Source organism: Pituophis catenifer, unplaced genomic scaffold (genome assembly GCF_029215685.1).
Source record: "Pituophis catenifer annectens isolate HBS135680 unplaced genomic scaffold, rPitCat1.0.hap2 SCAF_8, whole genome shotgun sequence".
Taxonomy (NCBI): Eukaryota; Metazoa; Chordata; class Lepidosauria; order Squamata; family Colubridae; genus Pituophis; species Pituophis catenifer.
Genome location: NW_027256888.1, coordinates 9,625,400 through 9,769,578, shown reverse-complemented (window position 1 = coordinate 9,769,578; position 144,179 = coordinate 9,625,400). Strand labels below are relative to the sequence as shown.

General features: G+C 42.5%; 1 protein-coding gene across 1 annotated transcript; it reads right to left on the bottom strand.

The window, feature by feature from the left end:
* Positions 1–28,914: 28,914 nt before the first annotated feature.
* On the bottom strand, positions 28,915–100,136 carry KDR (kinase insert domain receptor). Its single transcript, XM_070948939.1, has 30 exons — positions 100,116–100,136; positions 96,317–96,450; positions 92,150–92,346; positions 86,199–86,320; positions 85,335–85,503; positions 83,785–83,924; positions 81,952–82,123; positions 80,449–80,560; positions 79,813–79,976; positions 67,393–67,549; positions 64,587–64,710; positions 63,057–63,165; positions 60,512–60,856; positions 58,832–58,978; positions 56,577–56,708; positions 51,431–51,537; positions 49,433–49,568; positions 44,857–44,961; positions 44,367–44,480; positions 43,939–44,027; positions 41,450–41,594; positions 40,166–40,266; positions 38,592–38,714; positions 38,241–38,352; positions 35,908–36,007; positions 35,193–35,298; positions 34,081–34,232; positions 32,133–32,229; positions 31,913–32,001; positions 28,915–29,386 (listed from the first exon to the last, which is right to left on the bottom strand). The coding sequence occupies exons 1-30, from the start codon at positions 100,134–100,136 to the stop codon at positions 29,176–29,178; spliced, it is 4,032 nt and encodes a 1,343-aa protein (XP_070805040.1). The 3' UTR covers positions 28,915–29,175.
* Positions 100,137–144,179: the final 44,043 nt, after the last annotated feature.

The following is a 144,179-nucleotide window of genomic DNA, read 5'->3' as shown; positions in this document are numbered from 1 at the left end:
AACCAGAGGAAATGGCAGAGACCAGCTGCGTATGTGTTTAAATATTTTCGGGGAGGGCTTATTTTGGGGGAGGGCTTATTTTTCAGGGGGGGTTATTTTGGGGGGGGCTATTTTAGTGCATGCACTCAAAAGCCCGATTGGGCTTATTATCAGGGGATGTCTTATTTTTGGGGAAACACGGTATATTTGCATGGCAGAATAAAATTCAGCAGGCAAAGCCATTCTGGCCTTGAAATGTAATACAGACTTTTTAGCAGCTAACTTCAAATTGTTCTTCTGCTACTAGTGTCACTGCCCATTAAAATGTACAACCTAATAGCGGAGTAGGGTTGGCACAGCTTCTAAGCCATTCACTAATATCTCCCGGAGAAAATTAAAAGGAAATAGCAGGAATATAAATAGCTATAATTATATGCATATGCATTTGGAGCTGAAGATTTGATAAAAACAACAACACTGTGCAATTCCACTTCATAATGACTTTAATTAGCTAATTGGTGATGTAATCTCCGACCCTCCTCTTGCTATCTCTTCCTAGGCTTCTCGCATTGTGCTTAATTTCTAATATAAAAACTGGCTCAAATACGCTTGGAAATCCATCATCAAAGGGAATAGTTTTTTGTTAATAAATGAAAAGGCACTCTGCTTATGTTTGGGCCTTCTTTGTTATCTTCAGACGCCCTAACAACAAAATGGTTGCCAACAGTATCAAAAATTATCCCAAATAACTTTTCTTAAGAAAGTTATTTGTTCATTAAATAACAGAATAACTGAGTTGGAAGAGAGGCCTTCTACTCCAACCCACTGCTGAGGCAGGAAACCATATACCATTTCTGTTGTGACCCAGGCCCAAGTAGGTAGTAATCGATGCAAACAGTTCCAAAACAAACAGACTTTATTAGAACAGCTGAGAATTAACTCATTCTCTGCGTAGTCCAAACTAAATCAAAGCAAATTCTCCTTAACACAAATTCTTCAGTCTAATCACCAACCTTGGTATAATCAGGCAAACTGCCAAAGTCTTCTCTTGGCAAAAGTTCAAAAGCAGAAGACGCCGATAAGAGATAAGTGCAGCAAGACTATCAACGTTGTTTTCCGGCAAAGAGCCCAAGAGCCGTTGCTGATCTTTTAAGCCTTATGGGAGGGGCCAATCATCTCTTGGCCCTACTCCCGAGTCGTCCTCTTTGCTTAAGCTGCTCTTGCCTTCTGGCAGCTCTTCCCATACGTGCACTAAAAACAGGCTCCTCCTATTCCTCTGCCTCTCTACTGTCAGCCTCTGGAGGCTCCGGAGTCCGCACCTCACTCTCCGGTGGCCCTGGCCCCATCTCTGCCTCCGATGCAGAGCCCTCATCTGGGCCTTCCCCAGCCTCCAGGACTGGCCCATGTTCTTCCTCAGCCTCATCGCTGTCCAACTCCGCTGCCAGCTCCACAGGCTGCTGGCGAACCACAACACTTTCAGACAAATGGATGTCCAATCTCTTCTTTAAAACCCCCAGTGTTGGAGCACCCACAACCTGAGGAGTCAAGTCGTTCCACCGATTAATTGTTCTAATTTCTACTTAATTCCAGGTTGCTTCTCTCCTTGATTAGTTTCCATCCAGTGCTTCCTGTCCTGCCTTCAGGTTACTTTAGAGAATAGGTTGACCCCCTCTTCTTTGTGGCAGCCTATATCACGGGTGGTATCACTGACCTTCCCTACCGGTTCGCAAATGTGTACTCACGTGTCATCTTCCACGCATTCGCAACGCCTTCTGAGCATGTGCAGAACCTCAAAAACAAGGAAAAATGGGACATCATGACGTCTGTGCAGGTGGGTGGGGCATCCCGCAGTCGCCCCTACCGGTTTTCTTGAACCGGATAGAACTGGCTGAATACCACCACTGGCCTATATCAGGAGCACAGATCCTGCAATACAAGGCAGCTGTGGAGCGGGTCATTCTAGACAAGGGGCTGTCTAATCTCTTCTTAAAAACTTCCAGTGTTGGAGCATTCACAATTTCTGGAGGCAAGTCGTTCCGCTGATTAATTGTTCTTACTGTCAGGAAATTTAGTTCTAGGTTGCTTCTCTCCTTGATTAGTTTCTATCCATTGCTTCTTGTTCTGCCTTCAGCTGCTTTGGAGAATAGATTGGCTCCCTCTTTTTTGTTGCAGCCCCTCAAATATTGGAACGCTGCTATCACGTCACCCCTAAATCTTCTTTTCGTTAAAATGAATGGGTATTGTTTCACTTCACATGTACATTATCAGTTGCTGATCCCGAAAATCAAGAATTCCGTTTATCAATAGTTCACCTTTTCTTACTCTACATTTTTTAAGACTAGACAGAGAAAGGCTGTGGTTGACTTGTTGTAGGGAGTCTGGAAAATAACATAGAAAACAAAGGCAGGAGAAGGCTTGAAATTCTGTAATCAGTGGCCAGGCTGCAGCTCATCTATGTTGCTAACCATTCCTAAGTCGTTTAATCTTCCTTTTCTGTTATTTTTATTTAAACTTAGCTTTCTGGTGGAAAACGAGCGAGTTAACTGGGATGTGACAGTTTGACCAACTGGTGATTGGTTTTTTGGGAGGGTTTTTTTTGGCTTTTTATGGCAAATGGAGCCCTCCAGTGGACACTGCAGCTTGTTGTAAATTGCTAATTAGTGACTTGGTAAGCTTAATAAAGCTTACAACGTAATATCATCAGGCACCATTTTCTCACTCTGCATACATGACTTTTACACATGTATAGTGTTCGTGGCGACAGAGAGTCTTTGACTTATGACCACAATTGAGCCCAAAAGTTCTGTTGTTCAATGAGACATTGGCTAAGTCAGTTTTAACCAGAGGTGGGTTTCAGCAGGTTCCGATGAGTTCTGGAGAACCGGTAGTGGAAATTTTGAGTAGTTCGGAGAACCGGTAGTAAAAATTCTGACGGGCCCCGCCCCCCATCTATTCTCTGCCTCCCAAGTCCCAGCTGATCGGGAGGAAATGGGGATTTTGCAGTAACCTTCCCCTGGATTGGGGACGGAATGGAGATTTTACAGTATCCTTTCCCTGCCATGCCCACCAAGCCACACCCACCAAGCCATGCCACGCCCACCAAGCCACACCCACAGAACCGGTAGTAAAAATTTTTGAAACCCACCACTGCTCTGCATACATGACTTTTACACATGTATAGTGGTCATGGCGACAGATAGTCCTTGACTTATGACCACAATTGAGCCCAAAAGTTCTGTTGCTCAATGAGACATTGATTAAGTCAGTTTTAACCCATTTCCAAGACTTTTCTTGCCACATTTGTTAAGCAAATCCCTGCAGTTCTTAACTTAGTAACACGATTGTTACAGTGAATCTGGCTTCCTCATTGACTTTGCTTGCCAAAAGGTCGCAAAAGGCGATCACATGACCACGGGGTACTGCAACGGTCATAAATATGAACCAGTTGCCAAGCATCTGAGTTTTGATCACATGACCATGGGGATGCTATGGATGTAAGTGTAAAAAATGGTCATATGTCAATTTTTTCAGTGTAACTGGAAACAGTCACTAAAGTAGTGGCCAGAATTGTGGAAACCTTTTGGGAAAAGTGTATTTTTGAGGTTTGACGGCTAATAACACCATTTTTTTGGGGGGGGGAGTTTCAAGATAATCCTATTCCACTGCTGGAATGGCCTGGGAATAGCCCAGACCTTAACCCAATTGAAAATCTATGGAGCCGACTAAAGAAACTTGTTAGTCAGAAGCGACCCAGCAATAAAACCCAGTTAATAGAAGCAATCATTCAATCTTGGTTTCACATTATAACAGAATTTGCAGAACTAAAAGACTTGGTTCACTCCATGGGAAGACATTGTAAGGCTGTCATTCATGCTAAAGGTTACCCAATAATTTTATCAATTATTTATTTTTGTATATCTCGTTTTTCCTATGGTGATAATTTTTGTATATCTCGTTTTTTCTACGTGTTTCACTTTTCTTCTTTATACTGTAACTGCTGCTATTCTAACAGCAAATCCTTCATAAAAGTTATTGCATTACATTCTTGATTAAATTATCTTTCCATTGATATATAATTTTATGGTACTACTCCCCTCCAAAAAGTGGTGTAATTAGCTAGTTTTAGAAAATACACTTTTCCCAAAAGGTTTCCACAATTTTGGCCACTACTGTAAATAAACTAAATGAACTGTTGTAAGACAAGGACTATGTGTCCATTTAAGATTCAATCCCAATCTTTTTGGTTAAAGAATCGGGTTCTGTATTATGCGAAACCTACTCCTACTATAAAGGTAATAGCGATAGAGATGATGGATGCCACTTTCTGTCCTATCCCCAAACCTGAGATTTTCCAGACCTTCATTTAGGAAACTTCCATTCCATAGAAGTTCCATCATAATAGAATTAGCAACAAAAATGTGGAGCTCAACTCAAATGTGGAGCCTGGATAGCTCAGCAGACTAATGCATTGTAATTAACATCCAGCTGTCTGCAATTACTGTAAGTTCGAATCTCACCAGGCTCAAGGTTGACTCAGCCTTCCATCCTTTCTAAGGTAGGTAAATTGAGGACCCAGTTTGTGGGGCAATAAGCTGACTTTATATAAATATACAAAAGTATGAAGGCTATTGCTTAACGCATTGAAAGCCGCCCTGAGTCTCCGGAGAAGGGCGGCATATAAATCAAATTAAAAAAAAAAACAACCTGTGGTTGTAAGTTGAGGACTATCTGTGCAGTACTACCTCAGTACTCATCGTGTATTGTTTCTGGGAGGAATGATGAGTACCAAAAACGATGAGTAACAAACAATTTTTTTTCCCATTAGGAATTACGTAGCAAGTCACAAGGCAGCCAACAACAACAAGTTCTACCTTGTGTGTGGAGTATCAAACAAATGATGAGTATCGGGCCAACATTTTCACATCAAAAATGCATTGAGTACCAAATCTGATATTTCAAAACAGTCGCATACAGGGGTGAAATTCACTTACCTTCGCTACTGGTTCGCAAATGTAAGCCTGCGTGCTCATGCGCTCGCTTTGCTCGTACATGCCACCTCCGCGCATGCACAGAGAGTCAAAAACGGGACATGATGACGTCCGGGCAGGTGGGCGGAGCCTCCCATAGCCGCTGCTACCGGTTCACCTGAGCTGGATAGAACTGGCTGAATACCACCACTAGTCGCGTATCAAGATACTACTGTATTTACAATGAAAAAATCCACACACAAAAAGTTCACAGCATTTGCTCAAACACTAGATGTCTCTATAATCACAGTATTGGCCCTCACAGCTTCAGCTTCAGTTCTTCATTTTTTATTTTATTTATTGTATTGAATTTCTATACCGCCCTTCTCCCGAAGGACTCAGGGCGGTGTACAGCCAGAAATAAAACCATAACAATATAAAAATTAAAAGCAATTAAATAAATTGGCCAAAAACTCTAATAAAACAACCCATTAAAATAGTTAGGCCAGCCCTGCTTGTTGGAATAATAATGTTTTTAGGGCGCGACGAAAGGTACGAAGGTCGGGAATCCTATGAATCTCCGGGGGCAGCTCATTCCAGAGGGTAGGGACCCCCACAGAGAATGCTGTTCCTCTGGGGGTCGTCAGCTGACATTGCCTAGCTGTCAGCACCCGGAGGAGCCCCTCTCTGTGGGAGCGTACCGGTCAATGGGAGGCTATCGGTGGCAGAAGGCGGTCTCGTAAATTTCTTATACTAGTTCTTATACTAGTATAATGTGTACTACCGCTATTTACTGCAACTTTTCTTCAACATTTCTTTGGAAACGGGAATAACGCTCCTACATTCAATTATGAAACATCTCCTCACTTTTCTCCTTCTTATCAATCAAAAAATAAATAAATTAATCTGTAAGCCGCCTAGAATTGCTGTGAGCAAGGAGGCAGCTATATAAATTATCTAAAAAAATTTTTTTTTAAAAGAATAAATAAATAAACTGGCCTCCTAAAGTTACTTCTGAATATGCTATAAATTGTTAGTTAGCTAGCTCTCCTGTTGCTTCCTCGGCTTGCCTCTTTCCAGGGTTCATCCATCTATCCTGTCCTATCCTTTCCTCCTTTAGTATATCATCCATTTTTCCCTGATGGACAATCTACGGCAGTGGTTCTCAACCTTTCTAATGCCGCGACCCTTTAATACAGTTCCACATGTTGTGGTGACCCCCAACCAGGGGTGGGTTCTAAATTTTTTTACTATGGGTTCTGTGGGCGTGGCTTATTTTGTGGGTGTGGCTTGGAGGTCATGTGACTGGGTGGGCGTGGCTAGCTGGTCATGTGACCGGGTGGCCATGGCTATGTGTATAGGGACTACTCAGAGGGCTAAAAAAAGTCATTTCTGACAGGTCCTCGCACTTTTGACTGGTCCTCACACTTATGACCATCCTCACATTTATGCCCGTGCAGCATTCTTAACAGCCATGTCACTCATTTCACAACTGCTTCTCTTCACCATGGTGATAAGACGGGTTTGAAGAATTTTGGCAAATTCAGTGCCATTCAAATTTCCACAGCTTCCCGGGATTGTGATACCATAATTCAATGGTTAATTGAATTGGAGAACTTTTTCTGGAATTAGGTACGTCAGGTCCAGTGAAAAGAAGGACTAGGGAAGACATGATAGCGGTGTTCTAATATTTGACGGGCTGCCACAAAGAAGCGGGAGTCAAGCTATTCTCCAAAGCACCTGAAGGCAGGAGAAGAAGCAATAGATGGAAACTAATCAAGGAGAGAAACAACCTAGAAGTTCAGGAGAAATTTCCCAACAGTAAGAACAATTAATCAATGGAACGACTTGCCTTCAGAGGTTGTGGGTGCTTCATTAGAATAGAATAAAGCTGGAAGGGACCTTGGAGGTCTTCTAGTCTAGCCTTCTGCTCAAGCAGGAGAACCTATACTATTTCAGATAAGTGACCGTCTAGTCTCAATGGAGTCTCTCAGAAACAGACTGGAAAGCCACTTATCTGAAATGGTATAGAGTCTCCTGAAATGGTATAGGCAGGGGTGGGCTACTGGGGGTTTGGCAGAGTTCGGGGATTGCCTGTGGTAAGCCAGGGGTAGCATTTGGGGGTTCGCCAAACCCCTGGCGATCCTTGGCTAGACGATCGCCGGGGGTTCGGCGAACCCCCAAATGCCACCCCTGGCTTACTACATCCACCACGCCCCCTCCCACCCCGCCCCTCTCCTCCCAGGAGTCTCCACGCGGCCCATTCATCATTCCAGGTAAATGCAGGGGCCGCGTGGAGGGTCTGGGAGGGCCAAAAATGGGCCTACTGGAGGTTCTGAAAGTCCGGAAACAGGCTTGTTTACAGTCTCCAGAGGGCCTCTGGACCCCGGGGAAGCAATTTTCTCCCTCCCGGAGGCTTGAGGAAAGCCTCCGAAGCCTGGGGAGGGCGAAACAGCGCCCCTCCGCTGTGGTGCAGGCGGCTGACTAGGCCACACTCACCATGGCCATGCCCACCCAGCAACGGCGCAGCGAACCTATTGCTAAAGGATCTGAAGCCCACCCCTGGGTATAGGGTCTCCTGATGGTGGTCTGGACTAGAAGACTTCTCAGATCCCTTCCAATGCTGTTATTCTATGTTCTATGCTGCACAACAAGGATATGACTCTATCCCACTGAGCTCTCAACCATGCCCCCCCCCCCCCCGTAAAAGTCAAAGGCAAACACGTGGCAGATACCACGTGGTCTTCATTTTATAATACCTTCTCATTTTGTCGGCATCTGTTCAAGTGGAAATAATGATGAAAAGGCAATTAAGGTTTTATTTGTTGGCTGTTTTCCAGGTGTCCAAGAGTCTCTGGATTGCAATAGAGCCATACACAAAAACGCAGGGGCCTTCCCACTCACCCACTCCCCACCCCAAGATGCAAGACAGCAAAATTGGGGGGGTCTCAGGCCAATCCCTGGAGAGGTTTAAGATGAGTATCTAAATAGTGCGTGGTCCCTATGAATTTATGGAATAATAGTTTAGAGAAGAGCATAATTGTCTTTGCTTATGATACTTGCCTCCTTGGTACAAAACAGCATATTTCCAACCCAAATTTAGTGAAATTTAATCAACCATTCAAAAAGAAACTGGGGAAATGGTTGGCCTGGTTTGGTGAAGACGTTCCAAGCGTTCAGGAGCAAATCCTATTGAACTAAGTATTGTTGATACGAATTCAACGGAGGAAAAAGATCAATCGGGTTATGCAATTAATTGGTGAACTTTCAATCGAGGTCTATTACTCACTAAGTGCCACCATCCAGCTCACTGCCACAGACGTTGGGGCCGCTGTACTAAGGGCCCGTCCATGTAAATCCAGACAGGATGGGAAACAGCAAAAATCAAATATCATAAACTCTGACTCTTAACCTATAAAAGGTTAAGCCCAAGGAACAGCTCATTTCCTGAGTATGAAGGAAGAGAGAGAGGGAGAGGAGGAAGGGGGAGGTAGGAAAGGACGGAGGGATGGAAGGAAGGAAGGAAATGGAGAGGGGAAGGGAGAGATAGGGGAGGGAGAAGGAAGGAAGGAAGAAAAGAAGGGAGGGAGGGAGGAAGGAATGAAATGGGGAGGGGGAGATGGAAGGAGTGAGGGAAGGAAGGAAGGTAAAGGAGAGGTGAAGGGAGGAGGAAGGAATGAAAAGGGGAGGGGAGATGGAGGGGGAGGGCGAAGGAAGGAAGAAAGAAAGAAAGAAAGGTAAAGGAGAGTTGAAGGAAGAAAGGGAGGGAGGGAGGAAGGAAGAAAAGGAGGGAGGGAGGAATGAAAAGGGGAGGGAGAGATGGAGGGAGAGGGGGAAGGAAGGAAGGTAAAGGAGAGGTGAAAGGTGGGGGAGGGAAGGGGAGGGAGGAAGCAAAGGAGGGAGGGAAGAATGAAAAGGGGAGGGGAGATGGAGGGAAAGGGGGAAGGAAGGAAGGTAAAGGAGAGGTGAAGAGAGGGGGAGGGAAGGGGAGGGAGGAAGCAAAGGAGGGAGGGAAGAATGAAAAGGGGAGGGGAGATGGAGGGAGAGGGGGAAGGAAGGAAGGAAGGAAGGAAGGAAGGAAGGAAGGAAGAAAGAAAAGGAAAGAAGAGGGGGAGGGAAGGAAGGAAGGAAGGAAGGAAGGAAGGAAGGAAGGAAGGAAGGAAGGAAGGAAGGAAGGTTCATGATCCACCCATAGAGTGATCCCTTTTTTGAAAAGCCTTAAACTGGAAATCTTAACATGTAAATATTTTCAGCGGGAGCCACAAATAGCTTTAACCTGCATTGATCTCGGCTGTTATTTCTCATCAGTCATGGTTACTTGCCTCTCATGACTGAATGGGGAAACATTCCAGTTATGATACATGTAATTAATTATTGTCAGAAGCTCTGCCCAGGCAGAACTGCTTTTCTGCTTTAGTTCAACTACCTCTTACGGTTAAGTAGGAGAAATTTAATTTAAAAAAAACAAACACCTTTGATGCTGTGCATCAGAGTGAGATGGGGTAGAAGAATGCAATTACAGCAGGCGCTTATGACAAAAGAGAAAGGCAGCTAGGGGTCTTTATGGTTTATTGTATAAAGAGAGGGGGATTAGGGGAGGGGATGCGTCCCAAATACCTAAAGAATTGATTTATGGAGGGTGGCAAACTTACAGCCAGCTACTGCTTTGACAACACTGATTCGCCATATGTCTAGATTGGGTTGCCAGGTCTGCTTCCAAAAAATAGCGGACAAGCGGGGGGGGGGGGGGGGGGTTTAAGTAGTAAAAAAATTTTAAAAAAATTAAATTATATATTTTCTTACAAACATTTTAACGCGTATTAAAATAATCACTTCAAAAATTTACTTAAAATTCAAAACATCAAATATATTATAATAATATGTAAAATATTAAAGTACATTTTACTTTGCTGTCGTGTGTATTTTTTATTTGACTGAGCAGCTTTAATCAATTCTTTGTGTTTAAGGAATAATTCTTTAATTTCAGTACAACGTTGAGAAATAGTAAAAAATATACAATCATATAGCTTTTGAATAAAAAAAATGTCCACTATTTTGTGAAAAAAAATAGTGAACATAATGTGAAAAAGTGGACTGTCCGCTCAAATAGTGGACACCTGGCAACCTTAAGTGCACTCGGTTATCTCTATATATTATATATATATATGACTGGCCCCACCACCATCTATTCTCTGCCTCTGATCTGGAGGAAATGAGGATTTTGCAGTATCCTTCCCCTGGAGTGGGGTGGGAATGGAGATTTTACAGTATCCTTCCCCTGCCACGCCCATCAAGCCATGCCCATAGAACTGGTAGTAAAAAAATTTGAAACCCACCACTGATATATGTATGTATAGTATGAGTATGTGTGTGAGAGAGAGAGAGACACAGAGAGAAAGAGACAGAGAGAGACAGAGAGAGTGAGAGAGTGAGTGAGTGAAAAAGAGAGGAGGAACAGGGAGGAAGGAAGGAAGGATCGCTCTGTGTGTGTATGTATCGATCTATGTATGTGTGTGTGTGTGTATGTATTATATATGTATATATATATGTTATATATATATATGTTATATATATATATATATATATATATATATATATATATATATATATATATATAGTATATATGTATGTATCCCTTTTGTTTATTCTTCAATTATACAGGGATATATTTCATTATTCTGTTTCTACTTTTCTTGATACACAGGTGGCTGATTATCTTAATACACTTTTATTTAGAAAACCATAGTCATTACTTAATGCTTAAAAATATTATACCAGTTTCTAAGGTGCCTTGAAGAACTCGACACTTAAAGTGTTTTCTTGGTTTATAAGATTACAAGTTTAGGGTAATACGCCATGAAATCAATTGCCGTGGCCCTGCCTATTTAGTTTAGACAAACACAGGCTAAAGGGATTTATAAGTTAGCTCTGTTTACCTACAGAAAGATGATCTTTCAAGTAACTTTAGTAAGACCAGAGCAACTCTAAAGGCAAACAACAATCTTCTTTTAGAAGAATCTGTCAACAAGTTAAGGGTAAAGGACCTGATCTTGAAAAGTTTGTAGCTTAATTTTGGAGGGCAATCGTTTGTCATTGCCATGAATTCAGCTTTTTCCGAGTCAAAATATTTTCTGAAAAAATATTGTTAGACACACAAGCTGATGTCAGAAGAATACAATATGTTGTTTATCTTAAAGGTGTACACCATGGGTATGGAGTAAGTATCTATGCATTATACTGTTTGCTTTTAAAGCTCTGGACATGAAAGGCTAAACTTAAGTCATATTCCATCCCCCTTAAAGAGATGGATTGCTGGAGAAAAAACAGGAAACATAGTGGGGGAAAAAAAAACAATGGATCTGAAATGGCTTGAAAGCAAAGCGATATAATTAAGCAGATTTTTCTTCCCCCCAATATGGGAACCTCTGAATTAGAGAAAACTGAATTAATGGCTTGCTGACTGTGAAATGGAAGTTGGCGGGGAGTAGAAAAGCATTCCAGCAGTGGTGAAATCCAATTTTTTTTTTTACTACCGGTTCTGTGGGCATGGCTTGGTGGGCATGGCAGGAGAAGGATACTGCAAAATCTCCATTCCCACCCCACTCCAGGGGAAGGATACTGCAAAATCTCCACTCCCACCCCATTCTGGGGCCAGCCAGAGGTGGTATTTGCCAGTTGTCCGAACTACTCAAAATTTCCGCTACCGGTTCTCCGAACTGCTCAAAATTCCCGCTACCGGTTCTCTAGAATCTGTCAGAGCCTTCTGGATTTCACCCCTGCATTCCACCCATATCAGATGGGTGTGTTAACATTATTCTTGCACTGATGATAACATTGATTTCAGTTCGTTTAACTCACCTGTGAAAATTCAGAATAAGAATCAAAATAGAATTGCAATGGACTTTGGAGGTCTTCTGCTCAAGTAGGAGACCCTATACGATTCCAGACAAGTGTCCATCCAGTCTCCTCTTAAAAGCCTCCAGTGATGCAGCACCCACAACATTTGGAAGCAATGAGTTCCACTGATTAATTGTTCTCACTGTTAGGAAATTTCTCCTTAGGTCCAGGTTGCTTCTCTCCTTGCTTAGTTGCCACCCACTGTTTCTTGTCTTGCCTTCAGGTGCTTTGGAGAATTGGTTGAGCCCCTCTTCTTTGTGGCAGCCCCTCAAATATTGGAACACTGCTATCCGTGTTCTCCTTTTCACTAGGGTAGAAATACCCAATTCCAATTCCAATTTTCTTAGGGGGACACGGTGGCTCAGTGGCTAAGACGCTGAGCTTGTCGATCGAAAGGTTGGCAGTTCAACGGTTCGAATCCCTAGTGCCGCATAACGGGGTGAGCTCCCGTTACTTGTCCCAGCTTCTGCCAACCTAGCAGTTCGAAAGCACGTAAAAAAAAATGCAAGTAGAAAAATAGGGACCACCTTTGGTGGGAAGGGAGCAGAGTTCCGTGTGCCTTTGGCGTTTAGTCATGCCGGCCACATGACCACGGAATTGTCATCAGACAGCACTGGCTCTTCGGCTTAGAAACGGAGATGAGCACCGCCCCCTAGAGTCGGGAACGACTAGCACATATGTGCGAGGGGAACCTTTACCTTTACCTAATCTATTTTCTTAAATTGGTTTCAGTTCACTACCAAAGGGGTCATTTTAAAATGATAGTAACTGGAGAGGAAAATGTTAATCAGCTCCATCTACCTCAACCACCAAGCTGTTGGGAGAGTAATTAAAATGATGTAGTTGATCAATCCCTATAGTAGGTAGCAGCATTCAGTCAGCCTTGCCTGATCTTGAAAGGGTTGAGACTGGGGGAAAAATGGAAAGAAGGGATAGGGATGATAGCAGTGTTCCAATATCTCAGGGGCTGCCACAAGAAGAGGGACTGGTCAACCTATTCTCCAAAGCATCTGAAGGCAGGACAATGGATGGAAACTAATCAAGGAGAATAGTAACCTAGAACTAAGGAGAAATTTCCTGACAGTGAGAACAATTAATCAGTGGAACGACTTGCCACCAGAAGTTGTAAATGCTCCAACACTGGAAGTTTTTCAGAAGAGATTGGACAACCATTAGTCTGAAATGACGTCCCTAACTGAGCAGGAGGTTGGGCTGGGTCACTTCCAACTCTGTTAATCTGGATGGGAGACCTCTAATAAACCCCCCAGCTGGAGGCTGGATCAGGATGTTTTTTTTTAAAGAAAAAAATACATTCAGAGGAACACAGCAGACAAAGTACTTCCACATTGCTGCCTAGTAAGTGGCTGCCCTACCCATAAAGACTTAGACTTAGAATAACTTTATTGTCACTTTGAATCTACACTAATCAGCATACATTAAAATGAAATTTCGTTGCATACAGCTCTCAAAGGGGCTCCACCAGTGGTGAATTGCTCCCGGTTCGGTCCGGTTCTTGCGAACCGGTAGTAATGGTGGCAGGAGGCTCCGCCCACCCACCCCAACGTCATCACTGATGATCTGTGCATGCTCTGAACCATCTGCGCATGCGCGCGATTGAAGCAAGCGTGCGTGATTGAAGCAAGCGTGTGCGCATGTTCCTGTTGCGAACCGGTAGTAAAGGCAGTGGTGGGATTCAGCCGGTTCGCACCACTTCGGGAGAACCGGTTGTTAACTTTCTGAGCCGTTTGGCAAACTGGTTGTTGGAAGAAATCATTAGGGCAGACAGCCGGTTGTTAAATTACTTGAATCCCACCACTGAGTAAAGGTAAGTGGAGCCCACCCCTGGTGTCCACCTCCAATTTATCACAAGGAGTTCAACCCACCTAGAAGGAGATGGGCCAGCCTCATTTAGCCAATGAAGTGTTAATCTCACTTGACAGACAGATATATACAGAAAGGGGAAAAGATAAACTGTGAGGTAAAAAAAAAGGAACGAAATACAAACATACCGTGATAGTTAAAGCTGAATTGTGTAAGATAAAATATATTGACCCACAAGTGATAGGACAAGTGCCAGCCATTTGTAAGTTAATAACACCTTCAGGGGGATTATCGTCTGGTGTTTTCATTTGGGCCATGGATGATAGAACCAAACAATAAAAATTTAATCTTCATCCATTTGTTGGCATACCATAATGGAGAGGGGTATAAGAGCAGAAGGAGACAGTCTGGGTCAAACTTTTGTCTTAAGAAAAAGTATAAAATTCAAAATAAAAGTCTTGGTGGCGCAGCAGACTAAAGCACTGTTAAGTAACACCAGCTGCCTGCAATTACTGCAAGTTCAAATCTCACAAGGCTCAAGGTTGACTCAGCCTTCCATCCTTCCGAGGTAGGTAAAATGAGGACCCTGTTTGTGGGGGCAATAAGTTGACTTTGTATAAAAAAGAACACCGCTTAGGGTGGGCCGAAAGCCCTACTAAGCAGGTATATACAAAAGTATGAAGGCTATTGCTTAACGCATTGTAAGCCGCCCTGAGTCTCCGGAAAAGGGCGGCATATAAACCGAACCAATAAATAAATAAATAAATAAATAAATAAATAAATAAATAAATAAATAAATAAATAAATAAATAAATAAAGAAGTATGTGCAGGTATAAGTCTATTATGGTGAGTTGCAGGTGAGAAAAAGACATGAAACAACTTAAGAAGTATACATTTTTTATTTAACTATTATAAAATCTTAAAGTGAAGATGGTATTTTCCTGCATAAATCAATAGTGCTCTACAAAATGTTGCAACTTTCTGTTCAGGTTCAAATTCAGTCATACGAAACAAAGAAAATTATCTTCGGCACAGCGGAACCTCCGTTTTTCATGTTGTTAGAAAAGAGACACCGAGGGACTGTACAGACTAAATTCCTTCCAAGTACGAGAGCAAATTTGCACTGAAAAAGAAGTTCTTCTTTTTTAACCTTCAGCCCTTTTATTTCCTTGTCTCTTCTAATTTTATTTAACAAGATCTCTAGTGATAGAATGAACAATAAAGGGGATAAAGGATAAAAGGATAAGGAATGGAAGTTGGCAAACGGGCCGTTTTCAGCCTCCAGAGGGCCTCGGAGGGTGAGGAATGCCGTTTTCGCCCTCCCCAGACTCCTAGAAAGGTTCTGGAGGCTGCGGAGAGAGAAAAACAGGCCTTCCCCAACACCCCTCTGAGGTCCTCTGGAGGCAGGAAACAGCCTGTTTCCCTACTTCTGGTGGGCCCAGAAGGCCTGAAAATCAGCTGGCCAGCATGTGCATGCACGCCAGAGCTGAGCTCTCGTGCCCACCAATATGGCTACGTGTCCCACCTGTGGCATGCGTGCCATAGGTTTGCCATCACGGCTCTAGGTCTTGGAGACCGATGGTCAGAAGAGCTTTGTGTGAAAGTACCCTGACATAGATTTTTCCAGGAGGAAGAAAAATTAGGGTCCTGACAGGCAGGAGATCTTTGAAAAAGATGCATAGAGCCAAGGAAAGATGAAGCATTAACCCAAAATACAGCTGCCGTAAGGATGTGTCCCTTTTTTTTTCTGATTAGCACCTTCATCACCGACCCAACCATTTTACCTGCAGAAGGCAAAATTACAGGGACACAGTTGGTAGCCCATGCCTTCCCCAGCAGTGGAAGTGGTTCAGGGCACCAGCATCTGGAGAAACCCATCAAATGCATTTAAAGATGACCTCAATTAACACCAGGTAGCTCGTTCATTTGGGCTATGATATCAAGTGACTGTGTAATCCACGGCTCGCCTCTTAGCTTGGCTGGCCGTTTTGTTTTCAAAACAAACAGTCGGAGGGCACGATTCAAGATTCCAGCCAATAATAATAATAATAATAATAATAATAATAATAATAATAATCAGGTCTCTAGAGGGTTTTGCAGGATCGAGGTTGAAATCCTACAAATAAACCAAAGCTTTACTGAAAAAGATCTGCCTGGATCTTTTTTTCATTTCAGAAAGGGGCAATTGTCGGCAAGATCAGGCAGGCACAAAATCCTGCAGCAAGGAGAATGGAGGATAGACAGAACTTTCTTTAAGAATCATTTCACCAGCCTTTTTTTTTTAAAGATAACTTTGTATCACAGCCTATACCCGTGATGGAGAACCTATGGCATGCGTTGATTAGATCGGGAGGCCGATCCAATCAACTTGTGCTAATTAGGCTGTGCTGAAGCTGAAATGGGCTGTTTCTTCTTGCGGCTTGCTGCAAGGAGGTAAACTGCTGGGAGGCAGGGGCCAAAGGGTGGGCGCCAGTGGGTGGGCGGGGCTACATTCAGTGTATAAGACGCACCTAAATTTTCATCTCCTTTTAAGGGGGAAAAAGGTGTGTCTTATACTCTTAAAAATACAGTATTCTCTTTTATTGGTAGCATGCACAAGTGTCAGAGCTTTTGCTTCATTTGGGGATACAAGTTTGTTTTTACAAAAGAAATGTACATTTCCTATCCGCAGGAATACCCATGCCACAAAGCACAAAGGGATGTGTTAATATTTCTTAGACCTAAAATTTGCAAATAAACAGGATAAATAGCAATGCGATTTCTCTACGGGCTTCATTCGATAATTTTTGAGGTTTTCTTTCCTCTTCCTTTCCCCTTTAAGAATAGATAACATTACCATTACAATAGTTATGGACAGGATATCTATAATTAGAAAGATGGCTTTTATTTTTCCTCATCTTGTTAAGAAGGCGTGGGAAAATTTATTTAGCCGGTTCCTAAATCTGTAGTAGATTTCCTTTTACATCAATTGTGGAAGGTTGCTGGTGTCCCAATTCCTTTCTTGCCTCTTTGAAATATCAGGGTTGCATTATTTATTAATAATTCAAATGCAGTGCAGGTAGTTCTCAATTTACAACCGTTCATTTAGTGACCATTTGAAATTATAAGAGTACTAAGAAAAGGTGAGTTACGGATCAGTGGTGGGTTGCTATTGGTTCGCCCCAGTTCGGGCAAACTGGTAGCGGCGGAGGGCAGGAGGCTCCACCCACACATCATCAAAAACGTTCTGCACATGTGCAGAACCTTCTGACCATGAGCAGAAGCACCACACAGTCCCGATAGCAAACTGGTAGCGCCGGGATTTGAAATCCACTACTGGTAGGGATCCATACGCTTATTACCACTGCAGTACCCCCCTAGTCACAGGATTAAAATTTGGGCACTTGGCAACCGATATGTACAGGTAGTCCTTGACTTACAACAGTTCATTTAGTGACCATTCGAAGTGACAACACTACTGAAAAAAGAGACTCGTGACCAGTTTTCACACTTATGACCGTTGCAGCATCCCCATGGGAACTGACTCGTATTTATGACAGTTGCAGTGTCCCGGGGTCATGCAATCCCCTTTTACGACCTTCCGATAAACAAAGTCAATGGGGAAGCCAGACTCACTTAACAACCGTGTTACTAATTGAACAACCGCAGCGATTCACTTAACAAATGCAGCAAGAAAAGTTGTAAAATGGGGGCAAGACTCATTTAACAAATTTCTCACTTAGCAACATCAATTCTGCACTCAGCTGTGGTCCTAGGTTGAGGGCTACCTGTATTTACAATGATTGAAGCATTTTGAGGTCATATAATCCCCATTTGGGTTCTTCCCAACTGGCTTTCGACAAGCGAAGTCCATCGGGGGGAAGGCAGATTGGCTTAATTGAGATGCAATTCACTTCACTGCAGTGATTGGCTTAATAACCATGGCATGAAATTGGGCACAATTCACTTAATAATCATCTTCCTTAGCAATGGAAATTCTTGGCCCAGTGGTGGTTGTAAATCAAGGAAACCTGTGGCTATAGTTGACTTGCTACGCAGTCCCACTCGCAACCAGACAACAGTAATGGGAGGGATGGAAGGTATTGGAATGTAAGGGAGAGCTGGAAGGGAAATTTGGAATGCAAGTGTGCCAGCTGGAAGTCTGAGACAGATCCAAGGTCCACCCCCTGGGAACGTCCGAGACAGACAGACTGTTCCCAAAACAAAGTGAGTGCAAATGATTGGTGGAGAATGGACAATGGGAGGTTCAAGGGGGGAAAGAGAGCATTTTCCTATGCTGTTTGTGTGCGAAATTGTTAGAGCTGGCTTTTCTACTTCTGGACCCATATGGAAGTTTCAGTAAAGTTATACTCTTGGTATTTAAAAAAAAAAAAAATGTCCCAGGAGTTCCTTTTGTTGCCTAACCCAGGGGGGCAGTTGATACCTGTAATATTTTATACGTCATATAACATGAAACAGGGAGAGAAGGAGTAGATTAATTGGACACAAGGGAGCTGAATCTTGTACAAATTTTTTTTTTTTTTTTTATTTGATTTATATGCCGCCCTTCTCCGGAGACTCAGGGCGGCTTACAATGCTTTAAGCAATAGCCTTCATTCTTTTGTATATTTTATACAAAGTCAGCTTATTGCCCCCACAAACTGGGTCCTCATTTCACCTACCTTAGAAAGGATGGAAGGCTGAGTCAACCTTGAGCCTTGGAGAGATTCGAACCAGCAGAAATTGCAGGCAGCTGTGTTAATAACAGGGTGCACTAAACCCTTGTACTATCAAGGCTCTTGATTTGACGTTAGGAATGATCTGGAATTGTTCATACCTGACTTAAGGAGATTCAGAATAACAGAGTTGGAAGGGACCTTGTAGGTCATCTAGTCCAACCCCCCATCCAAGCAGAGCCTTCACCATTTCTGACAGATGGCAGTCCAGTCTCTTCTTGAAAGCTTCCAGTGATGAAGCTCCCACAATTCCTGAAGGCAACTTCTGTTCCATTGGTCGATTGCTCTCACTGTCAGGAAATTTCTCCTTATTTCTAAGGTTGAATCTCTCCTTGATCAGTTTCCGTCCGTTCATCCTTGAAGAACAGTGTTTACAAAAAGAAATCATTTACACTAAATTTACAATGGTAAGGCCACACTTGGAATATTGCATTCAGTTTTGGTCGCCATGATGTAAAAAAGATGCTGAGACTCTAGAAAGAGTGCAGAGAAGATCAACAAAGATCTTTGGGGACTGGAGGGTAAAACATATGAAGAACGGTTGCAGGAACTGGGTATGTCTAGTTTAATGAAGAGAAGGACTAGGGGAGACGTGGTAGCAGTGTTCCAATATCTCAGGGGCTGCCACAAAGAAGAAAGTGTCAAGCTATTCTTCAAAGCACCTGAGGGTAGAACAAGAAGCAATGGGTGGAAACTAATCAAGGAGAGAAGCAACCTAGAACTAAAGAGAAATTTCCTGACAGTTAGAACAATTAATCAGTGGAACAACTTGCCTCCAGAAGTTGTGGCTGCTCCAACGCTGGAAATTTTTAAGAAGATGTTGGATAACCATTTGTCTGAAGTGGTGTAGGGTTTCCTGTCTGGGCAGGGGGTTGGACTAGAAGACCTCCAAGGTTCCTTCCAACTCTGTTTATTCTATTCTATTCTACAAGACAAAATAAGCATGGCGACTTTATAATTATAACTAATTGACCTTACAGCCTTATACAATAGGATATAGTTTTATAATCAACATCCACTTCTTTGCACCTTCCAGCTGTAAATTGCTGCACTCACATTATTGAGTGATAGAACTAAGAGGCCATGACTTCTCTCTCTTCTCTCTGATAAATCCATAATCTAATCAAGTCAGTACTTTCATCCAGGATTAAATCCTGAATAACAAATATTTACCAGCATTTGATTAAGGGTTTAGAAAGCCCGACCATTATGCTGGAGGCCCCACCGTTCATAACACCTTGGTTATACTGCAACCTAAAACAAAGAAGAACCAACCACTCTTCTTTTTTCTCCTGTATTTTTCCTCTTGTGTTCAAAAATTTGGGAAATAGTTTCTTCAACATATGAAATTTGGGAGAATTATGGGATATGGGATAAATGATAGGTAGGTGCAGTGGTGGAATTCAGCCGGTTCAGGCCAATTTGGGCGAACCGGTAGTTAAATTGCTGGCTGGCTCCTCCCCACTTCCAGGAATCCCCACATGCTCCATTTTAGCTCCCAGGTAAGTGCAGGTAGGCCTACTAGGCCCAAAACAGGGCGTGGGGGTGCGGCAAGCACCCCATGGTCCATTTTCGCTCCCAGGAGGCTTCAGGGAGGCCTCCTAGGCCCAAAATAGCTGCCCTGAGTCTCCGGAGAAAGGCGGCATATAAATTGAACTAATAAATAAATAAATAAATAAATAAATAAATAAATAAATAAATAAATAAATAAATAAATAAATAAATAAATAAATAAATAAATAAATAAATAAATAAATAAATAAATAAATTGTACAGCAGGCCAAGTGCTGCCTGTCACATCCCATGGCCACACCCACCTAGCTAGTCATTAGAGCAGAGAACCAGTTGTTAAATTATTTGAATCCCACCACTGGGTAGGTAGATAGGTAGGTAGGTGGGTAGGTAGGTAAGTATGTAGGTAGATAGATGATAGATAGATAGATAGATAGATAGATAGATAGATAGATAGATAGATAGATAGATAGATAAATGTGTGTGAGAGAGAGAGAGAAAGAAAGAAAGAGGGAGGGAGGGATATGAAATTGGGGTGAGTTATGGGTTATGGGATATGGGATAGATGATAGGTAGATAGATGATAGGTAGATAGATGATAGGGAAAGAGAGAGAGAGGGAGAGGGAGATAATAGATAGATAGATAGATAGATAGATAGATAGATAGATAGATAGATAGATAGATATGGATGGGTGGATGGGTGGATGATGGCTAGATGATGAGAGATGAAAGATGTTGAGAAATGAGAGAGAGAGAGATGAGAGAAAGATTGTGTGTGTGTATGAGAGAGAGAAAGAGAGAGAGAGAGAAAGAAAGAAAGAAAGAAAGAAAGAAAGAAAGAAAGAAAGAAAGAAAGAAAGAAAGAAAGAAAGAGACTCATTCTCTCCTAGTTCCTTATCCACAATTTATTTAATTTTTATGGTATCTTTCGCAATAAGTATTATATATATATATTTCTAAAATTGTAAGTCATAATGTTCCAAATACATTTCTTTCCTCTGTCGGGTCAGTGTAGCATCTATTGCACTGGAATAGGTAAAACAACCAGAGAACTTTTCCTATATTGCAGCTCATGTCAATCAGTATAATATTGAACGGGGGGAAAAAGCATCACAAGGAAAGAAAAAGACATGTAGACATGTTCCCTTTTTTGAAGGCTTCTTCAACATTCAGAGGGTAACGTTCACCATTTAATTCCACCTCCAATTTTTGCCTTCCAGAGCATCAGTGATATTTCATTAATCCAGAGCCCCTTTCCCGTTCTGGGAGTTTTCAGACATGGAGGACTACAATTCTCATCATTCCCAGACAGTCGGAGTAAATGAAGGGAGACATAATCTAACACACTTGACTGCACTAGATGGAGAAAGCTGATCTTATATATTAAAAGCAGGTTATATTTATTATGGAAAAATCAACATTATTATACTGTAGTGCTATCTGCAGCAGCCATAAACTTAATGTGGATTGCAAATTGCTAATAAAACCTAATTATCTTCATTAAGAAAACAGTCAAATTATTGGGAGAACATGGTTGAAAAGGCCATCGATTTAATAACATGGCTGGTCTTTGTGTTGATAATTGCATTTGCTTTATCTGCTTACGGCATGCTGGTTTAGTACTTAACCAAGCTGTGACATTTAACAGCTCCTGGCACTTTAATAGTTTTTATCAGAAAATGTAAAGAAGTCTTGGGGACTGTAATTTAAAACTAAACATTTAAATGCATTCCAAGAGCTGTAGAATTATTGTAGAATTGCCTCCCGAAGGCTCACACATAACCTTGCATTTTATGCCATGAAACGAAAGTTCATTAAATAATCTTTCTACAAATTAAGGGACGTCTTTCTCCATTCTGTTTGTGCCCCCCCACTCCAAGTTTGAATGGTGATATAGTAGAAAATGTATTTTTTTAAAAAAAAGAAGAACAAGCATTAAGGTAGATTTTTGTAAGAATGATCCTGACTGATCCTGAATCAACAAGAGAACCTTTTCCCCCTTTTCCAATAGAGCCAACAGTGAAGAAATGAATATTTCTCTCCTTTCAGTTTAAATGGCTCATCCTCCCAGTAGGTTAGGCTTAGCAAATAACAGTGCCTGACTGACCCTTGCTTTCTGTGGAAGCTAAGCGAGATCAGTTCTAGTTAAAATGTAGAGGAAAGTCCCCCTACAGAATATTAGCCCTTGTATAGTCTTATTAATAAAAGGGACGTGGTGGCTCAGTGGCTAAGACGCTGAGCTTGTCGATTGAAAGGTCAGCATTTCAGCGGTTCGAATCCCTAGTGCTGCATAACGGGGTGAGCTCCTGTTATTTGTCCCAGCTTCTGCCAACCTAGCAGTTCGAAAGCAGGTAAAAAAATGCAAGTAGAAAAATAGGGACCACCTTTGGTGGGAAGGGAACAGCGTTCCGCGCGCCTTTGGCGTTTAGTCATGCCGGCCACATGACCACGGAGACATCTTCGGGCAGCGCTGGCTCTTCAGCTTTGAAACAGAGATGAGCACCGCCTCCTAGAGTCGGGAACGACTAACACATATGTGCGAGGGGAAACTTTACCTTTACAGTCTACACTGGGAAGCTGAAGAATTACTATCCCTGTAGAAGGCACTGGCAAAACCACTTCTGTACTCTTATAAAGAGTATGAGGTGAATGAGTATCATAAAGTTGAACTATTCTCAAAAGCACCAGAGGGTAGAACAAGAAGCAATGGGTGGAAACTAATCAAGTAGAAGAAGCAACTTAGAACTAAGGAGAAATTTCCTGACAGTGAGAACAATTAATCAGTGGAACAACTTGCCTCCAGAAGTTGTGAATGCTCCAACACTGGACGTCTTTAAGAAGAGATTGGACAACCATTTGTCTGAAGTGGTGTAGGGTTTCCTGCCTAAGCAGGGGGTTGGACTAGAAGACCTCCAAAGTCCCTTTCAACTCTGTTGTTCTATTCTATTCTATTCTATTCTATTCTATTCTATTCTATTCTATTCTATTCTATTCTATAGACGAATATTTGTAGCTCAGGCTTGACATGAGGGCTCCTTGGTGCTCTCTGAGCTTGCTTGTTTTCTTGCAGAGTTCCATTACCCAAACTAGATATCATCAGTGCTAGTAAGGAGTGGGGTTTGATCTCAGTTTATATTCTAGTGGCTTGCCTATTGGTGTCGGTGGGAGTGGTGTTAGAGATTCTTTGGTTGGGCGGTTTGTTGTTGGCTCTTTGATTGTTTCTTGATACTTAATCAAGAAACAACCTTTCTTCCCTCCTTCTTTTCCTCTTTTTTCCTTCCTTCCTTCCTCTCCTTTTCCTTCCTTCCTTCCCTCCTTCCCCTCTCCCTTTTCCTTCCTTCCTTCCTCTCCTTTTCCTTCCTTCCTTCCCTCCTTCCTTTCTTCCCCTCTCCTTTTGCTTCCTTCCTTCCTTCCCCTCTCCTTTTGCTTCCTTCCTTCCTTCCCCTCTCCTTTTCCCTCCCTCCTTCCTTCCTTCCTTCCTTCCTTCCTTCCTTCCTTCCTTCCTTCCTTCCTTCCTTCCTTCCTTTCCCTCTCCTTTCCCTTCCTTCCTTCCCTTCCCTTCCCTTCCCACCTAGCTACCTACCTAGCTACCAATGAAGGCATTCGTATATATCGCCCCAAGAAACTTTCCCAGATATGCTATTGATGCCAATCCATCAATAGTTCCAATAGAGAGCCTGGATAGCTCTGCAGACAAAAGCACTGTAATTTAACACCAGCTGTCTGCAATTAAAGTAAGTTCGAATCTTGCCAGGCTCAAGGTTGACTCAGCCTTCCATCCTTTCTAAGGTAGGTAAATTGAGGACCCAGTTTGTGGGGGCAATAAGCTGACTTTGTATAAAATATACAAAAGTATGAAGGCTATTGCTTAATGCACTGTAAGCCGCCCTGAGTCTCCGGAGAAGGGCGGCATATAAATCAAATTTTTAAAAAAATAGTTCCAAAAACAAAATAGGCCTGTGCCTTTAGAATAGTGACTCATAGGAGCTAGGGTGCTAAATTGTCTTTCAGTTTAAATAGTTAATTAAAGATCTTTTGATCCTGGCATTTGTGGAAGTTTCCGGGTGTTGTTTACAGGGTGGCAGCCGAAAAAAAAGCTGCCGGTTTATACTCAAGAGTTACTGTGCATAGTCTGCAGGTTATGATTTTGAGCCTCGTGCACCTAAGAAGGTTAATAGCTAACTACATCTGTGGATTGTGCTTTTCACAACCCCACTTAGGAGTAACACAGGACAAGTTTCCCAAATCCCATTAAACAACTTCTCTTAGATACTTATCAGCAGCGTAAATTAAAGGGCTCCTACTCTCCTCCCTCAGGAGGCCTAAATGATGTTTTCCAGGACCTCATCAATCTGAAAAGCTGGAGAAGATGGGATTTAAATCACATTTAGTAGAAACACTTAGCCTGAAGTTCAGCATTCTTGGGGACTTAAATAATATGCTTGGACATGTAAGTCAACATTACAAAAAGTGAAGAAGTTCACTTTTTTGAACTTCTTCCTCATTCCTTGCTCTGTGCAATGTCTTATTGTTTAGGATTGTATAAAGATTGTATAAAGAGAGAGAAAATCATGCAGCCTTTCTGTAGTCCAAAAGAGGACCAAAAAAAGTCACAAGCTTCAGGAAGCTCCAGATATTATTTTGGTGGCTTTTGGGGGAGGATTCTGTTTGGTCTACAAGCGCCATAAAATCCACCCCTGATAAGAATGTAGCAATGTTTCCACTCATTTCCTTGGCCAAGTCCAGTGCATTCCCTTATTCGTTCAATTGTGAAATGTTGGGGAGTTGGAATCTAATGTGTGAATCTAATAGAGAGTCGTCTACAATACCTAATATTTAAAGTAGTGAATTGTGGACGACCAAGCACTCTGCCAGTGAAAACGGGCTCCCGAGTTCCATTGTGCGCCCCCCCCCCCCCAAACTCCATTTTCACTGCCAGAGGGCGGCAGGATGCTGTCGCAGCCGAAAACGGAGCTCTGGAGCCAGTGGTGGGATTCAGCCAGTTCGCACCACTTCGGGAGAACCGGTTGTTAACTTTCTGAGCAGTTTGGTAAACTGGTTGTTGGAAGAAATCATTAGGACAGAGAACCGGTTGTTAAATTATTTGAATCCCACCACTGTCTGGAGCCCGTTTTCGCTGGCAGAGACAACACGGGCCAGTTGTTTGCTGATTCTAGGACGGCCCCGTGAGCCAGATCTAGGCACCCCAAAGGCCGGATCCGGTCCCCAGGCCTTGAGTTTGACACCCCTGATCTAGGAAAAGTAGTCACTTTTAAGTTTTTTTTCCATTGCTTTATTCCTTTGCAAACAACATATGCTTTGACCACGTGTTCAGTAAGTAAAGATCTAATGACCAAAATAGCTGTTGCCTCAGGGGTGGGTTCTAAATTTTTTTACTACCAGTTCTGTGGGCGTGGCTTATTTTGTGGGCGTGGCTTGATGGTCATGTGACAATTCTTTAGGATTTAGTAGAGGTACTGGTCTACCAGGCTTTTAACTGCTTGCAGAGCTGTACCGGTCTACCCATTTGTTTTTGGAGGCACTGGTCTACCCATTTATTTTTGCAGGCATCGGTCTACTCATTTGTTTTTGGAGACACCGGTCTACCACCACACTGCCTTTTAACACTGATCAGCTGTAGGGCGGCCCTTTGAAGCCCTGCGGCAAGAGTTTAAACAGTTTTTTTCCTTCTAGCCAATCAGCTGGGACTCAGGAGGCAGCGAACAGATTGAGGGTGAGGCCAAATAAAAGGTAAGAATAACGCGGGGTGGCAGAACCGGTTCGGTGACGTCATATCATCACCACTACCAGCTCGGCGGAACCGGGTCGAACCGGGAGGAACCCACCACTGTGTTGCCTGCATTACGTTATACAGGTAGCCCTCAATGTACGACTACAATTGAGCCCCAAAATTATGTTGCTGAGGGAGAAATTTGTTGTCACTCAGCAACATAATTCTGTCATAATAAGTAAGTTTGGCCCATTTTACGAATTTTCTTGCCACATTTGTTAAGCGAACCACTGCAGTTGTTAAACGAGTAATTCCGGTTGTTAAGTGAATCTGGTTTTCACACTGACTTTGCTCAGCAGAAGGTCACAAAAGAGGATCACGAGCCCAGGAACACAGCAACCGTCAAAAATGTGAGGCAGTTGTCAAGCATCCGAATGTAAATCACATGACTTGCATTGGTCATAAGTGTGAAAAATGGTCACAAGTTACTTTTTCCCATGCCGTTGTAACTTTGAACGGTCACTGAGTGAACTGTTGTAAGTCGAGGACTACCTGTACAGGAGGTAGGTTACAAACCCACTTAATAGACCTTGTTTCCAAGCAGACTTTATCAGGGCTGAGAAAGACAATACACACTTCCCAGAACAAACTTGGCATCCAGCTCCCCAAAGGTAAAAACATACATTAAGCACTGGGTGTAGATGTGTGCAGGTGCAAAAAAAAAGCATCTTCATGTACAGTGTCATCATTAAAATATTGTGTCGTCTTGACATCTGCTCAAACAGATGTGGAAACCCCCCCTTTGCTGGCATTTTGCCAAGAACGCTGAGACTAAATATAAATATATTTTGAAAGGCAGATGTTTTGAAAGACCAGGTGTTTTTTTTCTTCTTCTAAAAATAGGACTAATAAGAGCAATAGATTCCTGAGACGTTCCTGGATGTTAAAAAAATAAAACAAACTAGGAACAAACAAGGTCAGGGGATTTCTCCCCATCCCCCCCAAATAAAAACAGCTGTGGGATTGTTCTTTTGCTCATAAAAACTTAAAACTCATCATCATTATCAACCATTTGAAATGACACAGAATTTATTTGGTCCATTCATTGGATATACAGTAAATGTTGGAATTCTTACCTGGCAGGGGAGATATCTTGAACAGATGAACAGGAGGAGCTGAGGTGGCGCAGTGGTTAGGGTGCAGTACTGCAGCTGCTTCAGCTGACTGCTAGTTCAGCAGATCAGCGGATCAAATCTCACCGGCTCAAGGTTGACTCAGCCTTCCATCCTTCCGAGGTGGGTAAAATGAGGACCCCGATTGTTAGGGGGCAATATGCTATTTAGTATACTGTCTTTGGTGTAAACCGCCCAGAGTCCTCGGAGAGTGGGCGGCATAGAAATATGAATAATAAAATAATAAATAAATAAACATATAGATGCTGGAGAGTGTGAATGTAAGACATGAAAGACTGCAAGAAATTGCTTTATGATTGTTGTGAAGTGATGAACTTACATATCAACTACCGTATAAAATTTCCCAAAGGTGCTTTTTCAAGAGCCAAGTAGACTTAATAGGTTTTTTTTTTATTTTTTTAAGACATTTCACTTCTCAGAAAAGAAAGGAAAAAACCCCAGAAAGTCCAGTTGCCTCTTGAAAAAGCACCTTTGGGATAACCATGACTCACCATCTCTAAGGAGGTTTTACCACATAAAATCATTCACATTCAAAAATGTTCAGTTGAGAGCTGGCCATTTGAATCAGCCCCCATTTTTAAAATTAGGAGCCAAATATCCAGCGAACTCAAGAATAAAGTTCCACTCAGCTTTCATTATACAATATATTTATTTATTTATTTATTTATTCTCATAATATATTACAATTCTTTCTACATATCCAGACTATAAATACCGCATTTGTGCCGTTTAAATTTTTGTTAATTCATGGATTTGTTCTGCTTGAAATATTAAACAAAATACAAAACCCTGAATGAAAAAATATAAAAGACAACCAAAGACAACACTAGTCAAAATAGCTTCATGATACTTTCTGTAAAGAAAAGTCTTTCAATGTATATATCACATGTTATTAGGTGACCAAATTTTGCAATCTTTCCACTTGAAAGGTCCATCAGGACATTCTGAGCAGCTAGAAATGGTAGAGGGTCTCCTTCTTGAGCAGGCGGTCGGACTAGAAGACCTCCAAGGTAGGGGTGGGCTTCAAAAATTTTAGCAAGGGGTTCTCTGCCCGGTTGCTGGGTGGGTGTGGCCATGGTGGGTGTGGCCTAGTCGGCCTCCTGCAACATGACAGGGGGGGTGTTTTTGCCCTCCCCGGGCTCCAGAGGGCAAAAACAGCCTCCCCAGGCTCCGAAGGCCCCTCTGGAGGCCAGAAACAGCCCTGTTTCCAGCCTTCCTGAACTTCCGGTAGGCCTGTTTTTTGCCCTCCCCAAGGCTCTGCACGCGCCCTGCATTTACGTGCATCCAAAATGGGCCATGTGGGGACTCATGGGAGGGGTGGGGTGGGTGGAGCCAGCTAAGAGTGGGATGTGAGGGTTCTCCGAACTGCACAGAATCTTAGCTAGAGGTTCTCCCGAACCCTTGCGAACCCCCAGCAGCCCACCCCTGCTCCATGGTCCCTTCCAACTCTGTTATCTCAGTGATAAAACTGGTTTTATGGACAATTTGCTTGGCTGCGTTACAAGAGGTTATTTTATCAAGGTGGCTGTTTCAAAAATAATAATAATAATAATATGTGTCTGCATCTTAAGAACCATACCACACTGATCAAATAAAGAAATGTTCACCAACATTCTTTGGTGAATAATGGTTAAACTCTGGGATTATTTGCTAATTTTTAAGCATTTCTCAAGCCTCTCAAGGAGGCTCATTTCAGTAGGAAGCCTTCTTGGAAAGGATCAAAAATACATCAAGGCCTAGGGAGTAAAAACAGAGCTTTTCACAAAGCCAGATGCCCTGGTCTTCAGTAGCTTTTAGTGGCTTACTTTTAACAGCAAGATTTAGACAGGAAAGATCCTTCAATGGAAGAGATAAACATGAAAGAGGAGTTAGGAAAGGCAGATGCTGTCTTAGGTTCCACTGACCACACTTCTGAAACCTCATTGCTGACCAACCCCAAATTCAAAGGATTCTGACTGGTGGACCCTCCCGCCACCGCTACCGGTTGGCCTGAACTGGGGCAAACTGGTAGAAACCCACCACTGATTCTGACTGAGCCTATTTCCATCTTCATGTAACTGCATAGAAAGAGGGCCTCCTTATCAGATTTCACGATGTTCTTGTGTTCAAACTGATGATGAAACGATCATCTATGACTTTCAGCAATGCCTGATATATCTTCAAGCTCTCTCAAAGTCTGGCATTGCTTCCACAGGATTCCTTATTGCAATTTCTTCTTCTTTTTATCATAAAAAAAATAATAATAATGGGAAATTCATATTTTTCTCCCCTCCTGTATTCTGGGTATGAATACAATGGGTTTCAGGACAAGGCAATGTTTGGTATAAGTTCCAGTTGTTACCATTTTCTGAGAAGTCCTTATACAGACTGTGAACTCAGAGAGATAGCAGGGCCATAGGCAACGAAGCAGGTCTGAGAAGCGTCGTCCCTGAGCATTAAGAGTTCTGTTTCTTCACTAGGATAAATGGTAATGTCCATGTCATCTGAATGATAGCCTGACTGGTAGCCGCTGGTGGGATTTGAAGCTTCAGACATAACAGATTCGTTGCTTTTACTGGAAATCAGCCCACTGAAAAACAAAAAATAAAAATGGCTAATTTTGCACCAGAGTTCAGAGTATGTGTAATGGTATGTGAGAATGACCTTGGCAGGCAGGAGGAAGAGATCCAGAATGAACAACTAGCATATAAAAGATATTCTAGTCCACAGAAGGAGACGAATTAGCACACAAAAGTATGCTGCTTTTCTGGACTAACTTACAGGGCAATCAATATGGGATTTTTGCCTTGGCCGACAAATATGGAGGACATTCTGTCTGCTTTGGTACAGCAACCAAACAGAACAGGTACAGACTCCAACGGATAGGCAGAAAAAAACAATTGCAACCAGTTTGCCTTCCATTGAGGACTTGTTTACTGCAAGAAAGAGGGCTGAGAGAATACCGTTTTCCCGAAAATAAGACATCCCCTGAAAATAAGCCCAATTGGGTTTTTGAGTGCATGCACTAAAAAAAGCCCCCCCTCGAAAATAAGCCCTCCCCAAAAATATTTAAATGCATGCGCAGCTGGTCCCCGCCATTTCCTCTGGTTAGGGTTAAGGAGACAGAGCTGGAAATCAGGTAAGACTGCAAGAGGAGTCCCGTCTTACTCCACATGCCCCAAAATAATAAGACCTCCCAGAAAATAAGGCCAAGCACTTATTTCCGGGTTCAAAAAAATATAAGACAGGGTCTTATTTTCGGGGAAACACAGTATCTACAGACCTCTCACATCCTGGACATAAACTGTTTCAACTCCTCCCCTCAGGATGGCGCTACAGGGCATTGCATGCCAAAACAACTAGACACACAGACAGTTTTATCTCTCGAGATGTCACTCTGCTGAACACCTAATTCTCACAGCACTGTCTTGTGTCTAAGTATATTTACCCACGCTGTATGGCTGAAGTATTATTATTATTATTATTATCACTCCCATCTTCTTTACTACATCTTCTTATTGGTATTATCATGATTATGATTACTCCGTTGCTTTGCATGTACACTGAGAGCTTCTGTACCGGAGACAAACTTCTTGTGTGTCCAATCACACTTGGCCAACAAAGTATTCTATTCTATAGTCTATCCTATTCCATGTGGATGAAACACAGGGACAGATGGAGAAACATCTCCATCTATCTGTGACATCTCTTTCTAACTGCCATCTAGCAGCAAATACTCTATCAAACTGCTACGGAGGGAGCGAAGGAAAGGATGCCGGAATAAATAAGCACAGGATATAATTGGACATTCCCAAAGTGACACTGGAACCCCAGGAAGTCAAAATGTGGGTGGACAGTTTAAGCCTTATTTTGTAGTATTGCGCGCTGACATGCACTTTTCTTCTACTTCCCACCATCTCACAGCAAAACCCTAGAGTGTGGCATCATTGATGGAACATTACTGGGTAAGAAGAATAAATCTGTCCAAAAGAGAGGTGGATAACTCTAGATATTTCCTCTCAAGTAGAGAATTTTATTTATTTATGTATTTATTTGTATATTTATGTATGTATGTACCGTATTTCCCCGAGGGAAAAAAAGACTTAACTGGAAAATAAGCCCTAGCATGATTTTTCCAGATGCTCATAAGCCCTACCCAAAAATTAAGCCCTAGTTAAGATCGTCAGCCAGACGGATGCATTTATTACCGTATTTCCCCCAAAATAAGACCCAACCAGAAAATAAGCCCTAATGTATCTTTTGGAGTGGTGGCTCAGTGGCTAAGATGCTGAGTTTGTCGATCAAAAGGTCGGCAGTTCAGCGGTTCGAATCCCTAGTGCTGTGTAACAGGGTGAGCTCCCATTACTTGTCCCAGCTTCTGCCAACCTAGCAGTTCGAAAGCATGTAAAAAATGCAAGTAGAAAAATAGGGACCACCTTTGGTGGGAAGGTAACAGCGTTCCGTGTGCCTTTGACGTTTAGTCATGCCGGCCACATGACCATGGAGACGTCTTTGGACAACGCTGGCTCTTTGGCTTTGAAACAGAGATGAGCACCACCCCCTAGAGTCGGGAACGACTAGCACATATGTGCGAGGGGAACCTTTATCTTTATCTTTTGGAGCAAAAATTAATATCTTATTTTTGGGGAAATACGATATGCATGCATGTATGTACGCATGCATTTATGTGTGTATGTATGTATGCATTTATTCATTTATTTGTGCATGTATGTATGTATGTATGTATTTTATGTATGTTTGTATGTAATTTATTTTCCTGTAGTATGTATGTATGTATGTATGTATGTATGTATGTATGTATGTATGTAATTTATTTTCCTCCCATTTTGCCATAGGTTAACTCTGTGTGACTTACAGCAAAAATATGTCTATACATACACAATTAAAACATAAATAATTAAAACCAAACATTGAAACCTAAGGACACATGGGGAGGGTAGGGGCGGAGTTGAGAGAGGTGGGATCCATTGTTTCTCGATCAACCACCCCTACTGTGCTATTCCCCCACTGGGGCCTCTTTGATTTTTTTTATTGGGAACTACCTTGATTGATTATTTTAATAAAATAGGTGTAATGATTGTTTCTCCAGATTTACCTGAAGGGCAATGCCAGTTCTTTAGCTTTCTCTTCTAATGCCTTTAGTTCTTCGGATGCGAGAATCATCCCGCTGTCTGTCTGATTTTCCTGAAAAAAAAAACGGGGGGAAAAAAAGCTGTTGGGACAATCAATGAAAATACAGACAGACAGACAGATGGACGGACGGACGGACGAAAGCCTCTCCCCACCCCCAAATAGAAGCTATAAAATGGACTTACATCTTGAACCACTTTTATGGTTGGTTCTACAGGCACAGATTCAAAGGTCTTAACACTCACAGGACGACTGCTCCTTTTACTTCCGGTGCGATGCTGACTAAAAAAAGAAATAGATCTCATTAGCGTACCGAAGCTTAATAAAACTGGATGGTCAAAACTTCCCTTGCCTTCTGCAACTATTATCCAAAGCAAGCTTGCAGGCTACTTCTGCTGACTGCCGGCTGCCTGCAATTTGGCAGTTCAAATCTCACCGGCTAAAGGTTGACTCAGCCTTCCATCCTTCCAAGGTGGGTAAAATGAGGACCCAGAGTGTTGGGGGCCATAGGTTGACTCTGTAAACCGCTTAGAGTGGGCTGTAAAAGCACCATGAAGCGGTATATAAGTCTAAGTGCTATTGCTATTGTACAACTAGCACAGAGGTGGGTTTCAGCAGGTTCTGACCAGTTCTGGAGAACCGGTAGCGGAAATTTTGAGTAGTTCAGAGAACCGGTAGTAAAAATTCTGACTGGCCCCGCCCCCATCTATTCTCTGCCTCCTGAGTCCCAGCTGATTGGGAGGAAATGGAGATGTTACAGTATCCTTCCCATGCCATGCCCACCAAGCCACACCCACAGAACCAGTAGTAAAAAATTTTGAAACCCACCACTGAACTAGCATCTCACCAAGCTGTGATCATCAGCAATTTTGATCCCAGGCATCACTCAGAAAATTGCCAGAATCTTGTATGATTTGAATGATTACAATTTTATCCAGTAGAAAGAAGTACTTCCTATGGATCAGGGGTGAAATGCTACCGGTTCGGACCGGTTCGACCCAACCGGTAGCGTCGGTGGTGGCCTTTTTGCATGCGGCAGTGCCAGAAACTGGAAGAGCTGGTCTTCCGTTTTCCTGTGCGAGCATGCACACTGGCCAGTTGATCATCGCGCGTGCATGCACGCCAGAAACCCGGAAGAGTAGCTGGCTAAAACCGGAAGTTCAGTAGGTGAAACCGGAAGTTCATTTTCGGGTGCACGCATGCACCTTGGGCAGCTCCACTTCCTGGTTGCGGCCCAGATGCGTGTGCTCGCTGGGCCGAAAAGGTTCGCCATCACTGCCCTAGGGCACTATGGATGAGTGTAGAATGGATGAGATGAATATTGCATTCATCAAACAGGGGCTATGAGAGTATCAGAGGTTTTGAACCCCTGTCTGGGTAATGATAATACAGATAGTCCTCAAGTTATGACCACAGCTGAATCCCAAATTTATGTTGCTAAGCGAAACATTTGTTAAGTGAGTTTTGTCCCATTTTATGGCTTTTCTTGCCACAGTTGTTAAGTGGATCACTGCATTTGTTAAGTTAGCAACAATGTTGTTAAGTGAATCTGGATTCCCCATTGATTTTGCTTGTCAGAAGGTCGCAAAGGCTGATCACATGACCCCAGGACACTGCAAGTGTCATAAATATGAACCAGTTGCCAAGCATCTTTATTTTGATCATGGGGGATGCTGCAACGGTCATGAATGTGAAAAACGGTCATAAGTCACATTTTTCAGTGCCTTTGTAAATTTCACTGTCGTACGTCGAGGACTATCTGTAATGCAATGGGTCCTCGCGATGTGAGGATGGTGTAACCCTTGTTGCAAGTTCATCAACTTCCCACACTCTCAGTTTGTGGAAACTACATGGCTCTTCTAGCAACAGTGTCTCTGTTACACGGACTCTGAAGGCATTTCTGGGAAGTTAAAAGAAATTGTACAAAATTCATTCATCTATTGTTTACTCATTCATTAGTCACCTCGTCTCTTGAGTAGGACACAAAGTGTTACCATTTAGCGCGATAGATTGCACTGAAATAATGAGCAACACAAATGCCTTTCTCATCTTTGCTAGGATCACCACATCAATTGTCAACCTTGGGAAGGGATTGTCGAACGCTCCCAATGGAATGCTCCCACTATTACAAACCTTGTTTGCGACGTGCTGTCATAAGGGAACTGAGAATCGCATACTTCCTCTTCTTCCTTGCAGGAAACAGGTGACGTTGGCAAGGAGAGTCCAGAATCTTCTTCAGTATGGAGCAACATAACTTGGGGAAGGACAACATAGTCTTTACCATCCTGGTGTGAGAGACAGACAAAAATAAGTTTATTTTTTATTGTTAATGAGTGGAGCAGATGAGGAAAAAAAATTCAGGGAGTTGGTGGCAGCCTACAGAACAGAGGTGGGGAACGATGGTCCCTTTATGACTTGTGGACTTGAACTCCCAGAATTCCTGAGCCCAGCATGGCTGACTTAGGAATTCTGGAAGTTGAAGTCCATAAGTCATAAAAAGCCATTGTGTTCTGCCCCAGCTCTGGATTCCCGAGGATATTGACACACATCAACGGTCCTTATCAAATTTATTAAGTAGCAAGAATAAACCAAAGTCTGGCAAAGGTTGGCAACCAGCCCAGAAAACAAGATATGATAACACTGTTCCAAAAATGCTCTGATGATAATTACAAGTTGTTTCCAGCAAGAAACTTACTAACGGCGTGTGACTTAAATAGGCTAAGGGAGTGGCCAATTATCCTCAAGCCTTACTCTCGAGGAGACCTCCTCCTCCTGAGTAGCCACTCCTGCTTTTTGGCAGCCCTGCGTGCTCAAGCATTGAGGAGAGGCTCCTCCACTTCGCTCTCTCCACTTGAAGGAGCCTCTGGAGGTTCTGAAGGTCCTGGCTGAGTCTCTGCCTCTAGCACCACATCCTCTTCAGCCTCCTCGCTGTCCGACGTGAGCGCCGGCTGCGCAGGCTGCTGGCGTGACACCACACCAGCCTCCTCGTCGTCGGGATCAGCCACGATCCACGCAGGAACACATTGTTCCCCATCCCTGCTGTAGAATCAGTGGTGGTATTTGCCTGAACCGGTTTAGCCACGTTTTCTAAGCTGCGTGCATGTGTGCAAGCCGCGCGTGTGAGCAAAGCGCATGCACAGGCCGTGCACATGCGTGGAAGGTGCGCGTGCACTCACATTTTCAGTGTGTGGCGAACCGGTTGTAAAATTATGTGAAACTCACTTCTGTGTAGAACATTTCCGTACCTTGTGAACATTAGCTTGCAGTAAATTCCCTAAGCTCTCCACCAAATCTGAGAAGGTCGGTCTTTGTTTGGGTTCACCATGCCAGCAGTCCAACATTGTCTGATACCTGGAGAATTAAATCTACTATAAATAAATTTGTCCCCGAATAAAACCCATTCAGCTACTTATGGATGGTTTTTGTTACAAGGAATAAAGGAAGAACGGGAAAAATAGATTTGCTTGGTTTGGCTTTGGCTCTTCTACCCCATTAACATGAAAGCCATGATGGCCGTCTAATGAATGTGTTTTATTTTTATTGGAGCATTCCTAAATGACACGGAAGGAAACAAAATGGATGTGTCAGGTATCTTGAATAAACTTCATTCTCAAACGCAAACTCTAATGAATCACTTTTATTTTAAGAATAGCCGAGTCCGACATTCCTGATTTCATTTTGCAGCCAAACTGGCCCCTCCTTCCAACCCCTCCTCTTCCGCTCTCCAACCCCAATGTCCCATTGGCCATCATGCAGATCCATCTCTACCTCCCGGCACGTTCTTTTCACAGGAATGTAGCCCCCATCCTCGTCTCCCAGGAAACACTATCTGTACATACAAAACTAGGTAAAAGTTCATCTTGTTATGTCAGCGCTGGAAGAGAGCCTAATTTGGAACGCTGACAGGATGTATGATCAACCTCTGCTACAAAACATGTTTGCAGCAATGAAAGTTCTTACATTTCAGGTGTTGTATAATCGGGTGGCCTCATCCGCGTTCCTTCTTTCAATCTTCTACAGAAATCTTCATCAATTTTTACACCTGGGTATGGCGAGGCCCCTAAAATAGTAGATTTCCTTTTTAAAAAAAATGCCTTAAAATTCTGGGCTCATTGTTCCGCTTACCGACACTTCACCAATATGAAAAGTAGCTACAAATTTAACAGGTACATCACTTCAACCAAAGGTGGCGGGAAGATACAGTAGATCAGGCTCTGCAGGTAAACCTTTGGGTCTTTTGGAGAAGATCAGAAAAATGTCAAGACTTCTAAAACAGTTGACTTAACACCGCTCATTTAAAAACTGTTTTGAGTTATGATGGCCTTGCAAAAGATGCTTTACAGCCCCTAAATCATTTGTGGTCTTTGTAAACTGTTGTGCAGTCACATGATCGCATTTCCCTTGGCAACTGGCTCATATTTATGACTGATTGCAACACCCCCCAGTCACATAACTACGATTTCTGGTATTTTTTTGCCAGTATCTGGCAAAAATATGCATTAAAGAATTGCAAAATTTGCAACATAAGAGCTTGTTTGAATCCCAGAGTGGACTTGATCTCCAAGTCCTTCCAAAAATTGAATGTTTGCTGCCACTTGCCAGAAAAATACGCCCATTCAGGAGAATGGGTCCTTACATATGACTTGCAAGACTTGGACTTATGTGTGATTTGCTTAGCAACCACCATAAAAATATTGAAGAATCAGGTCCGTTCACATGGGCTTCTTGACTTATGTGTGTCAAAACTCACAACCAAAATTACAGTCCAAATTGCCGCAATAAATCAAGGGCTTAATAATGTAGCTTAATAATGGGAACAACACAGGGATGAAATGCTCCCGGATTGGACCGGATCGTCCGATCCGGTAGTGATCTTGGCCGGTGGTTCAGCGATCCGGTAGCGATGGCGGAGCAAAGCTCCACCCACCTGCCCGGGTGTCATTACTTCCTGGTTTTAACTAGGAAGTAATGTGTTTTCTACCTTTTGTGCAGGTAAGTAGATTTCACCCTTAGAACAACAGACTGATTCCACCACAAACATTTGGAAGGACTTGGAGATCAAGGCCATTCTAAGATTCAAACAAACTTTTATGAATTTTTCAATTTGGAAATGCATGTTTTTTGTAGACAACTTTAATAGTTATCTGGTAGAGTTCAGATTTCTGGCTGAAAACCATATAGGTACCATATAGGTATCTCCAGCATAGAAAGAATCCATAATAAATCCAATGTGACAACATTAATTTTTTTAAAAAATATCTGGATATTGTTTTGCTATACATTTTCCAACCAAAATACAGGAGTCCTGTAATAGCATATAAAAAGTGCAATAATTTATCATCATGGTCCAATATATTTTTTTATTTTTTTATTTGATTTATATGCCGCCCTTCTCCAGAGACTCAGGGCGGCTTACAGTGCGTTAAGCAATAGCCTTCATCCTTTTGTATATTTATACAAAGTCAGCTTATTGCCCTCACAAACTGGGTCCTCATTTAACCTACCTTAGAAAGGATGGAAGGCTGAGTCAACCTTGAGCCTGGTAAGATTCGAACCTGCAGTAATTGCAGGCAGCTGGTCTTAATAACGGGGTGCTTTAGACCACTGTACTACGAGGGAAAGACTTCTTGATCTAACAAAATAGACACCTTCACTCCCTTATCTTTTGAAACAGCTTCCTGGGTGTCAGAGCACCCCGAAAAATGGGGTGTAATGTTTTAAGAGGAATCCTCCAAAATTAGATGGCAAGGAGTTCCGGACCCATTACAATCCGTGGAACATTTGATCAGCATAATAATATGAACATGAATCAAACTCACAGACATCATCATCTTCTTTTAACAAACCTATAATCCTTTGCAGGGTGGAGTCTGGACAACTGAATGGAGCTGAGTGTTAACTGGCCGGATGCCCTTCCTGTCGCCAATGAGGAGTTTTCTTCAGCAGATACATTCTCATTGTGCCCAGAGAGAGAAATATCTGCCTCTACCTAGGATCGAACTCTCAGTTTCCTGATTGTGAGGTGAGAGCTCAACCTCTAGGTCACCACACCACAATCAAACTAACAGACATAATTGGGTCTTATTGAAGGTCTTGGATTTTATTAAGGAGCAACAAATAAACATATTCCAAATACTTAAATGCCTACTGAATATTCATTTTTTTGTTCTACATTGATGGAGAAATAGGTATCTACAATGACACTGCATTAAAAATAAACAAACACGATTACATTTCAGTAGTCTTAACATTAAACTTTGAGAAGAATTAGCCGGCAAAGACATTTGACTTACCTAATGAAAATATTTCCCACAGCAACACACCAAAAGACCATACATCACTTTGAATTGTGTATACGCGATCAAAAATGGTTTCCGGAGCCATCCATTTAAGGGGTAGTCTAGCCTAAATCGTTAAGAAACAATATTACATATCTAAAATGCCACCAATCGGTAACAAGAACATTGTTGTCATAGTAACTTCCATAAAAGTTAAAGTTATAACATAGTAAAACTTGAAAACTTGTAGTAAACTGATTGCAACATGTTTGCAAATCGTTGAAGTGGAGGTGGGATTAGGGATTTAGGATGTCCTGGTTTAACATTTCAAATAAACGCCTCAAAATTTCAGACCACTGAACTTACATCTCCTTTCCTGACATAATCTGGATCTTTGTAGATATCTCGAGCCAGTCCAAAATCACAGATTTTGACCACGTTGTTCTCCGATAAAAGGATATTGCGAGCAGCCAAATCTCGGTGTATACACTGAAGCAAGATAAACAATGTCACTTCTCTGAATTCTTCCAGAAAATAGGACTAACCTTATCTTAAAAGCTGTAATCTCTGCAAGTCTCAGTTGCATGACCTTATATTTAATAGTAAAAGATTGTCCCCTAGTCTTTAAGCTATCTCCTTAACATGTGTCATGAAAGGTGTGGCTTCTATTGTTCTATCTATTGTTCGATCATGGCCATCATCTTGACTTTTTTCCCGCTCTACAGAAACAAACTGGGCGCATGCACGGAAGGCCAGGTGGAGGTGCATGCGAAGTGAGTATGCACACAGCAAACTGATGGTAAGTGAAACCCACCTCTCTCTACATCCCATGACCTCTGTGGGGTTTACTCCAAGATATGCACATGTTCATGTAGATTCATGAAATAAATTTTAAAAAACTAATCAAAGGAAATGGACAGACCAGCGGTCACCAACTGGTGGTCCGTGGACCACTGGTGGTCCGTGAGAAAATTTTGGTGGTCCGTAGAAAAATTATTTGCACTTTTTATATTGCACTAAATCAGGTGTCCTCAAACTACGGCTCCTGGGACAGATACATGCAATGAATGTTTGTGTTGCTGCAGAGAGTCTCCCCCTTTGGGGTCTTTTTGTGCCGGTCAGAGGGGGGCAGAAATTCCGACTTGGGGTCTGCTTCAGCCTCCTGGTGTGGGGCTTTGGGCGAAGGCTGGAGGGAAGTGCCGCTGGTGGCAAAGAGCTGGAAGGCCTTGTTCTAGTGGGACTACATCATGGCCTAGAACTGGCTGACCATCTCAGCCCGCTGAGCCTCCAGGCACTGGTGCCTGGTCTTGCACTTCCGCAGATCTTCCCTCTGCTTGGAAAGCCTATGCTTGTAGTCCTCAGTGAGGTGCTTCTACTGAGCTTCCTTCTCGGTCAGATCCAATTTGAACTAAGGTATCTGTTTTGCCAACTCTTTCTCATGGTGGCTGCTTAGCTCCAACAACTGCTTCCTGTTGGGGCCCTAAGGAGCCCGGGCAAGGAAGCGAGGAATGGCTGGGAGGGGAGGGGTGAGTAGAGACTGGCGAGGTGCCCCTCGACGTGAGTGACATTGAGTTGACCACGCCCACTCAGTCACATGACCACCTAGCCACGCCCACACAGCGGGTCATTAGGCAGATCATATTAGTGGTCCGCAGGATTTAAAATTATGAATTTACTGGTCCCTGAGGTCCAAAAGGTCGGGGACCCCTGGGACAGGCAGCTTCCAGCTCGTATTTCAATGTTGTTGGTGAATTCACAAGTGCTGATACCTTTACCAAAGCACTTAGGAGTATCAATAGCTGAAGCTCAATAATGCTCTGAAGTCTGGAATGAACGCAAACATTACAGTTTCCTTCCCCCAAGCCTCAAACTTATTACAATTATTTCCTGAAGGATGTCGTCATTCCACAAGTGTCATTTCCCTACAAGAAATTCCTTACTTTCCGGGACGCCAGGAATTCCATCCCCCGAGCCACCTGGAAGCTGTAGCAGATGAGGTCCTCTAGGCTCAGAGAAGCTTTGCAAGGATCTTCTGATGTTGCTGCAAAGAAATGAAAAACGAATTTATACACAATGCATACTCCACAGCTCCCTTCATGGTTCACTGCCTTGTCATGGTGAAGGGGATTGCGTAGCCCAATGAAGCTATGAGCTATGCCAAGATGGACAGGTCATAGCAGAGAGCTTTGACAAAATGTGACCACTGGAGAAGAAAATGGCAACTAACTCCAGTATCTTTGCCATGAAAACCCCATGGACAGTAGCATGTATGGCTGTGAAAGTTAGACCATAAGGAAGGCTGAGTGCCAAACAATTGAGGCCTTTGAACTATGGTGCTGGAGAAGACTCCTGCAAGTTCCTTGGACTGCAAGGCCATCCAACAGGTCAGTCCTAGAGGACATCAACCCTGACTGCTCTTTAGAAGGCCGGATCCTGACGATGAAACTCAAATACTTTGGCCACCTAATGAGAAGGAAGGGCTCACTGGAGAAGAGCCTAATGCTGGGAACGATTGAGGGCAAAAGAAGAAAGGGACGGCAGAGAATGAAGTGGCTGGATGGAGTCACTGAAGCAGTCAGCGTGAGCTTAAATGGACTCCGGGGGATGGTAGAGGACAGGAAGGCCTGAAAGAACGTTGTCCATGGGGTTGCGATGGGTCAGAAACGACTTTGCAACTAACAACAATATACTCTACAGCACATCCTGAGAAATATAGTTAAAATTATAATACGCATGGTGATGATGAAATATTTTCCATGGAAACTGTTGAGGGAGGTATCTACCCTTCATCAGTTGAATTAACAGAGTGGAATATCTTTCATGGGAAATACCTTTGTCTAGTTGACAAATACCTTTATTTGTTGTATAACAGGATTTTAAGAAAAACCTCATTTGTGGATTAGTGAGATATGAGCAGTGAATGAATACCCTGGGAACATCTGACCATGGATGGTGAAGCTAAAGAAATACCAATTAATATTAACACTCTTACTAATTAGCCCTTGAAGGTTTCTTTCTCACAGAAATTAATTCTTGATTTCTTCAGATTATTTGGGTGTATAGAGGGTTTTATTTCATATACAGTAGTGGCCAAAATTGTGGAAACCTCTTGGGAAAAATACACTTTTCCCAAAAGGTTTCCACAATTTTGGCCACTACTGTATTTTATTATTCATTTCAACCTCGGTCGTAACATTTGCTTAAAAAATTATGGCAAATCTCACTTTCTCCTTCTTCCACTTCACTGAGGGATCGCTCCTCGCCAAAACCTGAACTCGCTGAGCTCTGACTGCTTGCAATGCTATCCAAGCGTTTCTTTAGGTCTGCAGAGAAGTCACTGTGTCCTCGCCCAGATCTGGTATTATTGCTCTATGGTTAAAAGAAGTAAGGAAACAATGAAGGCCATCAAATTTTTAACATTCTCGGTGATGGCAAGAAAAAGGAGGGTGCAACCCCACAGCTGCTGAAAAATAATGGAAGCTATATAACAGGAGATGCAAGAAAATATGGCGAAAAAGATAGCACCTATTTTGCTGTTTTACTTTATATACAGTATTTGCTTCACGCGTGCAAAGATTCCACATCGCTGGTTAATCTATGTCATCGTCATCCTTCCTTTAATGAATATCATTGTTACCCCACATTCTAACGTGGTCTTCCTTTTTTTAGCGGTTCATCCCCAGAAATGCTGTTGATATAACTCTTAGCTTGACCAAACTTGGGTGCCCTTGCCTTCAACTGTTTTAAGCAGGGGTGGGCTTCAAAAATTTTAGGAAGTGGTTCTTTGCCCGGTTGCTGGGTGGGCATGGCCATGGTGGGCGTGGCCTAGTTGGCCTCCTGCACCATGGCAGGGGGGACAGTTTTTGCCCTCCCCAGGCTCATGAGACTTTCCTCAAGCCTCCAGGAGGGCGAAAACAGCCTCTCCAGGCTCCGGAGGCCCTCTGTGTCAGCGTTCCAAATTAGGCTCTCTTCCAGCGCTGACATAACAAGATGAACTTTTACCTAGTTTTGTATGTACAGATAGTGTTTCCTGGGAGACGAGGATGGGGGCTACATTCCTGTGAAAAGAACGTGCCGGGAGGTAGAGATGGATCTGCATGATGGCCAATGGGACATTGGGGTTGGAGAGCGGAAGAGGAGGGGGTTGGAAGGAGGGGCCAGTTTGGCTGCAAAATGAAATCAGGAATGTCGGACTCGGCTATTCTTAAAATAAAAGTGATTCATTAGAGTTTGCGTTTGAGAATGAAGTTTATTCAAGATAGCACCGAAACCTGACAGACAGCCAAACTGGCCCCTCCTTCCAACCCCCTCCTCTTCCGCTCTCCAACCCCAATGTCCCATTGGCCATCATGCAGATCCATCTCTACCTCCCGGCACGTTCTTTTCACAGGAATGTAGCCCCCATCCTCGTCTCCCAGGAAACACTATCTGTACATACAAAACTAGGTAAAAGTTCATCTTGTTATGTCAGCGCTGGAAGAGAGCCTAATTTGGAACGCTGACACTCTGGAGACCAGAAAGAGGCCCGTTTCTGGCGTTCCCGAACTTTTGGTAGGCCCATTTTTCGCCCTCCCCAAGCCTCCGTGCATGCCCTGCTCTTACCTGCATCTAAAACGGGCCATGTGGGGACTCCTGGGAGGGGCTGGATGGGAGGGGCCAGCCAGGAGTGGGATGTGGGGGTCCTCCGAATTGCACAGAATCTTAGCTAGAGGTTCTCCCGAACCCCTGCGAACCCCCAGCAGCCAACCCCTGGTTTTAAGCCCAGATGACACTCTTCCATTATCAATGCTGAAGTAAGATTAGATGCTTAGCTAGATATCTTGTTTACATGGAAGGCTGCCATTTTGTTTTGTTTTTTTACCTCAGGTAGCAAAACGCTTGTGGGTGGCTCTGCTCAGGCATTTATGTCTGAGCTTTACATGGATTAAACTCTTAGTGATAACCAACGTAGCTGACTTGAGACCATTGAGTAACATGAGACAGAGAGCCTCAAGGAAGCAAATGCTATTGTAACTGAATAACATTGGCAAAGGCCCCAGACTGTATCCTGATTAGTCAACGGCTTCATGTTGAAATGTTAATTGTGTACTGAGAAAAGAATAGGAGTCCAATTCAGGGGTGGGCTTCAAAAATTTTGCAAGGGGTTCTCTGCCCAGTTGCAGGGTGGGCGTGGTCATGGTGGGTGTGGACTAGTCAGGCTGCTGCACCATGGGAGAGGTGGTTTTGCCCTCCCTGGGCTCCGGAGGCCCTCTGGAGGCTGGAAACGGGCCCATTTCTGGCTTTCCCGAACTTCCAGTAGGCCTGTTTTTCACCCTCCCTGAGGCTCCACGCACGCCCTGCACTTACCTGCATCCAAAATGGGCTGCGTGGGGACTCCTGGGAGGGGTGGGATGGGGTGGGCAGGGCCAGCCAGGAGTGGAATTTGGGGGTTCTCCGAACTGCACAGAATCTTAGCTAGAGGTTCTCCCGAACCCCTGCGAACCTCCAGAAGCCCACCCCTGGTCCAATTGCTCACTAGGTATGAAAAGGACTTAACAAAAGTAGAAGAAGAGAATGGTGGCCACAAAGTCATCCATGGAAGATCGGTGGCTGATGGCTGACCAGAACCTGAATCTTCTATTCTTGTCCCACTTGCTCAACCTCTATATCACACAATGTTCAACAAAGCTCATCATGAATACGGTGAATGGCTCTCCAAGTTCTGAAACCTCACCTTGTACGGAACAAAATCATTTCGCTTGCTTCTTAAGTAGACAGACAAATTTCCAAACTTGCAGTATTCCACAATCACCATGAGTGGACCTGAAGAAAGTACAGTGAGATAAAAAGGGCAGATCGTAAACACATACCAAAGTATGTTTAACGTTAAAAGAGAAGTAGGTCATCAGACAGAATTCAGATAGGAAGACTCAAGAGTATTTACGCAGTCATCAACCTGCCCCATTGACTAATTCTCTATAGGTTTTCTGTTAAAATATTTCTGCTTAGTTTTGTATCTTTTTTTCCTCCTCATTGCTGAACTCCAAGAGAGGTCTACAAGACGAGTTGTCATGTCAATCCATTCATTCATCCATTCAGAGCGAAATCAGTTAACGCTCTATCTAAAATAGATGAGAGATGTTCTTAAGTAGCAACACTGACCTCCTGGCTTGGTGCAAGCTCCAAGTAGGTTGACTACATTGAGATGATGGCCAATATGAATAAGAATTTTGAGTTCAGACATCAAGGCCCGATGTTCACTGTGCGTTGCACCCTCTGCAAAACAAAAGGCACATAGATAATAGCAGTAATAGCAATAGCATTTAGACTTATATACCACTTCCCAGTGCTTTACAGCCCTCTTTAAGCAGTTTACAGAGTCAGCATATTGCCCCCAACAATTTGGGTCCTCATTTTACCCACCTCGGAAGGATGGAAGGCTGAGTCATCCTTGAGCCATTCAGAATCGAACTCCTGGAGTGAGCAGTTAACTGAGTTGGAAGGGACCTTGGAGGTCATCTAGTCCAACCCCCTGCTCACGCAGGAGACCTGTGCTAGGGATTCAAACCGCCGAACTGCCGACCTTTCTGATCGACAAGCTCAATGTCTTAGCCACTGAGCCATCTAGTCAGTGTAGATTCTTGATCCTTACCTTTAAGCATTTTGACTGCTACAGTGCTACAAGTAGTCGTTTTGTCAATTCCAAATGCGTCAGCTTCAATCACTTGACCAAACGCTCCTCGACCAAGTGGCTTTCCTGAATACATAGGAAAAAGAAAAAAAAAGGGATATTTATCCCCAAATGGCAGGAAAGAAATTTACCCATTCCATTCCATTTAAAAAAAATGTGGAAGTAGGAAGGAGTCAACCTGAGAATGCTATCCTAGTTGATTTTGATTCTAACATTTTAACATTCCTGTGAAGTTAGCCAAGAGGCATCAGGGAACTGACACTGGGGTTACTTGACCATTAAGTGCATTTGTAGCTGAAGCAAAATGGGAGCTACAAATATCCTGATCAATTCCCTTAGCCCAATCTACGGACATTCTCAGTCATCCAGACCATAATTGTCTGAAAGGTGGTTTTTTTTCAAAAGGCAACTATGTTTTCTCAGAAGAGTAGGAGGAGGAGAAGGAGAAGAAGGAGGAGGAGAAAGAGGAGGAGGAGGAGGAGAAAGAGGAGAAGGAAAAAGAGGAGGAGAAAGAGGAGGAGGAGGAGGAGGAGGAGGAGGAGGAGAAGAAAGAGGAGGAGGAGGAGAAGAAGGAGAAAGAGGAGGAGGAGGAGGAGAAAGAGGAGGAGGAGAAAAAGAGGAGGAGAAAGAGGAGAAGGAGAAGGAGAAGAAGGAGGAGGAGAAAGAGGACGAGGAGGAGGAGAAAGAGGAGAAGGAGAAAGAGGAGGAGAAAGGAGAAGGAGGAGAAGGAGAAGAAAGAGGAGGAGGAGGAGGAGGAAAAAGAGGAGGAGAAGGAGGAGGAGGAGAAAAAGGAGAAAGAAGAGAAGAAGAAAGAGGAGGAGAAAGAGGACGAGGAGGAGGAGAAAGAGGAGAAGGAGAAAGAGGAGGAGAAAGGAGAAGGAGGAGAAGGAGAAGAAAGAGGAGGAGGAGGAGGAGGAAAAAGAGGAGGAGAAGGAGGAGGAGGAGAAAAAGGAGAAAGAAGAGAAGAAGAAAGAGGAGGAGAAAGAGGAGGAGGAGGAGAAGGAGGAGAAAGAGGAGGAGGAGGAGGAGAAAGAGGAGGAGGAGGAAAAAGGAGGAGAAAGAGGAGGAGGAGGAGGAGGAGGAAGAGGAGAAAGAGGAGGAGAAAGAGGAGGAGGAGGAGGAGGAGGAAGAGGAGAAAGAAGAGAAGGAGAAAGAGGAGGAGAAAGAGGAGGAGGAGGAGACAGAGGAGAAGGAGAAAGAGGAGGAGAAGGAGGAGGAGGAGGAGACAGAGGAGAAGGAGAAAGAGGAGGAGAAGGAGGAGGAGGAGGAGGAGGAGAAGGAGGAGGAGGAGAACAAGGAGGAGGAGAAAGAGGAGGAGGAGGAGACAGAGGAGAAGGAGAAAGAGGAGGAGAAGGAGGAGGAGGAGGAGGAGGAGAAGGAGGAGGAGGAGAACAAGGAGGAGGAGAAAGAGGAGAAGGAGAAAGAGGAGGAGAAAGAGGAGGAGGAGGAGGAGGAGGAGAAGGAGAAGAAGGTGGAGGAGAAAGAGGAGGAGAAAGGAGAAGGAGGAGGAGAAGAAAGAGGAGGAGGAGGAGGAGGAAAAAGAGGAGGAGAAGGAGGAGGAGGAGAAAAAGGAGAAAGAAGAGAAGAAGAAAGAGGAGGAGAAAGAGGAGGAGGAGGAGAAGGAGGAGAAAGAGGAGGAGGAGGAGGAGGAAGAGGAGGAGGAGGAAAAAGGAGGAGAAAGAGGAGGAGGAGGAGGAGGAGGAAGAAGAGGAGAAAGAAGAGAAGGAGAAAGAGGAGGAGAAAGAGGAGGAGGAGGAGACAGAGGAGAAGGAGAAGAAGGTGGAGGAGAAAGAGGAGGAGGTGAAGAAGGAGAAGGAGAAGAAGGAGGAGAAAGAGGAGGAGGAGGAGAAAGAGGAGAAGGAGGAGAAAGAGGAGGAGGAGGAGGAGAAAGAGGAGGAGAAAGAGGAGAAGGAGGAGAAAAAGGAGAAAGAGGAGAAGGAGAAAGAGGAGGAGGAGGAGGAGGAGAAAGAGGAGAAGGAGGAGAAAGAGGAGGAGGAGGAGGAGAAAGAGGAGGAGAAAGAGGAGAAGGAGGAGAAAAAGGAGAAAGAGGAGAAGGAGAAAGAGGAGGAGGAGGAGGAGGAGAAAGAGGAGGAGGAGGAGAAAGAAGAGAAAGAGAAGAAGGTGGAGGAGAAAGAGGAGGAGGTAAAGGAGGAGAAGGAGAAGAAGGAGGAGGAGAAAGAGGAGGAGAAAGAGGAGAAGGAGAAAGAGGAGGAGAAAGAGGAGGAGGAGGAGGAGGAGAACAAGGAGGAGGAGGAGGAGAAAGAGGAGGAGGAGGAGGAGAAAGAGGAGGAGAAAGAGGAGAAGGAGAAAGAGGAGGAGGAGGAGGAGGAGGAGAAAGAGGAGAAGGAGAAAGAGGAGGAGAAAGAGGAGGAGGAGGAGAAAGAGGAGAAGGAGAAGAAGGTGGAGGAGAAAGAGGAGGAGATGAAGAAGGAGAAGGAGAAGAAGGAGAAAGAGGAGGAGAAGGAGGAGAAGGAGGAGGAGGAGGAGAAGGAGGAGGAGGAGAACAAGGAGGAGGAGGAGGAGAAAGAGGAGGAGGAGAAAGAGGAGGAGGAGAAAGAGGAGGAGGAGGAGAAAGAGGAGGAGGAGGAGAAAGAAGAGAAAGAGAAGAAGGTGGAGGAGAAAGAGGAGGAGGTAAAGGAGGAGAAGGAGAAGAAGGAGGAGGAGAAAGAGGAGGAGAAAGAGGAGGAGGTGAAGGAGGAGAAGGAGAAAAAGGAGGAGGAGGAGAAAGAGGAGGAGAAGGAGGAGGAGGAGGAGGAGGAGAAGGAGGAGGAGGAGAACAAGGAGGAGGAGGAGAAAGAGGAGGAGGAGAAAGAGGAGAAGGAGAAAGAGGAGGAGAAAGAGGAGGAGGAGGAGGAGGAGAACAAGGAGGAGGAGGAGGAGAAAGAGGAGGAGGAGGAGGAGAAAGAGGAGGAGAAAGAGGAGAAGGAGAAAGAGGAGGAGGAGGAGGAGGAGGAGAAAGAGGAGAAGGAGAAAGAGGAGGAGAAAGAGGAGGAGGAGGAGAAAGAGGAGAAGGAGAAGAAGGTGGAGGAGAAAGAGGAGGAGGTGAAGAAGGAGAAGGAGAAGAAGGAGAAAGAGGAGGAGAAGGAGGAGAAGGAGGAGGAGGAGGAGAAGGAGGAGGAGGAGAACAAGGAGGAGGAGGAGGAGAAAGAGGAGGAGGAGAAAGAGGAGAAGGAGAAAGAGGAGGAGAAAGAGGAGAAGGAGAAAGAGAAGGAGAAAGAGGAGGAGGAGGAGAAAGAGGAGAAGGAGAAGAAGGAGGAGGAGAAAGAGGAGGAGGAGAAGGAGGTGAAGGAGGAGGCGGCTGCCAACTACATAAATCTGACTACTTTTGGGCCACTCTGTGTCAAAGGCATGTAATTCTGGTTTTCTTGAGAGTTTCTTTTATTATTAAGTAGCATTTTTATGGCTAACGATGACACTATTAATATACAGATTCCAACAGCCACAGCTTTGGCCCATTCTCTGGCGTGTGGCCTAGCTGAGATTTCACCGCTATACACATACTACCAGTGACTTCACCACTCAGAAATGGTGGAAATTACGGATGATGTGCCCGGTCTTTTGCTGTATTCTGCCACACGCCTCTTTGACTGCCTGATGACCTCCCCCCAACTAAAAGATGAGACCTGGCTGGCTTCCAATGCTAATTAAAACCCATGAACCCCCCTGGGAAACTCAAACACGAACCCGTTGACAAAGAATACCCTGAAACGCAGCCCTATAAACAATCTACAATGTCTACACATTTACTCTGTAGTCTTAGAAATGCCAACATATTCTCTGCATTTAAGCATAGCAGTTGAAGTATCAAAGCGGGCAAGAGATGATGGGTAGATGATTTCTTTTTGTTTCTTTATTGTTGTTTTGACTTACTTTTCCTTCTACCCCTCTCTTTTTTTAAAGTATAGAAATTAAAGTATAAAGCAGGCAAGAGATGATGGAGGGATGATTCGTGTTCTCGGTTGTTGTTTTGAATTGTATTTCCCTATCTCTCCCTCTCTATTCTTTTTCTCTTTCTCGCTTGTTGTAGGCAGGTGACATGATTAGAAGTTAGACAGGAAAGAAAGAAAAAGCTTTTTAACACAGGGTGATATGATTAAAAGCTAGAGTAAGAGATAAAAATAAAGGGAATATTAATGTATTACGTTTGTATTTGATAAAATGAAAGTAATAATGAGAAATAGGTGGAATAATGGAATAATGATAGACTGTAACCTAATATAGATGTATATTGTTATGGGAATTTCATAAGTTGATTGAATGTAATAATAATGTTTAATCTGATCAGTTTTGTTTGTATTGGAATGTATGGTGCCCAGATGCTACATGCATTGATTTGACATTTTTATAAAAAATAAAAAACTTTTTTTTTTTTTTAAAAAAAAAAAAGAATTTTCCCAGTGGAGATTTCAAGCACAAATAGGATAACTTCCTAAGTATATTGTGATTCCCCCTATATCCCTATATCCAACCTCCCCCCCAAAAAAAATTCTAATTTAATGGCTATCAGGACATATTGGTCTGTTGGGAGAGAACACACCTAGTTTCAGCCTATCCCGAGGGAATTCCCATCTATTGGCATCGTAAGCGAGACGTTCACACTGCTCATCCATAGGGACTTCATCAGGATCCATGATGATAGACAGGTAGCCAGTTTTCAGTTCTCCTCCATTGGCCTGAAAGGAACACAACATCAACAATTGTAGCTTATGCTTATTACAGGTTGTCCTCAACTTACGACCACAATTGAGCCCAGAATTTAGGTTGCTAAGTGAGTCTTGCCCCATTTTACGACTTTTCTCGCCGCAGTTTGTTGCGTGAATCACTGTGGTTCTTCCATTGGTAAAATGGTTGTTAAATGGTTGTTAAATGGTTGTTAACAATGACTCCCCTTTGACTTTGTGTTGTGACCCCGACCCCCGAGGCCGACTTATCGGAGGGAGAAGGCTCCGAACATGAAGGAGAGGAGTTGGCCAGGCTTCCCTCTCCAGGACCCTCCTCTCTGGCAATGCCTCAGGTGTCTCCCAAGGGAGAAGAGATTGGCCAGGAGCCAGGTATCTCCTCACAGTCGGACAGTGACGGAGATAAGTCTTGGCTGGATCCACGCCAGCTTCGGAGAGACAAGCGCACACAGCAGAAAAGGAGGCGTGCCAGAGATTAAGCTGAGTCACTGGACCACACCCCACAGGGGATATAAGGGGGTGAGGTAGCCATTCAGACTCTGTGACGGACAAAACTAACTACTAGCGAGTCACATTGTATCTTTGCAACAACAATATCTGCCTTGGATTTAATATGGACTGGACTTGACAATTCTTGAACTGTGTGCATTTTGATTGGCTTTATCTGTCGGAGGAACAACCCCTCCCTTTATGGGTAAAGTTCTTGGCAAGCAGCTACTGGGTTGCTGCCAATCCTCTTATCGAAAGAATTTGTTGTCTGCCAGTTTTATTTAACCCCTGGATATCTGTTTGTGTGCGTGTGTGAGACGGGGACAGAACACTTTGCTTGGCGGAAGGGTTGCAAAAGGGGATCACATGACCCTGGGATTCTTCAACCGTCGTAGATGTGAATCGGTTGTCAAGCATCCAAATGTAAATCACATTTAAAGAGCCTTGGTGGCGCAGCAGACTAAAGTGCTGTTAAGTAACACCAGCTGCCTGCAATTACTGCAAGTTCGAATCTCACCAAGCTCAAGGTTGACTCAGCCTTCCATCCTTTCGAGGTAGGTAAAATGAGGACCCAGATTGTGGGGGCAATAAACTGACTTTGTATAAAAAGAACACCGCTTAGGGGGAGCCAAAAAGCCCTACTAAGCAGGTATATACAAAAATATGAAGGCTATTGCTTAACGCATTGTAAGCCGCCCTGAGTCTCCGGAGAAGGGCGGCATATAAATTGAACCAATAAATAAATAAATGAATGAATGAATGAATGAATGAATGAATGAATGAATGAATGAATAAATAAATAAATAAATAAATAAATAAATAAATAAATAAATAAATAAATAAATAAACAAACATGCCCATGGAGATGCTGCAATGGTTGTAAGTATGAAAAACAGACATAAGTCCCGTTTTTCAGTGCCGCTGTAACTTCAAACGGTCACTAAGTGAGCTGTTATAAGTCGAGGACTACCTGTATTGAGTCATCTGCCCTCTCTCACCTTTGCTAGAATGGTTAAGACTTGTTAAGTTTTCTTTTCTTTGTTTCCAGAAATGCAAGAATATTGTTTCCCATAACTGCTCCATATAAGGCACATACCCATCAACCATCCTTAATAACTTGCTTTATTAATATCTGGGCGGGGGGGAGGCCTTTTTTTTCCCCTTTCCCCACCAATTAAAAGCAAAATATTTGGATGCCTTCCATGTTCTGCAGGAATGTGATGCCCCAAGAAGGGGAGTGGGGGGGGGGGAAGCCTCTGTTGATTTCAAGACAAAGCTGAGAAGCAGACAAAAGTAAGGCCATCAGGTTTCATTTGTTATGCAAGAGTAATGCCAACAGGGCAGCGGGGGAGAGTTGATTTCATTACCCGTTTCACAGTCCGCAGGATGATTACGAGGAGCACCCAGAAGAACATGGCAATGATCGCTGTTCCGACAAGAATAATGAGCTCAAGGTTTGTTTTCTCATCAGTCCCTGGGAAGAAACAATGAAATGATTCATTGATAAGTTGCAAAGCCTTTTGGGATCGGCCATCCGCTGAAATACTTAAAGGGCACTCTTGTCCAAGAAAGAAAAACTTTAGATGCCCGACACCTAACAAGTCTACGGCAGCAAAAAAAAAAAACCTGTCAAGAAAATATATTTTTCCTCAGAACAAAATGCAACCATCACATAACCATCATCACTTCCTGTACCACACAAATAAGGTAAAGGTAAAGGTTCCCCTTGTGCATATGTGCTAGTCGTTCCTGACTCTAGGGGGCGGTGCTCATCTCCGTTTCTAAGCCGAAGAGCCAGCGCTATCTGATGACAATTCCGTGGTCATGTGGCCGGCACGACTAAACGCCAAAGGCGCACGGAACGCTGTTACTTTCCCACCAAAGGTGGTGCCTATTTTTCTACTTGCATTTTTTACGTGCTTTCGAACTGCTAGGTTGGCAGAAGCTGCGACAAGTAAAGGGAGCTCACCCCGTTACGCGGCACTAGGGGTTCAAACCGCTGAACCGCCGACCTTTCGATCGACAAGCTCAGCGTCTTAGCCACTGAGCCACCGCGTCCCTGTACCACACAAATACTGAGCACAAATATTGATTACCATACTGTCCCGGTAAACATATGATCAATTCTTCTTCACTATTCTAATATAAGCCAGAGATTTAGATTCACGTCAGAGGTGGTATTCCGGTAGTGTCAACCTGCAGATGGGCCCGTCCACCCGCTATATGGGCACAACCCCATCCTATATCGCTGTGTTTTTTCACACCGCACGCATGCGCGGACAGGGCATGTGAATTGCTGTGTTGTTTGATGTCGCACGCATATGTGGACGGCGCGCATGAGCGAATTGCCATGTTCTGTGATGCCACACACACTTCCGGTACGGGGCGAACTGGTTCCTACAGTATGTGAAGCCTATCTCTGATTGACGTAGCTATGGCATCAATAGTGACCTAGTGATAAGGCCAAACAAATGAAAACCAATGTTGAAGAGCCTTGGTAGTACAGTGGTTTAATGCACCCTGTTATTAACACAGCTGCCTGCAATTTCTGCAGGTTCGAATCTTACCAGGCTCAAGGTTGACTCAGCCTTCCATCCTTTCTAAGGTAGGTTAAATGAGGACCCAGTTTGTGGGGGCAATAAGCTGACTTTGTATAAAATATACAAAAGTATGAAGGCTATTGCTTAACGCCTTGTAAGCCGCCCTGAGTCTCCGGAGAAGGGTGGCATATAAATCAAATTAAAAAAAAAATTGTCCCATTTAAAACAATTGTAGGTTTTTCAGTTGGCCTGAATCTTTCAGCTCGCTTAAGATAGGCGCAACTCCAGAAAAAAAAATGTGACAGTTTAGTAATGAATACATATCAAGGAGAGATCCAAGCTGATGGAAAATGCCAGGGAGCTAGAAATGGATCATTTCATCATGAAATGAAAGAGTAAATAGAAAGTATAATCAGGCTTAGATGATGATAAGTCAACTGTATGAGAAAGACTAATTTTATGAAGGTGAATGGAGAAAGTCAGCTACAGTAGAAGGGGATTACAGTAGAAGGGGTCTAACCAACAGAGGGGACACAATTGGCCTTCCTCCAAATTTGTGGGATTTCAAGCCTCTCATCTTAGTCAATAGGTCTTCTGGGATTTATGTTTCCAAAACCACTTGAGAAGGCAGATAGGGATAAATGAAGGAAACCCTGTCGTTCATCCCATATGAAGTTAGAGATTAGGATAGACACATGGACTCAACAGCACACGCAAATTCTCTTCTAGTATGTTTTTAGAATGCCTAAGAACCAAAAACGCGTCAATAGAGAGAACAAGACAGGCAGACAGAAAGACAGAGAAACAGAGAGAGGGAGAGAAACAGAGTACAAGACAGACAGACAGAGAAACAGAGAGGGAAAGAGAGACATAGAGACTGAGAGCAAGACAGACAGACAGAGAAACAGAGAGAGGGAGAGAGGGAGAACAAGACAGGCAGACAGAAAGACAGAAAGACAGAGAAACAGAGAGAGGGAGAGAGGGAAAGAGAGAGAACAAGACAGGCAGACAGAAAGACAGAAAGACAGAGAAACAGAGAGAGGGAGAGAAACAGAGTACAAGACAGACAGACAGAGAAACAGAGAGGGAAAGAGAGACATAGAGACTGAGAGCAAGACAGACAGACAGAGAAACAGAGAGAGGGAGAGAGGGGGAGAGAGAGAACAAGACAGGCAGACAGAAAGACAGAAAGACAGAGAAACAGAGAGAGGGAGAGAGGGAAAGAGAGAGAACAAGACAGGCAGACAGAAAGACAGAAAGACAGAGAAACAGAGAGAGGGAGAGAAACAGAGTACAAGACAGACAGACAGAGAAACAGAGAGGGAAAGAGAGACATAGAGACTGAGAGCAAGACAGACAGACAGAGAAACAGAGAGAGGGAGAACAAGACAGGCAGACAGAAAGACAGAAAGACAGAGAAACAGAGAGAGGGAGAGAAACAAAGTACAAGACAGACAGACAGAGAAACAGAGAGGAAAAGAGAGACATAGAGACTGAGAGCAAGACAGACAGAGAAACAGAGAGAGGGAGAGAGGGAAAGAGAGAGAACAAGACAGGCAGACAGAAAGACAGAAAGACAGAGAAACAGAGAGAGGGAGAGAAACAAAGTACAAGACAGACAGACAGAGAAACAGAGAGGGAAAGAGAGACATAGAGACTGAGAGCAAGACAGACAGACAGAGAAACAGAGAGAGGGAGAGAGGGGGAAAGAGAGAACAAGACAGGCAGACAGAAAGACAGACAGAGAAACAGAGAGAGGGAGAGAGGGGGGCAGGGGAGGAAGAGAGAGATCAGAGAGGCAGAGAATAAAGCTTCAGTTGTTTCCACTAAAAAAAGGAAAGAAAACATGCTAGATTCTGAGGAAACAAATCTTATTTGTTAAATAACTGGTGTTATATATTTGCACAAAGGATTATTTACAGACATTTTTCATCCAACAATAGAAGTTGCTTAGCACAACACATCCATCACAGGCTGGAGATTGTAAGAATAACAGGATGTAACTCTGACGTGTTTTTTTTTTTTAAAAAAAAAAAGAAGCTTGTGACACTGAAGCAGTACTTTTGAAAAAACGGTATAGGGAAATAGTGTTTTGATATTTAAACATATTAACATGAGATCACAGAGCTGTGCATTGAGTGCCAGAATAGTGTTTTGCAGCATGCAGGGGGGCATGAATAGTTTACTCATCTGAAACTCTTTCAAGCAGCTGTATCTTTTCCTAGGACCACATGTTAGTTGCAGGACCTTTTGCAATTCTCAAGAAAGATGCAGCTGCTTTAAAAAGCTGAAGACAGGTACCGTATAATGTTTGCATGGCCACGTGCTCCAAGAATGCTGTTTTTAAGCAGAGATTGGACAACCATTTGTCTGAAATGGTACAGGGCAGGAGTCTGCAACCTTAAACACTCAAAGAGCCATTTGGACCCATTTCCCACAGAAAAGAAAACACCGGGAGCCACAAAACCCTGACTACACAAAACTAGCATATGTAGTTGAATTAAACATTCTGTTTTCTTCTGAAACTTTTCTTTTCTTGGATTTATCCATGGTTGGCCTACCAGGGGTTGAAAAGCTCAATAAATCATGTGCCGGCAGGTGTCGCACATTGGCAGTTGTGACGCCATTTTTTTTTGAGTGACAGGGAGCCGCAGCAGAGGGGAGAAAGAGCCACACGTAGCTCCAGAGCCACAGGTTGCTGACTCCTGGCATAGGGTCTCCTGCCTGAGCAGGGGGTTGGATTAGAAGACTTCCAGGGACTCTTCCAACTCTCGTATTCTGTTATTCTGATTGATACTTGGCTCAAATTAAAAGAGCTATTCAGAAATTATCTAAATGAAGTATATATACTACATTTAGATAATTTCCGAGTCTGTCTGTCTGTCTCTCTGTGTGTCTGTCTGTCTATCTGTGTGTGTGTGTGTGTGTGTGTGTGTGTGTGTGTGTGTGTGTGTGTCTGTGTCTGTCTTTCTGTCTATCTGTCTGTTTCTGTTTCTCTCTCTGTATCTGTCTGTCTCTGTCTCTGTCTCTGTCTCTGTCTCTCTCTCTCTCTCTCTCTCTCTCTCTCTCTCTCTATATATATATATATATATATATATATATATATAGAGAGAGAGAGAGAGAGAGAGAGAGAGAGAGAGAGAGGGAGGGAGGGAGAATCTTCTAAATCAATCAATCAATCAATCTATCTATCTATCTATCTATCTATCTATCTATCTATCTATCTATCTATTTATCTATCTATCTATCTAACGTGTTTCCCCAAAAATAAGACCCTGCCTTATATTTTTTTGAACCCTGAAATAAGTGCTTGGCCTTATTGCCATGTGCTCAAAAGCCCGATTGGGCTTATTATCAGGGGATGTCTTATTTTGGGGAAAACAGGGTATCTGTCTGTCTGTCTGTCTGTCTGTCTGTCTGTCTGTCTGTCTGTCTGTCTATCTATCTATCTATCTATCTATCTATCTATCTATCTATCTATCTATCTATCTATCTGGCAGAACCTGTAAAGGGTAAAAATCCCTACACTGCCACGACAAAATTAAGTCTAACTTCCCTTTCTTCTAACTCTAAGCAGATGCCAACCATTAGTTGAGAAGATTCCTATGCATAAACTTTTAGTAATAAATCAGTTTTATTGAACCTTCATGTGTGAATTTGGTCTTTCATGCCTGACAGTAGAATCCACATCCCTCCTAAGTTCCAAGGTTTTCTCTTCCATTTAGATTTTGGCACTTCTCCTATGGGCTGCCATCCAGCTTCTGGACTTCCTGTATGGCCCCAGATTTGGCAGGCTTCTCCTCAGCTCTGTTTTTACCTCACTATCAATTAATCTAGAAGCATCTGGACTTGCATTAACAGCGTTAACATAATTCTAAGGAGTTAACCAGCAGAGATAACACAATTCTAAGGAGGATCGGCACAGAAAGTAAGACTTTCCAACATCAGCCTGGAAATGCATAGTGCTACCAACCTTCCACTTCAAAAAAGGCAGCTGCCTTTGTACAACCTAGGACATTGCAGGCGTGGCACATGTAAAGACCTTCATCTTCCTTTCTCACTCTTCGTATGGTGAGCCGTTGGTTCCCATCTTTCAGGACAATACCTTGTAGCAGAGACAACAAGAAGTACAAATAACTTCTTTTGCTAGAACTCCAAATGGGAGCATTCTAAAACTCCACATTACATTTTCTTTTTGAACAACTGAACTACAGAGCTGGATATAGCATTTATCTGAACCCGAGCTTGTCTGGATTAAAATCTGGAATGAGTTTTGTGATGAGGTACAACCCTAAGACATATATAGTCATGATAGTCATGATAATGATAGTCATGATAATGGAGATACAATAGGACTGAAACCAAGCCAACACAGTTCTAGCCTTAGGAGAGGCTAATTGGTACCTCCGTACCAATCTGACAACTGTAAATATAATTAATCAATAGTTGGTTGGACTTCAGGCATTTATTTTTTCCTGATGGAACTACTGTATTTTTTCGGAGTATAAGATGCACCGGAGTATAAGATGCAACTTGGTAGAGCCTTGGTAGCGCAGTGGACTAATGCACTGTTATTAACATCTGCTGCCTGCAATTACTGCAAGTTCAAATCCCACCAGGCTCAAGGTTGACTCAGCCTTCCATCCTTTCAAAGGTAGGTGAAATGAGGACCCAGATTGTGGGGGCAATAAGCTGACTTTGTATAAATATACAAAAGTATGAAGGCTATTGCTTAACGCATTGTAAGCCGCCCTGAATCTCCGGAGAAGGACGGCATATAAATCAAAGCAAAAACAAAAAACAAAAAACTTAGTTTTTGGGGAGGAAAATAAGAAAAAAACTTATTGGTGGGTGGATCGGCCTCCCAGAATACCCCCAATCAGCTGTTCCCAGAGGTGAATTTTAGCAACAGGTTCCTTGGTTGTGAGCTCTGTGCCTTGCTTTTTTTTTTTTTTTCTGCCTCTGAAACTTCTGAAACTCCATTTCAGAAAAAAATTTATTTTCTTGCCTCTGAAAGCCTCCGAAACAGCTTCGGAAAAAAAGCCTCTGAAGCTCTGTTTGGGGGCTTCTTTTCTGAAGCTTCTTTTCTGATGCTTTTTTCAGCTTCTGAAACCTCCGTTTGAGAAGCTGGGTGGGGCTACATTCGGAGTATAAGACGCACCCAGATGTTCACCCTCTTTTTGGGGGAAAAAGGGTGCATCTTATACTCTGAAAAATACGGTATATCTTTTATCATTTTTTGTTTAATCAAAGGTGGTTTTTTTGACCTTTTTTTGGGGGGGTTGGTTATTTTGTTTTGATCTACAAAAATAAATCAATTGACGAAGGTTTTCATGCTACAACCCTTCAACACGATAAACGAATTGTATAATGTCTTTTCGTGAATAAAGTCAATGATTTACTGAGATTGGAATTGGGCAAGAAACTAAGGTAGCTCTTATTAAAAGAGAGCCGAGGCGGCACAGTGGTTAGGGTGCAGTACTGCAGCTACTTCAGCTGACTGCTAGTTCAGCAGATCAGCGGATCAAATCTCACCGGCTCAAGGTTGACTCAGCCTTCCATCCTTCCGAGGTGGGTAAAATGAGGACCCCGATTGTTAGGGGGCAATATGCTGCTATTTAGTATACTGTCTTTGGTGTAAGCCGCCCTGAGTCCTTGGAGAGTGGGCGGCATAGAAATATGAATAATAAAATAATAAAATAAATAAAAGATGTAACTGACAAGCATCAGCAGGAGAGGTAGCAGATGTCAGACAAAAGGACAGAGCATTGGAATCACAGTTTTGTTTACTGAATGATCAATAAAGAGTGGTAGGAGCATTTAAGAGACATAATACCATGTTTTTCCCCAAATATGACCTACTCCAAAAGTAAGTCCTAGCTTGATTTTCACACCTGTGCCCAATATATGCCCTACCTCCAAAATAAGCCTTAATTAAGACTCCATCCACTCCAGGGTGCACAAGTAAAAATTAAGATTAGGGATGGGGGGGGTGGAGCTGCCCTACTACTTAACTTCAGACAGTTACAGCCAGGCCCCGTATACCCCGACACCTGCCTTCCTGGCCCATTTCTTCCCATTTTTTTGGGTGGCAAAAAAATAAGACAGGGTCTTATTTCGGGGGAAACACGATAGACAAAACATTTGTTGAAGAAGCAATACACTGACCATTGAAACATCAGCAGGCAATTTAATGTAAGCAATTGGGATAGAGGAGAACTTTCTCACCTGAGTCTTCAATAAGAGAATTATTGTTTTTAAACCAAGTGATATGTGGGGAAGGAATTCCACTTGCTGTGCAAACAACTTCTATTGTTTCGCCGATGTTCGTTGTCTGATTCTGAGGGTGTCCTGTAATTGTGGGTGCCACTGGTTCTGTTTGAAAGAAAGACAGATGTTAAGAGCAGGCCCTGAAAAATGGCCCGTCTAGAAAGGCAAACCTGAAAGCAACCGAAGCTTCATTATAATTAATGGGAGGAACACAATGTTAGTAGCCTTGCTAGAAGTTCTTTTCCTAAAATTACGGAATGAACACAAGTGTTCCAGCATAAATACACGGAGTTTGTTTGTGTCAGTTAATTTATTTCAGAAGCACAACCTAAATCCCTGGGAGACGTGAATATGGCCCCCAGATAAATCTGATCAAATTTAATGGTTAAGGGGAAAAAAGAACAGGGAACTAATCTGGAACGCAGTCACAATAACTCAACTTGATTTCCGTTCATTTTAAATCAGGGGTGTAAAACTCAAATTTCACTGAGGGCCGCATCAGGGTTGTGTTTGACCTCGGGGAGTCGGGGGCAGGCAGGGTATGTGGCCAGGTGGCGTGGTCAGCTAGACATCACTCATCAAAGGCTCTGTTTTTGGTTGTGATGGCCTCCTGCAGCCTCTGCCAGCAAAAACGGAGCTCAGGGAGGCCGTGCATGGCCCACCCAGGCTCCGTTTTAAGACGTGATGGCCTCCTGCAGCCCTCTGCCAGTGAAAACGGAGCCTGGAAGGGCCGCACGTGGCCCTCCTGAGCTCCATTTTAGCTGGCAGAGGCACCGCAGGCTGGCTCTTTGCTGTTTCCGGGGTGGTCCCATGGGCCATATCTAAGCACCCAGTGGGCTAGATCCGGCCCACGGGCCTTGAGTTTAACACCCCTGTTTTAAATGAAATCAAATGCACTTTTTGCTCTAGCTCCATCCATTACTTTGGGAGTGTAGTTTCTTGCACATCATTCAGGTTCCAATGCACTCTTTGGCCCCACAAAGTTGCAGAACTCAACCAATGTTTTACACAGTAAACCAATGATTTACACAACCCAGCCAACGTTTTACAGAGTACACCAATATTTTTACACAACCCAACCAATGTTTTACACTGCAAGAAAAGACACACTTTGAGAACAATCTTAACTGTATTTATTTTGGTATGCTGCCTTTTCCTCTGTATTTTCTTGCTTTGCACGGTGATCGCTCCTTAAGCGTTAAATTGCTCTAAGGCAGAGGTCTTCAAACTCCAGCTGGCTGGAGAATTCTGGGAGTTGAAGTCCACAAGTCTTAAAGCTGCCAAGTTTGAAGACCTCTGCTCTAAGGTGACCTCCTTAGACAATGATGGCCGAAACGGACAACACAACTTTCTGTCATTTGGAAGCTGGGAAACACATGAAAATTACGCAGCGATTTCCAAGCTTGCCATTCGACAAAATTTGACGGCTCTCCCTGTCCACCATACAGAGTCTTTATCTACCAATAAAACCTTGCCCCCAAGCATTTAAGAGAGAACCTTCAGTTGAAGCTAAAAGTGTATATTCACATGGGTGAACACGGGTTTTTGTTTACCTATCGTTGGACAGATTCAATCAGGGTGAGAAATAGACTGAGTAAAAACTGAACGCCACATTTCCCCATGCAGCATTGGGTTTACCGTAAACCGTGAGATGTTTGACAAGGCAGTGCCGAGTTTTGCTCTTTCTGTCCAGAGCGATGCACACGTACTCCCCGCTATCTTGGAGGGTGATATTGTGGAGAAAGAGACTCAGGGTAACGGTCTCCCTATTCGCCTTTACGGTGGTGCTGTTCAGTTTCTGGAGGGCCTCCAAATTCTTGCACACAGGCATAGGCAGTCTATCCAGGCGAGTCCCTGAAACCCGAGGGCTGAATTTAAACCAGGTGAGGCTTTCATAGGTGTGCTTGCCAGCGGTGCATTGCAAGGTTACGTTGTGCTTCTTAGTAGGCTGGCCTTGAGGCTGAAGGCTGATCTCAAGGCCTCCTGGGAATAAAAGGAAAAGGGTCAGAAAGGATCAAAAGGAAATGATCAGAGAACCATTGCCTGCCATACTCTAGGAGAGAATAATGCTGGATGAGCCTTTGAAATATTCCCAGATCTCTTCAGGGGCATTCAACACAGGAAAACATCTACAACAGTAAAAGCACTAAGACTTATATACCGCTTCATAGTGCTTTAGCCCTCTCTAAGTGGTTTACAAAGGACATGGTGGCTCAGTGGCTAAGACGCTGAGCTTGTCGATCGAAAGGTCGGCAGTTCAGCGGTTCGAATCCCTAGTGCCGCGTAACGGGAGGGGGGGACTCCCGTTACTTGTCCCAGCTTCTGCCAACCTAGCAGATCAAAAGCATGTAAAAAATGCAAGTAGAAAAATAGGGACCACCTTTGGTGGGAAGGTAACAGTGTTCTGTGTGCCTTTGGTGTTTAGTCATGCCAGCTACATGACCATGGAGACGTCTTCAAACAGCACTGGCTCTTCAGCTTTGAAACGGAGATGAGCACCGTCCCCTAGAGTCGGGAACGACTAGCACATATTTGCAAGAGGAACCTTTACCTTTACCTTAAGTGGTTTACAGAGTTGGCGTATTGCCCCCAACAATCTGGGTCCTCATTTTACCCACCTCAGAAGGATGGAAGGCTGAGTCAACCCTGAGCCAGTGAGAATCGAACTGCCAAACTGCAGGTAGCCGGCAGGTAGCAGAATTAGCCTGCAATACTCCACTCTAGTCACTGTGCCACCATAACTCATGCAAATCACTCTGTCAAAGCCTCAGCCCCTTTTTACGTGTATGAAAAAGGGTTTTGATCAAGCAATTGTGACTGTCATCTTAGCTGCTCCTGGAAATATTGGAGATGAGCAGACTCTGTTTCTACTCGCTACTTCAAGGATGGTCCACCGATTGCAAAGAACATTCTTTCAACCCAGAGTGGGTGGAACTGAAACTTCTTCCCTGAGGAAAGTTTTAAGGAGGGATGCCAGAGGTGGCATTCAACAGGTTCTGACCAGTTCTGGAGAACCGGTAGCAGAAATTTTGAGTAGTTCAGAGAACCAGCAAATACCATTTCTGACTGGTCCTGCCCCCATCTATTCTCTGCCTCCCGCATCCCAGCTGATCGGGAGGAGATGGGGATTTTGCAGTAACCTTCCCCTGGAATGGGGAGGGAATGGAGAGTTTACAGTATCCTTCCCCTGCCACGCCCACCAAGCCATGACACGCCCACCAAGCCACGCCCATAGATCCGGTAGTAAAAATTTTTGAATCCCACCACTGAGGGAAGCCATAAGCCAGACATTTGACACCAGCCATCCATTTCAAATTCTAAAACACCCACCCCAAAATCTGAAATATTTTACCCGTTTTGAACCCACCAAAACAGACTGGGGTTTTCCTTGATCCCAGCAAACTCGGGCTTCTTGCCATGATCATTTGGAAAGTACTGTATTTTTTGGAGTATAAGACGCATCTTTTTCCCCAAAAAAAGAGGGTGAAAATCTGGGTGCATCTTATACTCCTAATGCAGCCCTGCACAGCCTTGCAAACGGAGATTTCAGAAGCTGAAAAAAGCTTCAGAAAAAAAGCCTCAGAAATGAAGCTTCAGAAAAAAAAGCCTCTGAAAGGCTTTTATCTAAAATAATATGGCAAGCAACAAAAGAAGAATCAGTAAAGGTTCTAACCAAACTATGTTAACAAATCTGGAGAATGACACAATAGCCAACAGATGGGAAGAGGTTAATCTACATACCAATACCAAAGAAAGGAGATTGAACAGAGTACAGATAGTCCTTTAGAAAAAAAGTCTCTGAAAGAAGCTTCAGAAAAAAAGCTTCCAAACAGAGCTTCAGAAAAAAAAAAAAAGGCTTTTTTTCTGAAGCTCTGTTTCGGAGGCTTTGAGAGGCAGGAAAAAAAGGTTTTTTCTGAAACAGAGTTTCAAAAGTTTGAGAAGCTGAAAAAAAAGCAAGGCACAGAGCTCACAACCAAGGAACCTGTTGCTAAAATTCACCTCTGGGAACAGCTGATTGGGAGTATTCCGGGAGGCTGATCCACCCACCAATCAATTTTTTTTATTTTCCTCCCCAAAAACTAAGGTGCGTCTTATACTCCGAAAAATATGGGATTTCACAAATAACCAACAGGGAGGCATACTTAGAAAAATGTGATAGATGGGTTCGGAAAGCAAGACTTACTAGTGACATGAAAGGAGATGATTCGTTCACCTTCTCCAGCTTTATTATTTGCTACGCATCTGTACAAGGTGGAGACATTTGCTGCTTGAACGGTGAGGCTGCTAACCGTCTGCAAGAGATCAAGTCAAGTGGTTTAAGGCTAAAGTCTTGAGCTGGCTTTTTGCAAAATGAGTCAGTGGAACATGTCATCGTGTTAGTTTAGCCAGGCTATTCCTTCTACTGCAACACAATCCACCTTTGTTGGATGTATTGGCATCTGAAATTTAGATGGTCAGTTGACTACCCTCTGCGATGAATAGAAGTAAAACTGTTTATCATTTCTCAAGTCTCTTAATAGAGAGCTTATTGTTGTCCATAAAAATCCAGAGATGAAGTGAAGCCTGAAAAACCAGCACATTCTCCAGAAATATCTTTTGATATCACACTGATCCCTGACTCATGTAAAACTTAGACTTCCTGAGTTCAGAATGAATTTTCTGCTAAGAATTGATTCATTGACCTAAGAAGCATAATACAATTATTATTAATAATAATACAATTTTGTATTATTTTGTATAGAAATTCGAATAAATAAAATAAATAAATAAATAATAATATTGCTTAAAATAATATTGCTTAAAATTGCAGCCTAAGCTATAAACGAAACTGCATACTTACTGGAGAAAAGCCATTATCTTATGGGGCTTAACACCAAGTAAACACTAATGTTATTGTGTTATGTTATCTGTTATCATTATCATCATTTCTATATTGCTTCTCATATCATATTAAAAATCTCCAGTTAAAACGCCATTTCTAACTAAACCCAACTGCTCAGTTTCAAATCTTTTAGATTTTACCTTTTATAAGTGTTTTGAAAACCCTTTAAAATTAACATTTCAACGCATATATTTATGATAATAAATGTTAGGAATGATTAATATTGGTAACAAAAAAAATACTTGCCAAGTTTTGTTTAGCTTGATGCATTATGCTATCAAATCTATTTTACCACTAAGTTAATGAGGTTAAATGGTAACTAAGACCAGCAGGTAACATTCTGGAGGGCCTTCTCTGTGGGGGCTCCTACCCTCTGGAATCAGTTGCCCCCTGAGATAAGGAGAATCCATGACCTCAATGCCTTCCGTCGTGCCCTTAAAACCCATCTTTTCCAGCAAGCCGGGCTGGCTTAAGAAGAAATTTTTAAATTCTTTTAATCAGTTTGTGATTTCTTAACTTTCGGGCCAAATTTATATATATATTTAACTGTTTTTAATATTTGTATTCTATGTTCTTATCTTGGCTGTACACCGCCCTGAGTCCTCAGGGAGAAGGGCGGTATATAAATTGGAAATTAAATTAAATTAAATTAAATAATCATTTCTCAGTTTTCAGTCACGGGATTATGTCATTTTCTGTTTTATGCACGGAGTTCTTTATTTATATGGCATTTTGTTTAAGCCCAGCGAGATTTGCAATGTAGCACCTTAAATTCTACCGCCCAACTTTCCACCAGCTTTGCAAACAGCAAATAAGAAATCAATGTCTCACCTTCATTTTCCCAGCAATAGCAACAAATTGATCTTTTAAGATCTCAATTTGATTTCCTCCTCTTCGGTCTGCTATGGTTTTCCATTTCTTACACGCATAGGGATTATTCCCCATTCCAGCTTGGCTGAGAAAAATCAAAAACATTTCATCTTACACTCGTATGCTTTGCTAAGGAAATGATCACAAAAAAGTATCACAATTGTTAATAGCAGGTGGCAAAGGTTTATGGAGATTCTCAGTCATCCAAGTCATGGTTATCCCAAGGTTATCCCAACTTTCTGATTTTCCTTTGAAGACATTTCACGCCTTGGATGAAAAGCAAAGAAGCTTCTTGGATGAGAAGCGAAACCTTTTCAAAGAAGAACCAGAAAGTCCACTTGCCTCTTGGGAAAAAAAAAGAAGAAGCAGGTGGAAAAATACAATTTTTCCTGCAATGTTTATTGTGCAGCATTGTGGAGCATTATCTCTCCAATATGCTAGGATTGTTAACTGGCCAAGTATCTTGACCCTATATATATATTTATCTAGACCTTTTGAGTGTTTTTGTTTTTATTGTTTTAAAAAGGTTTTAGCATCTTTGCTGATCTTGCATATATTAACCGCAACTAGAATTGTATTGGCGCAACAATGGAAAAATGATGAGATTCCGTCTGAGAGGGAATGTAATTAAGAAAATATTAGAATGTACAGAAATGGATAGACTAACACTCACTATTAAGGATAAAGAAGAAACTGAATATATTTTGATATAGGACAGGGGTGAAATCCAGCAGGTTCTGACAGGTTCTGACAGGTTCTGGAGAACCGGTAGTGGAAATTTTGAGCAATTCAGAGAACCAGCAAATACCACCTCTGGCTGGCTCCAGAGTGGGAGATTTTGCAATATCTTTCTCCCAGGAGTGGGGAGGGAATGGGGATTTTGCAGTATCCTTCCCCTGGAGTGGGATGGGAATGGAGATTTTGCAGTATCCTTCCCCTGCCACGCCCACCAAGCCATGCCCACCAAGCCATGCCCATAGAATTGGTAGTAAAAAAATTTGGATTTCACCACTGCCTCAAGGTAAATTTTCCTTATTTTGGCCAGCTCAACCCAGTTAGATATTAAAGGTAAGAAATAGTGTTTTTGCAAATAAAACCCCCATTCACAAAATCAACGAATCGGAGCGAATTTTGTTAAAAGAAAGGCAAAGGTTAACATGGAAATCAATTATTTCTCTGGACTACCCAACCTTGCATAGGAAATAGTTAGGCACCAAAGGAAGACGACAGACAGGAAGTTGTTTTCAAAACAACAACAGGAAAACAGATTCCCTTTTCTTTTTCTTTTTTTTTATTCTAAAAGGAAGTCTGTTCTTCTGCAAAATTCAGATAAGGGAAGTGAAGTGGCCCTTGGTCTGAAGCGACTTCTACCACTCCTACCATCAATCAAGGGGTTTCCGCTGACATTCACTTTCATAGAGATAAGATACACAGCCAAATGAAGGCCTGGTTTGCCCCAGCAGAGAAAACTGGGGTAAAACATTACAGATCTGTTATATGTATCCACAACAATAAAAGCTTCCAAAGCAGAGAGCCAGCAGCCCCCTCTAGCCAAAATCTGGCACACAATAAACCTGGAGGGAACCTGAGTAGTTTTGACTTGGGGCATAACCGGATGTAGACACACAGTATTATTTATTTATATATATTTTACATTTTCAAACCACCCGTCTCCCTCAAAAGAGGAGTTCTGGGTGGTACATTGAAATACAAAAAATGAAAATGTTAAGAGTCAAAATTATGAGTTAAACATTTAAAAAATTATAATAGTTTTTTTTTTTTTAAGGAGGCAAGAATAACCCTGTTAAAAATTGGTGGGGAAAAGGCAAAGGAAGGATTCTCATGGCACTAAGTAACCTAGGGGTGAAATCTAGCAGGTTCTGACAGGTTCTGGAGAACCGGTAGCGGAAATTTTGAGTAGTTCAGAGAACCGGCAAATGGCACCTCTGGCTGGACCCAGAGTGTGGTGGGAATGGAGATTTTGCAATATTCTTCCCCTGGAATGGGGTGGGAATGGAGATTTTGCAGTATCCTTCCTCTGGAGTGGGGAGGGAATGGGGATTTTGTGGTATCCTTCCCCTGGAGTGGGGTGGGAATGGAGATTTTGCAGTATCCTTCCCCTGGAGTGGGGAGGGAATGGAGATTTTGCAGTATCCTACCTCTGGAGTGGGGAGGGAATGGGGATTTTGCAGTATCCTTCCCCTGGAGTGGGGTGGGAATGGGGATTTTGCAGTATCCTTCCCCTGGAGTGGGGTGGGAATGGAGATTTTGCAGTATCCTTTCCCTGCCATGCCCACCAAGCCACGCCCACCAAGCCTCACCATGCCCAAAAAAGCCACGCCCACAGAACCGGTAGTAAACAAATTTGGATTTCACCACTGAACCAACCCCACAAGTCCGTGCTCTTTTCGGCTTCCCAAGCATAGCCACGGAGCCACATTTTAACCCTTTTTCCAAAGGCTAGGAAAGGTGGCTCAGTGGCTAAGACACTGAGCTTGTCGATCAGAAAGGTCGGCAGTTCGGCGGCTTGAATCCCTAGTAGGTCATCTAAGTCTCCTGTATGAGCAGGAGGTTGGACTAGATGACCTTCAAAGTCCCTTCCAACTCTGTTACTGTTACTGGGGCCTGCCTTACCTCCGGGGGAAGTATTTTCCGAAGGATCAGAAGAGATTTGTCAAGAGATCTCCAAACAAGTCCCACACACAATGTATTTGTACAAAAATCAAATGCGGGAAAAGCAATAACCAGGAAATGGCGTTCTGCTTACTGTGGATTGAAAGTGCATTCTTCCTCCAGTTGCCAGTACCACTGAATGTGGCTCACCCTTGGGACCGCATACACTGTGCACGTGAGAGTTTGGGTGGAGCCATACTTGTAGGAATCCACAGACGAAAGGAGAGCATTCTCCCCGATTTGAGGTGGAACTGCCAGAGGAAAAGATAAGTAAATGAGCAGCAATCAGCAGGAAGCAGGAAGCAATCAGCAGGAAGAGCCGAGGTGGCGCAGTGGTTAGGGTGCAGTACTGCAGCTACTTCAGCTGACTGCTAGTTTATTTATTTATTTATTTATTTATTTATTTATTTATTTATTTATTTATTTATTTTTATTTATTTTTATTTAATTTTATATACCGCCCTTCTCCCGAAGGACTCAGGGCGGTGAACAGCCAAAGGTAAAATACATAGAATACAGAAATTGAAAAGCAATTTAAAATATATTAAACAATTTGGCCCAACAATTAAAATACCCCATTTAAAATTAAAATTAAAATTAAACAATTGGAGAAGTTAGGCCAGCCCGGCTTGTTGAAATAAAAAAGTCTTGAGGGCCCAGCGGAAGGTACGTAAATCCGGGATCGTCCGTATAAGACGTTCCAGAGGGCAGGTGCTCCCACAGAGAAAGCTCTCCCCCTGGGGGCCGCCAGTCGACATTGTTTGACCGACGGCACCCCGAGGAGCCCCTCTCTGTGGGAGCGTTCTGGCCGGTGGGAGGCTCTCAGTGGCAGAAGGCAGTCTCATAGATATCCAGGTCCTAAGCCATGTAGCGCTCTAAAGGTGGTCACCAACACCTTGAATCGCACCCAGAGGACCACTGGAAGCCAGTGCAGCTCGCGCAGGAGAGGTGTTACATGGGAGCGCCATGACGCTCCCATAATCACCCGCGCGGCCGCATTCTGCACCAGTTGGAGCCTCCGGGTGCTCTTCAAAGGGAGCCCCATGTAGAGAGCATTACAGTAGTCCAGGCGGGACTAGTTTAGCAAATCAGCAGATCAAATCTCACCGGCTCAAGGTTGACTCAGCCTTCCATCCTTCCGAGGTGGGTAAAATGAGGACCCAGTTTGTTAAGGGGGCAATATACTATTTAGTATACTGTCTTTGGTGTAAGCCGCCCAGAGTCCTCGGAGAGTGGGCGGCATAGAAATATGACTAATAAAATAAATAAAAATAATAAGCAATTCTATGAGAAGTGATGGACACGTATTGGAACGTAGACCTTTGATGAACATTCATTGTTCATCAAACAGAAATCCACTTAATCAGGGTAGCTCATCACTATTTCCCATTTTTGCTCTTTCACTGGCTAATAAAAAATGTCTAGCTATAGATTTAAAACCTGAACTGTTCCTATTGGGTTATCTTACCAGAGAAATTTAGTAAGGAAAATATATATTTGATTGTACATGTGATAACAGCAACGAGGAACGTGCAAAGATGGAAAGCAGAGAAAATCTCTATGGAGCAATGGTGGGTTTCAAATTTTTTTACTACCAGTTCTGTGGGTGTGGCTTGGTGGGCATGGCTTGGTGGGCGTGGCAGGGGAAGGATATGGTAAAATCTCCATTCCCTCCCCACTCCAGGGAAGATTACTGCAAAATCCCCATTCCGTCCCCAATCCAGGGGAAAGTCACTGCAAAATCCCCATTTCCTCCCGATCAGCTGGGACTTAGGAGGCAGAGAATAGATGGGGGTGGGGCCAGTCAGAATTTTTACTACTGGTTCTCCAAACTACCCAAAATTTCCGCTACCAGTTCTCCAGAACTGGTCAGAACTTGCTGAAACCCACCTCTGCTATGGAGAAAGAAATAATTAAGAAAATATTGGATTGTGCAGAAATGAATAGATTGACTTTGATACTTAAAGAAAGAGAGGAATCGGAATATTTTCAGATATGGGGGCAATTTTATTATTGGTTGGAGAAGAAATATACATAGAGTAATATTGTAAAGAAAGCGGGGAGAAATGTTATAACAAATGAAATGATAAATATTAAGACATGAGTAAGAATTGAGGAGTAGGGAGAAGACACAAAAGATGCACGCAGATGATACGCTGATGGACTGATTGTGTACTGTATGTTTGTTTGTTTATAAAAATAAAAAAACCTTTTTGGGAAAAAAAAAAGAAACAACGTCTAGCGTTCACTTTCTGTTACTGAAGTCTTTTCATTAGAGGAAACTTTGATTTTTGGAGTTTTGAAGCTTGAACGTTGGATTCTGAAGCTTGATTTAAAGCAAACCCCTCTCCTTTCTCCCTCCCTCCAGATTTTAGGGTATTTCTGTTAAGGCTGTCAGATGTAAATGCCTTATTCTCTATTGTGTAAATAATGTATATATGGGACATCAGGGGTTAACTTATTCTTTGGATTTTAATGTATTCATAATTTACCACTCCCATTCCTGGCTCCACCCCTTGTATATATAAGGAGCCACCCTCACCATTTTCTTTGCTTCTATCTTGAATATTCAGCGAATATAGAATGCCTATTATTATTAAAGAGAAATATATTTAAATCTCTAATTCTTATTATCTTTATTGAGTCTGATCCTGAAAATATTTCAACAAGCTGGTAGCAGAGGATGGTTAATTGACTCAATAAATAATTAAAAATGTCTAAGAAAGATAGGCCCAACACCAGGGCCTACAACAAGGAAATAGAAACTGAACAAGAGATGATCAACGAATCCACTAACGCGATTTCGAGAGAATCCGAAGAATACACCACTGAAGAAGAAGAACTGATAAATGAAAATAATGACCAGGAAGAAATCGAAATAGAAAATAACGAACTCAGGTCAGAGATATTGAAGATACTAAAAAGCCAGAAGAACGATGAAAGCCTCATCGCGAACCTCCAAGAAATGCTGAAGAACAACGGAGCAGCGAGAGAGAAAAACGTCGTTAAAGAAAAACCCAAAGATCAAAAAACTGTGAGTGAAATGAATACTGAGAAAGTCGTTGTAAAAAAGAAAAGATGTGATCCCGCGCGAAATTTTGAATGGCAGCCATCTTGGTTTCAACGAACTTCAAAAGAGAATGGAGCAGAGCCAATCAAAACGCTCAGTTCAAAATTTCTGGCGCGAAAAACGCTATCAGACGACGAAAGTGAAAAAGAAGACTCAAACTCTTCAGAAGAACCAGAATCAGAAAGTGAAGACGATTTAACAAAGTCTCAAGTAAAGTCAGCAATAAAAACGCTTTTTGCTGCTTTTGGGCCAAGATTGAAAATTTCCAAGGCACCAACGAAGAAGCAAGAGATCAAACCGACAACTCGAGACCTGCACGCTCCCATCCTGACTTCGAAGGCGACGACACCTGAGCCCAGAGAGCCATGCCGATTCCGTCCTACACCGCAGACCGGATCAAGTGTCAACGCACACGAAAGAAAGAGAAGAGCTGTCGCCACCACCAGAACCCCTAAAACCGAACCAGAGACCGACTCATCTGAAGAGGAGCGGAACGAGAGAGCTGAAATGGAGAGAACCTTCCACGACGACGCCAAGGAAGAAATGAGCAACGCGCATGTGCAAAGCTACGTAGACGGCCCCGAAAGACTTGAACTGGCCAGAGAACCGCGCAGACTCGTTGCGAGCATCCCCATGCCGTTCTGTAATTTCCTGCACTTGCGAGACCACGGACTGCCTCAGGTTGTAAGTAATGGACAAAATAATGTGGGGAACTTACCCAGTGACTTCCCAAAACTTAGAATTGATGGCATTAATTTACAAGAGTGGTATCAACAGCTTCAGGTTGTCTTTATGAAAGAAAATTTACTATTCTTTATAACTAGTCCTCCAAGAAGACCTTGGACTTTAAAAATAGATTGTTTACATCATAGAGCATTTTTCATAATAATATCTAGCGTATCTCCTGCAATGTATCATAGCATCAAATCAAACCTAACTGTGTCAGAAATAATTCAATGCATGTTTAATCTATTTCACAGCGATAGCGTAGCTACAACTACAAGAATGTCTAAGGATTTCTTTTCTTCTAGAGTGAAACCAGGGGTTTCTATAAGTGAGCATTTGATATCTCTAAACAAAATAAGAGCTGAGCTGCAATTGAGGGGGGAAGTGATTTCAGATCAAACAATGAAAAGTGTTATTATCAATTCACTTGATCCATCATGGGATAGCTTTATGTCACACTTAGATACTATTAATTTAGGATATTTAACCATAGAAAGTCTATCTAACAAATTGATAGCAGAAGACAATTCAAGAAAAAATCGTTCCAGTAATCAAACAGAACACAAATCTTTCAGGAAAGTAGCTTTCCAAGAAAAATATAATGAAGCCTTTAGATGCCACAATTGTGGGTCCAGGGAACACAGTAGAAGAGACTGTCCCAAAGTCTCAAGGGAGAGACATAGGCCAGAATATAGGAGCAAATACAATTATAGACAGTCTTCCACAGATAGACACAAATATAGAAGCCCACCAAATTACAGAGAAAGTAGAGGGGGTAGAGAAAATTCAAAAGAGAGAAAATCTGGGTCACTAAATGGACTAAACAAACAAGAAAGCACCAAAACACAACAAAATGAGAACAATAATTGGCTTATTGATTCTGGTGCAACCAATCACACCACTAACAACAAAAGTATATTATCTTCATTTACAGAAGATAAGTTTGTGATAAAGGTAGCTAATCAAGAAAAGGTTCAAGTATTAGGCAGAGGAAATGTGACCTTGCCTGGTTTAGGTAAAATAGAGGGGGTATTATTAATCCCAGAAATACCTCATAACATACTAAGTGCCATAAAACTAAGCAGAGATTCTGACATCAATATAGTTTTCTCAAAGGGGAAAGCAACTTTAGAGAAGGACAAAACAAATATAGGCACTGTGATGATAAAAGGAGGTCTACCCTATCTGATAACGAAAGAAAGATGGTTACATAACATTGATTCAAATATGGAAGATTGTATTGAAGCAGATGATGAAAATGTTAGTAACATTGACAATGATGAATGTAAAATACCTCATGATCACAAAAATACACACAATGAGAAGAAACCAAAAATAGGTAAACCAATTCATGATGAGTGTGCTCACATCTTACATAGGAAGTTAGGACATGCAAGCTTTCCTGTAGTTCAAAAAATGACTGAACACGCAGAAGGTGTCAAAATAAAAAATTGTGAAAATTATTTGGAATGCTCAGTATGTAAATCCACCAAACTAAAAACCAGTCCCAGACCAAAAAAATCTAACAGATCAACTAACAATATTTTTGACTTAGTACATATGGATTTAATTGGTCCATTAACTCCATCAATTACCTATAGAAAACGTTACTTTCTAACAATAGTGGATGATTATAGTCGCTATGGTTTTGTTTACACATTAAAGCACAAGGATGAAACCTTTCAGAAATTTAAGGAATTCTACAAACGCATAGAAACACAACATAATATCAGAATAAAACAAATTATGACAGATAGGGGATGTGAATTCATGTCTAAAGAATTCTCCCAATGGTTAAAGGATAGGGGAATGCTACATTTCACGTCCAATCCATTTTCTGCGTTTCAAAACGGGATTGCAGAGAGAAAGAATTCCACACTACAAACCATGATTAGATGCACATTAGAGGATGCTGGTTTAGGCAAACAATTCTGGTCAGAAGCCCTACATTATTCAAATTACACTCAAAATAGAACCTGGTCCAGTATTGTGAATAAGACACCGTATGAGGTGATGTACAATAGGAAACCTAAATTAGCACACATGCACATATTTGGAGTCACTGCAGATGTGCACATACCTAAGCAGTTGAGGAGAAAGGGAGAAAACGTATCCAGAAGATTAAGATTTATGGGATATGAAACTGGAACCAAAGGGTACAGATTCATTGATAATAATAACAAATTTATAGTCTCCAGAACAGCTGTGTTTCATGAGCAGGCCAATTGGTCTAAACTGCACCTTAATGAAATATTTCCAAATAAATGCAAAGATGCGATATCTTGCGAGGAAGGGACAATAGAAAATCAAAACATTAACAAAAATAAGAACAAAACCAAAACTTGGACAAATAGTCAGCATAAAATAAAGACAGATACATTAACAAAAAAGGAAGCTAGATATTTGCACGACAACCATAGCAAACCTGAAAGAGCTATTAGAAACAATAGAAATCAAATACCAAGTAAATACAAAGATTACATAATGCATATGAATGGAGAACAAATAACACCTAATACATATGAGGAAGTATTAAAACTCCCTCGTGAAGAAAGAGAAAAATGGGAACTAGCTATGAAAAAAGAGATGGAAAGTTTGCAAGGATTAAATGTATTCACTCCTGCGATCGCACCTAAGGATAAAACAATTATAGGTACCAGGTGGATTTATAAAATTAAGAACCTAGAAGGAGGCAATACTTTATACAAGGCTAGACTAGTTGCACAAGGTTATGCACAAAAATATCCAGAAGATTATACTGACACATACTCCCCCACGGTGAGGACAGAGAGTGTTAAAACAGCTCTAGTAGTAGCATCTGCACTCAATCTGGACGTATTTCAATATGACATACAGACTGCGTATTTACACGCAAAACTAGATAAGGAAATATATGTAAGAGCACCACATAGTCAATACACTAATAAGAATGAAATTTGGTTATTAAACAAGAGTCTATACGGATTAAAGCAATCTGGCAAGAGATGGTACGATTGCTTGGTAAAAGTACTAAAGACCATGGATTTCAACGCTACCACTGCTGATAACTGTTTCTTTGTAAAAAAGAGTGATGATCACATTGAATTTGTATTAATTTATGTGGATGATATTTTATATATAGGAAAACACAAAGAGAGCAGAGAAATCTTTGTAAATAAGTTAAACGAACATTTCTCGTTGAAATCTCTAGGTAAAGTGAATAAATACCTTGGTGTACAAATTAACAAAACTAGAAGGGGATTCAAACTTACTCAGAAAGATAAGATCATTGAACTTCTAAACAAATGTAATTTAAACAATGCCAAAACCTGTGACACTCCTATGCAAACTGATTTCCTTAGAAACACTGATGAGTCTTCCCCTGAATTTAAAGATAATACATTTTACAGATCAGTTATAGGCTCACTCCTTTATATATCTAATTGGACCAGACCAGATATTGCATTACCTCTCAATTTATTGTCAAGATATGTTAGCAAACCAACCATGTACCATTGGGAAGCTGTCAAAAGAATTCTAAGATATTTGAAAAGTACATTAGATTTTTGTTTAGTATTAGAACCTAATAATGACAAAGAACCAAAAATTACCTGTTATGCGGATGCAGATTGGGCTGGTGATACATCATGCAGAAAGAGTACTTCTGGTTATATTTTTCTATTGAATGATTGTCCAGTTTACTGGTACACTGGTAAACAAGAACTGGTAGCCACTTCAACCACAGAAGCGGAATATGTTTGTTTATCCAAAGCTGCAAATAACCTTGTATGGTTCAATGACTTGATCTCAGATGTTTGGAAAAAACCTGCATTACCTTTTGTTGTGCATGAAGATAATAAAGCAGCCATTGAAATATCCAGATCCGATGCCATTGGACAAAGGTCCAGGCATATTGATATAAAATTTAAGCACGTGAGACAATTATCTCAAGATGGATTCATCAAAGCAATACATTGTGATACTTCTGAACAATTAGCTGACATATTAACGAAGCCTTTACCTTCTAAACAGCACAAATATTTAACTTCTAAATTGTATGTATTATATTGTCCTGAATCTGAATGTAATTGGTGTTGTATAGCGAACCGGCATTTAGAGGGGGATTTGTCAGATGTAAATGCCTTATTCTCTATTGTGTAAATAATGTATATATGGGACATCAGGGGTTAACTTATTCTTTGGATTTTAATGTATTCATAATTTACCACTCCCATTCCTGGTTCCACCCCTTGTATATATAAGGAGCCACCCTCACCATTTTCTTTGCTTCTATCTTGAATATTCAGCGAATATAGAATGCCTATTATTATTAAAGAGAAATATATTTAAATCTCTAATTCTTATTATCTTTATTGAGTCTGATCCTGAAAATATTTCAACAAAGGCTGTGCTGGTTGAGCAGGGGATTAGGCTGGATGGCCTCCAAAGTCCCTTGTGATTCTGTAACATTCTCCTTCTGGAGCAGAGGGTTGGACTACATGACCTCTAAGGTCCCTTCCAATCTTGTTATTCTATGATGTCTGCCAACTCTGGATGAGTCAGGAAATTTAAGACATGAAAAAGGAAGTTTTCCGCAAATGATGCATTAATGAAATTGCTATCAGAACATCTGATGAAGACTGTGAGATTTGACAAATTGATGGTAGGAGAACTCATCAATGGCACACAATCATGAGGCCTTCAAGCATTCTCTAGGTTTTGAAGGCATCCAACTACCTCCTAACTATCAATTGTAGGGAATAGTAACAGGACAATGGATTCAATCTTCAACTAGAACGCTAAACGAAGTTTGGTCTCATACTAAATGAAAAATAACCAACCACATTAGGATTTAGGGCTGTATGCCATCCAGCCCAATGGCATTTTTTTTTCCTGATCAACCATTATTCCCTTTCTTTCCTCATTCCAATTTAAGTGAAAGGTTAATTCATTTTTAGGATTAAAGACAGAATGTTGCACCAGAATGCGCTGATTCAATAGGCACACAGTTAAACGGTCACAAAATAATTCATGGCTTTTAAATATTTGGTTCTTCTATAGGGGCAGTCAGATTCTGAAAGTGAAAAACTGCACTTTGCTCCTTGTTACCATCCTGAAGCACTTAACAGAATAACAGAAAGGGTTACAAGGGACCTCGGAAGTCATCTAGTCCAGGGGTCACCAACCCTTCGGACCTCAGGGACCACTAAATTCATAATTTTAAATCCCACGGACCACTAATATGATCTGCCTAATGACCGCCTGGGTGGGCGTGGCTAGGTGGCCATGTGACTGGGTAGGCATGGGCAACTCGATGTCACTCATGTCGAGGGGCGCCTCACCGGCCTCTAGTCGCCCCTCCCCTCCCAGCCACTCCTCGCCTGTCCGCCCGAGCTCCTTAGGCCCTCAACAGGAAGCAGTTGTTGGAGCTAAGCAGCCACCATGAGAAAGAGTTGGCAAAACAGCTGGCTCAATTCAAATTGGATCTGACCGAGAAGGAGGCTCAGCAGAAGCACCTCACTCAGGACTAGGAGCATAGGCTTTCCAAGCAGAGGGAAGACCTGTAGGAGTGCAAGATCAGGTACTGGCGCCTGGAGGCTCAGCGGGCTGAGATGATCAGCCAGTTTCAGGCCATGATGCAGTCCCACTGGAACAAGGCCCTCTTCTCTTTGCTACCAGCGGCGCTTCCTTCCAGCCTTCATCAAATCCCCGCACCAGGAGGCTGAAGCAGACCCCGTCAGAATTTCTCCCCCCCCCGACCCACACAAAAAGACTCCAAAGGGGGAGACTCTCTGCAGCAACACAAATGTTCATTGCATGTATCTGTCCCAGGGGCTATAGCTTGAGGACCCCTGATTTAGTGCAATATAAAAAATGCAAATAATTTTTCTGCGGACCACCAAAATTTTCTTACGGATCACTAGTGGTCCACAGACCACCAGTTGGTGACCGCTGATCTAGTCTAATCCCCTGCAGAACCAGGAGACCTTAAACCATGGCTAGCCTAGTGAAGAGAAGGACCAGGGGAGACATGCTAGCAGTCTTCCAATATTTGAGGGGCTGCCACAGAGAGGAAGAGGTCAAACTATTTTCCAAAACACCTGAAGGCCATACAAGGATTTATGGATGGGAACTGAACAAGGAGATATTTAACTTAGAAATGAAGAGAAATTTTCTGACAGTGAGAACAGTCAACCCATGGAACAGAAGTTGCCTTCGGAAGTTGCGGGAGCTTCATCACTGGAGGCTTTCAAGAAAAGATTGGACTGCCATTTGACAAAAATGGTGTAGGGTCTCCTACTTGGGCAGGGGGTTGGACTAGATGGCCTACAAGGTCCCTTCCAACTCTGTTAATCTGTATTTTGGACAATGAAGATTGCTTCAGCCAGCATCAACTCTTTCTTACTTAGTGGCCAACATCACTCCATTGCAGTATTTGAATATGGTGATTGCTAACTGTGGGATATTGTTCAGGACAAACCAACCCTGCTATTTTTTTTAAAGCAAAGGCAAGGAAATTTCTTGAGAATGCAAAGGAAGGAGGCGTGCAAAGGGTGAAGCTCAAGATGACAGGATGGGCGAGGTAATGGGAAGTAAACAATGTGGTGCAGGAGTAAGAAGAAGCATGAAGACAGGAAAAGACCAGGACACAAAGCCCAAACCAAAATATACAGCAAATGAAAAACAACATTCTTTCTGTAACAAAACTGGATTTTCAAAAGCCTGCCTCTTTCCCCTCCTTCTTGAAAAATAAATAAACAGAGGAGGTTACTGAAGTCAAACAAAACAAATGCATCGGGCCCTTCCTTACATCAACCTAGATTGTTTTTGCTGCTTGCCTATGATTGAAAAAATCCAGGTTTTATCAAAGAGGGCTGAAAAAGAGAAAACATCTCACTTTAAATCAATGGAAGGCAACCTTTATATGATCAGTCAAAAATCATCTTTCTTTGTTATGACATCTAAGGACCTTAAAGATTATGATGGCTACTTTGGGAGATACCATCAGAGAAGGAGGAACCAAAAAAAAAATGGGAGTGACCAGCCTTGATCATCCCAAATGAAGCCTTGGGTGAAACCATCAAATTCTCTTGACTTGTCAAAGTCTCGAAATATTATCAGGCGTTAATCTTCTTGTGTTCAGAATTATATTTTACAAACTCGTAAAAAAAATTAGAAAATTATTTAAGAAAGCTGGAGACTTTTGGGGTTTTTTTCCAACCTGTGTCTATGGGCACATTTTTTAGGGGACTCTCGTCTACCAGACTAAGAGCTCTTCAGCACTTCAACCTAAGCTGCTAGTCCTCTTTATTGCTGTTCATGAAGTCAATTTAAACTCAAGCCTAGATTGCAGTGGTTTAGCTGTGGAGCCAGATTAGTATTTAATTCAGATTAAGGTCACTACAACCTAAACTGATCGTCCTCCTTTTTCTTGCCCTTCCCATGCAGGAAAGGCAGACCTCACTAGTTGACTACCAGGTCATAGTTAGATCAACTGGAATCAAAAAAATAGATCAACTGGGGGAAAAAAAGAAAGTCCTTCCCCAGCTCAGAACATAACAGCCTGGCGGACTTCAACTCCCAGAATTCCCCAGCCAGGCTTAAAGTTGCCAAGGTTGGAGACCACCTGGACTAGAGTGGAATGAAAAGCAAATAAGGCAAAGAGCCTTGATAGTACAAGGGTTTAGTGCACCCTGTTATTAACACAGCTGCCTGCAATTTCTGCTGGTTCGAATCTCTCCAAGGCTCAAGGTTGACTCAGCCTTCCATCCTTTCTAAGGTAGGTGAAATGAGGACCCAGTTTGTGGGGGCGATAAGCTGACTTTGTATAAAATATACAAAAGAATGAAGGCTATTGCTTAAAGCATTGTAAGCCGCCCTGAGTCTCCGGAGAAGGGCGGCATATAAATCAAATTAAAAAAAAAAAAAATAGACCAACATTCAAATGACCTGGAGGTGGATCAAAATGGAAAATGTGAGCTGGGAATGGAGTTGCAATAGATTAGGAGAGGAAGGCGAGTGAGATTGTTAACTTGCACGTTCTAGAAATGGTGGGTGGATCAGTGATGGGATTCAACCGGATCGCACCACTTCGGCCAAACTGGTTGTTAAATTGCTAGCTGGCCCCGCCCCTACCTGCCCCTTCCAGAAGTCCCCATGTGCCCTGTTTTGGCTCCCAGGTAAGTGCAGGGAGGCCTACTAGGCCCAAAACGGGGTGTGGGGGGGTGAGGTGTGCCCCCCCCCACAGCCCGTTTTTCCCCACTGAATTTCATCTCCTTCTTTCATTACGTACATTTGGCCACTTCACCCGTATATTTCTAAAGTCTGCTTTACCCTTTTGATAAGTAAGCTTCTACGAATGGACCTACCCTGTTTCCCCGAAAATAAGACCCAACCGGAAAATAAGCCCTAGCATGATTTTTCAGGATGCTCGTAATATAAGCCCTACCCCAAAAATAAGCCCCAGTTAAGATCGTCAACCAGATGGAGGCGTTTAGTACTGTATTTCTCTCAAAATAAGACCTAACCGGAAAATAAGCCATAATGCATCTTTTGGAGCAAAAATTAATATAAGACCTGGTCTTATTTGGTGTTGGGGAAACATGGTATTCTTGCCGCATGATGCTTTAGGAACAAACTCTCTAAAATTCATAGAGAACATGATGCCAGTTTTCCCCCCAGTTTACTAGCAACTGCAGAAAACGTAGCTTTTTTTTTTTTCATGGAACAAGATCTTACCGTTTACCACCAGATGAAACGTGTGCTTTTCACGCTGCTGGTTAATGGGATTGGTCAGCACAACAGTGTAATTCCCAGCATCTTTTTCGCTCATTTCAGTAATGATTAAAGAGTAACCAAGTTTCACCGTACGATTTGCAACAATGGCTTCTCCGTTTTTATACCTGCAAAACACAGGTATAATGTGGCTTAAAAGATGAGGACAGAGAAAACAGAGAAAACAATCTGACCACTTTCTATTTTCTACATTCTCAGTACATTGCAGTGAGAGAATCTGATTTTGCCTGCAAAATATTCCTATGATTAGGTTAGAGTTGGGAGAAAAGATTATCAGTCTGCAATCCCCGGTGAAGTTCAGTGCTAAATAGGGATTTTCATTTGTTTGAAAAAGAAAAACGTAAAAGAAAATGGAAGCAGTTAAACGCTAAGCGTATAGTTTTATAGCAAGTAACATCACCATAATAACAAAAGCATAAAACTTTATTTGGCGTTATGCTTTCTTCAGCTGCTCACAAAGAAATCAGAAACCCAACATTTTCTTTTAGAACTTCAGTGTTTCTATGTGATTGGACATTGTAAAATGTGTACAGAAAAGGAGAGAAGCTGAAGAAGAATAAGATTTGCTCCGGTTCTTACCATTTTGCTTCTGGGAGTGGATATGCTTTGAATATTACAGGCACTTTAGCTGGTTCTCTGAGAATGGTCTCCACCAGAAGTGGCATTTTGCCCAAAAAGAGAAAAGGCTTTTCTATCAAAAATTTAAAAGATAATCATTTAAAACAATGGAAAGTACAGTTGATAATATTGATAATATAATGGATACTGTTAGCCCTAGTAAGAAATGCAGATTTCAAATTGCTTGTTGACTTTAGAAACCAAAATCAGACTTTAACCACTCAAAACAACCAACTTATGATATTTATTTTCACTCATCCTATAGTAAAAAAAAAAAAAAAAAAAAACCCCACTGAATTCTGGGTACAATCTCTTTTAAGTACAGATAGTAAATCTTATATACACAATAATTACGACCATTGTTCTCAATCCTATTCGCCATCGTCTTCACTTATCCTTACTTAAAAATTGTGTGTTATTTAGTTAAACCCTCTGTTCAGTTTTCTCTATAATCAATTGATAATATCAAACATTATAGACGTCATATAGATATCACATTTATAACAAATAATCATAAGGTTTACGTGTCTTGATTATTCGATATTCATTATTCAATTATACAAATGACTTCATCCTTGTTTACATATCCACATTTCTAACTTCTGCTTCTATTTTCTAATCACTAATAAAATAATTTCCAAATTAAACAAGTAATATTTCCCCCATTTCTAGTTTCTATCTTTATACTAATTTTTAATAGAACAACTCCTGTATTAAACAGTATTCTACATTTATCCCTCATCTCTTGCCCACTTTCGTATCTCCACTCTTATTGACTTCTTGGCATATCTCCCAAACTCCTCTTCTTGTCTCGTTCGTGTTTGATCTAAGTATTTCTTCTACTTCTGCTGTTTGTACACTCTTTTGAGCCTTCACTACACCTTTCAATAATCTTTTCCTCACTTCAGGGGTCGAACCCAGACTGTACACTGTTATTGTGAATATCGAAATGTTATATACAACCCAAGAAAATTGTACAATAAAAATAATAACAACAACAAAACACTGAATTGATCAATATGGAAGGACTCAGATATCCTGCCAAGTCCTAGTTTGTGGAACAAGCCACAGTAGCAATAAGGAATAAGCCCTGTTTCTTGCTAAACTAAGACCCAGCAGTTTAGCTAGCATATGTCTGAACCCATCCAACAAACCACAAACTCTGTCAGTCAAGGTCATCCCAGTGGTGGGTGAGTGACATGCCCGTTCCCAAAACCTAATTCAAGATTTAAATCATAACATTGTTTCAAGATATTGTGGACTCCCTGTGATGACATCGCGTATTCCAGGGGTTCACGGACCACGGATTGAGAATCACTGGCTGACAGGATTCATTTTGAAGATAGACGAAAGTTTGACTCAAGCGGTTTGCCTTAATTTTGTGGACAATTCATTTCATGGTTTCTCCCAGGAGCTCACATTTTAGAAGCGTGAAAACCAAGTCCATCCTGAATCAAGCCTTACCGTGAACAATGACATTAATTTTGTGTTTCCTTGTCATCTGGCTACTGGTGGCCGTGCAGATATACAGACCCCCGTCGCTTAAAGTCACGTGTTCGATGGTGAGGGTGCTCACAAACTTCTTCATTTCACTGCCCAAGGCTGTCATTCCTTCCTTGAATGCAGCGTTCATTTTCTGCAATAGAGTTCAAAGTCATTTATTCAGCATGATCCTTTCAGCTGTAGACTGGGCTGGGTCAGGAGAAACCATTACAATCGAAGATCCAACCTTCTGTACATGCATGCACAAAAAGAGCAAGGCTCATTCACAATGCGGTGTCCAAAATCTTGCAGTTTTTGACCCACAACCCTGCAAATGTCCCTGCCCAATGGCTTAAAATTGGTAATTTGACTAGAAGGAAGAAAACGGGGAGTATTCATTTATCAGCATTAGGTTTCTGACTCTTGGGACAGATTCAGCAGATGTAGCCACTGGAGTAGACAGCGATAGCACTTAGACTTATACACTGCTTCACAGTGCTTTTACAGCCCTCTCTAAGCTGTTTACAGAGTCAGCCTATTGCCCCCAACCATCTGGGTCTTCATTTTACCAACCTCGGAAGGATGGAAGGCTGAGTCAACCTTGAGCCTGGTGAGATTTGAACTGCCAAACTGCAGGCAGCCGGCAGTCAGCAGAAGTAGCCTGTAGTACTGGACATTTTTGGGTAAATCAGAAGAAAAAATGAATGCATGATTTGTAGTTTTGATGATTTGTCTGGGTAGATTGTAGAAAGAAGGCAGTTATCTTGTAACCGTAGAATAAGAGGTAAAATTATAATTGGGCTTGTAACTTCCATCAAGATTGGAAGTTACGTCGTTGTATCTTTTTTGCTTTTATTTTTCTACCTTTCTTTTACTTTTTTTCCTTTCTTGAACTTTTAGCTTTTTCTTTGGTTTTCTTTTCTTTTTCTTACTTAAGATGGTTTTGCGTTGGTTTTTATCTTCTTTATTTAAAAAAAAGTAATAAAAATAGCTACATGAAAAGAACATGCTCCCCGAAAACCACACCCCAGATTTATTTTCCCTGCTTAGCCCTTCCATCTCAGCACTCTCAAAACCCCTTCCATTTTGTGTTTCCTCTCTCTTCTTTCTCACGACCCTGGCTTCACATAGGTTGTCTCTAGGAAGCAGAGAGGGGAGATGGAAGAGAATCAAATCTTGGTCCAGAGAGGACTTGAACTTGGGAAGTTCCTTACTGACTCTCAGTAGTCCAGCTCAGCCAACTCTATTGCTACTAATAATCAGACATCAACTGATTGAGGACTAGATTGATGACAAGGGGTGGGCTTCAAAAATTTTAACAAGTTCTCTGACCAGTTGCTGGGTGGGCATGGCCATGGTGAGCGTGGCCTAGTCGGCCTCCTGAACCATGGCCAGGGGGCGTTTTTGCCCTCCCCAGGCTCTGGAGGTTTTTCTTGAGCCTCCAGGAGGGTGAAAATGGCCTCCCCAGGCTCCGGAGGCCCTCTTCCTGAACTTCCGATAGGCCCATATTTTGCCTTCCCTGAGCCTCTGCGCCCACCCTGCAATTACCTGCATCCAAAACTGGCCATGTGGGGACTCCTGGGAGGGGAGGGGCGGGGCCAGCCAGGAGTGAGATTTGGGGGGGTTCTCCGAACTGCACAGAATCTTAGCTAGAGGTTCTCCCAAACCCTTGCGAACCCCCAGCAGGCTACCCCTGCTGATGACTCAAATGGATCATTTTGATCAATGCATTAAAAAAAGAGAGAGAGAGAATAACACACAACAGGGCCCCTTAGCAAATTCCTCTTGGATTTGGAAGCTCCCTGCTTCTGTTACCTGTTTTGAAGGGAAATCCCACTGAAACTCAATTCTCACATTCAGCTCGGTCCTTGCTGTGCAATTTAAGGATAGCTTCTCTCCCGCTGCCAGCTCTACTTGGTGCAGGGGGCTCATACTAAGCTCATGGATTTTATATCCTAAACGGAGGGGGACAAATCGGAAGAGAAATTCCACTGAATATACAATTGTGAAACAAACACATGATGTTGGGAAATGGGTTATCAGAAACGTTTTTTAAAAAAACAGATTTTTTTTGCGCCAATACAAACAGTACGCATCCTATTTAGTTCTGCTACTCAAGAGAAAGACACTACCCGTCCTGTCAATGGACTATAGTAGGAGTGTCAAACTTGCGTCATCATGGCGGTGTCACCTGACATATCGCAATTTTTTTTCCCTTGGCTAAACCGGATGTGGCCAGTGTGTGACGCATCCGGCCCACGGGCCGCGAGTTTGACAGCCCTGGACTATAGAAATAGTGCTTCTTCTTGATAATGAATGTTTAATTGATAAGCTAAACGTTTTAAGTAGAATCGATAAAGCTCAAAACAGCAAATAAATATCGATATCTGAAACCCCCCCCAGTAATTGTAAATTGTACCGGAACATTAAAAGAGCGAAAGAGAACGGATCTGTGACAACTCGTCACGCCTAACTTGCCACAGATAATTCGCCACAGACAATTCGCCAAGGGGCAACTCGCTGAGGGGCAAGAGTTCTACTAATACCGAAGAAATAGTGGAATAGAATCATTAAAGAAAGGATGCCAAAGGAGGGACAAAATAAAATGTGAATGACAAAAATAAAAAATAAAATAAAATTATTTTAAATAATTGAATTGTAGAATTGTCCCGAGTTATCCTGTGGTGAGCGAGTTACCCACAGCGAGTTATCCTGTGGTGAGTTGGCTGCGGCAAATTGTCCCATTCTGAAAGAGAACATGCAGGTAGTCCTTGACTTACAACAATCCATTTAGTGACCGTTCACTAAACGGTACCATTCCAGTACCGTTCAAAGTTACAATGGTACTGAAAAAAGTGACTTATGACCGTTTTTCACACTTACGACTGTTGCAGCATTCCCCCATAGTCACATGATCAAAATTTGGACGCTTGGCAACTGATTCATATTTATGACGGTTACACCATCCCGGGGTCTTTTGGGTTTTGTGACCTTCTGACAAGCAAAGTCAATGCAGAAGCCAGATTCACTTAACAACCAAGTTGCTACCTTAACAACTTCAGTGATTCACTTAACAACTGTGGCAAGAAAAGATGGGGCAAACCTCACTTAACACTGCCTTGCTTAGCAACGGAAACTTTGGACTCAATTGTGGTCGTAAGTCGAGATCTGTACTGGGGGAAAAAAGCAATAAAAAGTGTTTCAAGAAAAAAAAATTGATGACAGCTACCAGGTCATTAAGTTCCACCTGAGTGAGACTTTATCTTCCCCTTTTGATTATCAAGCTATTGTGGTGTTCTAAATTCTCTTTTTCCAAATAGTTGCTTTATAAACACCCAAATAAATAAACAAAGCCCATCACTTACCTAAAACAACCACGACGTACATCATCGATTGATAGCTTTCACCATCTATCTTAGTTTTGCAAAAGACCATTCCTACGTCACTGATCATGTTAGTGGGAATTGTGAAACCTTTCTGATTATCCCATGTAACTGACTTCCCATCAGGAACAAATGTTTTCTCTGGATATTTCTATGTGAACAACAAAACAACAATAACTTTTATTCTGATGTTTTCTAAAGTAGCCTAGGAGCTACAGTAGGTACAGAATTAAAGGCCCCATTTGAACAGCATGTACAGCAGTGGTGAGTTGCTCCCGGTTCAGTCCGGTTCTATAGAACAGGTAGTAAAACTGGAGAAAGGCTCCACCCACCCACCATGATGTCATCATGGGTGATCTGCGCATGCGCAGAAGCGTGCACTCCCGCTGCGAAATGCTAGTAAAGGTAAGTGGAACCCACCCCTGATGTAAGGGAATAAGACTTCAGTAAAGCCTAAACTAAATTTCAACCGAAATGTAGTAAAAATGAAAAATAATTAAATGCAAATGCAGTGCAATGATTTATTCCCCCTACATTTAATCACATTTCCATTCCGCCAAATTTAAATTTGCAAATGCTTCATCGTTTTTGGGGGAAGGGTTTTGGAAGTCACATCAAGATTTTGGGGTACGGAGATCTAATACTGGGCTGCAGGTTATGCGCATCGAATCTAATAAATTATGGAAGTATCTTTCACAACCTAATTCCCCCTGCCTATTTACATTTTTTTTTTTAACACAGTGCCTTTATCAAGACATCTGCCTCACAAATGTAAAATATGAAACATGAAAATAAAAAAAAAGAGCAAGAATCACTGGCAAAATGAATTATGATCGTTTGCCTTACTGAATGGAGTGATATGTTCAGGTTCGATGAGGATCCGAGACATGGAATCACTACCGTTTTGTTTCCGGTTATATACACAGCTCCTGGCTCGCTGGCTGACATCACAAATGGAGATCTGTAATCTGAAGAATATAGAAAATGCTAAATATTTAAATATTTAAAGCTCCAACTGGTCCAGAATGCAGCCGCGCGAGTAATAATGGGGGCGACTCGTCGTTCCCATGTAACACCCCTCTTGGGCTCCCAGTGGTCTTCCGGGTGCGTTTCAAGGTGTTGGTTACCACCTTTAAAGCGCTCCATGGCTTAGGACCTGGTTATCTACAGGACCGCCTTCTGCCACCGATTGCCTCCCACCGACCAGTATGCTCCCACAGAGAGGGCCTCCTCAGGATGCCGTCAGCCAAACTATGTAGGCTGGCGACCCCCAGGGGGAGAGCCTTCTCTGTGGGGGCCCCGGCCCTATGGAATGAATTGCCCCCGGACATACGAAGGATCCCCGACCTCCGCGCCTTCCGTCGTACTCTGTAGACCCTATTATTCCAGCAAGCCGGTCTGACGGAATAAAGGATTTTAATTGAGTTTTGATAGGGGTTTTAAATAACGATTTTAGCTGGGTGTTTTAAATTTGGCCAGTGATTGAATTATTTTAATAAGTTTTTAAATTTTTTTTTGTCTTGTAAACTGTTTTACCATGGCTGTTCACTGCCCTGAGTCCTTCGGGAGAAGGGCGGTATATAAATATAATAAAAGTAAAGTAAAGTAAAAGTAAAGCAACTCATTCACAGCAGTTTATCCTAGGAGTTGGAGTCCATCCAACTGAATTTATAGCAGATTGAATATTGATGTCACCAAGGGCGGACTGTGAATTGGGGCAGCTCCCCAAAATCCATAGATCACCCAAACAAGAAAGAAAGGGCTTCAGAAGAACGCTGGCTGTAGTTTTAGTGTTTTGTAGCCCTGTTTTGTAGCCCTGTTTTGTAGCCCTGGTGGCGCAGTGGTTAGAATGAAATATCGCAGCTGACTCTGCCCACAGCCTGGAGTTTGATCCTGATGGGGCTCAAAGGTGGCTCAGCCTTCCACCTTTCCAAGGTCGGTAAAAGGAGGACCCAGATTGTTGAGGGCAATATGCTGATGTTTAAAACCTCTCAGAGAGTACTGTGAAGCACTGAGGTGCGGTACAAGAGTCTAAATGTGTCAGAGTTTGTTGCAGTACACACAATCAGGATTCAAACTTCTTTATATATATATAATAACACATAAGGCAAATATACAATACCCATGCTGGTTTTTCCAACGTGGCAGAGGGAAGAGATTGTAAATAGGTACAAACACAGGCCAGGGACAGCAGAGAGAAGACTTCCCCTATATACAGAACAGTTGAGCTAAGCCACGCCCAGGCTCCAAACTGTTTCAGTCACCAAACAGCCCTCATTGGCTGACCTGTTGTTATGCCTATTCCAGTTCATGAATATATCTACACTGACAAAATGCTGTTGCTATTTCTATTATACTACCCAGAACTTCTCTAGTCCAACAGCCGGCTGAAGCATTCAGCATCCGTTTTAGCAATATAACACCAAACCAGCAAGAATTCCAAATAGCCTGGTCAATAACTACAGATCTAATGCCATGCCATGTTTTTGCACCATTATATTCTGCAGAACTATGACTATTCTGCATTCCTGCTGGTCCTGAGTATTGCAAAAAATAAAAGCAACTGGAGCCAAGTTTCTTTTTTCTTAAAAGGTAACAGATGTAAAAAAAAATTCCATGGGCCTTTTAATTCATTTTCTTACAGCCCGATTATCTTCATAATAATTAGGAAAGAAAAACTGAAAGCAGAGCTGCCAGGAATAATCCACTTCATTTGGAACACAGTGTGCATGCTGATTGCTTCATTTCCCAAAAAGATATATTCCAAGGCAGAAGAATGTGCAGGGAAAAAAAAAAAGCTGTCAAAACTCCTGTTTGGGAATAATTGCAACATTTGGGCCTTTTTAAGTTTGGGAAAGGATAAAGAAAAACACTGAAAAAATGCATCGGATTATTTTTGCTTTCTCTCATATTAGTGGAATCCAATCAATCTGGATGAAGATTCAAGACAAATAGAACATAGAACATCATCAGAGTTGGAAGGGACTTCAGAGGTCTTCTAGTCCAACCCTCTGCTCAAGCAGGAGATTCTAATCTATACCATTCCAGACAAATGGCTCTCTTTAAAAGCCTCCAGTGATGGACACTCACAACTTCTGAAGACAAAACATTCCACTGGTTAATTGTTCTCACTATTGGAAATATCTCCTTAGTTCTAGGTTGGTTCTCCCCTTGGTTAGTTTCCATCCATTGTTTCTTGTCTTGCCTTCTGGTGCTTTGGAAAATAGATTGAACCCTCCCGCCTCTGTGGTAGCCTCTCCAATATTGGAACACTCCTTTCATGTCACCTTTGATCCTTCTTTTCATTAGACTGGTGTCAGGTTTCGAGGTCGTCTCAAATAAATTGCATTTCAAACAAAGTCTTTGAAGAAAAAAACTCCCATTTATTAAGCACGACATTCTAACTCCGACTCCATCGCAGCCAACACTGACTTCCAGACCCCAAACCCTTCCTTTCCGTTCCCCACTCCCCTGCACTCATTGGCCATCTTCCAAGTCACTCTACCCCTAATCTACTGCTCCAGCTCAAAGGAATTTCCCCCCTCCCATCCCATCTCCTAGGGGATATTATCTCCAGGGAAAATAAGTAGGTGAAAAGTCAAACGTCCCTTTCCAGACGCCTCCGCTTCTCCTTCTTATGTCAGCACTAGAGTAAATGCAGCTTGAAGTGCTGACAACTGGACATACTCAATTCCTGCAATCGTTCTTCATATGTTTGAGCCTCCAGTCCCCTGATCATCTTTATTGCTCTTCTCTGCACTCTTTCCAGAGTCTCAACATCTTTTTTTATATCATGTTGACCAATTCTGGATGCAGTATTCCAAGTGTGGTCTTACCAAGGCCTTATAAAGCAGTTCTAATAGTGCGTGTGATGTTGATTCTATCCCTCTATTAACAGGATTGCATTGACTTTTTTAGCTGCTGCCACACACTTCTGGCTCATATTTAAGTGATTGTCCACTAGGACTCCAAGATCCCTCTCACAGTTACTGCTATTGAGCCAAGTTTCACCTAATCTGTACCTGTACATTTGGCTTTTCTTGCCTAAGTGTTAAGACTTTACTTTTCTCACCATTGAATTTCATCTTGTTAGATAGGGCCCAGTGTTCAAGTCTGCCGAGATCCATCTGGATTTTGAGCCTATCTACTGGGGTGTTGGCTATTCCTGCCAGCTTGTTATAAAACAAATAAGGAAATTGTTCTGTCCCCAACCCCACGCACACACACCAACAGACGTTCAGGAGTTAAAGACCAAACCAGCCGGCAAAATCCTTTTCCTTATGATAACGGAACTTGGCAACAACCTAGTGGCTGCCTGCCAAGAGTTTATTATTTACAAAGAGGAGAGATAACTTCTCCCCACTTCTGATACATCAAAGGAAAGCAGCTCAATAATTACGGAATACTCCAGCAAAGTCTTAAAGCAAAAGTCTGGCAATGCAGAATGGCGTGGAAGCTTTCAGCTTTGTTCGTCACAAGGTTTGACTGGCCACCACACTCCGTTTTATATCCTGTGGGGTGTGGTCTAGTGACTCAGCCTAATCTCGGGCACACCCTTTCTTCTGTTGCACGCGCTTATCTCTGCGACGCTGGCGTGGATCCAGCCAAGACTCATTACCCTCATCTGTGGCTGCGTGGATGTGCTTGGCCCCGGCCCTATCTCTTGCCCTTCGGCGGGCACCGAAGTCATTGCCAGAGAGGAGGGTCTTGGAGAGGGAGGCCTTGCCAACTCCTCCCCTTCACTCTCGGAGTCTTCTCCTGACGATGACACAGACTCCGGTAACGGAGCCACAACAGAAATAAAAGAACTGACTCCTTCATGCTATCCAGAAGTAAATGTGCGCAATGCCAAAGAAGTAAATGTGGTTGTGATACCCACCAATTTGTGTAGTTCCTAAAGCCAATTAGATCAAATTGAGAACCCATCAGTGGAGTTTTGTTAGAAAAGTTAGGTATTTTCAGAACTTGAAGAATACTTTGCCTCTTGGTACGGGTTGCTGGAGAACACACGTGAGAAGGCACTGTTGTGCTCACGCCAATTTGTGGATTGCTGAAACTAAGAACTTAAATATGAGCCAGAAGTGTGTGGCAGCAGCTCCAAAAAGTCAATGCAATCCTAGACTGCATTAATAAGAGGGATAGAATCAACATCACACACAGTATTAGTACTGCTTTATAAGGCCTTGGTAAAGCCACATTTGGAATACTGCATCCAGTTTTGGCCAACATGACCTTTTACCAGTCCACAATAGAAAGCGTCCTCACTTATTGCATTACAGTATGGTATGCTGGCTTGACAACTGCAGATAGAAAGACACTGCAGAGGGTGATGAGCATGGCACAAAGTATCGTGGGCTGTTCCCTGTTATCACTAGATGAAATTGCTAGGACTCGCTGCCTTAGAAGAGTGAGGAAAATCCTCAGGGACAATTCCAGAGGTGAGTTTCAGCAGGTTCTGACCAGTTCTGGAGAACCAGTAGCGGAAATTTTGAGTAGTTCGGAGAACCGGTAGTAAAAATTCTGACTGGCCCCGTCCCCATCTATTCTCTGTCTCCCGAGTCCCAGCTGATTGGGAGGAAATGGGGATTTTGCAGTATCCTTCCCCTGGAGTGGGGTGGGAATGGAGATTTTACAGTATCCTTCCCCTGCCACGCCCACCAAGCCATGCCCACAGAACTGTTAGTAAAAACATAGCCAGTCGTACGAACAGGATGAAGAATGTTATCTGTGGGCTGTCAGACTCCTGAATGCTACATAACATCATAAGTATGTAGTATGATAGACTTACAGGGCTGACACAACATGCAACATGCTCATATTGGTGCAATATATTATAATGTAATTTTATGCACATACAGTATATGCATAGAGGATTGTGTGTATGTTAGTAAGAGTTTACTGGGTTAGGGATTTTCTTTCTTTCACTGTTATTGTGATGTATTGTATGTGTGTGAGGGGGTGCACCTTAGTGTTTTCCTCCAGCAGCCTGCGGAGCTGGCAGCGGAGTCGGACAGTGAGGAGGCTGAGGAAGAACAGGGGCCAGTCCTGGAGTCTGGGGAAGGCCCAGATGAGGGCTCTGTGTCGGAGGCAGAGATGGGGCCAGGGCCATCGGGGAATGATGTGTAGACTCCGGAGCCTCCAGAGGCTGACAGCAGAGAGGCAGAGGAACAGGAGGAGCCTGTTCCTAGTGCACGCATGAGAACAGCTGCCAGAAGGCAAGAGCAGCTAAAGCTAAAAGGAGGAGCAGCTAAAGCTAAAAGGAGTAGGGCAAAGAGATGATTGGCAGCTCCCATAAGACTTAAAAGACTTGAGCTCTTTGTCAGAAAACAATGTTGATAGGTTTGCTTCTTGTCTTGCTACATTTATTTCTTGTCAGCGTCTTCTGCTTCTGAACTTTTGCCAAGAGAAGCCTTTGGCAGGTTGCCTAATTAGACCAAGGTTGGTGATAAGGCTGAAGAATTGTGTTATGAAGAATTTGTTTTGATTTAGTTTGGACTACGCTGAGAATGAGTTAATTCTCAGCTGTTCTAATAAAGTCTGTTTTCGAACTGACTGACATTTGATAATACCTACTTGGGCCTGGGTCACAACATAAGGGAGGCTCAGACAATCTCATTGTACACATGTTGTGCATTGACAATAAAGGTTTGAAATTGATTACGAGTTAGCTGGCATGGTGGCATCAAGAGAATGGATCAGGGGAATTTTTGTTCTAATCCAATGTGCTTCACATTGTACAACAGTAAGCCCTTTTCCCATTAAACAGAAAAAATGGCACTCTCCCAATATGCACCTACCTTGTACATAAACATAAATGCTTGATGAGGCGAGGTTGTCTTGGTAAAAACACTTGTAGGACCCTGTGTCGTTGCCTATTGCTTCCGTCAGGGTGAGCATCTTACAATAGGTGTCGCTGGCACACTCAGTCAGCACGACTCGGTTTTCGATGCTGGTTTGGTTGTTAGGCAAAAGCCAATCCAAAGCCCTCTCACCACTGGGGAGCAAAAGGTGAAATCCATAAGCTACTTAAGAATATTTGAGTCCTACGGAATCCTCCATTAATAGAATAGAATAGAATAGAATAGAATAGAATAGAATAGAATAGAATAGAATAGAATAGAATAGAATAGAACAGAACAGAACAGAACAGAACAGAACAGAACAGAACAGAATTCTTTATTGGCCAAGTGTGATTGGACACACAAGGAATTTGTCTGGGTACATATGCTCTCAGTGTACATAAAATAAAAGATACGTTCATCAAGAATCATAAGGTACAACACTTAATGATAGTCATAGAACAGAATGGAATGGAATGGATTTTTTATTGGCCAAGTGTGATTGGACACACAAGGCATTTGTCTGAGTGCATATGCTCTAAGTGTACATAAAAGAAAAGATACGTTCGTCAAGAATCATAAGGTACACCACTTAATGATAGCCATAGGGTACAAATAAGCAATCAGGAAACAATATCAATATAAATCGTAAGGATACCAGCAACAAGGTTACAGTCATACAGCCATAAGTGAGAGGAGATGGGTGATGGGAACGATGAGAAGATGAGAAGATTAATAGTAGTGCAGACTTAGTGAATAGTTTGACAGTGTTGAGGGAATTATTTATTTAGCAGAGTGATGGCGTTCGGGAAAAAACTGTCCTTGTGTCTAGTTGTTCTGGTGTGCAGTGCTCTATTATAGCGTCATTTTGAGGGTAGGAGTTGAAACAGTTTATGTCCAGGATGTGAGGGGTCTGTAGATATTTTCACAGCCCTCTTTTTGACTCATGCAGTATACAGGTCCTCAATGGAAGGCAGGTTGGTAGCCGTTGTTTTTTCTGCAGTTCTAATTATCCCCTGAAGTCTGTGTCTGTCTTGTTGGGTTGCATTAATAATCTGCATCAACACTGTTAAAGCCATCAGAAGGCAGTTGCTTTAAATACAGTGGTGTTTCATTCATGTCAAGAGCAATGGAGAGAACACACAGTCTGAAGGGAGTGCCTGTGTTAATTGCCCAGGTACTACTTGTAATTTTCTCTAGATTTACCTATGGAGATTCTCAGTCATCCAGGTCATGGTTGTCCCAAAGGTGATTTTTCAGGAGGCAACTGGACTTTCTTGTTCTCCTTTGAAGACTTTTCGCTTCTCATCCAAGAAGCTTCTTCATCCCTGACTGGATGGTGGGGAATGCAAGGATTTATACTCCTTGCAGACAGCTGGTCATTTGCATCCTTTTTAGAGAGTCAGTTGAGGCCAGTTGGAAGTTTATCTGTGTCCACATCCATTTGCACTACTCAGGTGACTCCTGAGGACACAGATAAACCTCCAAGTGGTCTCAACGACTCTCCAAAAGGATGCAAATGACCAGCTGTCTGCAAGGAATATAAATCCTTCCATTCCCCCTCCATTCAACCAGAGCTTGAAGAAGCTTCTTGGATGAGAAACGAAACGTCTTCAAAGAAAAACATGAAAATTCAGTTGCCTCCTGGAAAAGCACCTTTGGGACATTTTTTTATCTATATTGTCAAATACAGGTATTGTCAGACCTGGTCAAGGTTGATATCTTAGGAAAGAAACACTCTCAACTCTGTTCCATAGCAAAAAGATTGCTTTTACTAAGATTGCTTTTACTAAAAGTCAAGCGGTTGTCAGGGTTCCAACAGATGCCCTAATTAAATCATGAACCCAGATATTTATTATGAGCTTCATGTCGGTACGTTCCCAAATGAAGCCAGCTCTGACCCTACATAATTTACACTCCAATTATGACCCTGTTTCCCCCCCTCCACCCAGGATGTGTCATCAATCACATTCACCAACGGATCAATTTCGCAAGTTGTAGAGGTCACTCCCCTTCGGCGGCTGTAGGTATCCCTGGGATACAGCCTTGAGAGAAATAAGCATGGAATAGGCATCTGTCTTTGGCTGCTGTGCCATTTCGCCGGTTTCCCCTCCCCCCCTGGCCTATGGCAACTCGAGAGCAGGCCAGGGATGCTTTGCGAGTTGATAGCGGTTACAGGAGCAAAGCCAAATCTAAAGGTTTGCATGGGAAGATTCCCTACTTAACTTTCCCTTTTCCATCCCACTGATCTGTTGTTTCCTCCATTGTCCAATCATATTTGAAGATGTTTTGTTAACTGTCCCTGGAACGGTTAGATAGATGGATAGGCATTGCATTCCATTCCCAGGTCCTTGGGCTTGGGATGTCTTAGGATGGCATGAAGATCGCTTTTGGGTTCCCCCTAGTCTCCCCACAACTCCCTCCCATTACTGTTGGTGTACCTGAGATAGGGAAGGTAGCGACAGATGCTCCTCTGCTTCTCTCAAACCTACAGTAGGACACATTCAGATCATCTGCCAGTTGATGATTTTCTTCAGTAAGGGAAGGAGGTCTACCAATGAGGTTCTTCAGACTTCCACACACATGAGCACATTGTTTTTTTTTGTTTTTTTTTATGAAAAAGTAGAAGGCACCATTACTATCCTTGGATGCTGCTGCCGATGTTTGCACTATTTACACAGGAAGCCCGCATAAAAAAGGATGTGCTAAACAATATCCCAAAAATAAAAAAGTATGACTCCTCCCTTTATATACACAGCAGGAAGAAGGCTAGCCCTCGAACAAGAGATGGTAAACAGAGATAACTAGCAGCACTTAGGTTAAACACAAGCTATTGATGAGTCCCTAATTGGATAGCAAATTGTTACCTATTAGAGATGAGGTTGGCAAATAAGGGACCATATCAGGGGTGAAATCCAGCAAGTTCTGACAGGTTCTGGAGAACTGGTAGTGGAAATTTTGAGTGGTTCGGAGAACCGGCAAATACCACCTCTGGCTGGCCCCGAGTGGGGAGGGAATGGGGATTTTGCAGTATCCTTCCCCTGGAGTGAGGTGGGAATGGAGATTTTGCAGTATCCTTTCCCTGGAGTGGAGTGGGAATGGAGATTTTGCAATATCCTTCCCCTGCCATGCCCACCAAGCCACACCACGCCCACCAAGCCACACCCACAGAACCGGTAGTAAAAAAATTTGGATTTCACCACTGGACCATATTTTCTAAATTGGCAACAAGTTGTCACTCTGATCACGCCATAACCATCGGATGCCAGAGAGAGGGAGAATTGGATGAACCGTCTAGAACACAAGCAAATAACAGTGACCAAAACCTTAGCCTAATTTCTTTATCCGAATTGTAATTTTCTACAGAAAAAAATGTTTGGGGCACAATAAAATTCTTTATTTGTATTCTCTATGTTATGTAACTGTTTTGTGTTGGGGGGTTCATATCCTCAAGATAGACATGCATCTTGGGAAGAAATTAAGACAATACATTAAATTGAAGACCTGTATATTGCACGAGTCAAAAAGAGGGCTGTGAAAATATTTACAGATCCCTCACATCCTGGACATAAATTGTTTCAACTCCTACCCTCAAAACGACACTATAGAGCACTGCACACCAGAACAACTAGACACAAGAACAGTTTTTTCCCCCGAACACCACACTCTGCTAAACAAATAATTCCCTCAACACTGTCAAACTATTCACTAAATCTGCACTATTAATCTTCTCATCGTTCCCACCACCCATCTCCTCCCACTTATGACTGCATGACTGTAATTTTGTTGCTTGTATCCTTATGATTTATACTGATATTGTTCCCTAGTATAATTTGATTGCTTATTTGTACCCTATAGCTATCATTAAGTGTTGTACCTTATGATTCTTGATGAACTTATCTTTTCTTTTATGTACACTGAGAGCCTATGCACCAAGACAAATTCCTGTGTATCCAATCACACTTGGCCAATAAAAAATTCTATATTCTATTCTATTCTATTCTATTCTATTCTATTCTATTCTATTCTAGTCTAGTCTAGTCTAGTCTAGTCTAGTCTAGTCTAGTCTAGTCTAGTCTATTAATTCTATTCTAAATAACAAGAATAATCACCCTCTTTCCTTACCTGCAAGTAATCTGTAACGTATCATTTGCAGCGATCGTAATCATATGTTTTTGGATGCTAAGAGACGGTGGATCCGAAGAACTAAATGAACCTGTAAAATACAAATATATATATAATACACAAAATTCCGTGGACTCGAAACAATGGAAAAATACATAAAAGTAGGATATAATTTATTTTGAGTTGTATTTTTAATACAACCCGCCGTAGTGCAAACGGCAAATGAAGATGATGGAACTTGAAGGGATGGCTAAATTAACTTCTTTGCTTAGAGAAAAGACCTGTATGTACAGGTATGGCTGATTAGAAATCTCTTAGAAACTTTTGCATGAAACAGAAAACAATGCTCTTATGATTTGTGATTCCCATGATTCAAAAAAAAAAAAAAGGATGATAGAAAAAAGGAAGCATTTTTATAATCATAAAGAGATAACTTTGCAAAGGAAAAAAAAATGGAGGGGAATGGGAGGAGGCATGGAACAGAAATCTTAAATTGACTAGAGCGGTGGCATATAAGGAAAATCATTACAAAATGTTTCATAGATGGTACCTAGCCCCGGCCAGACTAGCTAAGATATATCCCAATATACATCCCAATTGTTGGAAATGTGGCCATGGCCAAGGCACCTTCTTTCACATGTGGTGGACATGCCCGGAAGCGAAAGGATATTGGAGTAAGATCAGGAGATGGTTACACGAAATAATTGGGGAAGATATTGAACTAACACCAGAGATTTTCCTCCTGGGAATAATAAAGAAGCCATATAGAAAGGAAATGACACATTTAATGATCCATATAATTACAGCCGCTAGATTGGCATACGCACAGTACTGGAAAGAGAAAATTCAACCACCAGAAGAGCTTACAATTAAGAAAATACTCGAGTGCGCAGAGATGACTAAATTAACTTATGAATTAAATGATGAAAAGTCAGTATACTATATGGTGTGGGAAAGGTGGTACAAGTGGTTGCATGATAAAATGGAAGAAAGATCTAAGGTGTGTTAAATATTGGTTAAAAGTGAGTCAAAATATCAACAAGTATCATTTATGTAAATAGTTAAAACACTGCACATCCGATACAAATTGAAAATGTTTATTATATTTATGTGTTCTATGTTATTGTTTGAATGATTGTTTGTTTGTTTGTTTGTTTGTTTTCTTTTTATTTCCTTTTTGTTTTGTAAAAAATTTCAATAAAGTTTCTATAAAAAAAAAAAACTTTGCAAAGGAAATTAGAAACTCCTTTTTTGTTTCTTTTTTTATCCTTCATTTCTACACATTGTTTTTCCCTTTTTCTTTTCTCTCTCTTTTTCTCTTTATTTTGTTACATTTAATGTATTTAAAAATTATTTATATGCACAAACATCAGAGGTGGGTTTCAGCAGGTTCTGACCAGTTCTGGAGAACCGGTAGCGGAAATTTTGAGTAGTTCGGAGCTCTGGTAGCTCAGCAGACTAAAGCACTGTTATTAACATCCACTTACATCTGCTGCCTGCAATTACTGCAAGTTCAAATCTCACCAGGCTCAAGGTTGACTCAGCCTTCCATCCTTTCTAAGGTAGGTTAAATGAGGACCTGGATTGTGGGGGGCAATAAGCTGACTTTGTATAAATATACAAAAGTATGAAGGCTATTGCTTAACGCACTGTAAGCCACCCTGAGTCTCCGGAGAAGGGCAGCATATAAATCAAATTAAAAAAAAAACACGGTAGTAAACATTCTGACTGGCCCCGCCCCATCTATTCTCTGCTTCCCGAATCCAAGATGATTGGGAGGAAATGGGGATTTTGCAGTTGCCTTCCCCTGGAGTGGGATGGAATGGAGATTTTACAGTATCCTTCCCCTGCCACGCCCACCAAGCCATGCCATGCCACGCCCACGCCCACCAAGCCATGCCACGCCCACCAAGCCACACCCACAGAATCGGTAGTAAAAAATGTTGAAACCCACCACTGACACACATTATATATATACACACATACACACAAGGAGAGACAGACAGGCACATACATAAATAACATACACACACTCCCAAACTTATATCTCTTGGACTACATGCTTTTAATGAAGGCTGCCTTTCAGAATTACAAAACTGCATTCAAAATGCATAAGTTTTCTACAAAGCTAGAAAAAGAAATCTTGCTTTTTTACTGCAGCAATGGATTATGACCAAATTGTATCTGAAGGCATGGGAAGCTGTTGTGGATTAGACTTAATAGACTAATTTGTCTACCTAACCTGCTGTCTAATTTAAGTCGGCAAATAAATTTAGGAGGATGCTAAACAATAGCATCCAAGGGAAAATGCCGATTTGTCCATTGAAAGAGTTAAATTGTGAAGCATGAAACATCAGACTGAAATTCATGAGTGCTATCATAACAGGAAGAATGGGCAGATGTTCAGGAGCTAGGAACTCAACTCTGCAATTCATACAACTGGGGTGGAGTTCCTGTTTCATTGCACTTCTAACTTCAAGGTCCAGCTAAAGGATATGCGCATTGAAATACGGTGAACTCAGTTTTAATAATGCTCTCATTTTTCTCAGGCGTGACTTAAATGTCCCCGTAGTTTAAACAGAAAACCATAATTTGCTCCCTGATCAAATTAATTAAATTTGCTTGGAAGGCTTCCAAATAACATGTCCGTCGAAGGTTGTACTATTGAAATAAAAGCAGCCACTCTGTAATGGAAGAATTTTACAAGAAAGCATGAAACAGTTGGGTCGGTATGGACCAAAACACTTAATTCTTCTTTTCATTTGAAACGTTTGCTGTGCAACTTTAGATGCATAGATGTGCTTTTGATTTTTAGTTGTTGTTTTTTTCGTCTTTTATACAATGTTTGGTGTGGGTTTTTTTTTTGTCTTGTCTTTGTCTTTTCTATTTAACTTAAGAAAAGGGAATATGCTCTACAGGAGCATTTCCCAGTAGGTGCATGGGGGTTAGTAAAAAAGGAAGAGAGAGCATCACAATGCAAGACCCATCCCATTGTCCCTGTTTGTGTGATGCCAATGTACATGCAAAAGAGGCGAGGCTGGCATCCTAATCCTCCATCCATCACCTATCCATCACACAGCAGTGAAAGGGATCTTGGAGTCTTAGTGGTCAACCGATTAAATATGAGCTAGCAGTGTGCGGTGGCAGCCAAAAAAGCCAATGCAATCCTACATTGCATTAACAGAGGTACTAATACCAATCCATAAAGCCTTAGTAAGACCACACCTAGAATACTGTATCCAGTTTTGGTCATCACACTATTAAAAAGTTGTGGAGACTCTAGAAAGAGTGCAGAGATCAACCAAGATGATTAGGGGACTGGAGGCTAAAATATATGAAGAATGGCTGCAGGAACTGGGCATGGCTAGTCTAATGAAGAGAAGGATCAGGGGAGAAATGATAACCTCCCTTTATCTGGTGTACTCTGAATGCCCTGGATTACAACTCTCATATTTCACAGCACGATAGTCATTATATAAGATTTGGGACAACAATATTTGGCCTAAACGACTGTTAGCTTTGCTTCCACTTGTCTCCAAAATAACCAGCAGTGGGTTTGCAAAGTATTTCGCACAACCTCACTTCCATTGCTACAGCTCCTCATATAATCTACAAATAAGCATTGTCAACCTTTTAATTGTTTCCTTTATCTTTTCTCGCTTCAAAAGTGCCTCCAGTCGCTGTGCAAGGGAGAGATTAATTCCCCCCCCCCCAAGGGATCACAATCCAGAATTTCTACACTTAACTTTTGTTAACTCCGAAGTAAACATCTCCTTTCGTTATTCCTTCCATCTATTACCTCCAACGTGGAACTGGGCATGGCTAGTCTAGTGAAGAGAAGAGAAGGTACCAAACATGATAGCATCCTTCCAATATTTGAGAGGCTACCACAGAGAGGAGGGGGTCAAGCTATTTTCCAAGGCACCTGAAGGCCAGACAAGGAATAATGGATGGAAACTGAACAAGGAGAGATTGTCAAGTATTTGCAAGCCATTGGCACATATATCATACAGAACACTAGTGGAGGCAGAAAGTGCCCCCACCCCTATGTGGAGAGGAGGGGCTTACACTGAGTATAAAACCCCCTCTAACCTTTCCACCTTGCTCTCTCTTTTACGTTTGTTCTCCATGAGACATGATCTTTGATAGGGGTAGTCACACACGCTGTGTGCCCCCTATCCTAATGGATATTAAGACAGCCTTTGTATATAGTTAATATGTTTTGTTATATGAATAAATACACTTATCACAGTTATTCATGCATCTGCCTTTGGACTCTTCTATGCTCCTGGGTGTTTCTACGATCCCAATTTCCACAGAATGGTAGCAGAGGGAATGGTAGCAGAACTCCACTCCAGGAGCTGTTGAAAAGGCGAGATGCCCTCCAAAATAACCTGTGAGAGAAGCTCCCCTGTTGTGACCAGAGGCCTTCAACGGAGGAGAACTTCACAGCAGTCCCAGACTGAATCAACGATGGAAAACATTGAAGGGGATTTCCATCCTGCTACACCCTGGCAGCCAGAGGCTCAACCTGAAAATAAGGAGAATTTTTTTTGACAGTGAGAGCAATCGACCAATGGAACAGAAGTTGCCTTCAGAAGTTGTGGGAGCTTCATCACTGGAAGCTTTCAAGAAGAGACTGGACTGCCATCTGTCAGAAATCGTGTAGGGTCTGCTTGGGTGGGGGGGTTAGACTAGATGACCTACAAGGTCCCTTCCAACTCTGTTAATCTGTAACTCTATCTACCTGCCATTTGTGACCACTGAGCCTTGCTTTTCAGACTTAAAGAGACACATATATCTCATATCCCATTACAACACTGTGATGATTGTGTTCTGAAATAAATATGTTCGGAGCGATTGTTTTTTTTTATTTTGAAGACATTTCATAATTAAGAAAACTGTATCAGCTGATATTTTTAGATTTTGTTATCAAGTTACTCTCTCGACAGAGATAGATGCTGCTGCCTGGGTTGTTACGTGTCAGTCAGCAGTTTCATGAAACTTTCTTGGCAACCATTGCTGTTGCAGATGACAATAAGAGAAGTTTTGACCTAGTTCTGTTGCTCCTACTGTATTTCCCTTTTTGTCACCCAAGTGCCTAGAATTATACAAAGCTCACAATGAAGTCTTGTTGGTATAAAGATATTTTAAGTTGTGCAAAAACTTAAAAAAATGAGGACCCAGATTGTGGGGGCAATAAGCTGACTTTGTATAAATATACAAAAGTATGAAGGCTATTGCGTAACGCATTGTAAGCCGCCCTGAGTCTCCAAAGAAGGATGGCATATAAATTAAAGCAAAAAAAAAAAAAAACAAACAGCCTTGCCCGGATATGTGAAGAGTTTGCAGACTGCTAGGTTGAGCAAAGATGGAACATAATGAGTATTCTGTAGAACTGAAAATGCTCAGTTTTGAGTGGAGTCCATCTGGCTCGTAGCATCTAAGCAAAAAAATCGAATTGAAAACCTATATACAGTAGTGACCAAAATTGTGGAAACGTTTTGGGAAAAGTATATTTTTGAGGTTTGATGGCTAATAACACCACTTTTTTTGTGAGTTTCAAGATAATCATATTCCATTGCTGGAATGGCCTAGGAATAGCCCAGACCTTAACCCAATTGAAAATCTAGGGAGCCGACTAAAGAAACTTGTTAGTCAGAAGCGACCCAGCAATAAAACCCAGTTAATAGAAGCTATCATTCAATCTTGGTTTCACATTAGAACAGCTACAGAACTAAAAGACTTGGTTCACTCCATGGGAAGACGTTGTAAGGCCATCATTCAGGCTAAAGGTTACCCAACTAAGTATTAACTGACATGGGGATCATTTTTGTATATCTCGTTTTTTTCTATGGTGGTCATTTTTGTATATCTCGTATTTTTTACGTGTTTCACTTTTCTTCTTTATGCTGTAACTGCTATTCTAATAGCAAATCCCTCATAACCCTGTTTCCCCCAAAATAAGACAGCCCCAGATAATAAGCCCAATCGGGCTTTTGAGCGCCTGGCAATAAGGCCGAGCACTTATTTTAGGGTTCAAAAAAAGTATAAGACAGGATCTTATTTTCGGGGAAACACGGTACATTCTTGATTAAATTATCTTTCCATTGATATATAATTGTATGGTACTACTCCAAAAAAAACAAAAAGTGGTGTTATTAGCTAGTTTTAGAAAATACACTTTTCCCAAAACGTTTCCACAATTTTGGCCACTACTGTAGAGTCAAACCCAGTTGGGACGGAATGGGAGACCACTGAAACATTCCAAGGCTTGACTAGACAATTAAAAAAAAATGCAGAAAAAAGCAGTGGCCAACGAGTTTAGTATAGTTCTGAAGAAAAGCATGTGGGAAAGTCCATAAAATCACCAGAACTTCCAAAGGAAACTTTAATTCTGACTGGGAGTTTCGACTATGTTCCTCAATGAAACAATTCGTCTTGAGGCAATGTTTTCATGAAATATGTCTAATTTCACATGCCGTATTTTTCAGAGTATAAGACGCACCTTTTCCCCCCCTAAAAGGGGGTGAGAATTTAGGTGCGTCTTATACACCGAATGTAGCCCCGCCCACCCACTGGCCCCCGCCCTTTGGCCTCTGCCTCGCAGCAGTTAGCTCCTTGCAAGCAAACAGCAAGAAAAAAACAGCTCCTTTCAGCTTCAGCACAGCCTAATTAGCACAACTTGATTGGATCCGCCTCCCGACTCTCAGCTGATTTGCTCTCAGCTGTTTTGCGCAGGGCTCTGCTGCTTGCCGCAAAGAGGTAAATTGCTGGAGCAGATTTTTTTTCCCTTGTGCTAATCAAGCGATGCTGAAAACGAAAATGAAAGCAAAGCAGGCTGTTTGCTGTTTGCTCCAACGAGGCAAAATTGCTCAGAGACAGAGGCAGAGGCAGATTTCTTTTTCTTCTTTTCCTCACCAAAAAGGGTAGGTGCATCTTATACTCCGAAAAATATGGTACTTAGAACATTCAATGAAAGAAGTGCTTCTTTCACTTTGATACATCCTCAGTTCTTTCATGACACCCCACTCAGACGTGGGATTCACATAATTTACCTACCTACCGAACCTACCGGTTCGGCCAGCACCGAAAATGTGAGCGGGCGTGCCACCTCGGTGTATGCGCCCAGTCTTCCGTGGATGCGCTTTGCTTGCGCACACATTTTCTGCAGATACGCCCGGCCTCAAAAACATGCCTAAATAGGACAGCATAGAGCCGGGGCGGGTGGGCAGGCCTACCCGTGATTTCCGCTACCGGTTCGCCTGAACCAATCCGAACCGGCTGAATACCACCTCTGACCCCACTGTTGTCTCCTGGGAACCGAAGAGTGTAAACCCAAATATGGGACCTTTAGTCCCAATATCTCCAAAAGATCTGGAAAAGATTCCCGCCCAAAAAGTTGTTTGGGTATCTTCGACTTACAACAGTTCATTTAGTGACTGTGCGAAGTTACAACAGCACTGAAAAAATCACCATTTTTCACACTTACGACTGTCGGGAGTATCACCGTGGTCCCTTGATCAATATTCAGATACTTGGCAACTGACTCATATTTACGAGAGTTGTAGTGTCTCAAGTTTATGTGATTACTTTTTGCGACCTTCTAAAAATCAAGGTCAATGGGGAAGGAAGATTCACTTAATAAACATGTTATTAGTTTAACAATGCAGTGATTCACCTAACAACTGTGATAAGAAAGGTCACAAAATGGGGCAAAATTCACTTAACAGCAATAGAAGGTTTGGGCTCAATTGCGATCATAAGTCGAGAACTATATGTACTTTAATCAGTACACAGCAAGGTGGGCCCATTGACCTCAACAGTACATGAACATCATGAAATAGCTTTCCATATTCTCTTTAACACTAAAAAAAAAAAAATCATTTGCAATTTCCTCAACAGGCCTAAATGAAGTGGAGAGAATTCTCTATCTTTAATATCTATATTTTAGAGGAAGTTCAATGAATTCAGTGAAACTGTCTTATAAGAAGACACACTCAAGTTCCTGTTCCTAGGATCAAAACAACCAGAAGCAATTCAGAACAGAGGAACAGAGTTGGAAAGGGACCTTGTAGGTCATCTAATCCAACCCCCCGTCCAAGCAGGAGACCCTACAATATTTCTGACAGATGGCAGTCCAGTCTCTTCTTTAAAGCTTCCAGTGATGAAGCTCCCACAACTTCTGAAGGCAACTTCTGTTCCATGGGTTGATAGTTCTCACTGTCAGGAAATTTCTCCTTATTTCCAGGTTGAATCTCTCCCTTGCTCAGTTTCCATCCATTATTCCTTGTCTGGCCTTCAGGTGCTTTGGAAAATAGCTTGACCTTCTCCTCTCTGTGGCAGCCCCTCAAAATATTGGAAGACTGCTATCATGTCTCCCCTGGTCCTTCTCTTCACTAGACTAGCCATGCCCGGTTCCTGTAACCGTTCATTGTATGTTTTAGCCTCCGGTCCCCTAACCATCTTGGTTACTCTTCTCTGCACTCTTTCTAGAGTCTCCACATCTTTTTTATAGGGTGGTGACCAAAACTGGATGCAGTACTCTAGGTGTGGTCTTACTAAGGCTTTATAGAGTGGTATTAGTACCTCACGTGATCTTGATTGAATCCCTCTGTTAATGCACTGAAGCACTTCAAAATATTCTTTATATACAGTTTGGGCATCTCCAGTATCAAAAGAGAGTAGGCTTGCACAATATTGCTCAGGACATTCTTCTCGGCCTTCAACATGAGCTCCACTCTAGGTCAAGAGACCTGGCAGAAGGAGGAAATGGCCTTAAGAATATTTTGCAGCACCCTGAGCCACTGTCCAACTTCCTTTTCTATAGGGAGGCTCCAGAGATGGTATTCAGCAGGTTCTGACCAGTTCTGGAGAACCGGTAGCGGAAATTTTGAGTAGTTCGGTGAACCGGTAAATACCACCTCTGACTGGCCCTGCCCCCATCTATTCTCTGTCTCCTGAGTTCCAGCTGATCGGGAGGAAATGGGGATTTTGCAGTCACTTTTCCCTGGAGTGGGGAGGGAATGGTGATTTTACAGTATCCTTCAGTGGTGAAATCTAAAATTTGTTACTACTGGTTCTGTGGGCGTGGCTTGGTAGGGGGACGGTACTGTGACTGGGTGGGTGTGGCCAATTTTTTTTTCCTTTACTTTTAAAACCATTTTTTCTACAACCTCTTTAGCGAAGGGGTTGTTAAAAAATGCTTTCAAAAGGCTCTGACAATCCCAGCTGAGTTGCCTGATCGGCAGAGACTTTTTTTCTTTTAAATGCCTCTGACGATCAGGCAACTCAGCTTGGATCGTCAGAGGCTTTTAAAAGAAAAAAAGCCTCTGATGATCGCACAGCTCATCTGGGCATGGGGGGGGGCAGGGATTTTTGCTACCGGTTCTCCGAACCACCCGCCTCCATTGCTACCGGATCAGGCGATCCGGTCCGAACCGGGAGCATTTCACCCCTGGTATCCTTCCCCTGCCATGCTCACCAAGCCACACCCACCAAGCCATGCCATACCCACCAAGCCACGCCCACAGAACCGGTAGTAAAAAAAATTTGAATCCCACCACTCTGAGGGAAAATGTTCTGGATATTTTTCCCTCATGGCCATTGGTTACATATGACCCATTTTCAAAGTTGGCCACATTCCAATCAGTTTTTTTTTTTTTTGAAGCGTTATCTTGCTGACTCAAAGAGATTCCTAAGCACCATTATGTAATTTCTTTCCAACCTTCTTGAAAAGAGTTACAAAAGGTTTCAATTTGTTTTTCAGGCAAGGGCTTAATCCTGGAATTACCATAATCATCATTTCTATGCGTGCTAAATGGATTCCTGTCACAAATGTTCTTTGGAACCAAACATCCCACCATTTATTATGAAACACCCCAAGAGAAATATTTCTTCTTTGAGAGTTTCTGGGCTATTTGAAACACGTACAGTAATTTAAAATAATCTATTCTGTGCTGAATATTCTTGGCTTTTACTTATGTAAGTCTACAGTCCAAGGCATGCTTGTTCTCTAACAAGCCCCAATGAACTCAACATGTTTATGCATCAATCCAAATCCCACATCATAAGTAATTATCAGCCATTCCTATACACGAGCATATGCATGACTTATTGATTTCACAATGCTGGTTTATGACCGTGGTAAAGATTTGATCCAATTGATTTTAATGGGGCTTATGTACAGATGCCATCTCTACTATATATGTTTATCTGGCAGTAGAATTTTAATAGGACTCAGAATTGTCTTTGTCATTACAAGTGGATTTGTGGGGGTTAGTCTAGTAATAAACAAAGAAGCCTACATTCGCCATTATTCATTTCAAGAAAATTGGGAAACAGAAAACAAAATAACAGAGTTGGAAGGGACCTTGGAGGTCTTCTAGTCCAACCCCCTTCTTGTTGTGGCCCGTCAACAGCCTGTGCAGATTGTAGCTGATTCCGACAACGAGGAGGCTGGTGTGGTGCTGTGCCAGCAGCCTGTGCAGCCGGCGCTTGAGTCGGACAGTGAGGAGACTGGTGGTGCCAGAGGCAGGGATTCAGCCAGGGCCTTCAGAACCTCCAGAAGCTCCTTTAAGTGAAGAGGACGAAGAGGAGGAGCCTCTTCTCAATGCACGGGCGCGCAGAGCTGCCAAAAGGTAGGAGTGGCTCCTCAGGAGGAGGTCTCCTCGAGAGTAAGGCTTGGGGCTAATTGGCCACTCCCTTAGCCTATTTAAGGAGGAACGCCGATTGCAGCAAGCTGTAGGGAACAACTTTAGTTCACTCTCCTTCGCGTCTGGATTCTCTGCATAATTGCTTTTGGGCTTTCTGCCAACCCTAGTAAGACTGTGATTACCTTATCTTAGAATTCTTGTAGGCTGTTAAGACAGGTTATTAACAGCCTTTAGTTGAAAAAGACTGAGTTATTTGAGTAAAATAAGCTTTGTATAGGTTTTGTGTGTGCTGCGTTCTTTGGGGTCCGTAGCTGGGGCAGAACACTGCTTAGGCAGGAAACCCTATACAAGCATTCATTGAGTCTCTACCCCAAAGGTGCTTTTTCAAAAGGCAAATGGACGTTTTTTGTTTTTCCTTGAAGACGTACCACTTTTCATCCAAGAAGTGAAGCAGCTTCTTGGATGAGAAGTATGAGAAGTCTTCAAAGAAAAACAATGAAAGTCCAGTTGCCTCTTGAAAAAACACCATTGGGACAACCATGTCATGGATGGATGGCTGAGAATCTCCAAAGACATTTTGAGTCTCTACCTACGAAGCTAACAAAACGTATCTCTCCTACACAACATAAATACTTGCTACACAATGCACAGATAGCACCTGAAACAATCTTTAGTCCTTCGCATTCTTGGCAGCATCAAAGTTTTGCTATTTTCATACAATTCCACTCCTTCCTTACCTTGAATTGACAATAACACACATACATACATATGAATATATGACTAATTAAATATTGATTGATTGACTGATTGACTGATTGAGCTTATCGTAACTTATTTATATAAGACCAGTGAAATCCAAATTTTTTTAGTACTGGTTCTGTGGGCATAGCTTGATGGGCGTGGTGTGGCTTGATGGGCATGGCTTGGTGGGCATGGGAGGAGAAGGATACTGCAAAATCCCCATTCCTTCCCCACTCTGGGACCAGCCAGAGGTGGTATTTGCCGGTTGTCCGAACTACTCAAAATTTCCGCTGCTGGTTCTCCGAACTGCTCAAAATTTCCACTACCAGTTCTCCAGAACCTGTCAGAACCTGCTGGATTTCACCCCTGTATAAGACCAATTAGTAACCTGTCTGTGATAGAAAGAATTAAGTAGCCTAAAAAAAGAATGGAGTGGAGTGGAGTGGAGTGGAGTGGAATGGAATAGAAGAGAAGAGAGAAGAGAAGAGAAGAGAAGAGAAGAGAAGAGAAGAGAAGAGAAGAGAAGAGAAGAGAAGAGAAGGGAATATAGAATTTTTTATTGGCCAAGTGTGATTGGACACACAAGGAATTTGTCTTGGTGCATATGCTCTCAGTGTACATAAAAGAAAAGATACATTCATCAAGAATCATAAGGTACAACACATAATGATAGCCATAGAGTACAAATAAGCAATCACTTAACTAAGATTAATTAATTAATTAATTAATTAATCAATCACTCAACTTAGCCTAAAAAAGGACTAAAGGATCATTCATCCTTCCTTTCCTTTTTTTTCCATTCTTCTTACCCACACTGCTCTCCCAATAGAAAAATAGTGCTGCCAACTAGATACAACTAAGACTTTTCCTCCTTTTTTGCCTGTGGCAAAAAAATTATATATATAATTTTATTTATAATTTTTTCTTTGACATACGTAAGTTCTTAGTGAACAGTGTATTGTCTAGGTCATTTACTTTATACACCATACTAATAAGAATAGTAATACTATTCAGGTATACATGATAATGCTCTTCCCATCACCCATCTCCTCCCACTTATGACTGTATGACTGTAACCTTGTTGCTGGTATACTTACGATTTATATTGATATTGTTTCCTGATTTCTTATTTGTACCCTATGACTATCATTAAGTGTTGGACCTTATGATTCTTGACGAATGTATCTTTTCTTTTTATGTACAGTGAGAGCATATGAACCAAGACAAGTTCCTTGTGTGTCCAATCACACTTGGCCAATAAAGAATTCTATTCTATTCTATTCTATTCTATTCTATTCTATTCTATTCTATTCTATTCTATTCTATTCTATTCTATTCTACTCTACTCTACTCTACTCTATACTATTCTCTTTTCTCTATTCTATTCTATTCTATTCTACTCTACTCTACTCTACTCTACTCTATACTATTCTCTTTTCTATATTCTATTCTATTCTACTCCATTCTATTCTCTATATTCTATTCTATTCTATTCTATTCTATTCTATTCTATTCTATTCTATTCTATTCTATTCTATTCTATTCTATTCTCTTTTCTCTATTCTATTCTATTCTATTCTATTCTATTCTATTCTATTCTATTCTATTCTATTCTATTTCAACTTCTAACATTTGCGTCTATCTAGTAATTCTAATAGGAATCTTCACACGCAAATATACTACCTCTTTACTCATTGTTTAAAGTTCATTGGTTGGTTGATTCTTCCACATTTTAAATGTTGGATTTGGTTTTATTGGTCTGAAATCACAAATAAAACGAAACAAAAGTACGCCTCCTTTTATCTGGTGTACTCTGAATGCCCTGGATTACAACTCTCATATTTCACAGCACGATAGTCATTATATGACATTTGGGACAACAATATTTGGCCTAAACGACTGTTAGCTTTGCTTCCACTTGTCTCCAAAATAACCAGCAGTGGGTTTGCAAAGTATTTCGTGCAACCTCACTTCCATTGCTACAGCTCCTCATACAATCTACAAATAAGCATCTTCAACCTTTTAATTCTTTCCTTTATCTTTTATCACTTCAAAAGTGCCTCCAATTGGCTGTGCAAGAGAGAGATTAATTTTTTTTCCCCAAGGGATCACCATCCAGAATTTCTACACTTTTCTTTCGTTAACTCTGAAGTAAATATCTCCTTTCCTTACTCCTTCCATCTATTACCTCCAACATGGAACTGGGCATGGCTAGTCTAGTGAAGAGAAGGACCAGGGGAGACACGATAGCAGTCTTCCAATATTTGAGGGGCCGCCACAGAGAGGAGGAGGGGGTCAAGCTATTTTCCAAGGCACCTGAAGGCCAGACAAGGAATAATGGATGGAAGTTAATCAAGGAGAGATTCAACAGAAACTTTCTGACAGTGAGGACAATCAACCAATGGAACAGAAGTTGCCTTTGGAAGTTGTGGAAGCTTCATTGCTGGAGGCTTTCAAGAAGAGATTGGACTGCCATTTGTCAGAAATGGTGTAGGACAGTGTTTCTCAACCTTGGAAGCTTGAAGATGGGTGGACTTCAACTCCCAGAATCCCCCAGCCAGCTACCAAGGTTGAGAAACACTGGTGTAGGGTCTCCTGCCTTTGGGCCGGGGGTTGGACTAGATGACCTGCAAGGTTCCTTCCAACTCTGTTCATCTGTAGTCTGGAAAAGGTGCATCTGGCTCTGAAGGACCTAGCTCAGGAAACGTGGGCCTTTTCAGCACCAGCTACTCTGGTTTCCTGCAGGTGAGGAAACTTTTCCTTGTTTCCTCAAGTAAAAAGAAACGAGGTCAGCCTCAAAAGATCTCCTAGCAAGAACCACGAATTAAAAACGTTTGAAATGCCATACCTAGAGAAAGCTTCGTCAGCTTGGCAGGTCTCTTGCCCAGTGCTTCCCCCCCACAAACACACACTCACACACACACCCTCATAGTATTTCTGTTATCTACAAAGCCTGATTTTCTGAATTATTCTATGATTCTGTGTGTTACACACCAACATGAGGCCAAAATCCAATCTCTTGTGACTTGCTTCTCCGTCTAGAGCAGGACAGTGCCAGTGCCGAGGTAGTCCTCGACTTACAACAGTTCATTTAGTGACCATTCAAAGTCACAACCGCAATGAAAAAAAAAGCGAACTATGACCTCCAGCTCGGCAATTGGTTCATACTTACGACCGTTGCTGAGTCTCGGGGTCTTTGAGACCTTCTGACAAGCGGAAGTCAAAGGGGGAGCCAGATTCACTGAACAATGTGTGACTGACTGAACAACGGCAGGGATTCATTTAACAACGGTGGCCAGGAAGTTCGTAAAACGGCGGCAAACCTCACTTAAGAAATGTCTCACTTAACAACAGAAATTTCGGGCTATATTTTTTTTCACAGCAGAGAAGTATTTATTTATTTAATTATTTATTTATTTATTTATTTATTTATTTATTTATTTATTTATTTATTTATTTATTTATTTATTTATTTATTTATTTAATTTATATCCCGCCCCTCTCCGGAGACTCAGTAAACATTTTATTATTATTATTATTTTTGCAACCCAAGGAGATTATCAAAAAGTGGCCCTCAACAGATTCAGGGTGGATCTCTAGACTGACCAACCCACAAGCACACCTCTTCTCTTCTTGAGCGATGATAAATGCTGACAAACGATGCAGTTATAAATGCTCATTTTATTTGACCGTTATACGTTGAATATTTCTTTAAAAGGAAACGGTGCAAACTGTGATTAATCTACCAATGGGCATCGCAGCGCTGAGTCTCTCTGACAGCACCAGGTTGGAGACAATTCAGACACATTGAGAGAAAATGCTAGAGCTAATAACGCTTTTATCCCTACTGTTAAGAAAAGTGACTTAAATGTTAATTATCTGTCAAGCAGGGCATGCATCTCAGGCTACTTTATGCTTTTAAGGGTTTTTTTTTTTTCCTTTTCTGTTTCTAATAACACAACAATTATTTATTCGATTTATTTTATGTACTAGATTTATACCTCACCTCTTCTTCAAAGCAGCTCTATACCCACTACAACAGAGGTCTGCAACCTTAAGCACTCAAAGAGCCATTTGGACCCGTTTCCCACAGAAAAGAAAATACCGGAAGCCACAAAACCTAGGTGGGCGTGGCCAACTCGATGTCACTCACTTCCACCAGTCACATGACCCCCCCCCAGCCACGCCTACCCAGCCGGTCACTAGGGCAGAGAACCAGTTGTTAAAAAACACCGGGAACCACAAAAACCTTTTGACATATCTCTCTCTGCACCTCCCTCCCCCCTCTCTCTCCCTCTCTCTCTGTGTATCTCTCTATGTCTCTCTCTCTCTCTCCCCCTCTCTCTGTATCTCTATGTCTCTGCCTTGGTCGCTTCTCCATCCCCTGCCATCATCCTTACCTTCTCAGGCCAGGCGAGGAGTAACTGGGAGGGAAGGGTGAGGGGTGGAGCCAGCCAGTGGTGGGATCACCTGACAGGGAGCCACAGCAGAGGGCCCAAAGAGCCGCATGTGGCTCCGGAGCCGCAGTTTGCTGACTCCTGCACTACAACAACCGTGTGAGGCCGAGAGAATAAGAAACTCCTCCAAAGTCAGTGAGTTTCCAAGATATCGGGCGAATCTGAACTCGGCTCTCCCAGCATCAAGGCCGACATCTTAAGCCCTCAGGACAACAGGATCCATAATTCACATCGTTTCACCTCCCCACCCATAATCCTGTCCCAGTGGAAGATATAGAACACCGTGGCAGGGTTTTTTAATTTTGCCCTGGTTTCCCCAACCTGGCGCCCTCCAGATGTGCAACAGTGGTGGCCAGCTGGTTGCTGAGTCTCCCATCCCTTTAGAGCAGGGGTCACCAACCCTTCGGACCTCAGGGACCACTAAATTCATAATTTTAAATCCCGCGGACCGCTAATATGATCTGTCTAATAACCGGCTGGGTGGGCGTGGCTAGGTGGCCATGTGACTGGGTGGGTGTGGCCAACTCAATGTCACTCACATTGAAGGGTGCCTCGACAGCCTCTAGTCGCCCCTCCCCTCCCAGCCACTCCTCGCCTGTCCGCCCAAGCTCCTTAGGCCCTCAACAGGAAGCAGTTGTTGGAGTTAAGCAGCCACCATGAGAAAGAGTTGGCAAAACAGCTGGCTCAGTTCAAATTGGATCTGACCGAGAAGGAAGCTCAGCAGAAGCACCTCACTGAGGACTAGGAGCATAGGTTTTCCAAGCAGAGGGAAGACCTGCGGGAGTGCAAGGCCAGAAACTGGCGCCTGGAGGCTCAGCGGGCTGAGATGGTCAGCCAGTTCCAGGCCATGATGCAGTCCCACTGGAACGAGGCCCTCCGGCTCTTTGCCACCAGCGGCTCTTCCCTCCAGCCTTCGCCCAAAGCCCCACACCAGGAGGCTGAAGCAGACCCCAAGTCGGAATTTCTCCCCCCCCCCGACCTGCACAAAAAGACCCCGAAGGGGGAGACTCTCTGCAGCAACACAAACATTCATTGCATGTATCTCTCCCAGGGGCTACAGCTTGAGGGCCCCTGATTTAGTGCAATATAAAAAATGCAAATAATTTTTCTGTGGGCCACCAAAATTTTCTCGCGGACCACCAGTGGTCCACGGACCACCAGTTGGTGACCGCTGCTTTAGAGTACAGGTCGTCCTCGACTGATGACCGCAACGGAGCCCCAAATTACTGTTGCTAAGTGAGACATGTGGTATAAGTGAGTTTCGCCCCATTTTACTGGCTGTCTCGCCACAGTTGTTATCTGAATCGCTTCAGACGTGAAGTTAGCAAGGTGGTTGTTAAGCGAATCTGGCTTCCCCGTTGACTTCGCTTGTCAGAAGGCGGCAAAAGGGGAAGACCGACAACGTCATAACTATGAGTCAACGGCCAAGCATCTGAACGTTAATCACGTGACCAGGGGAATGCTGCTGCTGTGGTCATAAGCATGAAAAGCAATCGAAAGTCATTTTTTTCCCCAGTGCCGTTATAACTTGGAACGGTCACTAAGTGGACTATTGTAAGCTGAGGAGTTATCTGTCATTTATTTAGCTAGCTAGCAAATTCATGTAACCGGCCATGTCACAAGGGGAGAACTCTTGGCAGCTAAGTTTCCTGTAGGAAACAATAGACGGCAGTGACAATGAAAACAGCATCGCCATTAATAAAAGAAAAGTTTAAAAAGAGAGAAAGAAGGATCTCTTGGTGGACGTCAGGCTATGCAGTTCCGGAATCCCGCTCGTGGAGAGCCTATTCCAACCCGACCCACCCAATCGATCCGATCCCTGGGTCCAGCTCTAGAAAGCCTATTCCAATCCAATCCACCCGATCGATCCGATCCCTGGGTCCAGCTCTGGAGAGCCTATTCCAATCCAATCCACTCAATCGATCCGATCCCTGGGTCCAGCTCTGGAGAGCCTATTCCAACCCAACCCAGCAAGATCGATCCGATCCCTGGGTCCATCTACGGACAATCTATTCCCACTCAACCCTGCCGGATCGATCCGATCCCTGGGTCCAGCTATGGAGAGCCTATTCCATTCCACTCCACCCGATCGACCCGATCCCTGGATCCAGCTCTGGAGAGCCTATTCCAACCCAACCCAGCAAGATCGATCCGATCCCTGGGTCCATCTACGGACAATCTATTCCCACTCAACCCTACCGGATCGATCCGATCCCTGGGTCCAGCTATGGAGAGCCTATTCCAATCCACTCCACCAGATCGATCCGATCCCTGGGTCCAGCTCTGGAGAGAATCAACCCAACCCAGCCAGATCGATCCGATCCCTGGGTCCAGCTATGGACAATCTATTCCCACTCAACCCTACCGGATCGATCCGATCCCTGGGTCCAGCTCTGGAGAGCCTATTCCAACCCAACCCAACCCAACCAGATCGATCCGATCCCTGGGTCCATCTACGGACAATCTATTCCCACTCAACCCTGCCGGATCGATCCGATCCCTGGGTCCAGCTCTGGAGAGCCTATTCCAATCCACTCCACCAGATCGATCCGATCCCTGGGTCCAGCTCTGGAGAGAAGCAACCCAACCCAGCCAGATCGATCCGATCCCTGGGTCCAGCTATGGAGAGCCTATTCCAATCCACTCCACCAGATCGATCCGATCCCTGGGTCCAGCTCTGGAGAGAATCAACCCAACCCAGCCAGATCGATCCGATCCCTGGGTCCAGCTATGGAGAGCCTATTCCAATCCACTCCACCAGATCGATCCGATCCCTGGGTCCAGCTCTGGAGAGCCTATTCCAACCCAACCCAACCAGATCGATCCGATCCCTGGGTCCACCTATGGACAATCTATTCCCACTCAACCCTGCCGGATCGACCCGATCCCTGGGTCCAGCTCTGGAGAGCCTATTCCAACCCAACCCAACCCAACCAGATCGACCCGATCCCTGGGTCCAGCGGGACAGAACGGACCGCCCCTTCCCGCTGGTTTTCCTAGCTTGACACCGCTACCTTCCCCGAACCCCGATCACCGTCCCCACGGGCGCCCCTTACCCGAATCCCCCAGGCAGGGCTCGGCAGCGAAGCACAGCGCGAGCAACAGCCCCGCTCCCGCCGCCAACTCCATCGCGTTTCGGCTCTCAAGAGACGGGACGAGCCTTCCAGCCGAAGCGCCCGCGGATTTCAGCCGAACCCCCTTCGCGGGCGGGATCCAGGAGGATCGGGATCCCCAGGAGCGCCAAGGCCGGGCGACGCGCTCCTTCTTCCAGCGGCCGGGCGAGAGGCGTCTGATCGAGCGGAGCGTCGGCCGAGCGCTTCTTGTTTCGGAAGGGGGAGGAGCTTGGAGGAGAAGCCCCGCCCCCGGCCCCACTTCTCCAGGGTGGGTGGGGCGAGGGACTACCTGGAGTCCGGACATCTCAAATCGGGCGTCCTTTTCTAAGAGATGCTCCCTGGGCATTTGCTTGAGGTCGGAGAGCAGCTCCGATCCTCTCCAGACACAGAGATTAACAGATTTTTTTTTTTAATTTGATTTATATGCCGCCCTTCTTGAGAACTATAGCTTTAGTACTTAGCAGCACAACTGGTCTGGTCCTTCCAACATATTTTTTAAATAAGTTTTTTTTTAGAAAAGAAGAAAGATGTTCTGGAGCCCTGCACTTCTTATTTTGTCCTAATATGGTTTTAAGGTTTAACATCAGTCTTAATAGTTTGCAATTTTGTGCCCATTGTGTAGATTTGGGAGGGGGAACAATGCGAGATTTCCACTGAGTTTTCTTAATAACTGGGTATTTTGTCAGGATTCCCACCCTCTGTTTATTCACCTGCCCTTTGCACCCTGTCCGTATAGATAACAACAGCAACCCCACAAAATCCATCATAAAAAATAAACATCGCACTACAGTATATCCAGAACTAAATTGAAGAGGAAGAGAGGAAAAACAGAATACTTAATATTTATTTATTTATTTATTTATTTATTTATTTATTTATTTATTTATTTATTTATTTATTTATTTATTTTTAAATTTGTATACCGCCCTTCTCCCTGAGGACTCAGGGCGGTGAACAGCCAAGTAAAAATAAAAACATAAACTACAAACATTAAAATACAATTAAAAAGATATATATAAATTTGGCCCCATGATTAAAAACAATAACAGACAATTAAAAACATTTTAAAAAGTGTTAGGCCAGCCCAGCTTGCTGGAAAATCAAAATCAAAATCAAAATGAATATCAAAAACAGAGTTCACAGAGACGAGCAGCCACAAAACGATTAGATATTAAAAAGTAGGCAATAATAAACTTCGTAATACGAAGACGTTTCTGATGCCAACGCTCGACAAAGCTTTCATCATTCCTGACCAAATTCCTTCAGAAAGTTTAATGTTATAATTTATCAACTTTCTGGCACTGCAGCTTAAGGCGGGTGTAACATTTAAAGTAGTTGGACCAGTTAGTACAGATACAGATACAGATTAACAGATTTGGGTCATCTAGTCCAACCCCCCACCCAGCAGACCCCTATACCCGTGATGGCAAACCTATGACACGCGTGCCACAAGTGGCATGTGGAGCCATATTGGTGGGCACGCGAGCTCAGCTAATGCCTCCTACTAAGGCAGCATTTAACATCCAGCTGCCTGCAATTACTGCGAGTTCAATTTTCACCAGGCTCAAGGTTGACTCAGCCTTCCATCCTTTCTAAGGTGGGTAAAATGAGGACCCGGTTTGTGGGGGCAATAAGCTGACTTTGTATAAAATATACAAAAGTATGAAGGCTATTGCTTAACGCATTGTAAGCCACCCTGAGTCTCCAGAGAAGGGTGGCATATAAAAATAAATAAAAATAAAAAAATAAATAAAAAATAAATAAATTTCAGTTCCATTGATTGATTGCTCTCACTGTCAGAAAAATTCTCCTTCTTTCCAGGTTGAATCCCTCCTTGTTCAGTTTCCATCCATTATTCCTTGTCTGGCCTTCTGGTGCTTTGGATAATTTCTAAGAGTCTCGGCTAAGTAAAAGCAATACACACATGTATCTATGTGTGTGTATTTCTGTCCAATCAGTCTTAGACTGGATGCCATCTATGCTAAACGTCCAACTTTTTCCAAACTAATTTGAAAGAATTTTAACCAACCAACCGAGCTCAGGCTTCATGAGCCTATCTTACAAAAGAAATATAAAATCAATTATTTTTCTAATCAGGAATAATGTGGAATTCAGTAGGTACTCCAAGTTGATGAATGGTATGAAATTAGCAGTTCCAATATTCTAATGAGGTTTCTCTATGTAGTGACTATAGCAAATTTTGCATTCAAATCTTGCAGGCTTGCATGCTCGCTAGGGCTCGCTGCCTTAGAAGAGTGAGGACAATCTTCAGGGATGATTCACACCCTGGTCAACCCATCTTTATTCTCCTGGCCATCATAGGCAGTATGACGTAGGCATAGGCTGCATAGGCAGCCGCACAAATAGGCTGAAGAACAGTTTTTATCCGTGGGCTGTCAGGCTTCTGAATGGAAAATAACTTTACAACAACATACTGTAGTACGATTGACTTGCGGGGCCAGTGCAATGTACAATAAATTCCCATAGTGCGGTAGGATTGTGTGCTTGTTAGTAGGATTCACTGGGTGAGGGATTTTTCTTTTCTTTTACTGTCTTTCACTGTGACTTGTATTGGGTTGGGGCAGGGGTGAAATCCAGCAGGTTCTAACAGGTTCTGCAGAACCGGTAGCGGAAATTTTGAGTAGTTCGGAGAACCGGCAAATACCACCTCTGGGTAGCCCCAGAGTGTGGTGGGAACGGAGATTTTGCAGTATCCTTCCCCTGGAGGGGGGTGGGAATGGAGATTTTGCAATATCCTTCCCCTGGAGTGGGGTGGGAATGGAGATTTTGCAGTATCCTTCCCCTGGAGTGGGGTGGGAACGGAGATTTTGCAGTATCCTTCCCCTGGAGTGGGGTGGGAACGGAGATTTTGCAGTATCCTTCCCCTGGAGTGGGGTGGGAACGGAGATTTTGCAGTATCCTTCCCCTGGAGTGGGGTGGGAATGGAGATTTTGCAATATCCTTCCCCTGTCACACCCACCATGCCACGCCCACAGAACAGGTAGGGAAAAATTTTGGATTTCACCTCTGGGTTGGGGGCAGGGGTGAAATGCTCCCAGTTCGGACCGGATCGCCCAATCTGGTAGCAATGGCAGCGGGTGGTTCGGAGAAACGGTAGCAAAAATCCCTGAGGCCCACCCCTCCCCCCCATGCCCAGCTGAGCCCCGCAATCAACAGAGGCTTTTTTTTTTTTTTTTACTTTTAAAAGCATTTTTTCTTCGGCAGAAAAAAATGCTTTTAAAACTAAAAAAAAGCCTCTGATGATTGTGCGGCTCAGCTGGGATCGTCAGAGCCTTTTAAAAGCATTTTTTTTTTACAACCTAACCTTTTGATTAGTCCAGAGAACCGGCAAATACCACCTCTGCCTGGCCCCAGAGTGGGGTGGGAATGGGGATTTTGCAGTATCCTTCCCCTGCCACGCCCACCAAGCCACGCCCACCAAGCCACACCACGCCCACCAAGCCACGGCCACAGAACCGGTAGTAAAAAAATTTGAATTTCACCACTGATTTGATGGGTGTCTAGATAACATGATCTTCTATTCAGAGGGGTCTTTAATTGATTCATTATTCTAATAAAATCAATATCATCATTGGTTGAGAAGAAGAAAAAAACACACAATCTTCACAAGCTGCTAAGACTCTTTTTAATTGAAAGCAACGTAATAATGATTCTCAACGAAGGCTGCCACAGCTACTGTAAAAACAAGACAGTATGCACAATGGTGCGATCAGATCCCTGTCTGAGTTTTATGTGAATTGTGCAGAACTTCCATTACACCATTGTGGCTTCATCATCTTGACTTTTTTTTTTTCCGCCATACCTTGTGGACGTGGTCCAGGATGGCGAGCTGGACGAACCATGGATTTGAGAAGGAAATCTCAAATCCAATTTACTTTCGTCTGTGTAAATCTGCTTGGTGATCAAAATCTCGTTCGCAGCAATGAAGGATAGAGAGGAGGGAAACGAATAGGAAATGCTCTCAGGAATCTACAGGAAACGTAAAAGAGGCTGACCCCTTCCCAGTCACTCTCACCACACGTCGTCCCCTCCTCCTGCTCCCAATTCTGTCACGATTTCTCTTTCCTGGTCTGCTGGGGGACCCCTCCGCGCCCCCCCCGCCTCGCCACAGACAGCCTGATGGAAGGAGTCTGGCCCCGACAGGAGCCAGCAGAAGAAGCAGGCCTGTTAACAAGCTGCCTTTTGTTTCCTTGATTGTTGAAAATAAGAAAACATTCCTGACCCAAAAAGCCCTATCATATAGTCAGATTTATTATTTCTGCAGCCAGTGGACAATACCAACAGCGTTTCACTTGCAACTGTGGAATAAGCTGACTTTCCCCCACTCACCCAAAAAATGGGAGTGTAAGGGGTGGGAACATGGCATTATTATTATTTTTTTCCTAACGAGGTTTGTTGATTAATCAGGACATCAACTTGGAAGCCTGGAAGAATCTAAAGAGCATTGAGCTCGATTACCTGGTCTAAAATGAGAATCGGGAAGAACGAAACATTTGAATAGCAGTTCAGATCCTAGAATCACAAGAGTGGGAAGGGGTCAAGTGTTTCTCAACTATGGGGGCTTCGAAGTAGTGCGGACTTCAGTTCCCAGAATTCCCCAGCCAGCCAGCAGAATATTGCAAGTCTGATTATCTATAGAGATTCTCGGTCATCCTGGTCGTGATTGTCCCAAAAGTGCTTTTTCAAGAGGCAACTGGACTTTCTGTTTTTTCTTTTTTTAAAAACAAAAATTATTTTCCATTTTTCCAATTTACATAACAATAAGCATTTTTAACAGTACGGTGTCATGTGTCTCTTACAGTTATCTACATCTATTTCTATACATTTTTGTTTCTCTGTTCTAATCACTTATACCACTTGTCCCAAACCTCATAAAATTCTGTTTCTTCCTTGCCTTTTATTTCTAACATGATCTTATTGGTGTTAGAAATAAAACATGTTATTCTCGGCACATTCTAATATCTTATGAATAATCCTTTCATTGGCTGGTATATTTTTAAGTTTCCAACATTGGGCATAAACAATTCGTGCTGCTGTTTCTATATGTAAAATGATATGTTGGAGTTGCTTCTTTATTCTTTGATTAATTATTCCTAATAAAAATAATTCAGGGTTAAATTCAATTTGTTTTCCTGTTATCTCCTGTAACCATCTCCTTATCTGTTCCCAATATTTCTTTGCTTTAGGGCATTGCCACCACATGTGATAAAATGTTCCGTCCTTATATTTACACTTCCAGCAGTCCGGTTTCATATTTGGGTACATTTTAAACTTTCTGTTTTTTCTTTGAAGATGTTTCGCTTCTCATCCAAGAAGCTTCTTCAGCTCTGTAGTGTATAGCGAAATGTCTATGGAGATTCTCAGTCATCCAAAGGTGCTTTTTCAAAAGGCAACTGGACTTTCTTATTTTTTCTTTTGAAAACATTTTGTTTCTCATCCAAGAAGCTTCTTCAGCTTCTGCCCAGAAAGTCCAGTTGCCTCTTGAAAAAGCACCTTTGGGATAAGTGTGATTGTGTTTTTCTTCCCTTCCTCTGAGAGAGGCCATCCTGTGTCTCTCTCCTTTCCAGGGCTTTAAAAAAAATGCTTCTGCCTTTTTGTTTTTCGTAAGAGATCCTGATTATTTCCATTAAGGCCGACTCTATGACTCCCTAGACCTGGCAAGATCATACTGAATTTTATTTCTGTCTTCTTGGGTATTTTTTTTAAAAAACAGTTTTTATTAGTTTATAATATAGCATACAAAGAAAATACAAAGTTAAATAGTAGGGAGAATAGGGAAGGGAAGAGGGAGGGAAAGAAAAGGGAAAAAAGAAAAAAAAAGGCATTGACTTCCGACTCGCTTTGTTGCAGTAGAATAACATCAAACCAGAGGTGAAATGCTCCCGGATCGGACTGGATCGCCCGATCCGGTAGCAATCTTGTCGATGGTTCGGTGATCCGTTAGACACTCACCTCTGAGTGGGTGTCATTACTTCCTGGTTTTAACCAGGAAGGAATGTGTTTTTACCTTCTGTGCATGCGCAGAAGGTTATGCGCGTGCGCAGAAGGTTATGCGCGTGCGCAGAAGGTCTGTGTGCGCATGTGATGCACACGCTTCCGAACCGACAAGGAACATAAGTAGTTTTCATCCCTGCACCAAACCTCAGCTTTTTACTTTTACATAATAGCATAAATTAGCCATTTCTATAACAACAAATCTATCTAACTGGTAAAACCCAAAATCAAAGCTTCATTTGTTTTCCACCTCAAGCACAAAGTCCAGAAGTGGTTTCCAAGTAGTAGAAATAAAAATATTTATATATTTTTTTTTCTTTGATCGAACAGTCAACTATCTTCTTGTTTTTAATTGCCGTGCCCAATCTTGTAGTATCTGCAAATCCAATCGGCATTCCCTCTACTTCTTCATCCAAATCAAGACTATAAATTCAGGACTGCTCCTGATGCTACCTCTCTCCAACCCAATGAAGAACCATTGATGAGTTCTCTCTTTTTTTTTTTTTCATTTGATTTATATGCCGCCCTTCTCCGGAGACTCAGGGCGGCTTACAATGCATTAAGCAATAGCCTTCATACTTTTATATATTTATACAAAGTCAGTTTATTGCCCCCACAATCTGGGTCCTCATTTTACCTACCATCGAAAGGAGGCTGAGTCAATCTTGAGCCTGGTGAGATTTGAACTTGCAGTAATTGCAGGCAGCTGATGTTAATAACAGTGCTTTAGTCTGCTGAGCCACCAGGACTCTTCTTTGAATGTAATATTTAAGCCAGCTGGGTATCTATCTAACTGTCATGCAATCCAAGCCACACTTAATATCTTTATGAAATGCTGGACTTAAGCTTATATCTGAAGCATTCCATTGATTTTTTTAAGGCCAGCATATTGACATTTGTTTTTGACATATTCATCCTACTTGTTGTGGTCTGCCAGCAGCCTGAGGAGCTGGCAGTGGAGTAGGACAGTGAGGAGGCTGGGAGGACCAAGGGGCCAGTCCTGGAGTCTGGGGAAGGCTTGGACAAGGGCTCTGTGTCGGAGGCAGAGATAGGGCCAAGGCCATCTGGGAGTTATGTGTGGACTTCGGAGCCTCCAGAGTCGGACATCAGAGAGGCAGAGGAACAAGAGGAGCTTGTTCCTTGTGCACACATGCGCAAAGCTGCCAGAAGGTTAACAGTTAAAACAAAAGGGACAACTCGGGAGTAGGGCCTGAAGATGATTGGCCCTTCCTGTAAGACTTAAAAGAGGAGCAAAGGCACATGGGCCCTTTGCAGGAATGCAACGTTGTTAATTCTGTTTCCAGTCGGCATCTCTGTTCGATTCTGGACTCCGTGTGGCTTTGCCAAGTAGGTCTTTGGCAGCATGTCAAGGGAGATAAAGGTTGGTGATTATCCCAAAGGACTTCTCCCGAAGGACTTTTTGCAACTTATTGGGACTCAGCTGTGAATGAATGTAATTCACAGCTGTTGCAGTAAAAGAGGTTTTTGGGACTACTCGTGTGTTTTAATGACTCAGGAAGCCTAGATCAGAACACTACTCTCTCATTGTCTCTCACTGATAGACCATGTTATAGTTTCTCTTTTTTTAAATGAGGCTATTCTCTGGCCCTATTTCCCAGTCTCAGTTTTTATTCTAGTCCCTTCACCCTGATGGAACATACTTTTTAGTTGGTGAAAACTGAACAAAATACAGACAGACCTCAAATTACAACAATTTGTTTAGTGACCATTCAGACGCAACAGTGGCACTGCAAAATGTGACCTTATGACCATTTTCACATTTACGACCGTTGCAGTCACGTGATCAAAATTCAGATGCTTGGCAACTGACCTGTATTTATGACGGTTGCAATGTCCCAGGGTCATGTGATCCCCTTTTGCAGCCTTCTGACGAGCAAAGTCAATGGGGAAGCCAGATTCACTTAACAACCGGGTTACTAACTCAACACCTGCAGTGATTCAGTTAACAACCATGGCAAGAAAGGTCGTAAAATGGGGTAAAGCTCACTTAACAGCTGTCTGACTTGGCAACAAAAATTTGGGCTCAATTCTGGTTATAAATTGAGGATTACCTGTTCATGATATCTCGGAGGCATCTTCTATGATATAAACATGAAGTATGAATCAAACTGAACTGCTTCAGAATGTTATCTTGCTTCCCAGGATTTTTTGTAAAAAAATGCTTCATCTCTTTTGGCTAGATAACTGCTCCACCATATTTCTGTCAAGGTCAACTTCCTTATTCTCTATAGGAAAGCAGGGTGTGATTAGGTCTTCTCTATTGATTAAGGTCAAGTTAAAGATAGCTGATCCTCTTATGTTTTCCTGGACCCTCCCCAAAGGAGAAAGTTATCAGCAACTTAGATGGGGAATTTCCTGGAAGGTCTATGCTTAAGAGAATTTGTTCACCTCAGATATGCCAGAGACACTAAAATCTCTCCTCATGATGATGTCACGGCTTGCTGATATTTAGTGTTGAGTGTATGGATATCGTTATCTTTTAAATTCAAGCTATTATTCTCCCTTTGGTTGGCATTGGCTGGAGACAGAAAAGGATTTCCCTTACTTACAACAGCCCTCAGATTTCCTTATAATCTCCCTCCAAATATGAACCAGATCCTGCGTAGCTTTTTCAAGAGCAGCCAAGAGAAGGAAAAAAAAAGAGAAATAGCAATAGCACTTAGACTTATATACCGCTTCACAGTGCTTTACAGCCCTCTCTAAGCGGTTTACAGAGTCAGCCTCTTGCCCCCCAACAATCTCGGTCCTCATTTTATCGACCTCAGAAGGATGGAAGGCTGAGTCAACCTTGAGCCTGGTGAGATTCGAACTGTCAAATTGGAGGCAGCCGGCAGTCAGCAGAAGTAACCTGCAATACTGCATTCTAACCACTGCACCACCTCAGGTTTTAATGATGCCCTTGAAGAGAAGCGCAGAAATTAAAATCCTGTTATCCTGTTACCAATTGTCAGGCTGTCTTATTTTCTTTTCGGGACCTACTAGGGAGAAAAAAAAGAAAATTACTATATATTCTTAAAAAGCTAGAGATTCAGTCTTAGAAAAGTATCACACCATCATCATTGTTCATTGTTCAGATAGGCCTGAAATCGTTGGGTGCTCAAAGCCTACTCATAAATCAATAGACTTACACTGTTAAAATGTTTGTGGTTTTATTCCAAACAGAGTTGCTTCCTTATTCTTGAGCTTGGAGGGCATGTTAGGTTAGTCAGTTTTGTACTCTGGAAGGCTGGAAAGTTGGTCTGTGAAGTATCTTCTGTAAGAAAGTGGTTTTTCTCTGCCTTATCATATCAGATAGATTGAAAGTGATCTTAGTTGCAAAGCCATGATTAGTTATACCACGTGGTAGAATATTCAGAATAAAAAAAAAAAAAAGGAAATATCTGCAGATTGTGGAGAATATGGTTACCGTGTTTCCCCGAAAATAAGACCCTCTTTTATATTTTTTTGAATCCTGAATAAGTTGGCCTTATTTTCAGGGAGGTCTTATTATTTTGGGGCACATGGAGCAAGACGGGGATCCTCTTGCTGTCTTACCTGATTTCCAGCTCTGTCTCCCTAACCCTAACCAGAGGAAATGGCGCGGACCGGCTGCACATGTGTTTTAATATTTTCGGGGAGGGCTTATTTTCAGGGGGGGCTTATTTGGGGGCATGCGTTCAAAAGGCCGATTGGGCTTATTATCCAGGGAGGTCTTATTTTAGGGGAAACAGGGTAGTTAATGGAGCACAATCTTTAGGAAAAAGAAAATTAGTAAGATTATACACACACACACACATTTTTTAAAAATAGCCAAGGTAGGACTCACTTTGAGTCCTCAGTTGGAGTAGTAATGAGTATTCTGAAGGATGTTGCATCCAGCATTGATTACAAATCACATTTGTGTATGTGTTTCTAAAATCCCTTTGAGTTCCCAATGATTGCAATAAATTCCTTTTAAGAGACTATGAAAATCGATGCCCAAGAGCTTCCGTTGGGTTACTTCCTTCCGGCAGGTGTTACATTGCATTTATCATTAAATGGTTACCTTTATTGTCATAGATAATAGCCATGAGTATCATTCATTTAAAGCAGAGGTGGGCAACTATGGCCCTTTTATGACTTGTGGACTTCAATTCCCAGAATTCCTGAACTAACATGTCTGGCTCAGGAATTCTGGGAGTTGAAGTCCACAAGTCATAACAGGGCCATAGTTGCTCACCCCTGATTTAAAGAAAAGCACAATATACCCAAATAATTCAGCTACCGGATAGACAGGAAAACGGGTTTTCAGTAGCCAACAACATTAAGAAAGAAGTTATGAATCAATGCCCATTTAGTACAGTAACTGAGTCAAGGTCAACAATTTTAGATTCCAGAAACCAAGAAGGCTGCATGAATTTTGTACATGGAATGTTCCAAGATCAGAACTCATTCTTTAATATATGTTTCCTATAGTGATTTGCCTAAGATCTGGTGTAAAGCCTTAATATGTTCTCCGTGCAATGTTGCAGATGGTTTTTCTATAGCAAGTTCTCCTCTTATTGACTACATTTTAAAGGCTCAGCATTCTCACCTCCTTCTGCAATGACGAACAAACCTTTTTTATTTATTTTTATTTCTTTATTTGTCAAGCACATATAAGATAACAGGTAAAAGTATAAACATAATTTGAATACATGAAAAGAGTAAGAGTAAAAAGGAATATTAGGATAGGGACGGCAGGCACCCTGGTGCGCTTAGCACGCCCCTTACAGACCTCTTAGGAATGGGGTGAGGTCAGCATTAGACAGTCTAAGGTTAAAGTTTTGGGGATTTGGGGAAGAAACCACAGAGTCAGGTAGAGCATTCCAGGCATTGACCACTCTGTTGCTGAAGTCATATTTTCGAGTTTGGAACAGTTTACCTTGAGTTTGTATCTATTATTTGCTTGTGTATTGTTGTGGTTGAAGCTGAAGTAATCATTGACAGGTAGGACATTGTGGCAGATAATTTTATGTACTATGCTTAGGTCAGACCAAAGTCGGCATAGTTCTAAATTGTCTAAGCCCAAAATTTGAAGTCTGATGGCATAAGGTATTTTATTGAGGGTAGAGGAATGGAGGACTCTTCTCATAAAATATTGCTGGACTCTCTCAATTGTATTTAAGTCCAATATGCAGTGCGTGTTCCAGACAGATGAGCTGTATTTGAGAATTGGTCTAGCAAATGTTTTGTATGCTCTAGTTAGAAATACAATATTACCAGAAAAGAAGCTATGCAAAATTAGGTTAACAATTCTTAATGCCTTTTTGGCGATGTTGTTACAGTGGGCTCCGGCACTTAGATCTTTAGAAATGAGTACTCCAAGGTCCTTGTTGAATGGTGGAAGATTTGGAGATCAAATTCAAATGCCACATCGTTTTAAAACTGACACAGAATGTCTTTTGTGACAGACGTTTATCACAATTAACTGAAACATTTTCCAAACAGGAATAAATTCCATAAATTGCATGTATCAGTGATTATCAAGGCTTTCTTCTATTAATCCAAGGTATACCCAAAGATGCTTTTTCAAGAAGCAAGTGGACTTTCTTGTTTTTCCTTGAAGACATTTCACTTCTCATCCAAGAAACTTCTTCAGCTCTGACTGGATGGTGAGGAATGGAAGGATTTATACTCCTTGCAGACAGCTGGACATTTGCATCCTTTTAGAGAGTCATTGAGGTCACTTGGAGGTTTATCTGTGTCCTTGAGCAGCCCTCTCTCAACAGAGGGGGAGGGATACGACATCATCTATCTCTAGTCTACAACACAGTCCTTTCAGCAGTTCCAAGAAGGCTCCACACCCACTCAGAGGACCCTGAGGACACAGATGAACCTACAGGTGGCCTCAATGACTCTCTAAAAGGATGCAAATGACCAGCTGTCTGGAAAGAATATAAATCCTTCCACTTCCCACCATCCAGTCAGAGCTGAAGAACCTTCTTGGATGAGAAGCAAAACGTCTTCAAAGAAAAACAAGAAAGTCCAGATGCCTCTTGAAAAAGCACCTTTGGGACAACCATGTCATGGATGACTGACAATTTCCAAGGCACAGTTTTCCTATACAACCCAAGGCACAGTTTTCCTATAACTAGTACATGTAGTTAGAAGTGTCTGTATAGCTTGTTGGATGACACCAACAAGTCTTTAACAGCCTTCCAAGATGGGATCTCATTCTTATTTGCCTGTAGAATGTAGCATGTAGAAGAAAATAGAAGAAAAGGAACCATATCCTACCTTTTTAAAAAAATATCTGCTGGACATAAAACCTCATGTTCTCCTTCCCAAATAGCTACAGTATATCTTATTCAAGAGTCCAGATACATCCAGTGTGAATTAATACATAGATCAGGTTAACACACATTCATTTAGAAATAAGTGAATCTTCCATTTGATTAAGTTTATACTGGATTACACTGTCAGAATTTTCTTCTTCTTTGTTGTGCCATATCCGTCATCGGACATTGGTGATCATGCCAGAATTTTGGATAGTATTAACTCTAGATTTGACAAACATCAGTTCAGTTTGGTGCTCTGTGTAAATCAGAGGTGAAATCCAGCAAGTTCTGACAAGTTCTGGAGAACTGGTAGCGGAAATTTTGAGCAGTTCGGAAAACCGGTAGCGGAAATTTTGAGTAGTTTGGAGAACTGGCAAATGTCACCTCTGGCTGGCCCCAGAGTGAGGTGGGAATGGAGATTTTGCAATATCCTTCCCCTGGAGTGGGGTGAGAACGGACATTTTACAGTATCCTTCCCCTGGAAAGGGGAGGGAATGAGGATTTTACAGTGTTCTTCCCCTGGAATGGGGTGGGAATGGAGATTTTGCAGTATCCTTCCCCTGCCATGCCCACTAAGCCACTCCCACCAAGCCACAACAAGCCCACCAAACCACACCCACAGAACCGGTAGTAAAAAAAATGGATTTCATCACTGGTATAAGTGAAGTATAAATGATGAAATTTTATCTAGGTCTACATGAGTTTAGTTGCCACATAGATTTCAGAAGACGAATTTTCACACTGCAGTTCCTACATGATGTTTTAAATCATTTCTGGCAGTGATAGACAGGTGGTAACCATCCATGTCTACTAGCTCTCCACAGGAATTAACTTTTTACATAACTGCCACTTCAAATCCCTCTTTTTCGCTGCTGCATCATATGGATTTCTCATCGATCATTACCTTATAATAACATGCACCATCTGGAACAGTTTGAAGTGCTTTCTATCTGGTGGCATGTTCAATTCCACTTAAGCGATTACGGGGAAGGGATTCAGTGGAATCAATTGGAGCAAAAATTAATTACAGATAGTCCTTTGATTGAACCCAGAATTTATGTGGCTAAGGAACAAATTTGCTAAATGAGTTTGCCCCCATGTTATGCGTTTCTTGCCACATTTGTTAACGGAATTACTGGAGTTGTTAGCTTATTAACACGCAGTGGCGAAATCCACATTTTTTTTACTACCGGTTCTGTGGGCGTGGCTTGGTGGGTGTGGCGTGGCGTGGCATGGCGTGGCTTGGTGGGCGTGGCAGGGGAAAGATACTGCAAAATCCCCATTCCCTCCCCACCCCTAGGGGAAGGATACTGCAAAATCTCCATTCCCATCCCACTCTGGGGCCAGCCAGAGGTGGTATTTGCCGGTTCTCAGAACTACTCAAAATTTCCGCTACCGGTTCTCCAGAACCTGTCAGAACCTGCTGGATTTCACCCCTGGTAAAACACGGTTGTTAAGTGAATCTGGCTTCCACACTGACTTTGCTTGTCCAAAGGTCGCAAAGGGGGAATCACATGACTCCGGGATGAACCAGTTATCAGGCATCCGAATCTAAATCACATAACCATGTTGATGCTTCGACGGTCGTAAGTGTGAAAAACGGTCCTACGTCACTTTTTTCAGTGCCATTGTAACTTTGAACAGTCATTAAGTGTCTAATCTTGTATTCTAGGCATCATATTTACAGTAGTGGCTAAAATTGTGGAAACCTTTTGGGAAAGTGTAAAACTAGCTAATAACACCACCTTTTCTTGCAGTAGTACCATAAAATTATATATCAATGGAAAGATAATTTAATCGAGAATGTGATGCAATAACTTTGATGAAGGATTTGCTATTGGAATAGCAGTTACAGTATAAAGAAGAAAAGTGAAACACGTAGAAAAAAACGAGATATACAAAAATCATCACCATAGAAAAAATGAGATATACAAAAATTATCACCATGTCAGTTAATACTTAGTTGGGTAACCTTTAGCATGAATTATGGCCTTACAACATCTTCCCATGGAGGGAACCAAGTCTTTTAGTTCTGCAGCTGTTATAAAATGAAACCAAGATTGAATGATTGCTTTTCTTAACTGGGTTTTATTGCTGGGTCGCTTCTGACTAACAAGTTTCTTTGGTCGGCTCCATAGATTTTCAATTGGGTTCAGGTCTCGGCTATTCCCAGGCCATTCCAGCAGTGGAATATGATTATCTGGGAACTCAAAAAAAAAAAGTGGTGTTATTAGCCATCAAACCTCAAAAAATACACTTTTTCCAAAAGGTTTCCACAATTTTGGCTACTACTATAGAGGCAATCATACACATGCATCACATTTCTTTGCTGTTCACTGATGGTGCAGCTTCAATGAACTCAGTAAAATGTACTGTCAAATAAAAATAAAATACCAACTTCCTTTAAATGTATGAATTGAGAGCATGGTTTCCTGGCGTGTGATTTTTTCCCATTCCACCAGCTTTGATCAGTTTATTGGTTAATTGTTGGGGAGTGACACTATTTACAGAACAGGAATGATACAGACCATCATGAATAAGCCAGTAAAAATACATCGGAAAATGAAATAGTTTTAATGGGGAAGAAGCTGGCATTAGGTTGAAAAAGGCCCAAAACATTTTTTAATTCTTCCATTATTGTGACTTTCGGCTATCTTCCATCTGTGTTGCTGCTTGGTTAGCAAAGATACAATATATCTTGATTGGCATTTGCAGTCCACGGTTAACAATATCTGAAGGAGGGAATAGGCTCGTTTCTCTTAATCAAAGCAGCCATAATATTTTCACCTGCATGGCACAAATTTAAAAGGGTCATGGAGATAAGTAGTAGATAGGCAGGTATATAGGCAGGCAGATAAGCCAGGGCCATGGTGGGATTCAAATTTTTTTACTACCTGTTCTGTGGGCGTGGCTTGGTGGGCGTGGCAGGGGAAGGATACTGTAAAATCTCCATTCCTCCCCACTCCAAGGGAAGGTTACTGCAAAATCCCCATTTCCTCCCAATCAGCTGGGACTCGGGAGGCAGAGAATAGATGGGAGCGGGGCCAGGCAGAGGTGGTATTTACCGGTTCTCCGAACTACTCAAAATTTCCGCTACCAGTTCTCCAGAACTGGTCAGAACCTGCTAAATACCACCTCTGGGCAGGGCCCTTGCAAACTTTTCATAAAATAATATTTCTGTTGCTTGGGAGCAGGTAGTATAAAATTTGGATTCTTTGTTTCGTTTTGTTTTGTTTTAGGTGTCGGGTTTCGCATTGCGCATAGTGATCTGTCCCCTGGCTCTTTCGCGGTCAGCACTGACCTTTGCCCCCCAAGCCCTCCCTTTCCGATCCCCAATTCTCTGCGTCTCATTGGCTATCTTCCAAGCCACTCTCCTCATCCCACCTCCGTCAGATCACAGGAATGTCCCCCCCTCCCATCTCCGAGGAGACAGAATCTTCAAAGGGATTAAGTAGGTAAAAGTTCAAGCTTCTCCTCTCCTTTCATATGTCAGCACTGGAACTCTGACATCAGGTTTGTACAGTAACAATTTTATTATTATTTGTATGTATGTATGTATGTATGTATGTATGTATGTATGTATGTCAGGGGTGGGTTCTACTTACCTTTACTACCGGTTCACAATGGGATCGCTTTGCCTGCCAAAGGCTTTTCTTGGCAAAAAACCCACAAAGTTCTAGAGATGCTGACAAGAAGCACTGGAATCAACGTTGCTTTTCTACAAAGAACCCAACGGCTCGTTGCTGCTCTTTTAAGCCTTATGGGAGGGGTCAATCATCTTCTGGCCTTACTCCTGAGTCGTCCTTTTTGCTTCAGCAGCTCTTGCCTTCTGGCAGCTCTTCGCATGCGTGCACTAGGAACAGGCTCCTCCTGTTCCTCTGCCTCTCTGCTGTCAGTCTCTGGAGGCTCTGGAGTCCGCACATCGCTCCCAGATGGCCCTGGTCCCATCTCTGCCTCCGACGCAGAGCCTCCTCACTGTCCGGCTCCATTTCCAGGTCTGCAGGCTGCTGGCGGACCACAACAGCTAAGCTGGACTAAGGCTGTACAATTCTAGTTCTTATTCTAATTTGGGGATTAAGGCTTCACTGTAAAAGTTAACTCCAGCCATTTCCCAAAGGCCTGTTGGTAAGCCTTGTTTAATTTAGGAGTCAACAGGAAATAAAGTAGTGACTACTACCCCTGGGCCTCTGGGCTGCTTGGATCCTTGAAAAAAATGGCACAGCATAGAGTTTCACTTCTTGAATGCTGGCAGACGTGTCAACCTGTAAGTCTCAGTTCATAAGAATAAGTTGGCTTTATTTAAAAAAAGGTAAAGGTTCCCCTTGCACATATGTGCTAGTCATTCCTGACTCTAGGGGGTGGTGCTCATCTCCGTTTCAAAGCCGAAGAGCCAGCGCTGTCCGAAGATGTCTCCGTGGTCATGTGGCCAGCATGACTCAATGCCAAAGGCGCACGGAACACTGTTACCTTTCCACCAAAGGTGGTCCTTATTTTTCTACTTGCATTTTTTTTACGTGCTTTCGAACTGCTAGGTTGGCAGAAGCTGGGACAAGTAATGGGAGCTCACCCTCTTATGCAGCACTAGGGATTCGAACCACTGAACTGCCGACCTTTCAATCAACAAGCTCAGCGTTGTAGCCACTGAGCTTAGGAGACCCTTAGTCTGGTTTTCAGTCCATTGTAAGTGATTTCGCAAGCATTATCTGCGACACATGTTATCTGGAGGATTGCTTCTACGGATTATATATGGAGAGAGAACGAGAGGAGAGAGAGAAGAAAAAGCTTCAAAATGTGCTTCAAAACTTTCTGAAAGTTTCAGAAAGAAAGAACAAAGATAACTGCACCTTCTTTCAATTCTCCACCTATCATTTATTTAGCGCTGCCCACCAATAGGCTATTAGAGAAGGCAATGCTCAACAGAAAAAGATTGCAAGCCCTTTTCATGCAAGAAGATCTCATAGCAATTAGTTCTGTCATAATTATCAAGCATCAAATGTAATTTTGTTTTGTACATTTAATACATGTTCAGTGGATTCCACCTCTCCGTTATGTTGGAAATGTAGACACCAAAAAGGAACTTATTATCACATGTGGTGGTCTTGCCATAGGACAAAACAAGTTTGGCAAATAATTAAAACACAAATAGAAGAAATTATAAATCAACAAATAGAAATGAGGCCAGATACTTTCCTACTGGGAATAATTACTGGGCCATATGAAAAAGAAATAAGATACTTAATCATTCACATAATTATAGCAGCATGAATAGTTTTCACCTAAAACTGAAGACAAAGTGATTAGAAAAATTATGGAGTGTGCGGAAATGGATAAGCTCATGAAGGAGATACAAGAAAAAGATGAAACAGAATATTACTTAGTCTGGGAGAAATGGTATAAATGGTTAGAGGAAAGGGGAAAAAAAGGGGGGGACAAAGGAAGACTAAATAATGGTTAAATTAGGTGGAGAAATATAGAAATAAATGGGAAGATATAAAAATTGTGGAAAGGAAATTAGGTACATGTTTATGTCAAATGTAAATAAAATAACTAGAATGATAGAATATTTATTTATTGGTTCGATTTATATGCCGCCCTTCTCCGGAGACTCAGGGCGTCTTACAATGTGTTAAGCAATAGCCTTCATACTTTTGTATATACCTGCTTAGTAGGGCTTTTGCCCACCCCCCCAAGCAGTGTTCTTTTTTTTTAATACAAAGTCAGCTTATTGCCCCCACAATCCGGGTTCTCATTTTACCTACCTCGAAAGGATGGAAGGCTGAGTCAACCTTGAGCCTGGTGAGATTTGAACTTACAGTAATTGCAGGCAGCTGGTGCTACTTAACAGCACTTTTAGTCTGCTGCGCCACCAAGGGTATATATATGATATACTAGAAATATATGTATAAAAGGTATATTAAGATAAGAAAGAGAAAATGTATAAATATGGATCACTGATGTAAAGATGTCGAAAAGAAGATGTAAATATCTGTTTTTGTTTTTGTTTTTTTAAAAAACTGTTTAATAAAAATATTTTTTTAAAAAAATACATGTTCAGTGGATTATGAGGTTTTTAGAAGGGTGGGGGAAGGGAAGCGGATTAGCTCAATTCTGCTAGAAACCATCTCAGCCAGTTAAAGTTCATTCTGGATATATCAGAGAAAAATAGGAGAGTCCTCAATCAGGGAATGTCATTCTCCAATGCCATTTCTTTCTCTCTGAAGAAAGATGTCACCAAGAAAATGAACTGTTTGGCTTCTTCCCCAGTCCATCCACATGTTTCCTGACTTGTGGGCTTTTCCAGGATGGAACATTGCCCCCACCTCCCCATTGCCTTCAAACTATCAACAGAATTACATCCTATCCCTTTCACAGGCTCAGAAATTGTTTTTCTCAACAAAACCCTTCACATATACTGCAACAGCCACTCCGCATGAATCTCAAAATAAAATGTTTCAGCATGGACCAGGGATGTCCTGCAGGTATGGTCTAAACCAGGGGTGTCAAACTCAATTTCACTGAGGGCCGCATCAGGATGTGTTTGACCTTGTGGGGGGGGGCACGTGTGTGTGGCCAGGTGGGCATAGCCAGCTTGATGTCACTCGTGTCGGGGGCACCTGTGGCGGCCTGAGCGCTCTGCCAGTGAAAATGGGCTCCCAAGCTCAGTTTTCGGCTGCAACGGCCTCATGTAACCCTCTGCCAGCAAAAATGGCTGCTTCCCGCAGCCCTCCCAAGCTCTGTTTTCACTGGCAGAGGGACCACGGGCCAGTCCTTCACTGTTTCCAGGGTGGTCCTGCAGGCCAGATCTAAGCAGCCCGCGGGCCAGATCTGACCCCCAGTCTCAGCTTGTCTTTCGTCCTGAACCGCGAATGTAATAAATCACCAAAAGCAGAACTGAGAGTTTACTCCGGGTGTTTGCAGATTCACAGTCAAAAGTAAAGTACAAGTCGGTTGTTTGGTTCAAAGCCAGCGCTGTGCGCAACTTCAGCACAACGCTATTTAACACAAAATCAGCCCTTAAACTAACATCCGGCACTTAAAAATCAATAGACCCCCCCCCATTCCAATCAGCTGTGAACGGTTCGGCGACGGCGATTCTGATGATTCCTGATGTCATCAAACACCGCCAGTATCAAACGTTGCCGATCAGGAACCACGTGGGCTTGTGTGCCGCTGTCCATCTCAGCGTCTCGGCTTCCCAGACCCACCCACCCCCCATCAATGGCGAGCTCCGGTAGGACTCGACACCCGGGCCTTGAGTTTGACACCTCTGGTCTAAACGGTCAGAATGGTGGCCATGATGGTTTGATTGAAGTGTCACACATGTTAACAGATTAACAAGAGTTGGAAGGGACCTTATAAGTCATCTAGTCCAACTCTCGCACTCAAGTAGGCCCTACACCATTTCTGACAATTGGCAGTCCAATCTCTTCTTGAAAGTCTCAAGTGATGAAGCTCCCACCACTTCCGAAGGCAACTTCTGTTCCATTGGCTGATTGTTCTCACTGTCAGAAAGTTCCTCCTCATTTCTAGGTTGAATCTCTCCGTGGTCAGTTTCCATCCATTATTCCTTGTCTGGCCTTCAGGTGCCTTGGAAAATAGGTTGACCCCTCTCTTCTCTGTGGCAGCCCCTCAAATATTGGAACACTGCTATCATGTCTCCCCTGGTCCTTCTCTTCACTAGACTAGCCATGCCCTGTTCATGTAACCGTTCTTCATATATTTTAGTCTCCATGTTCATGTGTATTGCACATTAAAAAAGATGCTACTATTGGACCATTATGAGTGCCATTTTTTTTTAACCATACCATGTGATCGCCCCTGATGTGGTCTCTGCCTTCCCAGGATATGGTGAATATATGGTGAGTATATACCAGCTAATAGTGGTCTCTTCCAGGTTAAGCCAGTTTGCTTTGCACCAACATTCAGCCAGCATTTCATTCCCCATTAGACATATTCCCCATTATCTTCCTTCGTGTGTTTGGAAATTTTATCTCGTGGGGTCTCCACTTTAGTTCTGCACATTTTGACAGCTCCCATAGGATTCTTGATATTTCCCTTTTATATGTAGCTGTGGGTATCCCTTTATAGAGCTAGGCCAGGAGTCGGCAACCTTAAACTCTCAAAGAGCCACAAAGGTCCTAACCGGAAGCCCCTCATTCAATTCTGGAGCCGACCGGAAATCCGGTTTCCCCACCATAGAGTCTCCACCTAGCACGGCGTCCTTTTTCCTCCACCTGTCCTAACCAAAAGCCCTATCAATTGTGGAGCTGACCGGCGACAGGGAGCTGCAGCAGAGGGATGAAAGAGCCACATGTGGCTCCAGAGCTGCGGGTTCCTGACCCCTGAGCTAGGCTGATAATGTCTTATTCGTCTTGCAAAGCTAAGCAGGGTCAGACCTGCCTTGTACTTAAATAGAGAACCATCAGACTAGATTAGAAAATTGGGGAGGGACATCCAGGAAAAGCATCTCTGGATGTTTGCCAAGAAAAGTATATAGACTGTATCAGGTTTGAAAGGGCCTGGCAAGTAATAAAATGCAGCTCTCTGACTGCCGATTGAATATTATTATTATTAATCAGGGTTCACTTGACAAAGAAGAGAGAGAAAAAACAAGACACCGTAGCTTTAAATTGAGAAGCCAAGAATCCTCCCAAATGATCGGCTAGAACCGATCCGCTCCTTGTAAACTGCTCAGTGGTGGTAGATTGGCAGTTGAGGCCAGGCTGCCTGAAAGCGGTTTCCGATGCTCTCGGTGGTGGTAGAGCGGCAAAAAACTGTTTTAATTCTTGCCACAGCGCTTCAAAGGGCCTCTCTACAGCTGATCAGTGGTAAAAGGCAGTGTGGTGGTAGACCAGTGCGCTCCAAAAACAAATGGGTAGACCGGAACCCTCCAAAAACAAGTGGGTAGGCCGGTATGCTCCAAAAACAAATGGGTAGACATGTACGGCTCTGTAAGCAGTTAAAAGCCTGGTAGACCAGTACCTCTGCTAAATCCTAAAGAATTGTTTGTCACATGACCATCAAACCACATGCACAAAATAAGCCACGCCCACAGAACCAGTAATAAAAAATTTTAGAACCCACCCCTGCCCTAGATCTATCACCAACACAGTCTTTTGGTCCTTGTCTCCTTCCAAGATGTCTGCTTGTTTAGTCAGTAACTGCCTGTCCATCTGGATCTAGAAATCCCACGGGATCTTAGCCTTCTTATTTTCCATGACCTTCTGTGGAATTGTCCCCTCTGGTCTTGGGAAGGTCATCCAGCCCATACTTTGTGCAGATGTTATTTTACACAAAACAGGGATGAAAAGATACATTATAAGAAAGTAACCATTCCCTTTGCCCACGACCTAAAATGGACACCCAACATCAAAAACTTCATAAAAAAAGCTCAACAAAGAATGTTCTTTCTGCGCCAACGCAGGAAGCTTAAACTTCCCAAAGAGCTGCTGATCCAGTTCTCCAGAGGAATTATTGAGTCTGTCATCTGCACCTCTATAACTGTCTGGTTTGGCTCTGCAACCCAACAAGACAGACACGGACTTCAGAGGATAATTAGAACGGCAGAAAAAACAATGGCTACCAACCTGCCTTCCATTGAGGACCTGTATGCTGCACGAGTCAAAAAGAGGGCTGTGAAAATATCTACAGAGCCCTCGCATCCTGGACATAAACTGTTTCAACTCCTACCCTCAAAACGACACTATAGAGCACTGCACACCAGAACAACTAGACACAAGGACGGTTTTTTCCTGAACGCCATCACTCTGCTAAACAACTAATTCCCACAACACTGTCAAACTATTTACTAAGTCTGCACTACTATTAATCTTGTCATCGTTCCTATCACCCATCTCCTCCCACTTATGACTGTATGTCTGTAACTTCGTTGCTTGTAGCCTTATGATCTATATTGATATTGATTGTTTCCTGATTGCTTATTTGTACCCTACGACTATCATTAAGTGTTGTACCTTATGACTCTTGTTGAAGGTATCTTTTCTTTTATGTACTCTGAGAGCATATGCACCAAGACAAATTCCTTGTATGTCCATCACACTTGGTCAATAAAGAATTCTATTCAGAGAAATGGATTAAGGTCATGCCAACATTTACAGAATTCATGGGATGGCACAACTCCTGCCTTAATTGGCTGATTTAGTTTTTAGACTTCCTTATTTTACCCCTATTCCGTTTTCTGTAATATTTTGCTTGGTGAAGCACCCTTTCTGTCTGAACTCTACAAACAGGAAAGGACGTAGTCTTTCATTCAATATTTGGTAGAACATGTTTATGGGCTATGTTGACTTATTAGTGCCATTATCACATCACTGAGTGCATGTAAACCTCGAAGTTACAGCAGTGTTCAGTAGCCAAGTACCAGCAACTTGGGGTAGGCATATCTGGTGGGAAACTATTCTCTTGCTTTCCAGGCTCCTTGGTTGAGCACAGATAAAGCTTTCTTTTTTTAAAAAAAAAATCATAATAAAAGCCCCTGTTTGAACCATGACAGTGATTGATTACTTTCAGAGCACAATGTGTGTTGTGTGATAGGTAGGAGCTCATTATGATTAGCTCAGCCAGACATCCTGCATTTCAAGGGATGCCCTTACACTTTAAAAACTCTCCAGTTCCCAGTGCCTCCCTCCCTCCCTTTATTTTTTTTAATCTCAAGAACCTTAATTATGTTTACAAAGAGAAGAAGCAAGAGCAGAAAGTTGAGGTTTAAGATAAGCAGGCCAGATAGCGGATTAGTTTTAATCAGCCGGCCTAGCAAAGGCTGTAGATCACAAACCGTAGACTTGGACTTTAGGAGCACAACATCTGGCGATTCTTTCATTGCTCGCTCGCTCCCTTTTTAAAAACAACCCACGGTTTGCTAATACGAAGGAAGTGAAAACGCAAAGCTATAACCCAGTTATTCTTTTAAATATATATATATCCAGAAATAGAAAGCAGTCAAACTTTAGCAAACTGTAGTCTGGATGGAAGCAGTGTGACTGAATGGCAACTTGTTGCCACATTTCTATTTTACTGAATTGGATGCTTTGCCTATTCTAATCTTCTTCCTCTGTTATTTCCTTGGTTACCAGTGTGAAACACTCTCATGCACTCATTCATGCATCTTTTGGCACCCCCGCCATCAAATCAAACAACAAACCAAAGCATTCAGACAATGACATATACATGGCTTAGGCCCGGGTTATTTGGCAGACCATCTGCGGCCAGCGACAGCTCCCCATCGCCCGGTGCGTTCCCACAGGGAGGGCCTCCTTGGGGTGCCGACGGCCAGACAATGTCGGCTGGCGACCCCTAGGGAGTGGACCTTTTCTGTGGGCGCACCTACCCTGTGGAATCAGCTCCCCCTGGGTCTCCGGGTAGCCCCTGACCTTCGCTCTTTCCGCCGTGGCCTTAAAACATGGCTATTTCACCTGGCCAGCTTGGACTGAAGGGGTTTTAGAGGGGATTTTAATGGTTTTTATAGTTTTATTGGGTATTTTTAAAGGAAGGATTGGACTTTGTGTGTTTTATTGTTGTGAGCCGCCCTGCGTCCTTCTGGAGATAGGGTGGCATATAAGTCCAAATAATGAATAAATAAATAAAAGAAATAATCAACGGAGGATACCGAATTCTCCGTTTATTGTAATGCAATAAGCAAAGCTGTAAACGGATACAAGCTTTTCTTGCCGTTACAAATAGGTGTAGATACATTTTTGGTCCCAGTTTTCAAAACTGCAATTCTATATTTACTCTGCTAAGATAAAACCCCTTGAATTTGGTGGAGCTTACTTTTCAGCAAGCATGCTACAGTGTTTCCCCAAAAATAAGACCCTGTCTTATTTTATTTTTTTTGAACCCCGAAATAAGAGCTTGGCCTTATTGCCATGTGCTCAAAAGCCCGATTGGGCTTATTATCAGGGGATGTCTTATTTGGGGGGAAACAGGGTATATATAGGTTTGTACTCGATGTTTGTGGAGATTCTCAGTCATGGTTGTCCCAAAGGTGTTTTTTTTCAAGAGGCAACTGGACTTTCTGTTTTTTCTTTGAAGATGTTTCGCTTCTCATCCAAGAAGTTTCTTCAGCTCTGGCTGGATGGTGGGGAATGGAAGGATTTATACTCCTTGCAGACAGCTGGTTATTTGCATCCTTTTAGAGAGTGATTGAGGCCACCTGGAGGTTTATTTGTGTCCTTTCGTTGAACAGCCCTCTCTCAACAGAGGGGGAGGGATACATTATCTATCTCCCTGTCTACAACACAGTCCTTTCAGCAGTTCCAAGAAGGCTCCACATCCATTTTCACCACTCAGGTGATCCTGAGGACACAGACAAACCTCCAGGTGGCCTCAATCACTCTCTAAAAGGATGCAAATGACCAGCTGTCTGCAAGGAGTATAAATCCTTCCGTTCCCCGCCATCCAGTCAGAGTTGAAGAAGCTTCTTGGAGGAGAAGCGAAACGTCTTCAAAGAAAGTTTCCTTTTGGAAAAAGCACCTTTGGGTTTGTATTCTATGTACTCAAACAGCATCCTTAGTAATAATCTCATTGGAAGCCAGTGGTAATCAAAGACTTTAAAAGGGACTGGATTTTTTTTTTTTTTTGCACCAGTTCAGTTGTTCTAAATAATAATAATAGACACCCCCAAAAACGTCTGGTTCATGGACATGGCAGTGCCTGGAGACTGCAAAATAGAAGGGAAAGGATTGGAGAAAATCACAAAATGCATAGACCTGTAAATAGAAGTAGAACAAAGAATGCAAAAGATACTGTAGTACCAATAGTAATAGGCAGTGGTGAAATCCAAATTTTTTTACTAATGGTTCTGTGGGCGTGGCTTGGTGGATGTGGTGTGGCTTGGTGGGTGTGGCAGGAGAAGGATACTGCAAAATTCCTATTCCCACCCCACTCTGGGGCCAGCCAGAGGTGGTATTTGCCAGTTCTCTGAACTACTCAAAATTTCCGCTACCGGTTCTGCAGAACCTGTCAGAACCTGCTGGTTTTCACCCCTGGTAATAGGTGTTTTGAGTTTCATCCTAAAACATCTGGAGCAACACTTGAACATCATCTGCATGGACAAAAATCACCAAAAGCAGCTTTAGCAAGGATACCTTTAATACCATCAAACCATAACACCTGACTATTCCATTCATAAAAATGCCAAATGCAGTCTAAACATCTGGATACCTATGCAACAAATCACTATTGTTATTGTTATTGTTATTGTTATTGTTATTATTAATCTTTGGTGAGATTCACAGCCTTTGAAGCTGGTTAATAGCTTAGCAGCTCGAGTCCTAACCAAGGACCTAGGAACTGTTAAGGTATCATCGGAGGATGTGAGCTGTTCCAAGTAAGGTGGTTTTTTGTAGAGTCAAAATATTCAAGTGCGGTAAATTTAGAATTTCTAAATAGCGGGGTAGCCCTTTGGGTATTGCTCCAAGGGCTCCAATTACAATTGGGACAACACACAATTTCTTTTTCCAGTCGCTCAACTTCAATTCGCAAGTCCCGGTATTTTGTGACTTTTTCTTGCTGCTTATCTTCAATCCGTGCATCACCAGGTATTGCAATGTCAATGAACCATACTTTTTTCTTTTCAACTATTGTTATGTCAGGTGTGTTGTGGACCAAGTGCCTGTCAGTCTGAATCCTAAAGTCCCACAAGATCTTGAGTTTCTCATTCTCTAAAACTTTCTCAACCTGATGTTCCCAGTGGTTTTTGCTGTACTCAAATCCAAACTTCTGGCACAATTTCCAGTGAATGATCTTAGCAACGTGGTCATGGCATTGTAGGTAGTGAGTTTGTGAAATTTTGCTGCACCCACTGATCAGGTTGTTGTTGTTGTTGTTGTTGTTATTATTACATAATATATTATTATTGCATAATTATAATTATTATTACATTATAATTATTATTATTACAATAATATAATAATAATTACATAATAATCATTATGTAAAAAATACCCCTTACCTGTATCCGAAAAGTCATGGGAACATAAAAGTGGAGAAAGTTGTTGAAACTGAGATAGTGAAGATCCTGTGGGACTTTTGAATACGGACGGATCATCATTTGGAACACAACACGCCAGATATCACTGTTATCGAGGGCCGGTGTACAATTTATTGATATCACCGTAGAGGAGACGCCAGAGTCGAAGAAAAAGAACTGGAAACAATCACAAAATATCATGACATGGCCATCGAAACTACACGGTTATGGATGAAACATGTAACAGTGATAACCATTGTCAGCGGAGCACTCGGCATCATGTCCAAGAATTTTACAAAACACATCAAGAAATTGCAGGTTCCTGCAATAACACCAGTGGAACTGCAAAAAACTGTGCTACTCGGAACATCATACATCTTAAGAAGGTACTTGGTTGATACCTAGGATGCTGGCAGCAACCCGTATCGACAAATTAGCACCAGTCAATGGTATTTGTGACACATTTTAAATGTTCAGTTGACTGAGTTTCATGTTTAATGAATTAAAGAGATAATAATAATAATGCCAAATCCACTTTAAACCTCTGGCTGATTGTGAGTTCAACCATAACAGCAACAACATATTTGTTTGTTAATAATTGGGATCCCACCTGACGTTCTAAGGGGGCTCCTCACTACAATTGAAGCATCATTAAATGAGGGAGATCGTTCATTTGGGAAACTATGAAGACGAGTCTTCTGCGTGATGAATTCGGATGAACCTTCTCAGAGACAGAAACAGGAACCAAAATGCAAGGAGGACTGAAATCTTGGGATCCTCTTTGGACCAATTTAAAGACCAGTTCAAAATGCAGGATGACATGCATCCTGATGGAATATGATGGTTTGCACATACGCCGCGCACAGGAAGAGCTCAGTGAGAAAACTAAACAGCAGTTGGAAAATGTTTATCATTCTGGTTCTTCCACTAGAGATGTCAGCGAAATTCGAGGCATAATTAGCTGTCTATTGACAAATATGTATTTTTATTTGGCATGTTTGCTCTGTGTGGTAAGATGCATTATCTGCGGTCGGCATAATCTGTTCATGTCATACCTACAAATCAGGCACCATTGTTAATATCAACAAGACTTCATTCACCCTTTGGGATTTCCTTCTTGCCACACCAGTTCAGGTGCTCCTTGACATAATAAGGCAGCCGAAAAAATAAATCACAGGCATAAAATAAACCTGTAACAAAGTGATCGTACACCTTTCTGCTCGTTCGACAAACTCCTGTTCTATTTTTGCTTCCTGAGAGCCTGCCTCTTTTTGAGAAGGAACTCACTTACTGACTGAAAAGCTTAAAAAAGAAAAAATTTAGACTCGTGACCACATACAGTAGTGGCGAAAATTGTGGAAACCTTTTGGGAAAAGTGTATTTTTGAGGTTTGATGGCTAATAACATCACTTTTTGGGGGGAGTTTCCAGAGAATCCTATTCCGCTGCTGGAATGGCCTGGAAATAGCGCAGACCTTAACCCAATTGAAAATGTAGGGAGTCGACTAAAGAAACTTGTTAGTCAGAAGCGACGCAGCAATAAAACCCAGTTAATAGAAGCAATCATTCAATCTTGGTTTCACATTATAACAGCTGCAGAATTCAAAGACTTGGTTCGCTCCATGGGAAGGTGTTGTAAAGCTGTAAATCATGCTAAAAGTTACCCAATTAAGTATTAACTGACATGGTGATCACTTTTGTATATCTTGTTTTTTCTATGGTGATCATTTTTGTATATCTCATTTTTTTTCTACGTGTTTCACTTTTCTTCTTTATACTGTAACTGCTATTCTAATAGCAAATCCTTCATCAAAGTTATTGCATTGCATTCATGATTAAATTTCCATTGATATATAATTTTATGGTACTACTCACTCAAAAAAAAAAAAGTGCTGTTATTAGCTAGTTTACACTTTTTCCAAATGGTTTCCACAATTTTGGCCACTACTGTATAGATAATCAGGATGCAATATTATGACAAGGGTTAGAAAATTTGGAAATGTCATTCGCAAGCTAATGAAGAACAAATGAAACTGGGGTTGACACATCAGATCTAGTCTTTGCTGTAATTCATTTGATTTTGAATCTTTTCCCAAAGGTAGATGTAAATGCTCCTATAGGTACTCCTCATCTTACAATCTTTAATAACCGTTCAAAGTTGCAATGGCACTGAAAAAACTGACTTATGACCATTTTTCACACTTATGACCACTGCAGCACCCCCCATGGTCCTGTGATGCTTGACAAGTGGCTCATATTTATGACGGTTGCAGTGTCCCAGGATCACATGATCCCTTTCGCGACCTTCTGACAAACAAAATCAATGGGGAAGCCAGATTCACTTAAAACCAGTGGTGGGTTGCCCCCGGTTCGCACCGGTTCTATAAAACCGGTAGTAAAGCCGGTGGGAGGCTCCGCCCACCAACCCCGATGTCATCAAAACGCTTCTGCACATGTGCAGAAGAGTGTGCGCAGCCCCCCCTGCGAACTGGTAGTAAAGGTAAGTAGAACTCACCCCTGCTTAACACCCATGTTACTAACTGGGTAACTACAGTGGTTTGGTTAACAAATGTGACAAGAAAAGTTATAAAATG

Coding starts and splice junctions, on each gene's coding strand:
- KDR (XM_070948939.1), bottom strand. CDS start 100,136: ATGCCCAGTTCCACGTTGGAG. Junction 82,124..83,784: donor GGGATTTCCCTTCAAAACAG/GTAACAGAAGCA, acceptor ACTCTATTGCAG/AAAATGAACGCTGCATTCAA. Junction 32,230..34,080: donor GACAGCACGTCGCAAACAAG/GTTTGTAATAGT, acceptor TTCTTTTTTTAG/TCAGCATCGCACCGGAAGTA.